The 144,179-nt window shown below is 33.2% G+C and overlaps 2 protein-coding genes and 1 pseudogene across 2 annotated transcripts in view; 1 reads left to right on the top strand and 2 right to left on the bottom strand.

Annotated features, from left to right (window-relative positions):
- Positions 1 to 13,361: 13,361 nt before the first annotated feature.
- Positions 13,362 to 13,962, bottom strand: LOC129218552 (tigger transposable element-derived protein 6-like; annotated as a pseudogene).
- A 15,146-nt stretch (positions 13,963 to 29,108) lies between these two features.
- On the top strand, positions 29,109 to 120,947 carry LOC129219031 (DNA (cytosine-5)-methyltransferase 3B-like). The gene is made up of 12 exons (XM_054853351.1): positions 29,109 to 29,148; positions 34,364 to 34,408; positions 40,892 to 41,022; positions 76,995 to 77,193; positions 77,826 to 77,971; positions 79,861 to 79,951; positions 91,254 to 91,405; positions 104,830 to 104,915; positions 105,918 to 105,953; positions 107,823 to 107,898; positions 110,450 to 110,568; positions 120,460 to 120,947. The coding sequence occupies exons 1-12, from the start codon at positions 29,109 to 29,111 to the stop codon at positions 120,614 to 120,616; spliced, it is 1,278 nt and encodes a 425-aa protein (XP_054709326.1). The 3' UTR covers positions 120,617 to 120,947.
- A 20,621-nt stretch (positions 120,948 to 141,568) lies between these two features.
- Positions 141,569 to 144,179, bottom strand: part of LOC129219247 (stromal interaction molecule homolog) — a 131,595-nt gene continuing 128,984 nt past the window's right edge. The window contains exon 13 of the mRNA XM_054853573.1: positions 141,569 to 143,842. Coding sequence (XP_054709548.1) covers positions 143,584 to 143,842 — 259 coding nt within the window. The 3' untranslated portion in view covers positions 141,569 to 143,583. The remainder of the gene's footprint in view (positions 143,843 to 144,179) is intronic.

The following is a 144,179-nucleotide window of genomic DNA, read 5'->3' as shown; positions in this document are numbered from 1 at the left end:
AGTTAAAAATGTACGGATTTCAGTATTTTTTCAAAAACATTTCAAATCTTCCTCGGGTGACTCAGTCTGTTTTCAAGAAAGAAATTTGAGAAATTTTAGCTGGAGTCCTTTCATCTAGCCCTTAATTTTCAGCCTCGAAACTTACATGTGTTAATCTTATTGAACAGTTCAATATTTCTTTAAACATTTTTACTGCATATGTATTTCAGCCTTGAAGTAAAGAACTATGATCTTTCTAGATTTTAGAAACATTTTCTACTCAGAAGGATGAGATCTGTGATCTAATCATTTGGGCTGAAAAAGGCTTTTCTGGGGTTAATCGTAATGAAGCCAACAACTTTTTCAAAAATACAAGTATGATTTTTTCCCCCACTTGAAAGTATTTTATAATGAATTACCTCTAAACTTAGTTTTACTTTGACCTTAGATATACCCAAGAAAGTGTCAGAATACATGAAAAATATCACCATGGAGGATATTGATGCTAATAAAATTATCAGTATGTACTTGTTGATTTTCATTTTCCTAATGTATCAGCATGTTTATTTATATAATCTCTTTTGTGCATCTAGAGTTTTTGATTGTCATATGCATTTAATCTGTTCTTAGGTTTACCCAAGAAAAAAACAAAGACTTGTGCAAATACTGAAATGAGTAAAACAATTACCGATGTAGGCCAAGGTACTAATATTTTTTTATTTCTTTCTTATGTGGATTGATATATTTTTTATGTTCTTCAAAATGCTTGATTTCCGTATCCGTATGCTTCTTTTGTTTTGAATGATGAAAACTGGGCTGAAGAGATTATTTTGAAGAGGAGTGGCTATTTTAATGAAAATGAAGGCAAAAATTACTGTTATGCCATCAATTGTGAAAAACAGCGGCTATTTACGTGAAATGCTTTATCCTTAGACCCTTTTTTAAAATGGTTTGCACTATATTTTCTAGCTTCCAATCTATTGGCACCATCCCTAATAGTCCATGGGACAGTCAACTATATCATTTTATTCTACGACAATGGAATAAAAAAATGAAAAAGCAGCAGAAATGAATGAGAAAATAAGCAATGGATAAAATACAAAAATATCTTAGTTCGAAGTTTGTACAAAAGTGAAAGAACGACAATAAAAATACTGACCTATATTCAAACACGTAAGGAATATTTTGTCGAATTTTCTTGCGGCAGACCAATCAGAAGTGATGAAAATGTAAAGAAACCTTAATTCTTATGCAGTGTTTATTTTGTACTAGCAGTGTAGTATGATTAAGTTCAACAGCATTAGTTTGATTAGAAAAGAAATTTATGGTTTTAGTTCTAAATTTTTTTTTTAAATTTTTTTTATTGTAATGAAAATACGGTCGTCCCTCGCTACTTCGTGCTTCTACTTTCGCGGCTTCACTACATCACGGTTTTTTTTTTTCCGTTTTTTTTTTTTAAAAATATAGTAATTAGCCTTTTTTATGCTCTTGTGTAATCTTTTTCCTATAAGAGAATAACAAAGTTTGTCTTTCAAGTAAGGTAAGCTCTTCTGAAGGGCAGTCGTTGTTCTAGTTGAGGAAGTGGAGGTTTAAAATTGCCGAAGAAAGTGTAGGAATGGCTATTTCATTTTAACCGTTAAACATTATAACTGGAAAGTATGAATCACGAGGGGGAAAATACATTTGTAAATGGTGTTCAACAATGTACTAGCTTTTTAAGTTGTATGCGCAATACCTTTAATGGGGATAAATGTAGAAGAACGAGAACACATACGATCACTAGCTAGTAATTAAATCTTCATCGAACAAGTTAAGCTATTTTCATTGATTAGTAGTAGTGTGTAAGAATTGCATGTGTGTATGTAGTTTTACTTCCCAATAAATAACTATGTGATATCTATTACGTCTAATATATCTCATTTTCTCATATTTTGTGTTTTATATTAAGTAATGCAAATGTAATATAGCTTAGGGTGCTGCTTCCTATCTGAGGGGCTCTAACTATGTTAAAAACCTATTTAAATTGCCCTAAGTAAGTAAATGCGCTCTAGTTAGGAAAATATTCGGTTTATAAATACAGAATCCTACTTCAGATTGCCAAGTAAGCTTGGAGTCAAATATAGGTTTCATCAAAAATAGAACAATAGATGAAGAGTAATATCATGGGAGAAAATGGGGAGAAAGGTCACCTTAGACAGGTGTAAATATCATTACAATACAAAACCAATTGGTTATTTTTCACATTATGCTGGTGGTCACTATCTTAGAGCACGAATTATTAAATGGAGTGAGCTAGTCCAATCATTGGCTAAGCAAAAACTTGGGGAAAAAGAGCTCAAATCATGTGATTCGACAATTACAAATGGTTGAAATGTTTTGTGTGAAACTAGCAAAAGAAACTTGTTTCTTCCAATGCTTTTCTTTAAAATCTGTCACATGTTACTTGGGATCTTTCCTTCGCCTATGAAAGTCTTCACTTCCTCCATTTTATCTCTTCTCAATGTCACTATAAAAAGATAAATTCCTTGTACTTTATTATAGAATATTTTTTTTTCTTTTCTGAAGATGGTCCCTTTAATATGGTGGACACTTTACCAAGGTGATCACTTTAACAGGTTCCACTATAGTAATATTTTTTTGAAAAAAAATAGTTCTATATTTTTATTCCTTCAATTTCTTGAAAATAATGCTCCAGTATAGAGCAATTCCATGTCAAATCAATCAATCAAAAAAAAAAAAAAAAAAAATTGACCTCATCATTTCCGATTTTTATAACAATTGGTGTGAGGGACACATGTGACAAGATAAGTAATCCAGCCAAAATTTTATGAAATACGGGGCTTTTAAAAAACTGAAAAAGTACGAAAAAAACAAAGTTGTCACATACAAATGACTGTAACTTCCCTCCTAATTATAGTAGAATAAAAATTGAAAAACCTTTGTAAAGCTACAGAATACAGCTTTCTATTGATATAAAATATGACTTTCTTATGATAGGTTAAGTTTAGCTATGTGACTTTTGACCTTGAATATGTCAAAACATGCCCCCTTAGAATTTCTTCAAAAATATATATTTTATAGCTCAAACACTATTCTTCCACTACTCCAAAACTTAGGCTGGCATCGCAATGGCAAGGCACTGAAAAAAAAATCAGGAATGTTCACATGTTTTACATTGTGGAATTCATAATGTCAGGTCAGTCACCTTCTTGATCTCCTCACCATTTCCGATTTCAATGAGATTTTGTGAAAGACACATAGGACAAGATAAGTAATCCTACTAATTTTCAGAATTCTACTTCAAAACTTAAAAATACAAGTCTGTAGAAACTTAAAAAGTGCGAAATAAACAGAAAGTTGTGACATGCAAATGGCTGTAACTTATATCCTAATTATAGCAGAATAAAAATCTAAAATACATTTCAAGTTAAAGAATAGGTAGAGCTTTCTATTAGCATAAAACATGGCTTTCTCTCGACAGGTTTAAGTCTAAATGTTCACCGTGTGTTAACAGTGCAGGGTTCATACTCAGTTTTAAAAGTGAAATTTAAGGACTTTTTAAAGACTCTCAAAAATGTTTAAGGTATCATTGGAAATTACTAGGTAAATTCAAGTACACAATTTTAAAGTGGGTTAGTGCACAAAAGACAAATAAAAACTGAAAGCTTTTTACATAACTTGCCCTACACGCATTTGAACAAAGGCATTGACAGGTCTAAAACATAAGGGGTTGTACAAAATTGAGGAACTTAGGCAAAACTTAGGCCGGCATCATTGGCAAGGTACTGAAAAAAAAAAAAAAAAAATCAGGAATGTTCACATGTTTTACATTGTGGAATTCCATATGTCAGGTGAGTTACCTTCTTGACCTCACCATTTGAGATTTTAATGAAATTTCTTGTGAAGGACACATAGGACAAGATAAGTAATCCTGCCAATTTTCAGAATTCTTCAAAAATTTTACGAAATACAGGGCTGTTAAAAACATAAAAAGCAAGAAATAAACAGAAAGTTGTAACATGCAAATGACTGTAACTTCTATACTAATTAGAGTTGAATAAAAATTCAGAAAACATTGCAAAGCTAAAAAATAGAGCTCTCTATTGATATAAAACATGACTTTTTCACAGGTTTAAGTTTCCAGGTCATTCATCATAACTTTTGACTTTGAATACCTCAAAACACGCCCCCTTAGAATTTCTTCAAAAGAATATATTTTAAAGTTCCAACACTGTTCTTCCACTACACCAAAACGTAGGCTGGGACCGCAATGGCAAGAGACTTTATTTAATTTATAATTAATTAAATAAAAAATTAGAAATGTTTACATAATTTTGTTAGATGTTTTATATTATTTCTGTCCTAGTGTTATTGTTTTAATTTTTTGGTCGTATTCTTAATTAAGTATGCATAATTTGACAAATGGACAGGTTTCTTACATAAGAGCTAGAATATCGCTGAGCTTTCATTTGAAAACTGTCATTTTTGTCTGTAATTAGCAACAAATCTTGGAAATAAACTAGCTGATGTGTGCATCACATGACTTCCTTTTACACCAATTTAATGATAATAGTAGTACCTTGGAGAAAGCAAAAAAAAAAAACACTTTAAATATTTTTGCCCCAAGTTTGTTGCGAACTGAAGCCATAAAACATTTTATACAGATTATTTTTCCGGATATTGAACATTTTAATGTGATTCAATGGTTAATTCTCTAAATATCGCCAATAATGGTCAAAATGAAACCAAATTTAAAAAAAAAATTGTCGCCAAGTTGGCAAAAAAACATGGCGACCAAAAGCTTGGCTATATGTTGCTGAGTGTTTGCCAAATTATAACACCACTTGAGTTTGCATTGATATTAACAATGATTTCCCCCCAAAAATGTTTAAAAGTCCCCCTTAGGAACATCGAATGCAATCAAAAGGGGAGGTGCACAGCTAGACCCCACTAAGAGTCTGCATACCAAATTTCAACTTTCTAGGACATACCTTTTTTGAGTTATGCGAGATACATACACACAGGTCCGTGCTCAGGCGGTGGCAAACTGTGCAGCCGCACAGGGCGATTAAAATATTTTAAAGTTTAGGGACCTCTAAAATATTTTGAAGTTTAAGGGCCGCTAAAATATTTCTGGGTGAAATAGTTCCAATTAGTGTACGCAATTGTATTCTGAAAAGATAAGAAGATATAAAATTTGTCTTTTTATATTTATTTATTTATTTTCACATTTTTACTTTCAGCAAAAATTTCAAACTTTTAATTTTTTGTGAAAAAATTGTAAATTATCATGCGATAAATTCCTTTAGTGTTATTGATTTTTGTTGATCAGTTTGCAATGTTTGATATTTTTTATCATAGTATAATTGTTTTAAGTATAACTTATGATCAATCTTCAATATAATTGTTTTTATTTTAATGTATGCACGTATTTTCTTCGTGTGACATTTGCTTCTGTAATTGATAGTTAAAAGTAAGTGAAAGATGCAAACATGGGTGGATTTGGGTGGGTGGGAGGGATGGACGAGGGGGAGGGGACAGTGCCCCTTCAGTCTTTGGAGGACTTTACACATAGTAACAACACACCTTCCAAAATATTTTTTAAAGAAGTCATGACTTTTGTTTTCTATTTTTAATAGTTCAGAAGTGAAAATGAAGAGAACAGTGAATGTCCTTTTCTAAGGGGAGAAAAACACACCTAACACTGTATTACAAGTAGTAAAGCTGTCACTTGGTTGTTGAAAATAACTATTTTGAACTGAAAACCATTGGAGAAAGTATATAAATGAAAATATCCGCTGAAAAAGCTATGCATTCCGTTGCAATACGTAAAGTATTCGACTAGTATTTCAACAAATTAGAAGCTAAAACATTAAATAAATATAAAAAAAATGGATTTACCTATAAACTAAGCAAGCTATAGCTTAGGGCATTCGTTTTGTTGAAGGCCCCCTTCTCCCTAAATTTTCATGTTTTGTCCCTAAAAAATAAAAAATAACTTGAAAAAATAAATTTCATTTTAAAGTGCTTGAAATCGATGAAAATTTGGAAAAGTGTGGATACAAACCAGAAAGTTTAAAATTCATAAAAAATGGGAGAGGGTACGGGGGAGAGTTGCCAAAATTTGTCAAATTCAGCTCTTTGCCACATCCTGTATTGAAAATGTAAAAACCATGGTTCTCACGTTTCTATAACTTGAGATAAATTTTTGTGATTCACATGTTTCATATCTTGCTGTTTATTTAAACCCGAATGCAGTATTCTAGAAATTCTTTTGTATTGCTTGCTTTTATCTTACTTCAACTGCATATTGTTTATCTGTTTAGCCAGAAAACAATGTATTACACTAACACTACATTTATTCCTTTTCGTTTTCTGCACTACTTCTAATTGAAAAAAAAGTTGTTTTAATGAGAAATCTATAGTTTTTTTTTTCCTTTTTAACTTAAAATAGTTGTTTCTTACAAAGTTAGAATTATACTGTAAACCTGTACAATCTAGTAAGTCTAGTAGGAATGCCAGAGACTGGGAAGGGCAAATGAAGTGCCTTAAATAATTTTAATTGTTCTCGATTCCTTGAAAAAAAGTCTTTGAAATTCCTAAGCGAAGTGTGCTTCAATTTTATTTCTTATCTAATGTATAAATTATGAATTATTGTCCAAATGGGAAGCATGTTACTCTCTTGTTACCTATTTTCTAAATCTGTGCACCATTTCTTTTAAAGCATTTTTTTACTATTGATCATTTTGTATTTAATTCATTGCTGTACTTGTGGGTGGTTGGAGGTGTGATCAAAAACTAATTGAATTGAACCAACTGACGACGTAAGGAAATAACAATGTATAATATTTTATTCTCCTCGCTTTTTCTCTCTGCTTTCATTGATATGTCGACCCGAAAACAGCTTTACTGTGTATTATCGTAATTTTGAAGAGTGTATTTATGTTTGCCTATTTTTCCCCCCCGAGATTTTTGTAGTTCCAATTACCCCTTATAAGGCTTCAAAATGCAGAATTTTATACCTATTTCCTATTTTACAAAAATTTCTCCGAGGGAGAAAACCGGGCCCCCGAAAATTGGAGATATTCTATACATCCCATTTAAAAGGTAGCTCTGCATCACTCTCTTGATACTATTTCTTCTCTTAAAATCAATTCAGGAAGGACAGAACAGCACATTAATTAAACAACACAAAAGAATTCAGGCATGGCCTTATGTATCATAGGAAAAAAAGATTACAACATAGTGGGGACGGGAGTAGGGGGCTTTAAATGGCCTTTTTTGCTACCGACAGAAAATATGTCCGGACTACAAAAGAGACCCAAAACCTGAAATAGCTTACAGCCACGGAAAGGCTAAATCCCGCCCCTGATCCTCAAAAAAAAAAAAAAAAAAAAAAACTGCTGATGAAATGTGTTATGTTTTAGGAGAAAATAAATAAATAACAAAAATGATTATCGACTATTAAAACAAAATTTTGCATAGGGCCGCTAAAACTCTAAGCATGCCCCTGCATACACACATACAGACGTCACGAGAAAGCTTTGTAATTAATTTGGGGATCGTCAAAATGGATATTTCAGGTGTCTTAGACATATATCCACATGTGGTCGGGATGAAAAAAAAAAAAAACCCTCGACATTCATTCGAGGGCGAGCAAAATGGAAATTAAGGCCTATTTTTGGGTCAAAATGTTTTTGTGAATACAATACTTCCTTTACTTTGTAAAATGATGTAAAAACAGCAAGTTTTAACCTATGACAAAGCTTCCCCTTATAATGGCAGACTGTTGTTGGTACTTCATGAATAATGCATCCAAAAAATTAAAACAATGCTGGGACAGAAATAATGTTCAACATCTAATGAAAATTCAGTCGACTCTAGAAAACCCAAAGTCCTTTAAGGGACCCACTTATAGCTTCGAGTTATCAATAGTTTGAGCTACGAGAAGTTGTATGTAAACATTCCTGATCTCTTTTGCAGTACCTTGACATTGCGGTCTCAGCCTAAGCTTCAGAAGACAACTAACTGTAAGAGCTATAATATGTACATTTTTAAAGAAATTCGTAGTAGGCGTGTTTTGAGACATTCAAGGTAAAAATTCACGGCGAATTGAACCATGGTAAACACTTGAAAACATTTACACCGCAGGGTTGGTATTTCCTCAAAAACCCTTAAGAAACCCTTAATTTCGTCAAGCAACATTAAGGTCCATAAAAGACCCTTAAAAAGTCCTTAATTTTCTGAAAATTTCCTCAATTTATTAAAAACTATATTAAGTTCGGTCCTGTTTTATTATTTTTTCTATCCCCCCCCCCTTCAAACCTTCATCCTCCACGTTTTCTGCCAAAAACGTATGTTTGAGAAACATGCCAACTAGGTCAAACACGTGTTCTGCTGAAAATTGCATGCCTTGCTTGAGATTTCAATATTTTTGCATCCTGCAAGTATTTTAAACATCTTTTGTGTTGGAAGGTTTTTTGACATATGCTACTTAAACTCTGCCTATTTTATTCATTATTTCAACAATATTTTTATTTCTTAAATTTATTTTAGAAAAAATGCAAAAGTCAATCAAAAATGTGGTCTAACTCCCAGTCTCAGATTGTATTGAAACTTGGCATGGTTACTTTTTTTATGTATTTAAGAAAGCATTTAAAATATTTATGGTGAATCTCTAATGGATTAGACTATATGTAAAATATTTTGGAATTTCATGATTAAATGAAGCCATTTCCAGTTGTTGATTTTTTATACTGAAATAGTATTATAAAGTTTTTTATGCCAAATTATGAGTTCCAATGCAAGGAAAAAGGGTAACTAATTATGTATTTATTTATTAACAATTCTCGCTGTGAAAAGAATGTTCCACCACACAAGGAAAACTGAGATTTTTTACTCTGTTATAAATTTTTACTTTACAAACAAACCTAATTTTAAAATTTTCGTTCTCATTTTCAATGTCTTCAATTCAAATGCTTTTAGTTAAAGAGAGATCTTTCTCTAAAAAATATGAAAAATTGATATTATTGAATGATGCAGCCAATATTTAAACTCCGACTCCCTCAACCTTTTTTTCGAGGACTGGGAGGTTATAAATTGCTTCCTCTCTTTCAAAAATTTTTTATATAGAAATAAACAAACTTGCAGGAAATGGTGCATAATGCAGCAAACTTGTACAAAATAGGATGTTAGTAACAATAACGAATGAAAAGCAATAATAACAAAACCATAGTTTAAATATCTTGAAGAAAAGAGATTTTAGTTCTTTTCCTTCAATTTGCTACTCACTTCATTTTTAGTTGAATTATGTGTAAAAAGTCCTTTTTTCCCTTACATTCAAATGCAAAGACATAACTCATAATGAAAATTATTCAGGAGCGTTACGTGTGTGACGTCTTTCAAAAAGCCTTGCTAAAACTTTCTGCCGAATGTTTGAAGATGAAAGTCAGGTTACAGGTCTTATATATCAAGTTAATTTATGATATGAGATTTTCTCTTCTAGTGACCCAATTTGACCTTGGAGGAAAACTTTTGTTCCTTTTGCGTTACGTGTGTGACCAATAAAAAGTGATCTGCATATTTTGGGAGGTTAAAAACTTATCAAAAGTCTTTATTAAACTTTTGACACATAATCATAGTAAATTACTTGTTCATGGTTTTTTCCAAAAAAAAAAAATATATTTAGTTTAAAAAATGGCTTATACATTTCTTTCACTAACAATGCTTTTTTTTTTTGACTTCGTCTAAATGTTATTAAATGAGGCTAAAATCTGATATAAAAATATTTTAAACTCAAAATTGATGCTGGAAATGAAAAGAGCAGATATTTCTTTGTCAAAAAATAAGATTTGTTTCTATATTAAGTGAAAAAATTTTTTGGGTGTGTCAGGACCACTTTTCATGGAATTGCCATAAAATGCATTTTAAAACTAAGAATTTGAAAAATTTCATCAATTTCGTACAACCCCTTATTTTTTAGACCTGTCAACGCCTCTGTTCAAATGCGTGTAGGGCAAGTTATGTAAAAAGCTTTCATAGTTTTTATTTGTCTTTTGTGCACTAACCCACTTTGAAATGGTGTACTAAAGTTACCTAGTAATTTCCAATGATACCTTAAAATTTTTTGCGAGTGCTTAAAAAGTCCTTAAATTTCACTTTTAAAACTGAGTATGAACCCTGCACTGTTGACACATGGTGAACATTTAGACTTAAACCTGTCGAGAGAAAGCCATGTTTTATGCTAATAGAAAGCTCTACCTATTCTTTAACTTGAAATGTTTTTTAGATTTTTATTCTGCTATAATTAGGATATAAGTTACAGCCATTTGCATGTCACAACTTTCTGTTTATTTCACACTTTTTAAGTTTCAACAGCCTTGTATTTGTAACATTTTTGAAGTAGAATTCTGAAAATTAGCATTATTACTTATCCTGTCCTATGTGTCTTTCACACGAAATCTCATTGAAATCGGAAATGGTGAGGAGATCAAGAAGGTGACTGACCTGACATTATGAATTCCACAATGTAAAACATGTGAACATTCCTGATTTTTTTTCAGTACCTTGCCATTTCGATGCCAGCCTAAGTTTTGGAGTAGTGGAAGAATAGTGTTAGAGCTATAAAATATAAATTTTTTGAAGGAATTCTAAGGGGTATGTTTTGAGGTATTCAAGGTCAAAAGTCATGGTAAATGACTTTTGAATCTTAAACCTATTGTGAGAAAGTCATGTTTTATATCAATAGAAAGCTGTATTCTGTAGCTTTACAATGGTTTCTGAATTTTTATTCTACTATAATTAGGAGAGAAGTTAGTCATTTGTGTGTCACAACTTTTCGTTTTTTCATTCTTCATCAGTTTTTTAACAGCCCTGTATTTCTTAAGTTTTTAAAGTAGCATTCTAAAAATTGGCAGTATTACTTATCTTGTCATATATGTCCCTGACGTCAAATGTAGTTAAAATCGGAAATGGTGAGGTAAGAAAGTGATTGATCTGACATGGAATTGCCCTATAAGCAAACTTTACCACTGCCATGCTCAGTAGCTGCTACCTCAAGTAAATATGCACTGGCTGCAAGTTCTTAAAAATTTCATGCATGTACAGTGGGTGACCAAGTAATTAGAGACATTGCTCAAATTCTCTTATTTTCAAGTTTAGGCTCACTTTTTGAACAAATAAACCACAGATCACGTTTTTTAAAAATTATCAATTGCTGCTGGTATTATAATTGTTTTTTGTAAGTGGCAACACTACTAGTCTGCATCATTTTACAAATATTTGAGGTTATTCCAGTTTTAGTCTCTAATGAGAAAAAAACTGCTGTGTGTGTGTGTGTCATCGTGAGGTTATATGAAGTATTCTAGAATTATTTCTTCGAACGTTTTAGTGTCTGCTATAGTTAGTATGTAACTAACACTTATTAATAAAGCAATATTACTACAGTTTACGATTCAAGTTCAATATTTTATTCATATTGATGCTTGATATTGTCAAAACTTTTTTAAAAATGGGAAAAGCTTCAGATATTTTTCCTAAAAGATGTAGGAAAATACAAGCATTGCTACTTCCCTCCACGCATACCCAGAGAGTTATTGCAAGTATAACAAGTGTTTTTAGGTCAATAGCTGGGTATATCAAAATTGAAATTGCACCAAACATGCCACTGGAAGTTGATCACTTAGGAAAATGTGGCAGAAAACACATCATCAATGTTCGTACCAACCACAGCCAGATAATGTAGCCCAGTCAATAAAGGTTTCGTGTCGCAACTAATTTAGGGAAAGCTAAATTTTTGCAGGTTGTTAGTACATAAAGTATACACTAAAAAAATACAAAGTCCCGACCCCCACCCCTCTTGCTTTCTCCCCCACCCCCTCCGAAACATTGCAAGAGCAGTACTATGATTATACGCTTTTCGTGTCGCAACTAATTAGAGGAAAGTTGAATTTTGGCAGGATGTTAGTACATAAAGTACACACTAAAAAGCCACAAAGTCCCGACCCCCACCCCTCTTGCTTTCCCCCACCCCCTCCGAAACATTGCAATAGCGGTACTATGATAATACGCTTTTTGTGTCTCAACTAATTAGGGGAAAGCGGAATTTTTTAGCAGGATGTTAGTATACAGTAAAACCTCGCTATAACGATATTTTGGGGACCAAAGAAATATATTGTTGTAGAGGGATATAGTGATATATCGAGGGCCTATATATTTTGATAATACAATAGGTTTTTTTTATTTAAATGTTATAGTATATGCATTACCTAGGTGTAAATGTTTTTATATATAGTATATTTGTAATACATTTATTGGCAAGGTGTTAATTATGATTAAATATTACTATCAATTGAAATAAATTCGGAAAATAAGCTCGAAACATACCTCAAATCCGTTTTTATTGAAAAAAATTCAATATTTTTGTTTGATTGGCCGTTTTTTTGGCTGTTAAGTCAACCAACAAAGTATACATTGAGTCCAAAGCACGAAAATGATCCTCGTTTGTGGATGGAAGACTTGAAAAAAATGTCCGCAGAGATTTGACTGATTGAAGTGCTTCCTGTGTCGACAATAAGGATTGTGATGGACTCGTATTATCATTGTCTTCTTCCTTCTCATCGTCTTCTTCTCCACTATGTTCCATCTCACTAGTAATTTCAGAGAGAATTTCTTCATCAGTAACTCCTGTGAAAACAGTAAGATCGTCATCCGCTGTCAAATAATCCTCCACGTTCACTCCATATTTTTTGCCCGTTTTTTCCTCGAGTTGGGACACAGATGTTTGGAGATTCAAAACTATTTCCTGATCATATAAAATATCATAGTCTGAGGAATTTTCATCACAATCAGATAACATTTTATCTTCTAAGACACCTAAACTGGCCTTTTTCCAACAATTCAGAATGGTTTTCTCAGTTACGGCCCACCAACTTCCAGCAATAAAGTCACATGCGTCCTTAACATTTACAGCTTTAAAAGGGTCTTCCACTTTATTTTCAATCCCCAGAAGTATTGATTCTACCAAACGTTTCCTATAGTATCCTTTAAAACATTTAATTATGCCCATGTCGAGTGGCTGCAATATGGAAGTGCAGTTGGCCGAAAAAAAAAAACAATTTCATTGCATTGTAGTTTTGGAATTGTGGTGTGAGCGGAGCAATTATCAATCAACAATGCAATTCTTTTCTTGCTTTTTTTCATTTCCTTATCTAACTTCAGCAACCATTCAGAAAAAAATTTAGACGTCATCCAAGCCTTTTTATTGGCTTTATATTCCACAGGAAGACTTCTGACATTCTTGAAGCACCTTGGCTTCAAAGATTTGCCGATAACAAGAAGTTGAATTTTATGTGTTCCTGTACTATTGGTACACAGAAGAACAGTCAATCTTTGTTTTGATTTCTTCCCGCCGTGACACTTTTCACCCTTAAACGCCAATGTTCTATCAGGAAGGAGTTGAAAAAGCAGCCCAGCTTCATCAGCGTTATAAATTTCTTCTGGTGCATACTTTTGAAGAATATCTTTCATCTTCTCTTATCTGCAGGCATTTGCCTCCTTCATCGGAGCAGATTTTTTCTCTCCATGAATTTCCTGGAAAGTGATTCCGTGGCGATCCCGAAAAAGCATTAGCCAACCATTGCTAGCTTTAAAAGTTTCGTTCCCTAGCACTGCTGCATATTTCCGTGCTTGTGCACATAACAAGGGTCCATTTATTGGGATATTTGTTGCCCTCATCTCTTGAAACCACTTCAGGACGGCAACATCAATGTTTTCATTAGTCGCGACTTGTAGTCATTTTCGCTTGGGATTAACTGAATTTGATCTCACAGCATCTTCAATATGTTTCCTCTTCTTGAGGAACGTTGCAACTGTAGATTGAGATAATCCATATTTCTTAGCTGCATCAACCTGCTTCATTCCATCATCAATATCGCTGATGACGTTGAGTTTGTCTTGAAATGAAATTTGCTTTCTCCCTGCCATCTTAGGGAAAAATACACTAGTGAATGAAATCAAATCTTTCGTTTTCGTCGATCATGTGACAGTGATGACGCAATCAGATGGGAATGTTACACCTTTTCGGATCATCTTCATTTGCCACTCACTCAAAAAAAAAATTGAATATTTTCTGTTTTTTTACTTGGCAAGCATTTTTAGATGTTTAGTTTCCCTCTCCATGTGCATGTTTCCTTTTCCTAAAAAAGAAAAAAAAACACTGTGGTTTAAACAAAATAAAAATCTCCAGCGCGACGCTATTTTGGAAACGCATTGTTTAAAATGTAGCGCGAAACTTAAAGCTAACCATTTTTAAAGAAAAAATAAAGTTTTAAGTTTTTTTTTTGTTTGAAAATAGGAGGGGTTACTTTCAGGATTTTACTGTACTTGAAAACCAAATTATCGTAATCAAGAGGGGTTGAAAACTTAAAAAAAATCGCTTTACAGGGGTTTATTGTTGTAGAGAATATCGCAATATTGAGAGGAGGATAACATTAATTCCTATGCGAGTTCACCGGGACCACGAAATATTATCGTTGTAGAGGGATTTATCGTTGTATCGGATAGCGTTGTAGCGAGGTTTTACTGTATAATGTATTCTTTAAAAAAGTACGAAGTCCCGACCCCCTACCCCTCTTTCTTCCCCCCCTCCCTCACCCCCTCCGAAACACTGCAAGAACATTACTATGATTGTACACTTTTTGTGTCGCAACTAATTAAGAGAAAACTGAATTTTGGCAGGATGTTAGTACGTAATGTATTCTTTAAAAAAGTACAAAGCCCGATCCCCACCCCTCTTGCTTTCCTCCCCACCCCCTCCAAAACATTGCAAGAGCAGTAATATGATTATGCGCTTTTCGTGTCGCAACTAATTTGGGGAAAGCGGATGCTTTTCAATATAATAGTACAAAAAGTATACACTAAAATAAGACAAAGTCCCGACCCACACCCTTCTTTCTCCCCCCTCCCTCCGAAAAATTGCAAGAGCAGTACTCTGGTTATACGCTTTTCGTGTCCCAACTAAATAGAGGAAAGCTGATTTTTTTTTTCAAGATGTTGACATACTAAGTATACACTACAAAAAAAAACCTACCCCTATTGCTTCCCCTCCCCCCCCCCCCGCCCCGTCCGAAACATTGCAATAGCAGTATTATGATTATACGCTTACAGCTCGAAAACTAATCATGATACCGGAATATTCCATTTTTTATTTCACTTCTTACAATATTATAAACCAGTGGTGCCGAACCTAGGTTCCACGAGTCACGTCCGGCCCATGAAACTGATCAGTGTGAACCGTTGTTTTGCAAAATGTTACAACTTGAAGACTATGTAGCAACTGTTTTCTGAAAAACAGGTTGCATTCAAAAAAAAAAGGCATCAAGTTATTATAACTACAATTTTTCTTTTATAAGGGGTCATTTAATAGTTTGTTGGCTTGGTCTGAAATATTGTTACAGTGCATTCCACTACAGTGTCCACACATAGACGTACAATCGAACCCAGTTTTACGACAGCTACAGTTTGTAACACAATGTTTTACAGTTGCAAGATATTTGTAGGAGAATTTCACTTGGAGCAGAGAGGTAATTGTCGTGATCTTAGGAATCAGTCTGTTGATTGAAATATATTTCCAAATCCATTCTTCTGCTGGAAGTTTAAAACCTAACCAAGTTTGGATAAAAGTTTGAAAAGCAAGTAATCAAAAAAATGTCCCTAAAGTCCACTTTTAATTTATCAAAACTTCCACCTACTTCAGACGTCACTCGTCAACATCTTTTTAAGGTGCCGCGGTACTGAGATCTATTTTGGAACTCGACCACAGTTTCAAAGGAAATCATTTTACGGAATAGCAAAAAGGCATGGGCTAAGCAGACTTGATTGACAGACGAGTATCCAATCAGAGACGTTTAGGAGAAAGTGCTAAACCACACAAGTGATTTATATTCGTCATTGAGGCTCTTCGCCTGTGCTTAGGGGCTCGCGATTGGTGTTGTCTGCGTCTGCACTTACACCTTCACTACTCAGTCCTCCAAATGCTGACATCCCGCTATTTCGTTAGAAGCTGGAACATCAAATCTTGGGACAGTATCATTGGTAGCTGTTCTTAGAGTTTTGTAAGCGGAATTCTAATTATCGAAGACAAAAAAATCGCAACTTTGTAATGCATTTTTCATAATTTTTTTCCAAAATATTATTGATGTTTTTTTTTTCTTTTCAAAAAAAAATCGACCAATAAGTTTTTTCTTTAAACTTAAGAAATGAATTAATTGATTTAAATCGACAATTTTAATCATGCTAAGTAGCTAAGACACTTCTAAATTCCACTACTTCAGCCTTTTTAAAGTCAGAACAGCCTTTCGTCTTTATTTTTGATTCTGTTAATATAGGGTTTGTCTCCAGGCCTGTAATTTCGAATTTTTATAGGGTGGGGGTGGGGGGAGGCAAAAGGTATGTGTTTAGTGTAAATTATCCCCAAAACAGCAAAAAAAAAAACAGGGAAGTAAATCTATTTTTGTATTACTCAACCTGAAATTTCAAATGGTTAGTAGCCAGTGACCAGCAGACACTTTTTCTATCACTAGAAGCCACATTTTTCAGAACCTAAATTTTTTAACTGAAAAAAATCAGGCAATCTTAAAGTGTTACACTTAAAGGTGGGTCTGAAAAAAAAATGTTTTGGGAAAGTAGGCTTGTTGCTACACTGTATGCATATTTGTAAAAGTAGAGAAAAGGAAACGTAATAACTAATCTTGCTTCAATCATCATTTCCAGTTGAAAATTTAAAGAGTGTTTAAATTAAAAAGCAAGAGTTATTTTGAAAGCATTTATTATAGGTGAAAAAGAAGTTTTAAAATGTAAACTTCAAATGCAAAACAATAAAAAAATATTTATATACCTTTGCTGTAAATGGGGGAAAATAAAAATGGACTGACGTCTAAAAGATACCATAAAGAGTAGATATTATTACTTATTTTTTTATTAATACAAATTTTTAATCTGGGTCGAAAAAGTCGAATTAAAATGCAATATATATGGGTCGTTCCATGTCAAGTGACTTAGGGGTTCCCAATAGACCCTCTCCAATTTTTATGAACATTTTAACGGATGTTCATAGAAGACGAATATGAAGCTATGCCAAATATCCATAAATCGTATGGAGATCCATACGAGATCCATACACCGATATCTATAGTTTGGCCTCTTTTTTTCCGCGTTGCGATTGAAACGACAAAATCACCAAGTTTGTGTTTTCCTTGCTCACGGCGGCCTGAGATGGTTACAATATTAGTATTTGGTGATCCTGAACAACTTTGCGGTAGAAGAGCCTAGTTGTATAGCAAAAGATCAATGCATGGTAGATTTTTCACAATTTGCTGCGAAAGTAGGATAAAAAATGCATTTTTACAAATTACAACTATACACATCGGCTTGTACCTGCTGAGAGATTAGTTTTTTGAAGCTAATTGTTTCCTCGTTTGTAGTCTGTTGTTATGCAAGTGACATCTTGATAGCCCAAATAATTGCCGAATTTTTTACAGTTGAAAAACCAGTCAAAAAAGTTTTCGTCAATATTGTCTCAATTAAAAAGAGCAATCTCAAAATGGTCCTCTTTTAATTTGATTTTTCTTCATATCATTAAAAAGAGCACACTTTTAACTATGCAACATTAATTACTTACTTACAACATAAATAACTTTTTTCAATAACTTACAAATTCATGTCAAGCAATTCCAATAAAATTTACAGGATCTACTGCACCTGTGTTTTGAAAGAAAAAAAAAATCAGATATTTTAGACCGTTTGTTATGGTGGGAGCGCTCCCCAGGAAAACTCGAAAAATATAAAAAGTTAAGTTTCGGTATTTTTTTCTCATCTCCTATGAGGGCGAGAGTTTCCGACTAGGTATTTTTTTAAAAGCTCTCGGGAGGGGGGGGGATATGATTTAAAATTATATGTCACTTCACAAGGTTATGCGATACTAATAGTTCAAAGTCATAAAAAAGCATTGCTTGATATTTTCAAAAAAAAAGAAAAAAAAAAAGAATTTGAATTCTGAAATTTTTAACTCAAATAATGTTTTTCGCAATCACGAGTTGCGACAGGACTCTACTCATTGGAGGTATTGTTTCTAGAAATGGCTCCTGTCCCTGCTCCTGGGTGGTTACGTGTGTATAGTTGTGTGTGTGTGCGTGCATGTGCAGACTAGTGTATGTGCGTAGACCTGTGTGTATGCACGTAGGCGTGTGTGTATGTGTGTAAGGGCGTGTATGTGTGTGTGTATGAGCGTGCGTGTGTGTAGGACATGGACGCCACCGCCCAGGAGAAGCGGATTCCGGGAAACTGCTCAGGACCAGAGGAGCCGTGCCTGCAGAGAACGGTGGTGCTGCAGAGGCCCCTGGTCCAAGCTGAAAAATCCAAGGACCTCAACAGAGGTTAAATAAGGACAATAAGCAACTCGGATTGCTCAATAAATATGGTGCATAAGTGGTAAATTTTTTCAGAATAGTATTGTAAAGGGTTTTTTCCAAAAAGTAATAATGAAACTGTGAGAAAGAAATTTACAGATGTTTTGAGATGTTTCAGTTTTCGCCATGTAATTGTTAATTGAAAATGTGACAAGCAGTAACTGAAAATCATGTGCTTTGACTACCGTAGTTGTGAATAAAAATTCTGACTGAGATTGTAATGAACTCATAATGAAAAAAATTACTTTTCACCGTTCCACCATTTAATTTACTGAAGTGAAGTGTGAGCCATAGACATTGGTGACTTCTGAAGATATTTACAAAAAATAAATAAATAAATGAGGAGGGCAAAATACTCTTAATACCATATGGTAGTAGCAGATCCAGGGGGGGGTCTAAGGGGGCTTATACCCCCCTCTCCTTCCTTCATGATGTCTCAACTTACACTACATAAAAATGAAGTTTCAGAGTTTTTTAGTACTGCAATAATTTTTTGAATTTAAATGGGCCCATAAATATGTAAACTATATATGTAGTAGCACATTAATGGGGATGAGGGGGGGGGGGAAGGCTGTAATCCCTTTTCCCACCTGGGCAAAACTTAATAGCAGATTAAATTGTGATCTGCAATGGTATGGAAAGGCTTGGAAGAAATAGTTTCGTTCTGCAATCGGGGTTTTTATTCAGAAAGTTTATTACTTTCAGATTAAGCCAGTTATATATATTTACTTCATTTCTTGGATGAGAGGGCTGTGGCCATGCTCCTCTTCCCTCATATGATTTTTCCAATACCATGGAAAAGCTTTGAGGAAATGGCTTCGTCCTGTTAACGTTTTTTTCTTTTTTTTTTTTAACCTGAAGTTACTACTTTCAAATTAACACATATATTTTACTTCGTTTCCAGGAACCGGAATGTCAGTTTTTACCATTTCTCGGGCTGTTGGAGGGACTCTCACACAAAAATTAATGGTCTAAAATATTTAAAACCAATTTTTTTTCCTGTCGAAACTCAGCTACAGTAGATCCCGTTTTTTTTTTTTTTTTTAATTTTTAGAATTGTGTGACACGAATTTGTTAGATCTAATATTTTTTATTGATTTGACATGAAATGACGCACATGTTTTTTAATTACGTACATTATTTTTTTATTGGGTGTGGCTCGAAAATGAAACTAACGTTTTTTAGTTAACAAAATTGTGCTATTTTCAATGATGTGAATAAAAACCAAATTAAAGAGGACCCTTTTGAGATATTGCTTTTTGAAATAGAGACAAAATTGATGAAATCAATTTTTGGCTGGTTTTTCAGCTAAGATAATTCAGCAATTATTTGAGCTATCGAAATGCCACTTGCATACCTTTCGGACAAAGCAACAGGCTACAAACGAGGCAAAAATTAACTTCAGAAAACTATTCTCTCAGCAGATACAAGCCGGTGATGTGCGGTTGGAATTTATAAAAATGCGATTTGTAACCTACTTTGGCAGCAAATTGTAAAAAACCTACCATGCATACAGCTTTTGCTATACAACTAAGTTCTTCTACCCCAAAAGTTGATCAGGATCACCAAATGGATGTCTCAATTGCCAAATCGATTCTCTCCACCTTCTAAAAAAAATCCCCATTTCTGCTTTAATAGTGCTTCATAGTGCTTCATCAATGCTTAGCATGTGAAATTATATTAAAGTTTTTGTTCAGTATGTTTCTGACCATGTGATGGCAGAAAATGTAACACGAGGGCCTATTTACTCATATGGATATAGCACCATCTTCTTCATAATTAGTCTCTACCTTTTGCTTTATGGAGTTAGTCGATTTGGCAAGTGAGGCATCCAAATATCAGTATTATAAACATCTCAGGTCGCGAGCAATGAAAAGCACTAACTTGGTGATTTTGTCATTTCAATCGCGACGCAGAAAAAAAAAAGCTTTTACAAAACTGGATATTGGCAGAACCGTACGGCTTATGGAGCTGTAATTTAGCAGACTTTTACGCAAGAAATCACATGCTCTCCTAGAAATTTTTCCTGCCTTGGACCTCTTGCTGATTCCTAGTGCACTGCAAATAAACGCTTTTTGAACACTTTTTGAGCATTGACACTTGTCCCCTTTTTGAGAACACATTTTTTGAAATAGGTATTTCAACCCTCCTGAGAACACTTTTCAAAATACTTTTTAAGTATGGACACATATCTCCCTTTTTAGAACGTTTTTGAATAATTTTGAGAACACTTCGGATAACGCTTTTTGGAACATGTATTTTGTTCAGCATACATTTTAAAGCACTTTTATAACACTTCGTGGCGCACGTATTGGTACAGTTTTTAGTATATATTTTAAAATAATTACGAAGCACTAAAATATCCTCCCGGAATACCTGCTACACAAGTTATACAAAAAGATTTTAGAAAAAAAAGTGTTACATTCGCCTATGTTGAAACTGCAGGCTTGATGATGGGTTTAGGCTTTGTCTATATCTGATTATTAATCAGATTAAATCGTTCAGATGTAGATTCATTCGTCATTCAGATCATAGGTTCATTCAAAATGATTGAATCTATGAAAGTTTTAAATTTAAAACGCAATAGGTACCTCAAAAACAAATTGAATAGTTTTCACCAAAATTACAAAAAAACAAAAAAAAAAAAAAAAGTATTAAAAAGATGGAGCAGAGGAAAATTGTACACAATCATTCTTACTATGAAAACTACATTTAAATTAAAAATATTAATTTCCTCAAATGGGGTCGTTTCCAAAATGTTAAAAGTATTTTTCCCCAAAATTGTAAGCTTAAAAACATGGGATCCGACCATTTTTTAAAAGATTTGACTAAGTTTATATTGTAACGGATCCGGTGAGACTTCCAACTTTCTTGAAAGGACGACACAGTTCTTGATAAAAACACAGGAGCTTTATTTACACTATGTACAGGAGAAATCGTTAACAACTGCTAAATTAATCATCAGCAATTAAACAAGTATCACTCAACACCGTAAACTCAATGGTTACACACGTATTTACTTCCAAATACGAAAACAACACAGCGAAATTCCTCGCAATAAACAGAGCTAATACACTCTCAGTACAAATTCTCAATCGAAACTCACCTCTTTATCACGCGGGACGCTTTTATAAACATCGAAAAGTTTCCACAACATTTGAAATCCTTCTCGAAATGCGTAGACCGTTATCAAATTTTATCAATGAACAAAAAAGAAATAGGGGGGTCGTATACTTCAGCTGAATGTATAGGGGTTGCATATTCATTACGGGAAACTATTTATAGGTTACGTTACTACAATAATTACTATTTACAGAATTTGTTACATTGCCCCCTTCCTAAGGACTGCACGTCCCGGGCAGTACAATCCCCAGAAAGGGTGCCAAACTTCTATCACAAGTTCACAAATACACACATTAAATAATAACCAATAATGCATAGGAAACACAATAATAACAAGAAATATTAATAAACATTAAATGCAAAAATATTATCCTTCCTTCTGGATTCTTGAAGTTCAATAGCCAAGTGAACGAGGCATGATCTTTCCGAAGCAGAAACTTGCAGCCGTAGAGGTAATGATGGAAGTGTTCTACAGCTTTCACTATGGCCAGCAACTCCTTTCTGGTGACGCAGTAATTTCGCTCCGACTTTGATAAGCATTTGCTCCAGTAAGCGATGACATGTTCATTGCCGTCAATTTCTTGGGATAAAACAGCTCCGATGCCCTCGTTGCTCGCATGAGTGTCCAGGATGAAGGATTTTTCAGGCTGAGGATAGGCGAGGATAGGCGTTGATGTTAAAGCCTCCTTCAGTCGTAGAAATGCATCTTCGCATTCTTTGGACCATTCAAACTTTTGCTTGCTCTCCGTCAGCTTATGCAAAGGTCGTGCAATGTTGGACAAACCCTTTACAAACTTCCTGTAGTACGTGCAGAGCCCCAGGAAACTTCGCAGCTGATGGATGTTTTCGGGACGACTCCAAATCTTGACCGAAGATACCTTTTCTGGATCGGTTTGTACACCCTCTGAAGAGATGATGTGACCAAGGTAGTTCACTTCTCGGCGGAACAAATTACATTTGGACGGGCTTAACTTCAGATTAGCTTCCTTAAGTTTTTGCAGCACCTTCCTAAGATTAGCCAGATGTTCTTCGAAGCTGCGTCCCACGATGATGATATCGTCTAAGTGGACCAGACAGGATTCGTAAGAGAGTCCTCCTGTCTCCATAAGACGCACGAACGTAGCTGGTGCATTGCAGAGGCCGAAGGGCATCACTTTAAAGTGCCATAAGCCTTGTCCAGTTGTAAACGCTGTCTTCTCTCGGTCCTCAGGGTGTATCTCAACCTGCCAGTAGCCACTCTTCAAGTCCAGGGTCGAAAACCACTTGTGTCCGGAAAGAGTGTCCAAGGTGTCGTCTATCCGTGGAAGAGGGTAACTGTCTTTCTTGGTGATTTCATTCAGCCGTCGGTAATCAACACAAAATCTGGTGGAGCCATCTTTCTTTCGGACTAAGATGATGGGAGAGGCCCAAGGACTGGATGAGGGTTCGATTACATCATTCTCCCTCATCTCTTTCAGGAGGGTCTCAACCTCTTCCTTCTTGGCGAACGGTAGTCGTCTTGGATGCTGTTTAATAGGGGGGTGTTCTCCAGTGTAAATCCTGTGCTGCGTTAAATTCGTATGGCCAACATCCTCCGATGTAGATGAAAACAGATGCTTGAAGTCATCCGCCAATTGTTCTGCAGCAGTTCTTTGATCTATCGATAATGGCGCACTCCCAATTATCTTCGATGTCAAGGACTCAGAAGACACAGTCTTGGGGGAATTGATTCTTCTAATGATGCAGTTTACTGGAGTACAAGTTGCTAACACTTCACCTTTCCAGATATTTCTTGGCCTTTCACTCACGTTGGCGACTCTCACAGGAATTACATCCTTCGAAAGGTCCACAAGCGTAGATGCTACCAGCACTCCTTTTAGGTTATTGCTTAAGTTGGGGTATTCAATGAGTCCAAATCGAAAACTATTGCTTTCTTCAATGGAGCCAGGTATTAATGATTCTGACCTTGAGGGAATCGATAAATCTGTTTGGGCTATTATTTGATGAGCGGATTTTACATCAGTTTCTGCGGGGAAAATGGCTATGTCTTCTGTCATCGAGTGCAGCTCATTAGTCTTGAAGTCGAGAGTGAAGTCATATTTCTTCAAAAAGTCCAATCCGAGAATGAAAGGGTCCGTGATATTAGCGACGAATGCCGTATGATGGTAGGTGGTATTCCCAAACACTATTTCCAAGTCCACTTTACCTTCAATCTCGATTTTGTCACCTGTCACAGTCTGGAGACTTACGCGTGGCAATGTCCACAGCAATTTCAATCCAAATTCACGAGCCACATCTGTCCTAATGATTGTCACATTGGCTCCAGTGTCGACAATCAGTCTGCAGGGGTTCCCATTTACATTTGCGTAAATGAAAAGTCCATTACTGCCGCTACTAGAAGAGGAAATCTGCAGAGCTCTGGTGGTGGTAATTTCCTTCCCTTTCGTAGCTTGGCGAGCCGGACAACTCCTTTGCAGGTGCCCTTCACTACCGCATTTCTAGCACTTCTGCTCCTTTTTCTTTTGGACTGTTATGCTGTTCAGATGTCTTGCCAAGTCACCGAGTTGTCTCTCAAGTTCAGCGAGGTGGGATGACCTGGAATCAGACTCCTCAGCTTCCTGAGTCCGGATGCTGCAAGATGGTAGGCCTTGGTAGCAGAGTCCCATCCGTTCGCTTCCGCCACTATCATGAATTGAGTTTTGCAAACCTGCCACGAAGTTTTCCCATCAAATGTGGCAAGTTTAATGGACGGTCGAGTAACCGATGTGGGAGCGCCAAACGGTACAGAGCTGCTTTCTACAGTCGCCAGTCTCCTTTCCATGTCCTTAATTATTTCTTCCTTAAATGAAGTAAATTTCTTCTCTTCTTCTTCTAACTTATTTTCCACATTGGCGATGCGCTCTTCCACAGTATCAAACTTTTCTTCCAGAGCATCAACTTTATCTCCCATGGCGGTTAGTTGATTCTTCATCATGGTTTTCATCGACGTTAGGTCACTTTTTATTTCATCTTGACTTGTAGTAATTTTAGCAGTTAAATCACTATTTAACTGTTCCTGGTTAGTCGCCAATTCATTTTTCAATTGTTCTTGATTAGCCACCATATCACTCTTCACAGTGTTGATTCGATTGCGTCAAGAAGTTGTTTTAATTGTTCATCCATTGCGCGAGTAATCACCATAAAAATAAAGTCCTAATTCAAAAAAAAGTCTTTATGGAAAAAAATGTCCAAAGTCACACTTATTCCAAGAAAGTCCTGAAGTAGCCCCACGTTGGGCGCCAATTGTAACGGATCCGGTGAGACTTCCAACTTTCTTGAAAGGACAGCACAGTTCTTGATAAAAACACAGGAGCTTTATTTACACTATGTACAGGAGAAATCGTTATCAACTGCTAAATTAATCATCAGCAATTAAACAAGTATCACTCAACACCGTAAACTCAACGGTTACACACGTATTTACTTCCAAATACGAAAACAACACAGCGAAATGCCTCGCAATAAACAAAGCTGATACACTCTCAGTACAAATTCTCAATCGAAACTCACCTCTTTATCACGCGGGACGCTCTTATAAACATCGAAACGTTTCCACAACATTCGAAATCCTTCTCGAAATGCGTAGACCGTTATCAAATTTTATCAATGAACAAAAAAGAAATAGGGGGATCGTATACTTTAGCCGAATGTATAGGGATTGTATATTCATTACGGGAAACTATTTACAGGTTATGTTACTACAATAATTACTATTTACAGAATTTGTAACAATATTTTTAAAAAGATATTTTAATCGGAGCGCTTTCATTGTTTACGCTTCTGCCGATGATATCACAAATGATGAAATGCCATTCACTGTTGCCATTCACAGAGCGAAATATTTAATTCTCATCTCTACTCACGTGTGCTGGCAACGATATGGTTGAGAGCAAGCGTAGAGCGCAATATTTAATTCGCTTCTTGATTATCATAACGTGGAAACGCGGTAGACAGATGCGCCAAAGTACATCATTTGTGACGCCATAAAGACCACGCCTTATTTTTAAAATTGGACATTTAAAATAAATAATTAAAAATTAAATATTGGGTAATGAAAGTTTTTTCCTTGCTCCATGTTTTTTTTTGCTTATTCTATCAATTTCAGTAACTAAAAGTAGTACATACTTTTGACTGAAGGAAACAACCCCATTATGTTTTTAAAACCAATAAATTATGTAAAAAGTTTTTAAAAAATATTTTAAAAGCAAATTATTTATAAATTAAAAAAAATAGTTTTTCAAGCAGAAACAGTTTTTTGGTTCACTATCAAAAGTCTTATTTCGTGTTCAAGCTGGTTACTGGTAATAATACTGAAAAGGTGTGGCCAATTGCGATGGAATAATTTCTCGATAATGAAGATGTGATTGTCTCTTAGATTCTATAATTCCCATTTTCTTATCATCTAATGTCTTATCGGATTTTTTTTTTTTTCAATTTGTGATGCATCAAATGTTATTTTATAAATGATTTATCGTTATAACTAGCTTTTAGTTTTGTAATGTTTTGTGTAACATTTACTATATATTAACCTGTATTCAATATTTATAATATAGTGTCATAATATAACTGATTATGAGCCTTCTCAATGTCTTATTGTACCTCATTCCAAATCGCTCTGTGCTCCCACGTGGGGCACCTCAGTTTCCTAATTTCTGTCTCCTCTCCCCTAGCTATATTTCGGTAGTGAGAGACCCAATCTAGGGGGAAAAAAGTATGACTATAAGCACTTAGTGGTGCATTAATTCCCGAATAGAACTTTTTAAATAGCATAAGGCTCCTTTCGAACCATGAAGTTAGATTTTCAGCATGTGAAAATTAGTTCATTATAGATCAATAGTGATTCTGGATAACGTATTTATGTGATGACTTTGAGTACTCTTCTAAAAGCACTTATTCCTCCTTCTCAATTTTCCAGAGCTCGACGTAATCACGAAAATTTAAAACTCGCGAAACAATTTTTTTATAGAATTATTCTGTTTATATAAAATTCGAAAAATTTGCAACTCACAAATTCGTAGATTTTTTTAAAATTTTGCTCAAATTTAGGTTTGTAAGAATAAGTGCTTTCACAGTATTTCATCCTAGTTAATGCAGCTGTTTATTTGCATAAACGATTGTTAATGTTTTTCTTAAAAGTTCATTGTAATCACTTTGAATGGACACAGAATTATGACATGTTTTATTTTATTTGCATATTACACTTCTGATACATTTTTTCTGAAAGGAAGTTTTTTTTGGATTAAAATATAGTTGATAATATGGCAATTGCGCAAAGTTAAAATGCAAACCTATTGTTACATAGTGTAATATTTTCGTTAAAAAAAGTTTCAAATTTATTTAAATTACTTGGGGGTTCCCCCCTGCTAGGATATGTATTTCCAAATTTGTATGTAAACAAGGAAAAAGTTGTATAGCGAAGCTCAAAAAATTGTCTTCTCCAAGTTTAGACCCGAAGGAAATAAATGCTCTCGCTCATTCAACCCTTAATTGCTGTCATCCCCTCCCCTTAAACACATGTTTTTTATTACCCTGAAGACTGCCTGAAGACGATCTCAATGCCCCACCCCAACAGGGGATAAAGAAGCTGTCCCCTCTTTCTCTATTGTCACCGGCGAGAGGCGTGGTTAACACGGAAATTCATCAATTTTTGCAAAATTTTCCAGTTTTTTCCCTCCCAATTACTCTTATCCTAATTTAAGTATGATAAAAAGAAAGTTATCCCTAAAAAGCCCAAACTTTCAAGAATAACGCGTAGTTTTTCAATTTGAGCAAATGTTAGATCTTGAGTACTTATGAAGCGTCTAAACAGAAAGCACCTCTTATTTTGTCAACTCATAAATTTAACAGCCATTTAATATTAAATTTTAACGGAAAATGAAAAATTAAAGACGGCGCGTTATTTGTACTGCTGTGAAGAATGTTATGCAGAAAAAAATATCTCAAAATATTTAAATGCGAATTATAGCAATCGAGAGGAAACTTCCCCGTAGACTTAACATTGACTTCAAAACTTCAGAGGCTCTCTCCAGCGGCACCTTAAGGTTTCCACCAGAGTTTTTAGGGTCAACACCAGATTCAAACTCGGCTAGGTTTTAAACTTCTCCCAGAAGAGTGGGGTTGGCATTATACTTCATGCAACAGACTGATTCCTAAGTTCATGAAGATTACCTCTACTTCAAGTGAACTTCTCCAATTAGTATCTTGCAATTGAAAAGATTGTGTGTTTCAAACTGTATCTAACGTAAAACTAGGTTTGATTGCTCGTCTATGTGTGGACACTGTAGTGGAATACACTGTAACAATATTTTGGATCAAACCAACGAAATATTAGAAGATGGCCCCTTATTACATTGTTGATCCATTTCAAGAAAATGACTATTTTCATATTATTATCTATAAATTTTGTTCAAACATTTCTTTCCAAGACGTAATGATAAAAAGCTATTAATTTGCTGAAGTTACTTTTTGGTTTTCGTTGTGAGATTTCTGCGTATGATTAAGTTGGTAAAATGGTGAAACTGAACTATCTACGAAAAAGTGTATGTTTCATAATTTGTGTATAACAGTGGTCCCCAACAATGTTTTCAGAAACCAATTTCTAAATATTTGGCTAACAATTTGTAACATTGTCATTAATCGTGCTCTTCGGGTTGTAACATTTCACAAAACAATGGGCAACACGGATCAGCTTCGCGGGCCGGATACGGCACCTGGACCTTAGGTTGGGCACCTCTGGTTTATAATATTGTTAGGAATGAAATAAAAAAAGGAACACTCCGGAAACATCATAAATTTTCAAGCTGTATGCGTATAATCATAGTACTGAACTGATCAGTGTGCAATGTTTCGGAAAGAGGGGGGGAGCAGCAAGAGGGTTTGGGGTCGGGACTGTCTGGTTTTAGTGTACACATTAAGTACTAACATCGTTCAAAAATTCAGCTTTCTCTTTATTCGCTTTTCTTTTCGCAGCTAATTATCATAGTACTGCTCTTGATGGTCTAAGAATTTCGGAGAGGGTGGGGGGGGGGAAGCAAGAGGGGTAGGGGTCGGGACTTTGTGGCTTTTTAGTGTATACTTTATATACTAACATCCTGCCAAAAATCAGCTTTCCCCTAATTAGTTACGACACGAAAAAGTATAATCATAGTACTGCTCTTGCAATGTTTCGGAGGGTTGTGGGGGAGAAAGCAAGAAGAGTGGGGGTCGGCACTTTGTGGCTTTTTAGTGTGTACCTTATGTACAAACATCCTGCTAAAATTCAGCTTTCCCCTAATTAGTTGCGACACGAAAAACGTATAATCATAGTACTGCTCTTGCAATGTTTCGGAGGGTGGTGGGGGAGAAAGCAAGAGGGGTGGGGGTCGGGTCTTTGTATTTTTTTAGTGTATACTTTATTTGCTAACATCCTGCAAAAATTCAGCTTTCCCTAAATTAGTTGCGACAAAGCCTATTTTTTTATCTTCATTGACTGGGCTAATGATATTTTCCTCAAAAATCGCGAAAAGAGTGTAGTCCGTCTTACTTATGAACAGGGCATTGAAGTTTCTACCAGGTCTGTCCGAAGGTGATTGATCAAAGAGTAAAAAAAAAAAAAACAACGCCACACCGAGGCTGAGAAAAAGCGTATACAGTGGGCAAAACAACCAAAAAAAAAAAGACTCTTGAGAACTGGAATCAAGTAAGTACTATTCGTAAGTCATGCTATTAACAAATAATGTTATAATTTTGATTAGTTTAATGTTTTATAGGTATGCTTCTTTGAGAACTCCACTTTTAGCATTTTGTTTGAAAAAAATTTCTTTTACCAGTGCCCCGCCAGGCGGCGTGTGACGCCACCTGGGGAGCTATTCCATCAAGAATGTTTTTAAGAGAGTGTTAAATATCCGAAAAAGCACATATCCCTGATTCTGTGGCGGGTACAAGGAGCAGCGATGCATTTTTTGTCACATTTGTCTACACAATCTGCTTTCAGTGACTTGTTTTGGTCAATTTGAAGCTTTTGATGCGTGCAGCTACTAACTGAGAAACACTTGTTAAATTTGCCATTGCGTTCTAGAAATGTATGAAGGGGAGTAGTAATGCTTTTTTATTTCTCCACATTTTCTATGGGACATGTTTGAAGCCTGCCCATTCTCAAAAGGTTTTGACAATATCAAACAAGAATATCAATCAAATGTTGAAATTCAATTGCAAGATGTAGCAACATTGCTTAATTAATAGTTGTTACTTAGGTACTAACTATAGCAGACACCAAAACTTTCGAAGGAATAATTCTAGAATACTTAATATAACCTCACGACAACATTTTTTTTTTACAAGAAACTAAAACTGGAGTAACCTTTAAAATTTGTAAACTGATGCAGTCTGGTATTGTTGCCACTTCTAAAAAACAATAATGATACCAGCTGCTATGCAGAATTTTTAAAAGAATGTGGTTTGTGGTTTATTTCTTTAAAAAAAATTAGTGAAAACTTGAAAATACGAGAATTTGAGTTGTGTCCGTAATAATTTGGCCACCCACTGTTATTCAAAATATCAATTTTTAATTAAATATTAGTATATTTTATTTTGAACTAAACATTTGATTTTGATAACAAATAGAAAAAAAATTGAAAATTTATATACCCAAATCATCAAAGTAACTCCACTGTAAAAAATAAAAATTTGTCAATTTTTAAATGTATTTGCTTTGTTGTATTTTTTAACTTCATATATTTTACAAATTCAAGGTAGAGCCAAAATATAGATCCATTGTCCATAAATGATATCAAAGTATAACTTTATTCAAAATATTATAAACTTACTCAAAACGTAGCACTGCAATATGAAATTCGTAAATAGATTTTAGGCTTTAGAATATTTGTTTCTTATATTTTTAAAATTTTATATTTTAAATAGTATATTTTTAATGCTTAGATGTAACAAAACAAAAGATAAGAGACAAAGTTCTAATCATTGAAGGTACAGTACCTGTAATGGTAACAATTTTAAACTTTTGTTTAAGTTGATTCTTCTTTAATTAGTTATGAGAATGTTGATAATTTGCTTTTTTACCATAAAATATCTTTGAATTTTTTTCACATTTCTTACTTGTGTAACTTAAAATTCTTCAGATTTTTAAATTGTGAAATAGTAAACACTATGTATATGTTTTTTGTTTAGAATGGCAATAATTTGCTTAAATGATCTTACTGTGTAAAAGAAAAGAGATAAAAGTGTTCTTTAAAGTTTATGAAGTCTTTAAAATGTCAGAGAAATAAACTCAATGAGCAGGTAAATTTCCTGAGGGAAAAAAAACAGGAACGAATATATCCGCTTCTCACTTGTAATAATAAAGTGAAAGCTTTTTATGTAGAAAGTCACCTATATAGCTTGAGTAGGGTCTGGTGGGGGAAAGTGGTCAATGGGGTAAAGTGGTCATACGTCAAATAAATGGCTATAACTTGGAAATAAATGTTTGAATGAATGTAAAAATTTTACTTTAGAGTAAGGCAGTTAGAAACTACATTTTGAATACGAAATTTTACAACTGGCAAAATTTAATTCGGTAAAAAAAAATGTTTTGCATGAACATGAAAAATTTTAAAATCTAAACACCTATTTTAACATTCTTGGGAAATTTTGTTTGTTAGAATTTGGAACAGATTGACTATACAGGAAGCTTCCTTCATGTCTCAAGAACTCTTACTCATTAGCAGTTAGCTGAATCTGTTTTAGATAATTTTTTAGAACAATTTAAGTAAGATGGGGTAAAGTGGTCATAATATTAGGCTTAACAAATATTGTTCTTCTAATGCCACTTAATCGTTAAGTATAAGACAGATATAAATTAAATAGTAATTTCACTTAATATGTATTGTTTTTACAGTAAACAGGGTTAAATTTACGAGTATATGCAGATGCATACGCATATAATCGTTTACGCACGTATATAGACGTACGTATTCACATAAATGCACCAATAAATACGTATATGAGTATCTGCAAATATTTTTAATCTATACAGATATACATTCGACTTTACAGGTATATACTCACTTATACTCGTAAACACTTATATACTCAGGTAGACACGAATATACGCGTACGTACTCGACTATACACTTACATACAAGCATATAATATACAAGTAAACAGGGTGAGTTTAAACTTTTAGGCAAATTATTAAAATGTGTAAGAGGGGAGGATAAGAAGCAAGAATCGTAAGGAACATACGGTCACAAACACAATGCTGACGTGCTATATGCACGCAAAGCCAGAAACTGATGGATGCAAAACAGCTCACAAATTTATATATTACGCAAAGAAAATTTTACACAACATTTTAAAGCATCAAGAAAGTTTTAAAGCGGTTGATGAAATTTGCGGCCTGCAGCTGTAATACATGTGCGTCGCAATCACAAAGAACTCTCTGTTGCAATAACGAGACTTTTGAAAAAGTTTCATCTGTGTATGCGTCTTTGTTGCGATGCTTGTATTAGAGCTACTAGAGGCCATAACTTTTAACAACTGCTCTAAATATTTCTTAAAAACTAAAACGTTGGATAAAATCATCTTTGTGTAACAAAATTGCGATTTGTTTCCATCCATCCGTTTCTGGCTTTGTGTGCATGTAGCGCGTCAGCGAACATAAGTTCCTTATAATTCTTTGCTTCTTATCCTCCCCTTTCAAACTCCTTAGATTTTTGCCCAAGAGCTTTTGCTCATACTGCAGGCACACATGTATATAAGCTTATATACTCGTGTATACATACATGTACTGGTGTATACACGTAAATGTACGTATATATATCTATATAGGTATATAATCGTGTTTGCACGTATACATACGTATATACTCGTGCTTGACAATATATATATATATATATATATATGTAAGTAGACACGTACAAACACGCACTGGATGTATCCACGAATTAACTCGTGATACCCGTGTATGTGTGTATGTACACTTATTTATGCGTGTATACGTCTACTGTACACGTATATACTCAGGTATGCACGTATGTACTCGACATACAAGTGCATACACGCATATGATATTCGTTTACACGCTTATATACCCGTACGTACGCGTGACACGTACATACACGTGACACGTGTATACTCGTGTAGACATGTATACACTCCTGTAGTAATCACGTATGCATGCTTATATACTCCTGTATGCATGTATATGTTTTATATGTTTGAGTAGACACGTGCATGCATGTATCTGATGCGTACATGTATTTACTCATATATGAAAGTGTTTACTAATGTTTACACGACACGTATATACTTGTGTATACACACATATGCTTGTGCATATACTTGTAATTGTAAAAATAACCGAAATATACAAATATTAGGGTTGTTTATAATTGTTTTGCATCTATTTTTAACTATGACTACTTTCCCCCATGCTATGACCACTTTCCTCCCACCCCATGGGGTAAAGTGGTCATAAATACAAAGGGAAAAGAAAGTGTTATAAAAACTACTTAAATCAATACGTATTTTCCTAAAACTCAATGTACTGTGTTCTATAATAATGCAATGTAAAATAAAAACAAAAAAAGTTTAAAATGTTTAAAGAATTTATTGTATCTATTATTCACATAAGTTGAAAACCTACGATTTTATGACCACTTTACCCCACCAGACCCTACCTTTTAGTGGTGCATAGAGAAATACTTATCTAGAACTGAAAATTCTTCAACAAATTTCTCCAGGAGAAATAAGTTAGAAACAAATGGAAAAATAAAAGTGAAACGAAAATGGAGTAAAAAACATTAATAATGCAGCAAATTTTTATAAAAGTTATTTTTTAAAGATCAACTTTAAAGTTTTAGGTTATTTTAAAAATCTTCCCTCCTTTAAGAGAACAATCATGCGGGCCAACCCCTCTCACACATTCTGCCAACATTGTTCGATTAGGTTTTCACTTCTTCTGTTCTGCACTTTATCCATTAGCTCATAAGCTTTTACAAATCTTGCAGTAGAAAGAACCGACTATTTTTTGCTTAAATATTTTTACATTTCTGAACAGCAAATTTTATTAGATGCATTACCTATTGCTAGAATTCAGAGGACGATATTAATCCCACCAAAAATTGTCAGATCTCTTTGTGAACTCTGTGTCGACTCGATCCTATGAAAGATAAATCACAACCCATACAAACCAAGAGTTCAATGTCATTCAGGCAATGATGTAAAAGTAAACCATTGTCAGGAATTAGATTAACAATCGGGGGGGGGGGGGGACAAGACATTGATTGCACACTTTTAAAAATTTGGAATATACATAAGCTTGAAATAGTTTGAAGAACATTGCTACCTTTTCTCTCTCCCAAAAGTTTGGAGTCTGTCTTACACATGAATTTTAAAGGGTAGACTTACCTTCACCCAAAGATTTTAGTGTTAGACCATGATTCTGATTTCTTTATAACCTAGCCCCATACTTTAGCTTATATCTTTCTTAAATTTACTTTTAAAAAAATGTGGTCTTTTATCAAAAAAAAAGAAGCTAAAATGGTACATTAAGACATTGTATGATATTTTGTGATATTGCGACTTGAAAATATACTTAAAAAATAAATGCAAGCATCTGTATTTACTTTGCTATGAATTATTTTGAATTTTCAGCATTTATTCATATTAACATATTTTGAAAACTAAAATATGTCTTTATATGATTTTTAAACGAAGAAAATGGTTTAAAAAAATGTGACGTTGTATTATTTTGTATTGATTTTACCTGTGGTTCTAGGCTTAACGCTTTTTTATTTAACGTTTAGATTTAACACTACAGAAGATCAAGGACAAAGTTCTCAATATTGAAGGTATGATACGATCAAAGATTTCTTATTCAGAGTTTGGATTAAGTTCATAAATGTTTTCAATCATTAGACATATTTTTCTCCAGTAAATGTTTTATTTAGTTTTACAATTTTTATGTATTCAGCTTTTTTTCTTTCAATTCAGTGTTAAAATGCAGTTCATTAAGCACCAAAGAAAATTTCATAATCCATAGTGGGACTATGGTTTATTTATGTTCAGAATGAGTTGTCTTCACAAATTTTGTGTGTGTCAAAATTTTAATTTGTTGAAAAGAAGCAGTGAAAACTATACATTTATTCTATAATCAAGTAATCTAGAAAGTTGGTTCTGTTTTTTTATTTTCCCGACGGAATAGCTGCGCTTGTTACTTCAAGTATGAATGTTCTTTCAGCTGAATCATTAATAGACAAAGAAAGGAACTTTAAGACCACTGACTAATTCGGCGATTGTTTGATGAGAGTTAAATTTTTTTTAAAAGCAATCCAGAGTCCCACCAAAGCCTAAAAGAAATTAGTGTTAAGTGTAGACCACAAAAAGCATATCATAATTGGGTCAATGTGAAGGCAATTTTTTGCCACTTCTTTTTAAAGAGTGAAACATCATTTATTACATGGAAATTGGGTATTTTGCATTTGTTTTCTACATTCAAAAAAGGGGATAAAGTGGACCGGGAAGGTGAGATATTCTGTAGAACTGTCAGCTTTAGAATAGCTTATGTGAAAAAAAAGTTAAATGTGGGGGTGGCTTCGTTTTTTGTCTCTTCTTGGACTTTCGACAAGTAAAGAGCTATAGAGAAGGGGAAGGTGCTCTGAGCACCTTCCTCTTGAGTTGTCCATCTGTTGTTAAGCAGGTGATCACACCTGTTATACACTAGAATTCATGAGAAGGGAGATTACATTTGAGGTAAAATTCAGCTTTCGCAATTAAATGTCAAACGAAAACATGTTGTCCTAGTCAATAATCTATCGCTATAACCATCTGATATCTGGATTCAATTCCTAACAGAGTGCAGTTTGAAATTATTTGATGAACAAGGGCATTTTAAGAAACTATCACATTTATTTATTCCGTTTATGTAATCTTAAAAATAAATTTAAAAACTAACAATAGGAATTGACTACGGGTATAACATAGCTGCCTACCTGACCAAAAACAACATAGAGACTAAAACACAAGATGGCTAAGTCCACACAACTACATCAACAAGGAGAAACAAACTCAAATGGCCGATGACTTAAAGTAACTATTCACAGCATATTGATGACTAACACCTGCTCAATGTTGAAGCAAAAGGCAGAACAGCTCAACCGGTAAACAAGTAGCTACTCGCTACCCCAAACGAAAGATGTAACCAAAAAGAAATCCAAGTGCAAGTCTCAGCAGTCAAGCATCTGCTTATATCTCAAACAAATTAGCATACTGATGCAAGGTGGGATATCGACATTATTAGAGGCTCCTTCCATTCATGTGCAGAACACAGCAACTAGTTGTGGCTAAGCACATGTAAAAATCTGCATAAGCATCTGATACAGGCAACACCCACTAATGAGCAAAAGCATGGGATTGCTGATTAAGTCATGCAATACAACAGAACGGCGTTTTAACTGAACATCAACAAAGTTCAATGAGTGGTAACTCATGAGGAAAGATTGTAATGCTAATTCTATCAAATCAAGTTCATCAAGAAAAATAGTACAGTTGACTCCCGCTACAATGCGATCTGACTTATGCGAAATAGCTATAACACGAGTTTTTCAGGAACAACGAATTTTAGAGCTAAAGAGAATTTCTCGCTCTCAACACGAAAACGTTTGAAAAGGAATCGTAATGCTATGTTTAAGCTTTGTTATTGACTACTAAACATAGACTTCATGAATGTACTTTCATCTTTTCAGCATCACTGACTGCTCGTGATGTAAAATACCCAGATATTTATTTTTAGGGGTAAATACCCAAAATGGGTATTTATCCGGGTATTTATTTCAAAAATTTATATTCAACTAAAATACTTTTCTGTATGTATTCTACTATGTATATATATAATCAACCATATACAAAACAATAAATTTTTGGCCAAAAGTTGTATTTTGATCATATTTCAAGAGTCGTTGTGTGAAACAACTTGGCAATCTAATATGATATTCACATTAAATGTGTTGGATATGCCTAAGCAATGTTGATAGCCAAATTCAGATATAAAAAGCTTAACTGGTTACAAAAAAAGCGAACATCATTTTTTTAAGGTCCTAGTATTTTGTAACCCAGTAATAAGTCCCTGCATGACATCAAAATGTAACCAAATGTTGCTCAATTTATTATTACTATTTATTTACCTATATCTTTTGCAGAATGTTGATGTGAAAACTGTTTCTATATTTGCCACGTTATAACTTAAACAGCAATAAAATAAATAACATCATAGTCTTAATAACTTCAATGTTTATTCTTCCAAACATCCCTCATGCTTCCTTTTTTTTTTCATTTTGAATATGACTAACCTAGTTTGTGATTTTAAAATCCTGAAGTTCATCATTGAATTGCTTATACTTCTTCAATTATGACATTGAAAAGAGAGATTCTTTGGTTCACAATATGTTTCTTTCATAATTTCATCAAATCTTTCTATAAAAAATATTATAAACTGTGTAATACATATGTATGTATCAGTTTTACCAATTATTTCATATTTAGCTTTTTAAAAAAAATCCCATCCACTTGTTGCATTTTTTTTGTAAAATACCCAGTTTTTGGGTATTTACCCTGGCCTTAGGTAAAATACCCAAAAAATATTTACTTACCCGCTGGGTATTTACCCGATCCACATCACTACTGACTGCCCAAGTTCCTACACACCTCACTATAAACAATGCTTTTTTAGTGCGTATATATCACCACTCCTCATTTTTCATTTATTTAATTTTAATAAGAACAGTGATGAAATATTGTGCCACATAGGCATGCTGTTTCATCATCTAATGTTTGAAGAGGAAAACAAAAAGCAAAAGTTTGCGACAATTTAAGAAAAAGTAAAGATTCTTGATAAGCTTGAACAACTAGAAAGTGGAGTAAGAAATAACAATGACAGAAAGCACAAATTGCAGATTACTGCAGACACGTGTTTCCGCATTAGAAGGAATGCTTTTTTCAATGCAAAAACTAATGAGCTTTTGAATGAGCATTGAAAAAGGCGTTCCTTGTGACCCCGAGCAACGTGTCTGCAGTAATCTGCAATTTGTGCTTTCTGACATTGTTATTTCTTTATCTTACTTATCTAGAAAGTGGGTCGAAGGTAGCACGACAATTATAAGTATGAGTGAATCTTTCATACGTATAATTAAAAGTCAAGAGCAGGCAATGCGTATAAGTCCAGAACTTAGTTTTAATATAAAGCTCGCAGAGCAGTGTTTAAGCAAAATGCAAACAGTATGAAATTGGAATCTACTCTTCTATTGTAGATTATAGAGACCCTCAAGGAAGGGTGTTACCATAGGTGTAAATGTTATAAAAGTAAATGCGAAGCTACTGTATTTAAAAATATATTAGAATGAGGATCAGATTGCTCAGCATAAATCATCACTTTCAATTTTTAAGTTATAAATGTAACTTACTGTCTCTACTGTATAGTACTCTAACAGTGCAGTGCTTTATTATTACTAAATACTGTACGTACCATACTGATTTATTTTTATGTCTTTCTCTTCCATTGATCATTGATTTTGTGCATCGTAACAGTATTTTATGTGAATAATGTAGCTTTTTTAAAAACAAGGCAAAAATTCAGCTCTTTATGTAAGGAATGGTAATATGTAGTTAAAAAATGGTCTAAAACAGCTTTAAAATGTCTAAAATGATTGAGTATGTTAATAAAAAAAATCATATTCACAATATTTTTCCAGAACGCGAAATTTTGACTTGCGCAAGGAGTCTTGGAACGCATGCCTCGCGCAAGTCGGGATCTGACTACAGTTAAAACTGTTAGTCGTATCATATTAATTCATTGCAACTTAATTTTCAGAAACAATTTTGTTACAGCGAGTTTTTTTTGCAACATCTCCAACCAAATGCTTTTTTTGCTCTGTTCAAATGCTGTTTTGCATTTACTCCGGCAAAATGAATATTTTGTTGTATCAATATTTGCTGTAATGAGATTTTACTGTATATATTGGAGTTTATTTAAATTGTTAATTAAGCTGGAGATTTAGCATATGTCAAAGTCATGAATTAGAAAACTTGGAAGTGCAGCATATAACCTGCGTAGGCCTCATAGAAAGCTCACATGACAAAAGTTAATGAAAAGCAACTAACATGGTGCCTGAAGATTTTTACACAGCATTTTTTCACTGATGAGCAAAAAAGAATCCTGTTCCAACTATTCAATACTTGTTGGCTCTTTCAAAGACAGAATAAATTCATCTCAAGTATTGTTGCATATAGAGATGAAACCAGTCGGAAAATTTCGAAAAAAAAATGGAAAAAAAAAAACGTTTTTTTCCGAAGAAGTAAATTTTCTCTCCGGAAAATTTGAAAAAATTAATTTTTTCAACTTTTCAGGAAGTTTTAATTGAAATTTTCAGCAAAAATTGATTAGAAATTTCTCATACTTAAATTTCGATGCAATTAACTCCCCCCCACCTCCTTGTATATAAAAATACTATCTCGGATAGAATGACTGAACTGGTGGTGTATTTTACAAATACTAGCAATCATGTTTGAAAGTCAAAAATTACAATTATTATTTCAAGTTTCAAAGGCAATCAAAAACAGAAAATGCAATTGTTATGATAAGACACATCTTACTCAATTTTGTAGTAAGTTACCACCCTAAGTAGGGATAATGCAGAAATACTTAAAATACACCACCAGCTCAGTTATTCCATCCGAAGACTGCAGTTTCGTGCTTTTTAGCACTCATCAGCCCGGAATAGGAATCACATGAGCTGGAGGTGAAAAACCTCTTAAGGGAGCCTAGAGAGCCAAACAAACAATAGCCTAATTCTACATTAGCTACCAGTTTGTTTGGCTCTCTAGGCTCCCTTAAGAGGTTTTTCGCCTCCAGCTCATGTGATTTCTATTCCGGGCTGATGAGTGCTAAAAAGCACGAAACTGCAATCCTCGGATGGAATAACTGAGCTGGTGGTGTATTTTAAGTATCTTACTCAATGTTATTGGTTGAACGACGACTTATTTCTGGTGTTTGACCAAGAAAGCTCTCAGACAAAACGAAAAAGGTTCTTTTTTTCCTAATTAAACTTACCTTAATGTATTTTTCTGTCAATCAGAAAAAGAGGATGTGTGGATTGCATATATTTTTCATTTCTTAACTCTTTATATGTTCCAAGAAACACAGAGCTATTAAGAAACCCTATTTTTATTCATTAAAAGTTAATTTTTCCATTTTTTCCAATTTTTTCAAAAAAAAAAAAAACGGTTTTTTTTCCACCACTTCAAAATTTCCGGAAATTTTACATCTCTAGTTACATATATTGAAAAATTTAGTTAAGGGTATTTAATCAAAGTCTAAAGGAAGTTTTGTTAAGACCAGAAGGAGTATGTGAGGAGTAATTTATCAAAAAAGAACATATACATTTAAAAAAAAAAAAAAAAAACTTATTTTTTAACATTTTCTATATTTTTCATTTGAACTCAATCGAACCTCCTAGTCTCTAGAATTAAAAGTGGGACCTCCAAAATTTATTAAAGCGTAAAGTTTGGCTTTTCAATCAAAAGGTCACAAATCCATTCCCTACCATTTTTTTTAGGTTATTTCAAACAGAAAAGAACATATCCTGACTAAATTTGAATAAAAACTATTTATTTCCCCAAAGGAGCACGTATCCTAAATATCCGAATCCCTACTTTTTTGTATGAGTGCATTCACAGCCTCCTTCAGCAAATGTGTCATCAAATAAACTCTGAGGACCATGAAGTCGGTGAAAAATATATTGACGAAGACATTGATATCCATGTCTATTTCAACCTGCAACCATGTTTTAACAAATTGGACCATTTTTTCCTCTTAACAAATACATTTTTATTACTCTTTACTGTGTTTTAAAAAATTAAATTTTTTCATTATTGAGAATTTTTCCAAAAACAAGTTGTTTCCCTTTTTTCTGTGCGAATCTTCCGAATAAAATGCTTTAACCAGTGTTTCAGGGGTAGAATTCTTGCTTTTATTACCTTTTACCTTTTTTTTCTATTTTACTACATCCTAGATTTTATAAAAGAGTATAATCATGAACACTAATGAATTTTGATTTTTACACAATGCTACACATTTCCAGTAGTCATTTCAGTTATCAAATACCTATTCTAAACTATATGGCAACATAAAAAGAGAGTACTTTAAAGGAGACAAGTTTCATGATACATGCTCAAATCAATAGTTGATTAATTTTACTTGTTTTACTTCTCTCTGGAGAGACATAGTGTATGTAAATGCAAAAATGATAAATATTTTGCTAATTATTATTTTTTTCTTGTAGATGTATGCATTTGTTGTTTGAAAGCTAATGAAGTGAAGTTTCAGCATCCTCTTTTCAGAGGTGGTATGTGTGTGCCTTGTAAAAAAAAATTTGAAGAAATAATATTTGCTTATGGTACTGATGGCAAAAATGTAAGTTATAATTGAATTACTTATTCCTTACTCTAACTAAGGTTTCCTATCCCAAATCCTGCAAGATCCTGCATGATATTTAGCAGGATTGAGAGCGAAATTCCGCAAGATTTTCAACCCTGCAAAGATTTTTCATGCAAACGTTTTACAGCTTTTGCAACTCATAAAACAAATAGTCTCTAGCATCATCTGACGTTTGAATCATTTTCCTCTTATATCTGCAAAAAGAGCAAGAAAAACTTAGTGTCTCATATGATGAACGGTGGATTTAAATTTTTTTTAGGTGGATAGAGTATTTTCTGAGAATGAATTGCTATTTTTACTCAAGGTTTCAGGTTTCATACTTCCAGCAATTGCGTAAAAATTATAATCGTTTTCGAAAATCATTGCTAAAATTTGAAATCCAGAAAACTGTGCTTTAGAAAATTTTGAAAAAGTATATTACAGATTGCAAAACTTGGTGACGGGTAGCCTGAATGCAATGTTAGAAAGCTTCTGAAAGCTTAAGAAATCTTTTAAAACCTTTAACTTACTAAAACTGCTCAATATTTTTATCCGCAGATGAAAGTAATAAAAAACTCTACATTATTCAGAACCCGAAGAGTTCCTATTTTTCCTACTTTTTCCTACTTTTTAGAGTTCTCTCCTTATTTTCCTACTTTTTCCTTTTTTTTTCCTACTTTTTCTTTCTTTAGTATAGCAGTTCTAATTATGCTTTGATTCTTATTTTTAAAATCCGCACCGATAATTTTCTGCATGTTTCAATTTTGAAAAACAAAAGAAACAAGCAGATCCTGAGCTTTTCATTGACTGACTGCAGTAATTTCTGGAAGGAACGGCGCGGCGTCTGCGTGTTTAAATGTTAAATTTTCGTAAGTGACTTTTTTGCCGTTGCGGCGTTTATTATCGATTTTTCTTTTCATTGGCCCAACTTCAGTCCTACTGTCTTAACGAAACAATAAAGAAATAGATACTGGCATATTCCGATGTAATTATAAATTATTTACCCATCAATTAGATGCTTTAATTAAAGTAAACGGCCGACTGTTCAAAAAGTGCCGAAAAAGCTGAAGTTCCTATTTGCCAATTTCTTGTATAGATGATTACAATTGAAATGAACCTATGTTTAAACAGAAAGGCAATTTAAAAGGGACGTAAGGAAGCAATAAGTGAAAAACTTGTACACTGTATATATTTTATTGATGTTAGTACAAAATAAAAGCGACTAATAACAGAAATTCACAAAAACGGATCACTTCAAAAATAATCGCGGAAACTAACTTTTTTCATACATAAATATCATAATTGTTCATTCTAAATCGTAAACATAATAATAAAATTTATAAAATTTCATTTTCTTTCCTTGCAAAGAGTGTGATTACAAAAAAAAAATCAATTAAAAAAAAATAAATAAATAAAAAAGAAAAAAAAACCCTAGAATGGCGAAACGTTACTGATTTTTGGAGAAAAATCGGAAATGAATTTTTAATGCGAGATTCGGTTTTTATTTTTTCACATTTTTAAAAGTTGGGGGATAGAGCCACAAACAAATATGCGCTGTATTTTTTTTTCCTTTTTAATGGGTATTTTCTACTCTACTACATCATCAATATCAAGAAGTTGCTCATCATTTTTATGTGCTGCGTTTATGGCAATGCAGCATTTCAGAACATTTAAAAATGTTCTGTATTTTAAAAACTTACTCTTTTCGGGGTGCGGCAATTATACCGATGCGGTGTATCTACTGTAAATTATTGTAGTCAAGGGTCAAGGTGCCTGATCAAAGGGAGGGGGGGGGGAGAATGGGATATATGTAGGTGTTTGATCCTAGATGCTCCCCTCTCACTCTCGATTTCGTGAACAGTTTCCGAATGAATATTTTTGTTGTATGGTGAGGATTGAGAGAAACTACATTCCTTCCCTTTTATGCCCAGAGAAACATTAGTAACTGATCTTTGTCTTTGATAAGAATGTCATGTTTACCATGCATGAATTTTTCCTTTTTTTTTGCGTGACAAAATTTTTGGAACAAGCAGGAAGTAAAAATTCATCAGTAAAACAATATTCGGTTTTATTGCTTGAATAAAATTAAAACTGGCCTGTCATTTTGATTTTTCGCCCGGGGCTGGCTAGCGAAGGGTGCATACTGAATGCAAATTTTATTTGAAAATAACAAAAAACGCTCAAACTTGTATAATTAAGCATTAATTTTCCAAAGCCAAGGAGGGGAGATATTGACCCCACTGAGCCATATAAATGACGTGCCTGAAACAACAATTTATGTTGAATGCTAAGAATACATAACGTAATACCTTTAGTTTACTTATTTTGTTATTTATTTAGTTTAATTATTTTTGTTATAAATTTTATCTCCCATATTTAAGAACAAATTAATTTTGGTTATGCATTTTCAGTCTTTTTCCTTTTGTTTCAAATTCAAACATCTGCCCCTGTTTATGCAAGAATGCATGTCAGCTGCTGATTATTTTTAACTAAAACTAATTTAATATTTGCTTTGCTTTTTGTATCATAGTTTATGACAACAGAAGTGAAACTGTTAGTATTTTCAAATAAATGGATGCTCTCGAAAGAATGTTTTTGTTTTTGACAAAACAAATCTCAAACAAAAATGGTTTTATTGCAGCAAAATATGAGATTCATTATTATTATTTATTTATTTTTTTGCGATTGCTATAGTGCATTTTAATTTTTAACTCTTTTATTGCTGTATTGTTGAAAGGTGTTTCTTTGTTTGGATTTTATTTTCATATTTTGTAATTAATATCTTTGTTTCTACCAGTTTATTTTTCATACTTATGATTGTCAGCTTGTTTCTTTCGTTTTGTTTTTGTGACTCTGTCTTTCATTAAATCCTTTTAATACTTGAACAGAACTGTTAGTTTTTTTTTGGACAGGTTTAAATCAAAAATACTGTTAGTTTAAGAAAGAATTAGAAATAAAAATTTAAGCTAAATTTGCTACCTCTTGACGTGTGTAGTTCTATCTCTTCCTATTTTTTCCTCCTTTTTTAAGTGATTTTTTTCCTACTTTTTTAATTTTTGATTCCTTATTTCCCATTTTTCCTCCCAAAAAAATCACTTCGGGGTCTGCATTATTTATGCTCTCTAACGTATATATAGTTCATTATAAAAGTAATGCACATTTTCTGGGAAAAATAGATTTATTGATCGTACTCGTACAAATTTTTAAAATTCTTCAAAAATATTGTCCTCCTGCATCAATACAGTTGCGGAGACGTATTTGGCATTTCTCAAAGGCGCCTTGAAACTCTTCGATTTGGAACGTCTCTCAGAAACGTTGTAACATGGTCTTTGATGTTTTCCACGATGTCCCAATGTTTTTTCTGTTCAGCACTCTCTTGAGTCTGGGAAACAAAAAAGTCGCATGGAGTCAAGTCAGGGCTGTAAAGGGATTGGGGGACCACCGGGGTGTTGCTCCAGGCCCGGAAGTTGGTTTCCTGTCAACACTTTTGGCACAAGCTTTGCGAAGACCTTGCACATTTGCAGGTCCTCGGTCACTTTTTCCCCATGTATCGCAAGTGGGGACATGTGTAAGGTGTCAGCAATTTGCTGGATGCTCAATCGAGGGTTGGAATGTAAAACTTCGCGCACACAATCCATGATCTCGTCGGTTGTGACCGTTGTTGGGAGTCTTGATTGGGGTTTGTCGACAAACTCTTCCTGGCCCTCATTGAATGCATTTTGCACACTCCCTGGACTGTGACCTTGAAATGCAGTTGTCCTTGAAGGCCTCTGGAAGCATCTGGAAAGTTTCGGTTGCATTTTTTCCAAGCTTCAATCAAAACCTAATGGCATGTCGTTGCTCAAGCCCCCCTCCCCCAGCACGCACTGTGTTACAAAAGTCGAAAACTCAAATCACACAAAGGGACGTCTTTCCGCTCACACTGTTCATAGTAAACTGACTACCAGCTGCACTCAAAGAGCAGATCCCCCACAACATTTCCTTCCTGTTTTTTTCACTATGCCATCGATCATCATGTCACAATAAAATCATGCATATTACTTTCATATTTGATAGAAAAATAGTATATTTTTGGTTCTTTAAGACAATTCCTAAAGCTTTAGAAGGTTTTTAAAAGTTTTAAAACTTACTTTCTTCGTTTTTGAACTAAAATTATGTCGTTAGCTAACCGGCAAGTGACTTGTTCCCCAGGGTTAAAATTCTAACAGACTCATGTGGTGTTTACCATTGCAATGGGACGACGTAATGGCCATAAGTGTTTAGTAACTTTTTGCTGAATGCACGTTAAAAACTATTTTTAAAGTTTTTCAGTTCAAAATGTTAACTTTGTTGAGTTGTTCTGACAGCTAATTTGTGCATTGAATTGTATTGCGTCATACCATTGGGTAGTGGGAAGGAATGTATAAAGAGGAGAGTCAATCAATCAATCACTCTTATTTTTTCTTCTCAGCTTTTTGCTGTTTCCGGTGCCGCGGCTGTTGGCTGGTTGGTTTGGTGCTAAGATTTTGCACCTGGGAGCGATGTCTCTGATCTAAATTTTCCATGCTGAGTAATTTGAAATATGTAAGAAAAGTTTTGTTTAGTCCTACTAAAAGGGCGTTCTTGTTCTAAAATTAACCTTAAGTGCTTTTGGAGGTTGTTTTTGTAAGTGAAGTTGATTTTTGCTGATAATAGGCTGAATAGGGCTGTTTGAAGGCTCGTGTTAATCTAATCGGATGTCGGCCCAAAACGGAGGATACCACCTAAGGACAAGACGGTATCCGGGAATCTGACCAGGTTGGATGTTCGTTCAGTAAGGTTCTTCAGTGGATGGAATGGACCCTAGTGTCTAAAATTGACAGGCCTACTGAGAAAAGGCATGACTGCCATCCCAGAGGGTAAGGGGTAGTGTCAACTCTTCTGGTTATCTGATATGCGGATTGGTGCCTTCATGTTTAGTGTGCCATCTTTTAAGAGAGAATTATCCTGTGGTATGACTTACTTTTAAAGTTATTTTACCAGGACTTTTCCGTATTTTGGCATGAACTCAAGGTGGGAGTAGATTGATTAGTCATTTTGATAATATTTAGAACTTTAACAAAACTTGTTTTGATTTTTTCCCATAAATATTTTGTGGTTTTTTTTTCTAGTCAAAATTGTTATGGGAATATGTATGTGATATATACAATTGTTGTTTTTTTCCTGTTTACTGTTTAATAAAATTGTTTTTGATTGTTAAAATGTATCTGTAATTCTTTTTCTCTGGGCAGATCATTCCACAAATTTTCAGTTGGGCATGCTTTCAACCTGCTTTAGTTCTTTGAACTTCGGGTTTTTAATAAAGCTGTGAGAATAGTCCAACAATAATGAAACATGTAGAAAGAGCCTGCCAATATCTTTGTCAATGTGAATCATCTACAGTCAACCCTTGTTTATTGCGGTATATTATTTCCGCACTAATCATGATATGCCAATATCCGTGAAGTATTTTTATTTATAATTCCAAAATTTTTCTAATTAGAGCTGAAAAACTGTTTTACCACTCTTTGATTACATTTTTCAATATAATCTCAGCCTTCTAAGGTTGAAGTATCATCTTTTGATCACCCTTATACTCATATTTCTCAATATTTCTCAACATATTGCACAAAATATGGGGAGGTATGACATATTAAATGTCAAAAATGTTTAATTGTTATTATTGTGCATTAAGCACACACAAATGTTACACTACCCAAAACCTGCGAAAATAGGGCAAATTGTCCGATGATGAAATAAGTGTTTTCAGAACATATGTGTTATAAAGATTTTTAATTTAGATTTAATTTCTTTTTAATTCAAAATTTTATTGTTTTAATCAATTTTTAAATCAATGTAATGATCTTAATAGGTTTTGAAGAATGACACCAATATGAACTCTTTACATTAAAAGATTTTGATCTATAGTGGTATTTAAAGTTCAAAGTTTAGTGAAATTGTTGAAATGTTTGCTTTTTTCTTGAAATTAGTCAACCCTCGTTTATTGTGGTTAATCTGTTCCAGTCTCTACTGCTGTAAGTAACTTTCCATAAAAAAGGATTCTTCATTTATAAATCGAATATTTTCTTAGTTAGGTTGTAGAAAATTCAGTTATGATGTTTTAAATGTGTTTAAACATAATTAGAACCCTTTAGCCATGAAATAACACCCTTTAGTCATATTACCTATAATATGAAGGAAGAAGGAACTATTAGATATTAATATAAATGTTGGTATTATTGCCCTTCTTCACCCACATAGTTCTAATGCACTATCACTAACGTATTTAATAGTACAACGTATTCAATAATAAGTGCAAATAAGTGACAAGAGTCCCGTGGCCCGTCTCTCTATTCTTTCTTGATTAAAAACAAGAAGATGAATACTACTGACTTACAGGCTTAAAGGCCTGCCCCAATTCGATTTTCCTGGCCCCTTAGAGATGAACAGAATCGCCTATAATGTGACTATTTTGATCCCCTTCAGAGCTCCTATGCCTGGGGGATCTCGCAATTTCCAAATGGTGAAACCGCCACTGAATAATGCAATAATGCACATTCCACAGTAGCAATTTTTGACACTCTCCCTTATCATTTTTATCTACTTCTCTCCCCCCTCAACTGGCTCTACTATAGCCCCTCAGAAGAACTGATCTTAGTTAAAATTAATATTTTGTTTCTCATCTAAAGGAAAAAGTGGACACTATCAAATTAGAAGAGGCTAATGTATGTGTTTGTTAAAAAAACCACAATAGAGTGAAGCTGCAAAAGTCAAAGTGCAAAGTGGCAAGGACGACTGGAATATCAAACTAAAATCCAAAAAGAAAACTAATATCATTTTCTTGCTTTTAAACCCAATGATTTTGAAGTATGATATATGCTGAAATTAGTATCAATATTTTTTGTATTGCTGTTAAAACAGCAGGTGCTTTTGATCTTTAACAAATTTTTAAACATTCTGCAGATAATTTTGAGTGACTTATTAATATTTTGAATATTAGTAGTTTATTTAATATGGTTACTTTAAACTTAGTTTTAATATTTCTTTCTCAGATCTGTTGTAGTATTTGTGCTAAAGAAGGTACATTAGTGCTTTGTGACAATCCAAATTGCAACAGGTAAATGTTTTGTAATTGTAAGACTGCTCTTCATTTAAATTTCACAATAAGGACTATGCAGTATCAGGGGTCGATCCAGACCCAAATTATGTCAGCTTAGCGGTCCCTTCACAAAATTCTGCATTGTAAAAGTGGGCCCATTCACAAAGTTCCACACTGTAAAAGTGAAATTCACAAAATTTCATATCATAAAATAAATGTATGATGTCGATCAATCTGGGAAGATTTTTTTTAGCAGAAAGCTACTTAAATACTTCCACATTTCAGCTATGTGTGAAACATAGTCGCCATATTTGGTCATTCATAAGATGGAATCAGACAAGATGCTTAAGTTTATGAGAACAAAGCAGAATTAGATGCTTATTTAACTGAAAACTAATGAAAATAATGCAAAATGTGCTGTAAATATTTTTTTTATTTTGAAATATTTTAAATAGTTTTCTTGAGAAATGAAAAATGTTATACTTTAAATTTCATCTTATCCTCATTACTTTGAACGCTAATGTGCTAAAAAACTATAATATTTCAGCTAAAAAGTTGTTTCATGAACATTTTTTTTATTTTTTTTTTTTTATTTTTATGCTAATAGTTAAAATCTAGATCTTAATGTGTTGTAGTCGCCATTTTTTGTAATTCCTTAGATGAAAGAAAATAACTCTTCAAGTGCTGAAGTTTTCAAAAATGGAATTGGAATTTATTGCTGTGCAAACTATTAAAAGTAACACAAAATGTGCAGTTCTTTCTTTCTTTTTTTTTTTTTTTTTTGAATAATTCCTATTTTCTTGAAAAATCTAAGTTTTTATCCTTCAAATTTTATCTTCAGAACGTTGTTTTATCCTTATTGCTTTAGACACTAATATGCTAAAAACTGACTAAGCAACATATACAAAAATTTATTATATTAAATTTTCCTCATAGTCACCAAGTTTGGTCATTCGCAAGATGGAAGTAGACAAGACTATTGATTGACTTAGTGTCCAAAAAACAGAAATAGTTTTTTAAGTCTGGTATCTTCTGGCCACTTAAAAAATTTCAGAGTTTTGACCTTTATCATAAAAGAGCGCTTTCAACCTTGAAGACTTCAGCTGATTTATTTTGCTTTAATGACCAAATGCGTCTAAATTAATTATGCAGGGTGTTCTTGCACATTTCAACTATGATTGAACTTAGTAATAAAAAGTAAGGATTTTCAGCAAAAAAAAAAGTTCAAAAAGTATGGGAATTTACTTTATACCAGTAGTGGCCACTTCAAGGTTAATTTATATATTTTGGACAAAGAAATGAACAATAATAATGTGATTAAGACATTGGTACTTAATGTAACTATTATATTGAATCAATTTTATTCATCAGTTATTTGAATTTAAAGTAAGTTTACATTTATAGGCCACCTAATTCAAACTAGGGACAGGATGAACAGATGTATCGTATTATTAGTGACATGTCCAGTAAGGGATCCGTCATCATATTGGTGGATTTCAATTTTTCAGGCATTGATTGGAATAATTTTTATCCTGGTAATGGCAAGGAGGAGAAGAGGAATTTTTAAAAGTAATAGGCGATTGTTTCTTAGATCAAGTTGTAACTAAGGGAACTCGGGAGGATGCAATTTTGGATCTTGTTTTCTGTGACGTAGGAAGTTCTGTTGAAGGTTGTGTGTAAAGGATCATATTGGAGATAGTGATCATAATAAAAGTAATAGGTTCTGTATTAAATTTTAAGTGTACAAAGATGAAAATTTTAGGTTTGTGCCCACTTTCAGAAACACTGATTTTGTTGCACTTAGGCAAAGCTTGAAAGAGGTATTTTTGTCAGGATTGGAAAATAGCAACGTAGATTTGTAGTGGACAGAATTTAAGGAAAAACTTGCAAAAATGGTTTTGGATTATGTTCCATTTAGAAGAAAAGGTGTTAGTACTAAAATTTGGCCCATGTGGTTCTCCATGGGGATTAAAGAAGCTCTAAATTATAAGCAAGCAGCTTTTCGTCAGTTTAAAGAACAGGTCGGAATGCGGATAGGCTCCAGTATTGTAAGGCATGGTGAAATTTTAAGTATTTGGGACAGATTCAAAAAATGGAATTTTAGCAGAGGCTAGCAGATAACATTGATGGGAATCGTAAAAGGTTTTTTGCTGACACGAATTCTGGGAAAGCTCGAAATAGTCAAATGAGCATAGAAATTTAATCCAAAACGATAGGGATAAATAAACAATAGTCTAATGTTCTTAATAACTTTTTTCCAGTGTGTGTAATGATAACTGTATCTCAACAGTTGACATTAGCGAGATACAAGCTATTATACAGCTTGAGGATTTGGTGTTTTCCTGGGAGGAGGTTCTATTTCATTTGAAAAAAATTAAAGCAACTAAAGGCCTGGGACAAGAAAATATTTATCCAAAAATTTTAGTTGATTGTGCAGAGGAATTAGTCTATATTATTTTAAACATTTTCAGTGCTTCTTATAACTCAGGCACAGTGCCAGACGACTGGAAGCTGGCTAAGATAACGCCGCTCTTCAAGAAAGGGTCTAAAGTTAATGCAGAGAACTATAGACTTGTAAGTCTGACTTCAGTGTTTTGAAAGATTTTTAAAACTTTGATCAAAATTAAGATTGTGAATTTCTTGGAGACAAATAGTTTATTGAATAGTTTGCAGTATGGTTTCAGGAAAAGTAAATCGTGTGCTTCTAATTTATTGCATTTCTATGAATAGGTTACCTTGACTTTAGATAACAAAAAGCCAGCTCAGTCATTTCCAGCCGAGGACTGCTGTTTCGTGCTTATTAGCACTCATCAGCCCGGCATAGGAAAGTGCCTGAGCTGGAGATGGAAAACCTCTTAAGGAAGCCAAGAGTGCCAAACAAACTGGTAGTGGCGGTGTATTTATGTATTTTTGCCTTAGCCCTGGCTATAGGGCGGTAACTTACTGAATATACCTGCTTTGCCTTTAAAATTTCGAGTTGAACCGAACCATTGCTTCGGGCACTCGTTTGGTCAGTGCTAACTCTGTATTAGCTACCAGTTTGTTTGGCACTCTTGGCTTCCTTAAGAGGTTTTCCATCTCCAGCTCAGGCACTTTCCTATGCCGAGCTGATGAGTGCTAATAAGCACGAAATTGCAGTCCTCGGCTGGAAATGACTGAGCTGGTGGTGTATTTATGTATTTCTGCCTTAGCCCTGGCTATAGGGCGGTAACTTACTGAATATGTAGATGTTGTTTATATTGATTTTCAAAAAGCTTTTGATAAGATGCCACATGTTGCTCTTCTCACAAACTTCCCAATATAAGAGTAGAAGGAAGAACTTTACTTTGGTTTAGGAATTGGCTGACTGGAAGGAAACAAAGAGTAGTTGTGAGGGGATATCAAATACAAATACAAATGTGATGACCAGCAACAGGCTCTGGGCCCAACTAGGCTGGTCCTAGTCAATTAATTAGTCCCCAATGAAGATCAATGGCCCTCTTAAAGCTATCCTCTCCCTTGCTCATTACTGCCTCTTCCGGTAAGCTATTCCAAGTGCCCACGACCCTGCTAAAGTAGTAGTTTTTCCTGATTTCCAAGTTAGCCTGAGATTTAAATAGCTTAAAACAATGACCCCTTGTCCTGCTTTCCCCGCAAAAATTTAACCCATTTACATCTTTCATTTTGATAAATTTAAATAACTGAATCATGTCCCCTCTGACTCTCCTTTGCTCCAGGCTATACATGTTAAGCCTATTAAGTCTGGTATCATAATCTAACTCTGAGAGTCCCCTTACTAATTTAGTTACCCTTCTTTGAACCCTTTCCAATACAAAAATATCTTTCTTCAGATAAGGCGACCAAAACTGAATAGCATACTCCAATTGAGGTCTTACTAAACTCCTATATAAAGGCAGAAGAACTTTCTTAGATTTGTTTGAAATAGATCTATTGATGAACCCAAGCATTTTGTTGGCTTTGTTACTAGCAATACTGCACTGTTGACTAAACTTGAAGTCCTGATTTATAAAGACACCCAGATCCATAACATTTTCTGCCTGATTTATGACTGAACCCTGTAAACGATATCTCATACGCTTATTTCCATGACCTAAGTGTAGCACTTGACATTTCCCTACATTAACTGCCATACCCCATTTATCTGCCCACTTAGTAATATGATCTAAATCCTCTTGCAGCTGTTTTACTTGTTCTTCATTTTCGGCAATCCCCATAACTTTTACATCGTCAGCAAAACAATTCATGCTTCCAGAAATATTTTCATTGATGTCATTCATAGATATAATAAACAAAAGAGGCCCTAAAACTGATCCCTGAGGAACCCCACTTAAAACATCACTCCAATTAGAATGATTTCCTCTCACAACTACTCTTTGCTTCCTACCAGTAAGCCAATATCTAACCCAAAGTAAAGTTTTTCCTCCTATTCCTATGTCAGCTAACTTGCTGAGAAGAGCAACATGCGGTACCTTGTCAAAAGCTTTTTGAAAATCAATATAAACAACATCCACACATTTTTTGTTATCTAAAGTTGAAGTAACCTTGTCGTAGAAATGCAATAAATTAGTAGTACAGGATTTACCTTTCCTGAAACCATACTGCAAACTAGTCAACAGACTATTAGTCTCTAAGAACTTCATGATCTTAATTTTGATCAAAGTTTCGAAAATCTTACAAATCACTGAAGTCAAACTTACCGGTCTATAATTCCCAGCAATACCTTTAGACCCCCTTCTTGAAGAGTGACGTTATGTTAGCCAGCTTCCAGTCCTCTGGCACTGTCCCCGAGTTATAAGAAGCATTGAAAATATTCAAAATAACATCCACTAATTCCTCTGCACATTCAACTAAAATTTTTGGATAAATATTATCTGGTCCCGGAGCTTTAGTTGCTTTAATCTTTTTCAAATGAAATAAAACCTCCTCCCTGGAAAATACAAAATCCTCAAGCTGTATAATAGCTTGTGTCTTGTTAGTGTCAACTGTTGAGATACAGTTATCGTTAAACACACTGGAAAAAAAGTTATTTAGAACATTTGCAATATCCCTATCGTTTTGGATTAAATTTCCATACTCATCAACCAAAGGCCCAATTTGACTGTTTCGAGCTTTCTCAGAATTAGCGTAAGCAAAAAACCTCTTAGGGTTCCCATCAATGTCATCTGCCAGCCTTTGCTCCAATTCCTTTTTCTGAATCCGTACCAAATACTTAAATTTTCGCCTTGCCTTACCATACTGGAGCCTCTCCGCACTCTGACCAGTTTCTTTAAACTGATGAAAAGTGGCTTGCTTATAATTAAGAGCTTCTTTAGTCTCCCTGGAGAACCACATGGGCCAAATTTTGGTACTAACACCTTTTCTCCTAAATGGAACTTAGTCCCCAACCGTTTTAGCAAGTTTATCCTTAAATTCCGTCCACTGCTGATCTACGTCGCTATTTTCCAATCCTGACGAAAAAACCTCTTTCAAGCTCTGCCTAAGTGCAACAAAATCAGTGTTTCTGAAATTGGGCACAAACCTAAAATTATCATCTTTGCACACTTCAAATTCAACCCGGAACCTAATGCTGTTATGATCACTATCTCCAATATGCTCCCTTACACACAACCCCTGAACAAAACTACCTATGTCACAAAAAACTAGATCCAAAATCGCCTTCTCTCGAGTTCCCTGAGTTACAACTTGATCTAAGAAACAGTCACCAATTACTTTTAAAAATTCTTCTTCTTTGCCATTACCAGGATAAAAATTATTAAAATACCCGGAATTAATCAATACCCGGAAAATTGAAATCCCCCATTATGATAACGGATCCCTTACTGGACATGTCACTAATAATACGGTACATCTGTTCATCATGTCCCTGGTTTGAATTAGGTGGCCTATAAATGTTTCCAAAGCGTAGCTTTTTGCCCTTACTGCTCATCAACTCCAGCCAAACCATATCAATATCAGTAGGCTTATCATTTATGACCAATTCATTGCAAATATAATTGTCTCGAACATAAAATAAAACCCCACCACCTCTTTTACCTACTCTATCCTGTCTGAACAAATTATACCCAGCAATATGTAATAACTCTGCATCAGATTCGGTAGCCCATGTCTCTGTAATTCCAATAACATCCAACTTCTCATCCATAACTATGCTTTTCAATTCATCCATCTTGTTCCTAATACTGCGAGCATTGGTATAGAAAACTTTAAGCATGCCTAAGTGGCTTTTATTTAACACCCTGAAATTTCCTAAATTACAATTGTTAACATTAATTCTCTTGTTCGACACTTTATTTCCATTTCTAGCAATACCCAGAAAAATTTCATTCTCTCGATACCTGATGCTTGAACCATGCCCCCCATTCCAACTTAGTTTTTTGACTCCGAAGCCCCTAAAATTAATCCACTAACCATTTTGACCCCTGTAGAGCTCAGATGCAGGCCATCCCTAGCAATCCAATCCCGTTTACAATGACTCCATACATCAATGAACCTGATACTGCGCTTTTTGCAAATTGACTTCAGTAGCAAGTTCATACACCTCGCATGTTGATTTAGCCAGCTCTTATGCACTCCATACCTGGGAAGCAAACCAACCACTTGGACATTCGTTGAAAAGCTGGTTGCTTTATCCAACAGGGATTCCCATTCCCTAGAAAACTCCTCATTTTTACTGTGGCCTACATCATTTGTTCCCACCCACAAAGTAACCATGTCCTCCTTATTCAATACTCCCTTCTTTTCAGCAACCATATTAACGTCTTTTACCCGAGTCCCTGATAAACAACACCTAGCCACCTTACGCTTTACTCTCCCAACTGTGTTACCCACCTCCCTTACCATAGAGTCACACCCTTATTCTGTCAAATTACACCCTTAGTTTCCCAATCTAACTCCTCATTTGAAACTTCCCCCTGAATCTCTGGAACATTTATACCCTCTACAACTGGCCTACACCCTAATGCTAACTGGGCTTCCAAAACTAGCATTTTAAGTCTTAAGTCTGAGAGTTCAGCACATTTAGTGCAAATATAATGCTCCTCAAAAACAGACTCATTTCCCCCCTTATACAGGCAGAACATATGACATAAATCACAAGAGATCCACCTGTCCCCCTTCCCACTCTTTACCTCTTTCATAATGCATATAACACCCATTTCTACTCGGTGAATATGTTCCAAAAGGCAAAACAGAAAGATAAAAATGCAAAAAAAAAAAAAAACACAGAATAAATACTAAAAACAGTAGTAAATAAACAGAGTTGCTACACCCAATAAAGCACACAAAATCAAAAACCAGGAGATCACCACATGTTAGGCTTAGCTCCAAAAAATGCAAAAACACTTCAAGAATACAATAACAGCAAAAATGAGCCCCCAAAACACAATAAAACTAAATTACATGATAAAGTGAAGTTAAAAAAACCTAAAACTAGACAGTAATAATGAAAAATTATAGTGAGAAAACACTTATCAAATTAGCAGCAATAACACTCCCTGCATCACAGGCGCCCTCTAGTGGCCAAAAAGAATCATTCTAAATGGAGTGATGTTTTAAGCAAGGTTCCTCAGGGATGAGTTTTAGGACCTCTTTTGTTTATTATTTTTATGAATGACGATGAAAATATTTCTGGAAACATGAATAGTTTTGTGGATGATGTAAAAGTTATGGGGATTGTAGAAAATGAAGAGCAAGTTAAGCAGCTCCAAGAGGATTTAGATCATATTACTAAGTGGGCGGATAGGTGGGCTATGGCAGTTAATGTAGGGAAATGTTAAGTGCTACACTTAAGTCATGGAAATAAGCGTATGAGTTATCGTTTACAGGGTTCATTTATTAGCAGTATCGCCGATTCGAGGGGGGGGGGGCACCCCCTTTTTTGGTTCATTTTTTAAATTTTATTTTCCAATTTAGGAACCAAAACTAGAAATTATAAAACAAGCAGAAATGTCAAAATTTTCAGATCAAAAGTATTTGTTTTATTTTGTATATCTGTTTGCAAAACATTATTCAGCATAAGCAGTAACTTTTAGTTTATCTATTCATTGTCTAGATATTAATAAATCAATTGTTTTACTTAAACAAGCCGTACTTGCTTAAGAAAATTATTGCCAAGTGTTTGTGACATCTCAAAATACTTTGGGATGACTCACACAAATGTAAGTCAAATTCATGTCTAAGTGTTTCTTTGGAGAAAATTATTGTGCACATAGTTCATCAAAATCTGAAGAAAAACGTGAGTTAAACTGTTAGATTTACATCAATTACCACTCATGTGCTCTCAAAACTAGCCTTAGCAAAGTTTTGTACTTTTTTTCTTTAATTTTTTTGCTGCAGCTAAAAATCCTATGACCTTTAGCTGTCGGTCTCCCCCCCCCCCCACTTTACAGTCCCAATGGCCGCATCTGGTTATTAGTCAGGCAGAAGATGTTATTGATCTGGATATCTTAATAAATCAGGATTTCAAGTTTAGTCAACAGTGCAACATTGCAAGTAACAAAGCCAACAGAATGATCGGGTTATCAATCTATTTCAAGCAAATCTAAGAAGGTTCTTCTGCCTTTATATACGAGTTTAGTAAGACCTCATTTGGAGTATGCTCTTCAGTTTTGGTTGCCTTATCTGAAGAAAGATATTTCTGTATTGGAATGGGTTCAAAGAATGGTAGTTCAAAGAATGGATTAAGTAAGGGGACTTTCAGATTTAGACTATGAAATCAAACTTAATAGAATTAGTTTGTATGGCCTGGAGCAAAGGAGAGTCAGAGGGGACATAATTCAGTTGTTTAAATTTATCAAAATGAAAGATGTTAATGGAATAAATTTTTGCTAAATCTCAGGCTAACTGGGAAATTAATAAAAATTACTACTTTAGTGGTGTCGTGGGCACATGGAACAGCTTACCGGAAGAGACGGCAATGAGCAAGGGGGTGGATAGCTTTAAGAGGGCCATTGATTTTCCTTGAGGACTAATAAAACTGACTAGGACTAGCCTAGCTGGGCTCAGAGCCTGTTGCTGGTTGTCACATTTGTATTGTATTAGTATATGTAATGTGAATTCTTCAGATGGGAGAATCTCAGATAGCCACTATTGAAATTATCAGATTTTGGAGTGACCACTAATGGATCAATTTTGAAGTTTGGGGAAAAAATGGATAAAAAATGGAACAAATTGAAATTCTGGCATTTTTAAAAAAAGGGATGATTGAGGAAGAGTTGTTCTCTAATACACTCATTGCGTTTCAAGAGAGGTAATTAATATTATACGCCATGGGTGCATGACCTTCTGTGTCAGGACGGATTTCCATCTTGGACAAAATTTCCAAGACAGAGGTCGGGATGGAAAGAAATTCGATGACTTTCTTTCAGTTTTTACTTAAAAAAGAAAAATTGAGTGTTTGAAAAATATGCTTTAATTACTGGACCGTTCCATAACCACGAATTTACAACGACATTCTCTCAATTTTCCGCCATGGGTTGGTTTTGTTTGCAACGTGCTTTTGAATGAATGCCTTTTAGACTCGCACCGTTTGACTTTTTTTTAGGTATAGCTCTGTTATTTCCAACTCACTGCATTGCAGACTGCAGAGTTGCTAGCTATTCTCCGAATTTTCGAAATCATAGTCTCTAATTGAAAATTTAGCCTTTTCTCTCTTGCTATTTTCGATCATTCTTTCGTTTTTTTTTCATTTGCGTTTTTTTCATACTGTCTTATTAAAGAATTCTTTTTCAAATGAAGACTCTGGGGGAATGGTGCCAGTTCATTATCATTAGAAAATATTTTCTGTCTTAAACACATCACCAAACTTGCACCCATGTTGTACACCTACAGTTTAAAAATATACTTCACTGTGGCCACTACTAGTGCCTTTTAAACCTTGAAGTGGTCACTACTGGTGTGTTTACCTTATCATATCAGAGATTTTTCTGAGGAAAAAAAATAATATATAAACTTAAATTTTTAACTAATTTGCATTTAAATTTTTCCCTTATATAACATTTTTCCATAAAAAAAAGGAAATTCATAATAATTTCTTCTTCTAAAAATAAAGAAAGTTCAGAAAAATATTTTGCTTTTTTTCAAAATAGAGACTCATAAAATAAAACCTGGATCGATTCCTGAGTATTTCCTAGATATTAGGAGTTTTGTGAACTTTGTGAAGTTCTATTTTGCTTCTGTAATGTCATAAGTAATTTTAAGTCAAAAGCTTCGAAAGGAGTATTGAATGTTTAAAATGAGTACTTAAATAAAAAAGCGTGTATGAAACGAAATAATGTTTTGAAATATTGATGTTTGAAAACATAGATGGTTTTTATTTGGTGTTTGTTTTAATTTCTAACATTAATATTTTGTTTTTGATGTTGCACCTCCATAAAGAACACTAATAAATTAGAATACTCAAAAAATTATTCCGTAACAGATGGAACAAACATCAAAAAGTAAATTATCTATGTAGTAGGAAATTTTATACACAGTTGTGATATTAAATAGAAGTAGCATTAAGAAAAGAAAAACATTTTTAAGCAGAAAAAATCATATTTTGAATGAATTTAGTAAAATGTCATATTTTTTTCATAGTTATCTTATTTAAAAGTTAATCATCTTAATTATAATATTTTAGCTTTTAAAGTTAAATAAGATTCCAAAATGTACAGAAATAATAAGTACTAAAAATATGCAATTCAAAAGAAATTGCCAGTTATAAAAGAGCAAAAGTTTAAACATTCATTCAGAACTTATTGTAAAATATAGGCGGAATAGTAGCAGATGAAATTAAAATCATTGTATTGATTAGTTGTCTGCAAAAACGGAATGACAATATACAAGTTTTTACTTGAAACAGAGCCACAGATTTTTTGCAAAAGAAAGGGTTACAACTCCCATTCTAATTTACTTAGAAGCTCCAAATTCTAATTTCTGCAGAAAAATTTGCTCTTCTGATTGGTATTAAAATTTTTAATGTGAGTGCTTTCACCTCCAAATTTGCAGAGGAATTTTAGTTATATTTTAAATTAATGTCTCCATTACTTGCATGATCATAAAGGTGAGACCAAGCTAACTCGATTTTTCGAACCCATTTCGCATGACCCTTGTCTTCTGGCCATTTTTGAGAAGACAGCATGCAAATGTACATATGCTTGCTTATTTAAAGCACAATTTAGAAAAGGTACAGAACACTGCTTCCAGTTTCGAAGAAAACAAGAAGTAATCATTATTTCAAAAATTTTTTTTATTTCTCATTTTGAGAAAAAAAAACCTCTGTAGAAAATGCTAGTTGGGAAGAATAATTTCTGAATAAAATTCTTTCACTTTTGACGTAGAAGAAAAGTATTAGCTATTAACTTAAAGCTATTGTTCACTTATTCGTTAATTTTTTCACTTTAAACTAAACTTGTGCTTTAAGAAGAAAATAATTTTTATAGAACTGACTCATATGAACAAGTTTGTTTAATGTGTAAATAATTTAATTATCTATATTCAGAAAAGTTTGTAATGAAAATTTGCTTAATATATGAAAGTTAATATTTGCTTGCTGTATCAAATTTTATATCAGTTTTCAATGTCTTGTGTAGGACTTTTTGTGAAAGTTGTCTTGCCAAATTTGTTGGTGCCGAAAGGAAAGAGAAGGTTTGTGCTACTATTTACATCTTACCTATAATCTTATTGATTTCTGAAAGCATAAACCCGTGTCTGTTCCAGTGTGTCAATTTGAATCAATTGATGAAAATTTTTACTGTGACAAAACCACCAAACCAAATGTTTTTTTTTTTTTTTTTTTTTTTTAAATCTTTGGCTTAAATCATTTTTCAACTTAAATATTAAATTAACCTTTTGAAAATTTTTAATTTCACAAGTTCTTGCCTTTTTACTTAGTCAGTACAACCTTTCTTCTTTATATTGATTTTGTCCCTAGGTTTTATCCTCACTTGACCATTTTTATCTGTGTAAATTCTCTCTGCTTACGGAACTTGAAGATTCAAGTTTTCTTAGTCTGTGGCCATTAAGCACTTTTAAATTAGTGGCTATTTTTTGTTAGTAGCCACTGTATTCCGGACTTTTTTTTAAATGGAAACAGTAAAAAAAGGAAATCAAATATAACACTTTTATAAAAACAAACACACCTCCGTACAGCAGGTGCCTACACTGTGATATGTTTGAGTCCAGTTTAAAATTCCAACAACATGATATATGTATTTTATTTAAAAAAAAAAAAAAAAAAACATTCAAGCCATAATTATTATTTCCCAATGAGAGAAAAGAAAAAATCAATAATCATGCTCTCTCTAAACATATGGGCATACAAATTCCTATCAAAACATTGAACTTGAATTTGGCACCTTTCTACCTTGTAAAAGGGGGAAAAGTAACCTTCCTGTATTCAGCAGCTGGTATTAGTTATTATTTATGAATTTATAAGTTTGAAGTAGAGTTCATTTAAATTTTGAAAAAAATGTTGAATTCTCACATTTTTGAAGCTTGGTAGTGACCTTGAAAATGTATTTCTTTGGTGTAAAATTTCTACGGAAGTCTTATTTTAGGCCATAAACCAAAATGAGAGGGTTCCCCATACAAATTTCAAAAATTCCTTTTTAAGGACCACCCTAATCATTTAGGTTAATCCTTTATGACCAATTCATTACAAGTGAAACTATCCCTAACAAAATAAAACTCCACTACCTTTTTTACCTACTCTTTCTTGTCTAAACAAATTATGCCCATAATAATCTACATCATTTTTCACATTCCGTGTCTCTGCAATTCCAATAATATCCAACTTATCATCTATGATTATTCTTTTTAATTATGCCATCTTGTTCCTAATACTGCAAGGATTGGTATAGAAAACTTTAAGCATGCCTGAATTGTTTTTATTTAACCCCCTGAGATTTCTTAAATCACTTAAAATTACTATTATTCGACACTTTTTTTCCATTTCTCATAGTATCCAAAAATCAGCATCCTTTTGATACCTGATCCTTGATACCCTGATCCCCCATTCAAACTTAGTTTTTTGATTCACAAGTTTCATGTTCACAAGTGCCCCATCATCTAACTCAGGGCTACCTTGCAAAATTAATGAGTTTTTTTTATTTATTAAAAGAATCTAACATTACTATAAATTTACCTAAATGTTCATACAATGATTTGAAATAATTATGTTTAGCTTGTTAGCCAGCTTAAAATGTGTATTCATGTGAAGAAGACATTGATGAAATTACCTATGACAGCTACTAAAACAAAGAAGTTGTCACCACAGAAACATACAATGGCCCATTGCTCTGAAAGTTTTGCCAAGCAGTAAGACTTTCTTCACTGGAGAATTAAAAAAAAATTTGTTTAAGGTTATCTTACTAAAACATACAATGTTCACGTGTGCTCATCTTTCTCACACTTGAGATATAATGGTTTTGTAATTTTTGAAAATATCAATTTCCAAGTTTAATTATAAAGAGTGTCCCAAAATTAACGCAAGATTTGAATTTGCCATCATTTTTTCCATAAATTGTTGGCAGCCATGAAAAAAGAACAATTTGACAGTTGAGAGTTTAGGGTAAGTAAAAATGGGGTGTTATTGTACCATACAGCTAGAGAGAGTGAAACATTTCAATTACTGCATAAGGAATTTCCTGGTCGCGTACTCTCTCATTTCGGTGATCAGAATTGGCACCCTAGATCGTGTGATTTAACATTTTTAAATTTCTTCTTATGGGGTTATTTGAATTCAAAGGTCTATGTCAACAAGCCCACAACCACCCGTGCATTACCGTGTTGCGATACCAAGCGCCAATAACAGTAACTGCTTGACCAGCCTCAACTTTCATTATTTTTGGAACAATTGTTCAACAATGAAAGCGCGTTATTGTATCGTATAACGCTCCATTTTTGATTACCCTAAACTCTCAGCTGTCAAATTGTTCTTTTTTCAGGATTGCCAACCATTTATTGCCAAAATGGCGGCAAATTCAAATCTTGCGTTAATTTTGGGACTCCCTTTGTTTATGAATGTAAATTAGTTACTAATTTTTCTTCAATCTTAAAAGTAAATAAATAAAAATGTAAAAAATTTTGATTTTTTTTTTTAAATTATAAAACAAAAAAGTTGTGTCTGTCAACATTTTATTTCAAAGAACCTTACATGCAGAAAGGCATCAAGACCAACAATTTGAATTTAAAAGGAAAAATACATTTAAAACTATTATTTCTATGCCTTTATATTTTATCTTTTGTGGTTTTTAATTTATTCATTCTGCTTTTTAAACACAATCATTAGTCAAGGAACATATCATTGCTTCAGAGCAACAGTAAGATATCAAAACCTGAGAGCAACAGTAAGATATTTTATGATTGTTCTAATGCAATGCTATAAAGAATTTAAAAAATAAATAAATAAATAAGTCACTATTCAAAGTAGAAATTTTCTCAGCTTTGCTGGTATGAAAAAAAGCACAATGAAGAGTTAAGTAGTTGTGTTATGATTAAAAATGATTTTCCACTCACCATTTTTATTTTTATTCTCCCAACTGAGGGACACAACTTCTGGATGCCTAGCCAATTTCCAGGCTCGTCTAGTACCCCTAAAAACAGATGGGACCTAAATCTTCCAAAATTTTTCGAAAAACGGATTAATCTCCAACACCACAAAACAGGTGAATTAATTAAAAACTGAAGACCATCTCATAGAATCAAGAAGAAATCCACAATGCATACAGCCTTACAGTATGAAATACATTTAATTTGTCGTAATAAAATAACATCTACAGTTTTCCCTCCTAATCATAAAAGGAGGGTGTTGATATAAATCTCTCCGTTGGAAAATTGTGCAAAAAAGCAGGAAGAAATCCCTTGTCTTTTGAGAACTCTTGCTCTAGAAAAAATGAATTTATTTGACCCTGAGTACATCAAGGTCTATACAGACGTTTCTAAGGATATTGATGGCAATTCTGGAAGTGGGGCAGTTATAATATTAGAAACCATGCTCAAAGCCTTAGCCATACATATCCTAGAGGTTATTCTGTCATGAATGCAGAACTTAGGCTATTGAAATGGCTTTAAATCACTTAAATAAATTCATGCCTATCAGTGCAATATTCTTTGTGGATTCCATGGCAGCCCTCCAGGAATTACAAAAGTGCTATACTAGCTCAAAATCAATTTTAAGGGACATAGTAACCTGCATTGAAGCACCTCAAGGGGACTCCTCTCTAACATTCCAGTGGATCCCTTCACACATTGGACTGGAGCGAAACGAGATCACTTATAAATTAGCTAAGGCTCTTCCTAATGTGAAATTGGATTTTGACCTTTATAAGTCCCAACAGAAAAGAGCTTTAAAGGAACTTGCTGCTAAAACAAGGTCTACCCACCATTGGTACATGGCCGACAACCCTGGAATCTTAATTGATTCCAGTCTAAGAAAGTGCAAATCTTCATGCCGAGCAAGATTGCGTATTGGACACACCATAAAAATGAAGTTTGTAGCAGGAGAAAAAGGTGGGGAGTTTTCCCCACATGTACCTCATGCAATTTACATCCAGCTATGCCCGAACACATTCCGTAAAATCCCCCCCCCCCCGCATTTTCAAAACCAAATCGATACATTTCAGGGGGGGAGGAGGTTACAATCGAGATTTTTTTGGAAATTTTTCATAAAAAGATCATTTAAAAAAGATTTTAAAATGTCAATTAATAGGAGAATGTTATGATCTTGTCGTCGTTATAAATTGAATAGTGGCGATATCTTTTAGCGAAAAAATTACACCTTAATTTAGGCACAGAAATTTTAGAACAAAAAATAATTTTAATTAATAAAAGCAAAATTTATTTTAAACATAACTGACCTGGATATATACAAAATAACTTTTAAAAAATTAATTTTTCATTATCTGAAAATCCTTCGAAGTCCGATTCAATGTCGGTATCGTTCATTAGAGCCATATCTAAAAGTTCGGGCATCAGTTCATTCGACAGAGCACGAAAAGCTCGGGCAAGATCCGAATGCAGTTCGCCATATTCAGATCCATCTGAACTAATGGAAATTCCACAGCACTTGAAGGATTTAATTATGAGTTCTTTCGGAACTGCTGCCCATGCAGTGGATACCCATTGCAGTACATCTTGTTGGGAGGGCACTTTTAAGTTCCCCTTCTTAGTCCTCTATTCTTTTCGGACATAATTTGCCCACAGCTCCTTAAGCTTGGCCTTGAACGGCTTATTCCAGCAGACATCTGCTGGCTGTAATAGGCTAGTACAGCCAGCAGGAATTAGGATCAGATTCTAATTCACGTTCGCAAGAACTGCAGAGGCCTCTGATGTTTTGTGAATTGGCACGCGATCCAAAATCAGTAGTCGTTTAACATCGTCTTCATCCTCTCTCCATCTTTTGCGGACCCAAAGCTCGAAGATGGCGCCGTGCATCCAGCCGTTACTTGTCGCTGTAACGCGTACATTGTCAGGAATGACGAGGCTGGAACACGCTTTGACGGGTATTTTTCCGGACGGCTCCTTCAGCACGCACAGGGCTGGCATTTTGTGCCCCGAAGCACGAGCGCACAAAGCAACTGTGAAGCCCCGCTTCTTATATCCCGTATTCGTAATACGAATGGTTGATTCGCCTCGAACGTTGTTTGTTCGGCTGGTGGGCATGTCGAAGCAACGCATTGTTTGTGTTGCATTGTTAAAAGAGTGCTCACATATTGTGAGTGTAATTGTGCCAAAAGTTGCAAGAAAGAATCTATTATGTAATACAACAAAAGCCTTTATTGAGGCAAAAATGTTATGTAAATTAAACATTAAAAACATTTGTTAGAATAAACAATGAACTGGGCCATTGGGTATTTAAACTATTGCACTAACTGAAATAGCAGGAAAAATATTGCACTATATCATACCCTACATCTGCTGCCTAATACTAATCTTGTTTACAACCATGAGTAAAAACTTTCAAGTAGTGAGCAAAAATGACTAGATGAAATTCAAATCTTATATTACCAACGTGGAGAAAATCAACTAAGCATCTTATAACTTGGAGGTATGCTGAACATTCTACTATCCTTCCTTGCCTTGCTCACGTTGATACAATCTCCCGAACTGGCTGTAAACAAGCCTTCACATGGCTCTGATGGCTAACAGATCACATACTTGGACAGAGATCAATTGCCCGATCGCCCAGAACGTAACATCGATTCCCCCTTAAGAACAGAAGTTCAAAACGACGTGCTCAACGCTCATTGGTCCACGTGTACGAAGTATGATCGATGTAACAGCTTCTGGAACTTTCCCGCTCACGAGAGATCGTGACGAGGGCGCCACCAACATGGAAACGCGAAAATATGGAAGTACGTATTCGAACTTTAACTTTGATGGATGGTGTTTACCGGACGCCTACTGATATAACATGCGGCCGAATGCCGTAAGTAAACACTCAATTCTTATACAAATCTTTAAGTAGTAAGCAACGAGATAAAAAATAATATACGGTGACTATACTATTAAAAGATAACAAAGCCCCCCCCCCCTCTCATTGACTTACTAGATCCTTGCATCAAGAAAAATTTTAATTTGAATCAACTAATACTTTAAAATTTAACTTCATTTAAAAAAATTAAACCCAAAAGCCCGTTCATCCAAATACATAGGAACATTCAATTGAACAATAACTAAACATTCTTCATCACAGAAGAGCTAAACATTTCTTCTCTTCATCGTCCATGACTTATGCATTATATGATCCCGAGTCCATAGTCCAGTGTCCAAACAAAATCAGAAGTTGACAGTCCAGAAACATCATACAGTTTTTTACAGTACACAACACAATCTGCTATAATAAAAAAAGCTGCGAGACAATGTGTTCAAAAATGTATATACATGATCAATATTTTCTCAAATTTCAATAAAGCGGACTAGATTTGCTTCAAGTGTATACAAAAATATATATGCACATATGAATAAAAATTGGTCCCCCGTTTGATGTAAATTCCAAAAAATATATCATAGAAAAATACTTTCATTGAATCTGACTAGTTCAACTCGCGACAAAGGTTTTGTGAATATGTCGGACTTATTGTCCTTGCTTCTAACATATTTTACAGAAAAAAGATTCTCATAGATTAAATCACGTATAAAAAACAACTTAACATCAATATGTTTAGTACGATAGTTTTCAATAGGCGATTTTACGAATTCAATTGCAGCTTGATTATCAACAAAAAAGGTAGGTTTCATTTTAATTTCTTTTATAATTTTAATATCACTACACTGATCTAGTACCCTATGAAACCATACTAGTTCTTTGGCGGCTTCCGTCATTGCCACAAATTCTGCTTCCATAGTTGACAGGCTAACACTCTTTTCTTTAAAAGCACGCCAAGCTATAGGCGATTCATCAGGAAAGATTAATTGTCCCCCCATTGATGTCCTATCATCTCGATTAGTAGCAAAATCTGCATCAGAGTAAGCAATTAGCTGAATTTTATTACACTTTAGTTTTAATTGTAAATCTTTGGTGTATGCAACATATCCTAAAAGTTTAAGTAGCCCTTCCCAGTGAGAAAAACCTGGATTAATTTGGAATTGACTAAATATATTTACCGCATAACTTATGTTGGGTCTTGTTCTGTTAGTTAAGAAAGATAAGCAACCCAACAAGTTTCTATACGGGATACTTTCCATAACTTTTATATCTTTATCATTACCGGGACAATTAGATTTTGAATATATTACACCTTTACTTATAGGTAATGATGAAATAGGGTACTTATATTCTTTAAATTTATTACATACTAGCCGCCTGCGGCGACCAGCTGGTTCACCTTCTTACGCCATTCGCCTTTCTGTGCTAGCAGCCGCCTACGGTGGCTGTTTGGCTAACTTGTCATTTACCGTTTTACTTCAAGTTTGCCGCCTTCAGCGGCTGTTTAAATAAATTAAGCAGCAGTATTAATCAATCCATCTTTATCTTTTTTTTTTGTGCCATTCATATTTTTACGCCAAGATTGCCGCCTTCGGCGGCTATCTACCTTTACAATCTATCTCTAAATTTTCTTATCCATCTGTACTTATTTTAACCTCCCGGCCATTTTCTAATGAAAACAAACATCACTCAAAAAACCGATTTTTTTTTTATTTAAGTAGAACAAAAAAAAAAAAATCCCCGTAGTGTGCAAAAAGTAGCGTTTGACAAAGAGGAAAAAATCTCGCTGTTTTTATTGAATTAAATGCGCACAACTATGAAATGTAACGTAATATAGATACAGCAAAAGGTCCAGCTTGTGGGGGGGGGGGTTGGAAAAAGAAATAAATGCAATAACTAAATGAAACAAAAAAGGAAAGAAAAAAAAGCAAGCTCTGCTGGAAAAACACGTGGTCATCACGTCATAAAATGTAGAAGTAAGCTATATAGTAAAAAAAAAAAAAAGATTAACGTTGCTTGCGATTAAGATTCCATCGTAAATATCGAATCGAAATCCAAGTAGTGACGTCACAAGCATAAGAGATTGAAGAACGCTTTTTTTTGACCGATGCGTGAGGAGACATAATGTGTTCAGCATTAAAAAAATTGTAAAAAAAAAAACTATTGCGTATTTTTAAGAACTTTTTTCTTTTGAAGAGGGCGAAATGTTTTTACTATTACCAACTTAAATTTTAGAAATGAGGCTTTGATACTTCTCGCAGGATGATATTACAAAAAAATAAAACCCAGGAAAAACTGCAAATTAAAGTTTTTTCAAAAATTCGTAAAAAATACAAAAATTGCTGTGTCTTCAAATTTTTTTCATTAATCATATTTAAAATTAAATTTCCTACCCTACAGTACAAAAAATATTTGTGTGGTGCATTTGGTTCAGGTAAAAAGTACTAAAAAGTGCTAAAAATCACATAAAACATTAAATAACTTTTTTCTCATCAAAATATCAAAAATCGAAGCCTGAGGTGCACATCTTCAGCAAAAACTGCACCTGTATACCAAATTTCATCTTTCTGGGGGTTACCGTTTTCCCGGGATGCGTGCCACACACACACACAAACATCTTATTTTATTATATATATAGATTTCCTGGATATAATTCTTTTGATGCATTACTAAGCAATCATTTTTTTTTTTCAAATTCTATTCCTAATAATTTTCTAGTGTTTCCCAAAATTTTTAAGTCAAAATGGTTTTTAAGTAGTGATATAACTTTTTGTATAAGAACATTACTTTTTCCAAATAATACAATATCATCAACATAAACTAATAATACAATATTTGATTCAAAAACATAAACACAGTTACACCATTGTAATTTAGAAAAACCTAGTGATATTAAAACATTTTCAATTTCAAAAAACCATTGTCTTCCGCTTTGGTGAAGACCATAAATAGCTCTGTTTAGTTTACATACCAAATGTTCTTTACCTTTCTCCAGAAAACCTGGGGGCTGTGTCCTGTACACATTTTCTTTAATGGGTGCATATAAATAGGCACTTTTTATATCACATTGTATCAGATGTCACCTCGCGGCCACATCTGCGCTCGTGGCCGCGAGGTTGAAGGCGTTCGTTTGCCATCAAGAGAGCTCCGGGTTCGATTCCGTCCACCGGAGGAACTCTTGCTACGAGCGCAGATGTTGTTTATTGAGCTCCGATAGCCCAGTGGCTAGAGCGGTGGGATTCCAAACGAGTGGCCCTAGGTTCGGGTCCCAGTCGGAACGAAAATCTGCAACGTACTTTTTGTTCCGGGTTAAATTTGAAGTGTGCAATGATGATAATTTTAGGTTTGTGCCCAATTTCAGAAACACCAATTTTGTTGCACTTAGGCAGAGCTTGAAAGAGGTTTTTTCGTCAGGGTTGGAAAATAACGACGTAGATCAGCAGTGGACGGAATTTAAGGATAAACTTGCTAAAACCGTTGGGGACTATGTTCCATTTAGGAGAAAAGGTGTTAGTACCAAAATTTGGCCCATGTGGTTCTCCAGGGAGACTAAAGAAGCTCTTAATTATAAGCATGCCACTTTTCGTAAGTTTAAAGAAACTGGTCAGAGTGCGGAGAGGTTCCAGTATGGTAAGGCAAGGCGAAATTTTAAGTATTTGGTACGGATTCAGAAAAGGGAATTGGAGCAAAGGCTGGCAGATGACATTGATGGGAACCCTAAGAGGTTTTTTGCTTACGCTAATTCTGGGAAAGCTCGAAACAGTCAAATTGGGCCTTTGGTTGATGAGTATGGAAATTTAATCCAAAACGATAGGGATATTGCAAATGTTCTAAATAACTTTTTTTCCAGTGTGTTTAACGATAACTGTATCTCAACAGTTGACACTATTAAGACACAAGCTATTATACAGCTTGAGGATTTTGTATTTTCCAGGGAGGAGGTTTTATTTCATTTGAAAAAGATTAAAGCAACTAAAGCTCCAGACCAGAGCTAAAGCTAAAGGGACCAGATAATATCTATCCAAAAATTTTAGTTGAATGTGCAGAGGAATTAGTGGATGTTATTTTGAATATTTTCAATGCTTCTTATAACTCGGGGACGGTGCCAAAGGACTGGAAGCTGGCTAACATAACGCCACTCTTCAAGAAGGGGTCTAAAGGTATTGCTGAGAATTATAGACCTGTAAGTTTGACTTCAGTGATTTGTAAGATTTTCGAAACTTTGATCAAAATTAAGATCATGATGTTCTTAGAGACTAATAGTCTGTTGACTAGTTTGCAGTATGGTTTCAGGAAAGGTAAATCCTGTACTACTAATTTATTGCATTTCTACGACAAGGTTACCTCAGCTTTTGATAACAAAAAATGTGTGGATGTTGTTTATATTGATTTTCAAAAAGCTTTTGACAAGGTACCGCATGTTGCTCTTCTCAGCAAGTTAGCTGACATTGGAATAGGAGGAAAAACTTTACTTTGGGTTAGAAATTGGCTTACTGGTAGGAAGCAAAGAGTAGTTGTGAGAGGAAATCATTCTAATTGGAGTGATGTTTTAAGTGGGGTTCCTCAGGGATCAGTTTTAGGGCCTCTTTTGTTTATTATATTTATGAATGACATCAATGAAAATATTTCTGGAAGCATGAATTGTTTTGCTGACGATGTAAAAGTTATGGGGATTGTCAAAAATGAAGAACAAGTAAAACAGCTGCAAGAGGATTTAGATCACATTACTAAGTGGGCAGATAAATGGGGTATGGCAGTTAATGTAGGGAAATGTCAAGTGCTACACTTAGGTCATGGAAATAAGCGTATGAGATATCGTTTACAGGGTTCAGTCATAAATCAGGCAGAAAATGTTATGGATCTGGGTGTCTTAATAAATCAGGACTTCAAGTTTAGTCAACAGTGCAGTATTGCTAGTAACAAAGCCAACAAAATGCTTGGGTTCATCAATAGATCTATTTCAAACAAATCTAAGAAAGTTCTTCTGCCTTTATATAGGAGTTTAGTAAGACCTCATTTGGAGTATGCTGTTCAGTTTTGGTCGCCTTATCTGAAGAAAGATATTTTTGTATTGGAAAGGGTTCAAAGAAGGGTAACTAAATTAGTAAAGGGACTCTCAGATTTAGATTATGATACCAGACTTAATAGGCTTAACATGTATAGCCTGGAGCAAAGGAGAGTCAGAGGGGACATGATTCAGTTATTTAAATTTATCAAAATGAAAGATGTAAATGGATTAAATTTTTTCGGGGAAAGCAGGACAAGGGGTCATTGTTTTAAGCTGTTTAAATCTCAGGCTAACTTGGAAATCAGGAAAAACTATTACTTTAGCTGGGTCGTGGGCACCTGGAATAGCTTACCGGAAGAGGCGGTAATGAGCAAGGGAGTGGATAGCTTTAAGAGGGCCATTGATCTTCATTGGGGACTAATTAATTGACTAGGACCAGCCTAGCTGGGCCCAGAGCCTGTTGCTGGTCGTCACATTTGTATTTGTATATTATGCCATTTTAAGTTAACTACCAATAATGAAAAGAATAAACATATAATACTGAAATTGCCTACTGGGCTAAATGTCTCATCATAAGACTGACCTTTAATTTGTTTAAATCCTTGAGCGACCAACCTAGCCTTCAAACGTACAATTTCATCCTTTTCATTTTTCTTAGCATTATATACCCAGCGGCAACCCACAGGCTGTGCATCAGCTGGCAAAACCACCAAATCCCAAACTTGTCTATCTTTCTTAACCATTATTTCCTCCTGCATTGCTTTTTCCCATTCCCCCTTTTGATTTGACTTTAGAGCTTGTTTATAATAACGAGGAATTACAATGTCAGGATCTAGTCATATATCGGAACATTCTGAAGTTTCGGAATCTCGTGATTGACCAACTACACCCTCATACAGATGCTTTCCAGAAAAGTCAAATAAATCTGGTTTATATTTAATGTCATGTTTAATATAATATCTTTTAACATCCCGCTGAGACCTAAGTCTTTTTGAAACTTTTCTAATAAATCTAGCATCTCTTAAAATATATGAGCTGTCATCACTTGATGTGTCGTCACTTTCCCCTGATGGTATATCACTTTGAGCAGGTTGTTCAGTTTCTATGATAGGGCTCTCGTCATTTGTACTTTGCTCTGGGGTTGTATTCTCTTCCTCATCTACAAAAGTCTGACCTGGGGTAAACTCAAAATTGCCCATCACAGCTCCACTGCGTGAATTGGAGAACTATCTTTAAAAAACTTCTTTTCATTAAAATTTACATTTATGGTTTCTATTACTCTATTTTCATCAGGTAGCCATATACGATATCCCTTTGTATGAAAAGCATAACCTATTAAAATACCCTTACGGGCCTTTAAATCTAACTTCCTTCTTTTCTGTTTGGGAATTCCTACATAAGAAACAACACCATATGGTTTTAAATGTCTGGCTGATGGAATAGCTCCCCCGTAAAGTTAAAAAGGAGTTTTCTTTTGTCCACTATGACAAACTCTGTTCCATGTATACACAAAATGGAGCATGGCATCAGGCCAAAAACTTTGATCCATTCCACTTTCAACTAGAAGTACCCGAGCGCCATTTACAACCGTGCGGTTGAACACTTCAGCAACCCCATTCATTTCAGGACTATAACTGTTTGTCAATTCGTGTTTGATGCCCAACTTTTTAAAGAAACTATCAAGGTTGTCATTCACAAATTCACCCCCATTGTCTGTTCTCACTGCTTTGACTTTTAATTCCATAAATCTTTCTGCCCTATTAATGTGGTTTTTTAGAATTTCGGGAACTTGACTTTTTTCAGCAATAGGATATGAAGAACTTCGTCGCGAAAAATCATCAATGACTGAAAGAAAATATCTTTCCCCCTTTCTTCCAGGTATGTTACTTGGTCCCCAAACATCACAATGTAGTAACTCTAAAGGTTTATTTGAACGGATTTTATCAATTGGTTTAAAAGATACTCTCTTAAATTTACTTAATTTACACTCTTCACAATCAAGACTCTTATCTTTAAATACAGGAAGGCCTTTGGTACTGTGTAAATCACTGGTTTGCTTAATGTACTCTGTGTTTACATGAGCTAATCTCCGGTACCAAGTGTCCATACTTTCAACATTGTTACTTTCAATTTTAACATTCTTAGGTAAATGACTAGATATTTTTGGATTTACATAGTATATACCATTTTTAAGAGTAGCTTTAAAAAGAAACTTTCCTTGATCAAAAATTTTGATAAAACCTTTACCCCCTTTAAAAGTAGCTCCACCATGGTCAAATTTTGGACCAGACAAAAGATTGTGTCTTAAATTTGGAGAATATAATACATTTACTTATTTAATGGTTCGACCCTCAAAATTTGCAATTATATCTCCCATTCCTTCAATTGTGAATGTATGTGATTGTACAGCAACTGCCATTTTCCGATCATTAACCGGTGAAAAATTAGAGAACAGGTCCTTGTCATTACAAAAATGGTGACTTGCGGCAGTATCAAAAACAAAACGCGAGGGATTAGTGTCCAAGTTGTTAAAGTTCGCTTCAGAAATGTAAAATGCTTTACACTCACATCGAGTAGCAGAAGGTGATCTGGAATGCCTCCAAGCTCCTCTTCTCCCGGGATGATTCCTTTGGAAACCTCTGATGGTACCTCGTCCTCTGGAAGCTGTCTTCAGGTTGGTGCTGCAATTTCTTGCAATGTGGCCATGCTTCTTGCATCTATAGCAGGTTACTGGTGTGGACATCGCTTTGGTGTCAGATACCGATGACGCATGGCTATCGTGCAGGAAGTCCAGTTCCCTTAACTTGAGTCGACTTTCTTCACAGATTAATTTAGAGACAATCTCTTTAAATTTAAAATCAGCTTCCTTTTTAGCTAATATACTCCTGCTAATTGATTCAAATTTAACTGGAAGATAACGTAACAGTTGAAAACATAAATACTTTTCAGAAAAATCAGGGTCGATTGCCTTAATTCTTTCCCAAATGTTGCGTAACCTTGCAGGGAACATATCAATAGGTTCTTCTGGCTTCATTCTACAACTTGTGAGCTCAGTGAATAAGCTCATATGGACTGACCTGTTATCTGGGGAAAAATGTTCACGTAATTTCTTAAAGGATTCCTGAGGGTCAAAACAATTTTCTATGATAGATCTCAAACGAGGCTCTATACTTAAGTAGATGAGGGACAACGCCATTCGCTGACGAGCCAAGAAGTCCTTCACATCTCTTTCAGTGACCCCTGCTTTCTCATCGACAGTTGGTAACACTTCCTCACCAATTACTAAGTGCCATGCATTCTTGTCGAGTAAAACGAACTTGATATTAGAACTCCATTGCCCATAGTTATCTTCACGCAGTAAGGCAATATTAGGGACTGTAGTTGCCATTGTGTCCACTAATTATTATTTGAAGCGAAAATAACACAACTGTTGAACACACACCAAGAAGATTGAGTCAAAGTCCAGAAAAAAGACATAAATCCTAAACAACTCCAAAGAAAAATTCAAAAGTCCCAATTTCCAAAGAATCTCCAAGCTCAAAAAATTCTAAGTTCAAAAAAATTTCACGTTTCAAAAATTTTCTAAGTTTTAACATCCCTAAAAAATTTCTAAGTCCACAAAATTCAAAAAAATTTTAAGTCCAAATTCATAAAAGATTTTGAAGTCCACAAAATTTCAAAAGTTTTCCAAGTTCAAAATCTTGACAATAATTTTCAAAGTCCAACATTTGCCAAATAATTCAAAATTAATTTGTTGACAGCCCCCCCAACGATAACTATCGCTTATCTGCACCATTGAAAACATCGACTAAACATGACCAAAAGCAAAACATCCTACATGTATGTGAATAATAGACAGTTTCGTCAACGATCGATTTCTATCATTATTCATAACAAGACAACACACTTAAACAAATGCCGATAACCTCTCTGTTGCATTGTTAAACGAATACTCACATATTGTGAGTGTAATTGTGCCAAAAGTTGCAAGAAAGAATCGATTATGTAATACAACAAAAGCCTTTATTGAGGCAAAAATGTTATGTAAATAAAACATTAAAAACATTTGTTAGAATAAACAATGAACTGGGCCATTGGGTATTTAAACTATTGCACTAACTGAAATAGCAGGAAAAATATTGCACTGTATCATACCCTACGTATACTGCCTAATATTAATCTTGTTTACAACCATGAGTAAAAACTTTCAAGTAGTGAGCAAAAATGACTAGATGAAATTCAAATCTTATATTACCAACGTGGAGAAAATCAACTAAGCATCTTATAACTTGGAGGTATGCTGAACATTCTACTATCCTTCCTTGCCTTGCTCACGTTGATACAATCTCCCGAACTGGCTGCAAACAAGCCTTCACATGGCTCTGATGGCTAACAGATCACATACTTGGACAGAGATCAATTGCCCGATCGCCCAGAACGTAACATCGATTCCCCCTTAAGAACAGAAGTTCAAAACGACGTGCTCAATGCTCATTGGTCCACGTGTACGAAGTATGATCGATGTAACAGCTTCTGGAACTTTCTACAACTTTCCCGCTCACGAGAGATCGTGACGAGGGCGCCACCAAGTGGCGAAAACATGGAAGTACGTATTCAAACTTTGACTTTGATGGATGGTGTTTACCGTATGCCTACTGATATAACATGCGGCCGAATGCCGTAAGTAAACACTCAATTCTTATACAAATCTTTAAGTAGTAAGCAACAAGATAAAAAATAATATAGGGTGACTACACTATTAAAAGATAACAGTTTGGTCCATGTTCCCGATATTGTAATCGGTATAATTGAAGGTATCTCGTGATTTTTTTACGCAATTTTTGAAACAGGAAATTTCTTCTTTGAGGTCCTCAGGGTTTTTTTGCGAGTTCGTGGTTCCCACTCGCATTGCAACGTTAAATCTTTTTTTGAAGTTTGCAATGTATTGCGAAGTAACTCTGAAGTTGTGAAGGCGGTGTTTGTTCCCAATTCTTACAGCGTGTTCGGCAAGCAGTTTGTTAGTGACGGCTCGGCCAGCTTTGCGTTCTTTTTCTAAGAACTCAAACAGTTCTTCGTCCATTTCCTCAGACAGAGGCTTGCGTCCGCTGCCAATTTTTGGAATCTTTTTACTGTGCCCGAACTCATTCATTTCCAGCACATCTTTCTTCTTGATCCATTCTCGTAAGCATTTTCGATCAAGCTGAAATTCCGTTGCTATTTTGTGCAGGGAAGATCCGTTGCGTTCATGCCAACGCAAGATTTCCAATTTTTTTTCTACTGTGAAACTCCTACGAGACATTTTCACGTGCTAATGAAGAGCGAAGAGCTATGAAAGCGAGAGCGAATAAAGATAACCACAGCTACAAGAGCGAGAAGAGAGAATAATTGCCACAGTGCAATTGCAACAATTTCAAGCTGAGTCACGTAATGCGAACAAAATGCTGCGACGTTGACCTTGAGTTTAAGACTGGTTTGGATGAATGGCAAACGGTTTCTCCATTCACTGGCTTCTCAGAAACCAGGTCACCAGGAGAAACTAGGTCACGTCCACGAGCGCGCGTGCAGTGATAAGCGTTCCCCACTGCACGCGCTAAATGAAATAGCAGAATCAGGGAGGAGGAGGGGTATATTCGGGATTTAAGAAAAATTTCACTTCGGACAAAAAAAAGGGGGTTATATTCGATGGGGGAGCTACTTTCAGGATTTTACGGTTATTAGTTGTATACGGTTGACAAAGAAGGAACTTTTCTCAACAAACTTTTTACTGACTCTGGACTTTTAAATGTTTTTAATGTTATATAATTTATTTATTTATTTTTTTTTTTGTGTTTTTTTTTTTTTTAAATGTATTTGGAGTTCAGATTTTCTGCATTTTTTTATTCTTGTAGCTGTACTTTAGATTCTTCATGGATCCATGTCCATGTTTTGTGTCTTGAACACATGGGATAATTAAACCTCCTCAAAAATAGCAAAACTCTTCAGCTCCACAAAAAAGTTATTTTGCTCTGCATTTCCCGACCGAGCGTTTTCAAGCATGACAAAGTGTTTAAAGCTGCGTTCATTTTTATGCTAGTGCTTAAAATGATTATCAAAGCTCAAAAACAATTTTAGATAAGTGGTTTTTTATTGATTTTTTTGCAAAACACCAAGTTGCTCCTCAAATTTTCAAAATTCTCCTCAAAACCACCAGAGATACCACTCAAACTCTTTCTCCTAGTTTGGCAAACCTGCTTTAAGTATATTCTTGGAAATTTCTCTTCACTTCAAAAAAAAAAAAACTTGTTTGCATTTATTTATGAATGTGGATAATTTACTTCAGTTGCTGTTGAATAATGTTTCAGGAAACTTACTGTAATTTTTCAAACATTGTATACATATCATCACAAAAGCAATACAATAAAAACTAACTGAAGCATATAACTTGATACTTAGAAGTTCAATTTAACTTTTTTATTTAGATTATTCAAGCCTCACCTTGGTTTTGTTTCCATTGTTCTTCCTCACAATATGCAGATAGTCTTCTAGAAATAAGAAACGAATGGGAGACTAATGTTTTATCGTTTTATCAAACAAATGTTTTGGATAAGTCATCATTCTCAGAATACAGCAAACAGTTTCCACTGAAAGTTCTATCTTTGTTTGATGGCATTAGCACGGGTAAGAAATATTGTTCTGTAATACATAACTTATTCCTTTTTTATCAATATCTATATTCAGCGTTCCTGTTACGGCACAGGATTGCATGATTCCCACAAAATTTTCTGAGATGCCACTCAATGAAAATGCTTTTGCTCATTGTTTCCACTGTTTAGTGTTAGCAGGCATATGTAAAATTTCTCATATATATATATTCATTTTTCAAATTTATGCTGAAGAGGCAGCTAGTATAAATGAAATGGCTGGCGATAATTTTCAACTGACCTGATATTATTCTCAATGAAAAGAAGAGCTTTGCAATTTAGCCACTAAGGAATTGGAAGAAAAGATCTAGAATAGCATTATTCTTTTGCTTTACTGAGTACCCAAAAACCTTTAGAACTTTTAGCATATCTTTTGCTCCTAGTTGTATCAAACAACGTATTTTTAAATCCATTTGATGCCAAAGCTGCACCAAAATACATTCTTTGTCAAGATTACCGTTTTTGGACTCTTAAATATTTAAGATTGTTGAACTAAAATTAGTAAACTAAACTCTGCTAAAAATAAGGAAACATTGATTGTATGTAAAAATAATAAGTTTTCCTCTTGTATTAAGTTGTTTTATATTGAATCTCATATGCTTATTACAGGCAAACTCATATTGGATCTTCTTGGGATAAAGGTTGATAAATATTATGCTTGTGAAATTGATGAAGATGCTGTACATGTTTCAAAATGTCAACATATTGACAGTATAATTCATCTAGGAGATGTTTGTCATCTGACAGAAAAGGAGGTTTGTTATCGAATTTTAAAACTATATTAATATTTAAATGACAGTAGACTTTTTAAGTGTAATGTCATGAATTACATCATTTAAATCAGTGTGCCCAGCCCTTTGTTTTTCTTTCATCCAAGGGCTGCACTTCACATTATGATGAATCTTGTGGACCAGATCAAAAGTAAATTTAAAACTTTTCTAGATAACATGTAAAAAAAAAGAAAACAGAAAAGAGTAGAAACGAAGAATTGTTTTCATTATGACATACCTAGTTTAATAATTCAAAGTTTCCATATGTTTTACAGATTCCAATCAATTTATGACTATTTAACTCCAAATTTGCAACAATTGTTCTTTAAGATGATCTGTTTTTTTGGAAGGTTCCAGAACACAGTTTTCGATTCTCAACATTGATTATAACAATGTGCCTTACGGATAAGCTTTGTGGGCCCCAAGCAATCAGCAGGCCATAGGTTGGGTTTCACCAATTTAACTTTAAGTAAATAATATGCCTCAGCTCAATTTTGCACTTTAATATGTGAAAATGAAAGATTTTTTAGACTTGATACCAAATGTAAAAAAATATTTTTGCTTAAAAGTAACCAAATTACTTGGTTCTTAGGCTTTCGTTTCTTTGTCATAAAGACGTAGAAAGCATTGTAAAATTGAGTATGGGCTGGAATTAATGTAAGATCTTCCTTTTTTCTAATAGCATAGATTTAATTCTCTTCAGCATGGAGTTTTTCTTCTTTTTAATTTCAAACATCATGAGTTTCCTTTTATCTGCATTAGTTAACTTGAGAATCATTTTAATTCATAGATCGAATTCCATCATGGAAGAAAAATAATTAAAAGCCTAGTTCTGATGTCTTTTCCTATCCTAATGTATTCCTTATTTTAGACAATACAAATCAAAATAATGAAAATATTCTTTTAGCACATTTCACTAATTAAGACTCTTAAAAGTTAATATTTATTGATTCTTCCACCATTCATACAGGGGACTTCTTTTATTATATTGGGATCAAAAAAGTTCTTTGCAAGGTGAAAATTTGGCATTAAATTTTATTATAAAAGCACAAATTTACACTGATATTTTCTATTTCAAAATTTTATAACCCTTATTTTTCTTGCTCTGACCACATCAGCTGTCGCGGATGCCAAACAATGTGGGTGTTAGTCACTTTATGCCTGCTCTATGCTCTCTTGGACTTCTTTAGGTAATTTTTTCTCTCGTCATTAAGTATTTTACAGAGTTAAGATTTATCCTACACTACAGATTGCTACAATGATACATGATTTACCTCTATAACTCTTTAAGCATTCAAGTAAATTTAGTTGTAAAATGAAGTTTTGGCTGAAACATGCTTTTGGAGTTATTTTAAGATGTAAATTCGAAATGAAAGAACAAAATAAATAAATAAAAATAACCAACTACTTGGATATTTCTTAATGTAATTTTAAGAAAAACTTAGTTCTACCTTTAAGATACCCAATAGGAAATGTTACGTTGATTAAAAAAGAAAGAAGAAAAAGAAAAACTATTTAGCAAACTTGAACTACATCAACAACAAAAAAAAAAAAAGGGATGCAAATTTATTAATTGATAATTTATCTCTAAAGCTTTGCTGAATACTTTGCATTACTTGGATTTTACATTTTCCAATAATATGTAAAATGTATGAAAATATTTAGGGGGAAAAGACTTAGTTATACAAAAAAAAAAAAATGTAACCCCCCCCCCCCCCACTGTTTTTTTTTTTTTTTTTTTTGAAAATAACCAATTGGTTTAAACCAAACAACCATGATAGTATGCAATAAATTTTCATTCTTTTTTTTTTTGGCTAATTTTTAATCAAGGGTGTTATTTTAACTATTTACCTGAAATTATTTTTAAATTTCAGATTAAAAATCTTTGCCCAATTGACTTAGTAATTGGTGGTTCTCCATGCAATGATTTATCTCTTGTCAACCCATTTAGGAAAGGTCTTTATGGTAAGCTGTAGTGTATTACTTTTTATTGTAAACTTATTGTATGCACATGTACACATTGTATTGTGTGCATAGTTTGTCTTCTGTGCTATGTATTTTATTGTAGGGTAGATCGACCAGTGAGTGACTCCACCCCCTCCCAGTAAATGAACACCTTGTATTTTTCTTTTGAAAAATAAAGTTTTAAAACATTTTTCTTAGATGGATTGACAGCAGTTACTTCCTTCTACACATTTCCAAAAAAAGAATGGAGATATCAGACCCCGAAGAGTTCCTATTTTTCCTACTTTTTAGAGCTATCTCCTTATTTTCCTACTTTTTAGAGCTATCTCCTTATTTTCCTACTTTTTCCTTCTTTAGTATAGCACTTCTAATTATGCATTGATTCTTATTTTTACAATGCTGCACCGATAATTTTCTGCATGTTTCAATTTTGAAAAGCAAAAGAAGCAAGTAGATCCTGAGCTTTTCATTGACTGACTACATTAATTTCTGGAAGGAATGCTGTGGTGTTTGCGTGTTTAAAAGTTAAACTTTCATAAGTGACTTTTTTTTGCCGTTTCAGCGTTTAAGATCGACTTTTCTTTTATCGTCCCAAATTCAGTCCTACTGTTTTAACGAAACTAAAATAAAAAAAAAATAGATACTGGCAAATTCTGATGCAATTATATATTATTTACTCGTCAATTAGAAGCTTTAATGAAAGTAAACAGCCGACTGTTCAAAAAGTGCGGGAAAAGCCGAATTTCCTATTCGCCAATTTTTTGTATGACTACAAGTGAAATGGAGCTCTATTTAAACAGAAAGGCAATGTAAAACCTTAAAAGGAACATAAGGAAACAAAAAATGAAAAACTTGTACACGTTACATATTTTATTGATGTTAGTACAAAATAAAAGCGACAGATAACAGAAATTCGCAAAAATGGACCACTTCAAACATAATTGCGGAAACCAACTTTTTTCATACGTAAATACTATCATTGTTCATTCTTAATCGTAAACATGTTTATAAAATTTCATTTTCTTTCCTTGCAAAGAGTCTATTTGCAACTCCAGAGCTGGAATACGCTAGCTTGCAGTAATTAACAATATTACCGAAAAAGGTAAAACATTCCATTCCATGTGCTTTCTTTGGGGTAAATTACAGGCTTCAGACAGTTTATGGTGTAATGTAATTTCAGAAGAATAAAAAAGAAAGCTTCCCTCAAGCACGATGAAAAATTACTTTCATTCACAAAGCGTCAAAGCAAGTTATAAGTCACGGCATTTGTTTGTTTTACCTTTTTCATCCGCCATTAAACAGTGGCTGCAGCATCCCTATAGTTTATTGGAGTTATGAATTTGCAAAAAAAGCAGCAAAACCTGGATGGGCAAAACGTTCCCCATTTTTGGAGAAAAATCGGATTTTTGGAGAAAAATCGTAAATCAATTTAAATTCGAGATTCCGTTTTTATTTCTTCACATTTTTAAAAGTTGGGGGATAGAGCCACAAGCAAATATGTATTTTTTTTTTCTTTTTAATGGGTACTTTCTACTTTGTTATATCATCAAAATTGAGGAGTTGCTCATCATTTTTATGTGCTGTGTTTATGGTAATGCAGCCTTTCTGAACATTCAAAAATTTTTTGATAGACTCTTACTCTTTTCGGGGTGCGGTAATTATACCGATGCGGCATATCTACTGTAAGTTATCGTACTTAGTGCGCCTGATAAAAGGGAGGGGGGGGGAGAAAGAGATATATGCAGGCATTTGATGCCAGGTGCTCCCCCCTCACTCTCAATTTTGCGAACAATTTCCGAATGAATATTTTTGTTGTATGGTGAGGATTGAGAGAGAAACTATATTCCTTCCCTTTTATGCACAGAGAAACATTAGTAACTGATCTTTGTCTTTGATAAAAATGTTATGTTTACCATGTGCGTGAATGTTTCCTTTTTTTCCGGGACAAAAATTTTGTAACAAGAAGGAGATAAAAATCAAACCATTAAAACAATATTCGTTTTTATTGCTTAATTAAAATTAAAACTGGCTTGTCACTTTGATCTCCCCCCCCTCCCCCCGGAGGTGGCTAGAGAAGGATGTATACTGAATGCAAGTTTTATCTGCAAACAACAAAAACCGCACAAACTTGTATAGTTAAGCATTAATTTTCTAAAGCCAGGGAGTTGAGAAATTGACCCCACTGACCCCCATAAATGTCGTCCCTGAAACAAAAATGTATGTTGAATGCTAAAAATATATAACATAGTACAAACCCTTTAGTTTACTTATTTCGTTATTTATTTAGTTTAATTATTTCATTATATATTTTATGTCTCATATTTAAGAACTAATTTATTTTTGTCCTACATTTTCAGTCTTTTCCTTTTTTTTTTTTTCAAATTCAAACATCTGTCCCTGTTTATGCAAGAATGCATGTCAGCTGCTGATTATTTTTAACTAAAACTAATTTAATATTTGCCTTGCTTTTGTATCATAGTTTATGACAACATGAGCTGAAAGTGTATTTTCAAATAGTAAAGAGATGCTCTTGAAGGCTTTTTGCGATCGCTATATTGCATTTTATTCTTTCACACTTAAAAATTTTATTACTGTATTGTTGAAAGGTGTTTGTTTGGATTTTATTTTCAAATTTTTGTAATTAATATCTTTGTTTCCACCAGTTTATTTTTCATAATAATGATTTTCAGTCGTCTTGACGTGTGTGTAGTCCTGTCTCTTCTTATTTTTTCCTACTTTTTTAAGAGATTTTTTTCCTGTTTTTCCTACTTTTAAAATTTTTAATTCCTTATTTCCTACTTTTCTCCCTCAAAAAAACCACTTCGGGGTCTGGGAATATGCTTTGTTTGATTATTGGTTGGGATGTCCATTTACTGGCTCGGGGCACTTTTTTCATTTCAAACCCCCTAAAATACTGATATGGAACTTTAAAAGTCTCCCAAGTTTTTAAAAATAATTATAACCAAACCCAGTGGCGCAACAGCCCATGAGAGCCTATCTAAGTTTTCCTGACCAAGGGCTCTGGAGTGCAAAGCAGCTGTCCCGGTTAAGTGGTCAAGCAAACGTAGAACCCCTAGGGTTTAATTTCCAAGCAGGATTGGTACTCATTTTATCAACCCACTGAGTGATGAACGGCTGAGTCAGCCGTGCCCAACCTGGAAATAGAACTCAGGCGTGCACCGTGGAAGTGCAAAGCGCTACCACTGAGCCTCAAAATAATTAGATATATCATCTAAAATATTTTTACTGTTTCTTGCTAAATGCTACAATTTGTAACATGATAAAATTTTGAAACTGAAATTGTGCTTAAATGTACACTAACTAGTTCACACACCCTATGTATCCTAGGATGGTCCAGAAATACCAAGTTAGAAAATCATATTCTCCTCAAGCTCCCTGTTAGGATGGAGTGAAAAAAAACAAAATTGAGAAATATGTAAAGCCTATATTCCAAAAAGTTGCCTCTTTCCAAGCCTATTTGTCATACAAAATTTCATCTAAATCAAATACTATCTTTAGCTGTCCATCTGACTTTGAATTTTCAGTAATTAGCCTGATTTTTCACCAAATTGGCGAAAACGAAATGATAAAATATATTTATTGTCCCCCTTTGAGTGTTCGGACAATTTCTTCTTCCCATGATATTCATCATGTTTTCTTGATTACTTTTTCCTTACTACTTTTCTGAAAATTGATATAGGTGCCCAAGGCCTATAGCCCATGTCAATTCAGGCAGAAAAAGAAAAAAATCTTACCTTTCTAAAGTCTTGAAAGTTTTTGAATTCAACACATTTGTTAAAATTCAAAAGAAAGTAAGATAAGGTACACTTTTGTTCTCCAGAAAATTCCTGGCCCAAGATACAAGCAATCAAAAAGTGTCAGCACTGATGTTATTTCTCACTTGCGATTTCCAAGATTTTTTTTAAGTGCTTTATCTCTGGAACAATGCAAGATAATTTGTGCCTTTTTTTAAATGTGAAAGATAATGTTTTTTTCTCAATTGATATGCACCATTTTGAAAGAGGTGTTAAATTTTTCTTACTACAGCCTTTCAAAAAGACATAAAATTTTTTTTTGAATTTTTGATCAAAAGTGCCTATTTAAAAAATTTTTATTATTATTTTTTTTTTTACTATGAATCATTGCTACCGAACACTACATTCCTTGAGTAGGAGAACTTCCACCAGTGAGTTTAACAGCTTTTAAAAATATTTGAACCATCATTTTTACAGGCACTATATATATAAGGGTAGACCTGAAAGTTTTAGCTTGTAGAAACTGGTCAGGTTGGCACTTTTAGTTCATTTATTTTACCACATTTAAATTTTTTGTTTCCATTCTATTCAGGAGATTTTTGTGAAAACAAGAAGACAATCATAAAGCTAGGTTTAAAAGGTGTGTGTAGCGAAAAGTGTCTGCAATACGGTTTCGGCCAGCAAATTGAATAAAGAGTGCCAAGTATTTTTTTCAATCAAAGAAATTGTAATTGAAAAAAAAAAAACCCTTTGATGTTACTGGTTGTATTAATTAAAAAAAAAAATTTATTATCTGGAAATGCATGATAAATTGAGAAGATTCTTTGTTTTCAACCTTCTTAATTTTTTTCTACAAAGCATTGTAGTTTTTGATGTAGGAACAAGTTACAAAATGTCCTGAAGCTTCTTGTTTTTACAACTGTCTTTTTAGTATAACTGCTGTATCTTAGATTGACTCTGCTTTTCTATTTGCAACCATTCTCTATTTGAAATTTTGCCATGCAACTTTGGTTTATTGTTGCTGTAATTTTTGTAATTATAGACAGTGGAGGGTCAAAATTCGCACAATTCAGATAAGTGGCTGTGTGGATTTTAGGATTTTGCAGATTTCAGGTCATACAGAAACTTAACTTTTTAAGCAGTATCTTAAAACTGAAAAAATGAAACAATGAAGCCTTTAAATATTTATGAACTACTTTATAAGACAATTGAATAAATTATAATCATTAAAAAAATACGATAGTTAATTCTTTTAGCTGTTACATTCGGCGCCAGTTTGAAAATACTTAGTATTTATTTTGAGTAATTGAGCATTTGTTATCAATTGAACTGTCCAAAATCATCTACATTCGACTTTTACATGCTGAATTCTTTGTTTTTCGGCTTTTTTTTGTTTCTTTGATGCCATGTGTCACACAAAATATTAGTGTTTTGCTGCAACTCTGCAGCAATCTTTTAGCATCTGCTTTCGGTGTACGATATGTCTTATGTTTTCAGTAGTACACAATACAAAGCATATTGAGGAAAAATACACAAGCAAAATTTTTGAATAAATATGTTTTTTTTTTTTGTTTAATTCCTTTGGCATGCTTATAATGCATAATATAAAATAAAACTTATTATCAGAAATCATCTGGTAAAAACAAATGTTTGGATGAGTGATTGCATTTTGGATTATTATAAATCGAAATGAAATAGGTATAGAAAATAAATTTGTAGTGCAAAAGAAAAAAACCTCATAAAAAAAAGGCAAAAAATAGACACAGATTTCAGATGTTGGCGGGTTTCAGGTTGGCGGATTTGTGGTGCTTCACTTAATACATTTTATAAATATACTTTTATTTTTTTTATTTTGTTGGCCGTGACCATCTTGTCAGTCATTGAGATCAACTCTATGTGTTAGTAGTTTGTCATTATGTTGTTCCTCCAAATATTTTTTTTGCTTCCAAACTGAGAGAGTAATAAAACATTTAAAAACTCTTTAGAATATACTTCTTAAACAACACATAAAAAAGAACTGTCTCAAATGTGGAGTAGTGTAAAGAATCCTTTTTGCAGTAAGGACATCATCTAAAACTTATATGTCAATTGACTAAAAGTCATTCTGCAATCAGCCTGTTGGCAGAGCTAAATAATGTAGACGCATGCACGTACGCTGTGCGCGGATACATTCGTGACATGCGGATACATTCGCCAGGAAGTTGCACGTCGTCCGATAATCGTTAAAGTTCTTAAATAAAAGATAAAAATTAGATCAATTTGAAACGAATATGAAGTAAAGGTAATGTCTTTACTTCTAATTCGTTTTGAATTGATATTGATGTCATTTATTTAGATTGTAAAAATTATTACAAGTTGTATATAGTACACCCGCGCGTATTACAAGTTGTATATAGTACACCCGCGCGTTCGGTGGATGTATTCGCTGCTGATACATTCGTTGCGTGCACGCGCATCTCGCGATAATCGTTCAAGTTCTTACTTTTCACTTTTAATTTGTTTTAAACTGATATTATTCAATTAATTTTTAAAAACTATTGATAGTATGTACGCAAGCGCGTAAGGCGAATATATTCGCTGCTGTGCGGATACATTCGTTGCGATCACGCGCATCTCGCGACAATCATTCAGGCTCTCCTTCTTTACTTCTAATTTGTTTAAAATTAATATTGCTAATGTAAAACGTAGTAATCATAGCTAGATAATATAGACTGCTGAAAGAAGCTTAGTTTTAAAATTTTGAAATTTAGCTTAGGTCTTTGATCCATAGGCTCACATAATTGGCATGAAATTTAGTTCCTTGTAACCTCAAAGCATATACCTGCAAGTATTTATTTCTTATGATTAAAAATGTTTTTGTTTTTAATTATTATTATTTTTATTTTATTTTATTTTTTTATTTATTTTTTATTTTTTAATTTTTTTTTTATTTTTTTTTTGTACGTGATAGACAATGATTAGCTTGCAGATACTTTTGAGTTGCATGCGCAAATATTTTATATTTTTATCTGACTCTGCCTGTTGGCAACCTAGTTCTGTGAAAATGTCTTTTAACTTGTTGAGGGTCATATGAACATTTTACCAATGTACCGGGTGATCAGAAAATGAGTTTGCATTTGAAAAATTAACACGGAATGAGGTATGTAGATAGGTAAAAATAGATGCACATGCTTAAAATGAGTTTTCTTGTAACCACGGGAAAAAATATGTTGAGGAATCGGGGTTGGATGTAATATTTTACCATTCCTATTGATGTCGGGTGATCGTGGTAGACTGTAGGACTCGACCGATGCATCGGCGCCGATGGTTCAACAATTTAGGCATCAGCATCAGCGGCCGATGTTAATTTGGAGGAAACATCGGTCCATCGGCCTTAAAAACATCGAAAAGCCGATGGAATAGGCCGATGTTTTCGAAAAAAAGGACCTTTGTTGTTTTACTTTTTAATACAAAGAAAAGGGAGTTATTGTTTTCATATAAAATTGTTTACTTAAATTTCAGTATGAATTTCTATTTTAATCACCCCTGAAAGTGTTTTTAATACTGCATTGAGGTACCAAACAAGTTAATTATTGCGTTGTTTCTTGCAGCAGGATGTACGTATGTATCTCTTATGTCATAACTCAAAAATGGTAATCTGTAGAAGGATAAATTTTCGCATGTGGGGTGTGCGTACATATATTGCCAAATTTGAGACCATGGAAACAAATTTGAGATGGCGAATCCGGTTTTTGTGTCATTTTATTAGATTCCGTTGAACAGATGGTAATTTTATATTTTTCGATATTTGTAATATGAATCACAGTAATGCAGTCTTTTCTGTATCGCTTCGGCGGAGTTACAAGTTTGAGGCCCGTCAAAATACATTTTGGGGCCCTATTTCTCTATCACAGAAGTTGTAAAACATTTATCATAAGCATTTTTGTAACTCCTACGGTGCCCCTAAGGTTATGGGGCCTCTTGTGCAATTGCAGCATTTGCTATATTTTAAACCTGCCACTGCACGTCAAAACAAACTCGAGTGCAAGTTTGGAAAGGGTTTTTCTGCTCAATGTTTATGATTATTTTGAACTCTATTTTTACGACTATTTTAAGAATTTCCGAGAACACTTGCGTGCCCCTCCTCCCACTCCCTCAATTTCTGAAATCAAACTATTTGTACTTCTGAGTTGTTTAAAACTAACTCCATTCATAAAATTAGAGATTTTTTTTTCAAACTTTATCTATTGTTTAGAAAGAATTCAGAGCATTAATGTAAGAAATTGATTAAAGACGTGTTGAATGGTGACATAATTCGGAAATCAAGGAGATTTTTGAATTTTTTCTTCCGAAGTGCTGAAGTAGATTCAGAAACTTTTCCGAGGCGTTGGTGGTAGCTGTTCTGTACTAAAAAAATGAGACCGAAGTTAAAAGCGCGAAGTGTGAGTTACTCTAAAATCAGAGGGTGACCCCCCTTACCCTCCCTCATCGTTTCAAGCATTTCTTAAATATCTAGCGATTATTTATTCTGGTTAAGAAATGTCATTTTGCGTATTTCTCATACTTGTTTCATCTATATTTCGTAATGTATCATCTTTTTTGCATCATTAATAGCGATTGATTTCTTTTCTGTTGTAAGTAACTATTTTTATGTATTTAGATAAAATCAATGAATAAGTTATTTTCATTTTTTATACAAAAGTTTCATGAACTTTCTATTATGCAATTTTTTAAACTTCAGAAAATTGTTGTTAAATTGAAAAAAATAATTTGAACTTGTTTGTAAAGCTTCATAAGAGATTAAACAATCAAATTGCTCAATATTATGTGTGCAAACATCAGATGAAGTATTATATGTATTCAGTTTTTAACTTGGTGTAAATATTGAGTTTATTGTAGCTGCGTTTTAAGAACCTCACTCTTTTCATGGCTATTTCTTTTTTCAGCACAAGTTATGTCACTGTTATAGCTTTTATGAGAAATGCAAACTTTTCTATTGATACATTTTAAATAAGTATAAAAATATTCCTATTTTGATTTAATGTTGTAATTTATCTGTTACCTTTTTTGTTTTATTTGATGACTAAAAAATGTCTATGTGCAATCTTTCCACTTTAATTGCGTAATTTGTTGACGTTTCATTGTTTTATTCTTTTTTTTTTCTTGAATGATTAAACAACATAATTTAATGTTTTTTAACCATGTTTAGTGTATCTAAATCAATACATTATTACAATATTACTGAAACCTTAGTTATATGTTCAAATTAAAAAAAAAAATTGTTATTAAACAGTCTTTTTGTTTTTCTTCGCTTTTTCCCTTCTTCCTCTTTTTTTTAGGTGGGGGAGGGGGTGGGGCTGTTGTTCTTTCTCTTTCATCATACAGCAGTCAGAAAAGGAGAAACTTAACTACACCCGATACAGATGGTACGTAGTACGATCCAAAAGTTCACGGACAAGCTTTACCCAGAATGGACCTTACCCAGAATAGTTCACATTACCGAAGCACATCCACCTTCAAAAGATCACCTTGAGGGACTATGTACTTCTGCCAGTGTTCATATAACTTTTGGAAACACTCCTAGAAGCCATTTTTTGCTATCTTCTATGATGCAGCTTTATCTTCTCCTGACGGAAGAAAGCGGCGTCCATGCAAATGTTTTTTTGTTGGGAACAGGAAAAAGTCACACGGAGCTAAATCTGACGAAACGTTATGTTATTTGTTTGTCATATCAGAGTATTGACCAATCAAACCGTGCGTCCTCAACATGAAAGTCGCCTTCTTCCTCACAATGAAGTTAAAGCTTCAGCATAAGAGGTGTTTACAGGAGGTTGCGAAAAATGTCTTCCAGGAGAGCTTCTAAAAGCTATACGAACGTTGGCAGAGTGGATAATCGTTCAAGGTGACTATTTTGTAAATAGATGTGCTTCGGTAATGTGAACTATTCAGGGTAAGGTTTTATACAACTTGTCCTCGAACTTTTAGATCATACTACGTACGTATGAGTTTTCAACTTACTATTTCATAACGTTTTGGAGTGACGCAAGTTTACGCGCATGAAGACATCACAAGATAATTTACAATAATGGGGTTGTTTTCTTCTGTCAAAAGTAGTACCTTTTGTCACTGAAATTGATAGAATAAGCAAAAAAAAAAAAAAAAAAACATTGACCCAGAAAATACTTTTATTTTCCCAACAGTTATCTTTTAATTAATTTTTTAAAATGTTCGATTTTTCAAACAAGGCGTGGTCTTGATGACGTCACAAATGATGCTCTTTGGCGCATTTTTCTACCACGTTTCCAAATTATGATAATCAAGAAGCGAATTAAAATTGCGCTCTACGCTTGCTGTCAACCATATCGTTGCCAATGCATGTGAGTAAAGATGCGAATTAAATATTTTGTGCTGTGAATGGCAACATTGAATGGCATTTTATCATTTTTGATGTCATCGGACAGAAACGTAAACAATGAAAGTGCACCGATTTAAGTAATTTTTAATAAATATTAAACTTGAACAAATTATTTAAAAAATGGTCAGATCCTTTGTTTTTAAGCACGCTCTTTCAGAAAAAAATACTTCTACAATTTTGGAAACGACCCCAATTACTGAAGTTCATAATGGATATTTTGGTCATCTATATATTCTTAGGTACATATGCATGTACAGATGTGCCAAAAAAACTTGTTTAGTATAAATTAGATGATCGTAAAATAGAAATTTAGGTCGAAATCTGTTTTTTTTTTTTGTGATTGCAATTCCTTATTTGTAGAAAGGAAGTAAAGTGAAATGAGTCAATGATCCTTTAAATCCCTGACAATCTTATCAATTTATTTCTGTTTGATTTTTTTTTTTTTTTTTGCCATCGGCCAATGGCATCGGCAATCGGCCATTTGGAGGAAAACAATCGACCATCGGCCATCTTTGAACAATCGGCCAACAATCAGCATCGGCCCATTGGCCAAAAAATGCCATCGGTCGAGCCCTAGTAGACTGTTAACTGCAGTATCCCCAGAGCCAAAAATCACATGGGGTGAGATCTGGAGGGGAGGCCAAGCATGACGAAAGTGGCCACTATGCATGCGATAATCACCAAACAATGCATGCAAAAGATCTTTTTCACACTTCTAGCATTATTGGGTATAGCACCGTACTGTATAGAAATCCTGCACATATTTTGTTTCATGCGTACAATAAAATCCCATGTCATTTCAAGCATGTGCGCCAATTTTTATCTATCTACACACATTAATCCAAGTATTATTAATTTTTCAAATGTACCTGTATGCTCATTTTTTGATCACCCGATAATGAAATAACTTTCTTTTTTATTTTATGATAATTGCTTATTTTTTTAACAAACATTGCAATTTGTTTGAAATCACTAAACTTTAATGGAGAGAGAGAGATGTAGACAATTTATATAATGATGATGCAACCTGCAAAAAAGTTGAATTGGAATTTAAGACATGCATACCTGTAATTTTAAGTTTTATTGTTACCTGAATAAAAAGTTCACAAGCACTTAAAAGATTTTTAGTTTTAATAACTCATTTCTCTAAAAGATTTTACAGGGACCGGAATTCTCTTTTTTGAATTCTTTCGCATTTTGAACACAGTTAGAAGATGCAACGAAGGGAACCATGTTTTCTTTTTATTTGAAAATGTTGCTCCTCTGATTCAAGAAGATAAAGCTGTAATAACAAGTTTTTTAATGGTAATTTTGTATCTATATTAAAAAAATTCTTTTCACTCTATCCAATCTTAACTGTGATTGTGTGTTTACTACATTATATTTAAATTTATTTGGCAGAAAATTTCTGTGGTACATGGAACATTCTTCTAGAATTATCAAACATATACTGTATGACCAAAAGTATTGGGACACTTTCAAAAATTCACATTTTTATGGATTTCTGGAGAAATAAGGGATTAATTGCTCTGTAATATTTTTCGTATAAAAGGTGTACTCTAGTTGTCATTTACCAATAAAAATTGAATCTACTACTCATTTAAGGGACCAGCAACAAATTGAGTAAACACAAAAAAGGTTTTTGATCATTTTTCGTTGTAAATAGGTGGGAATAAGCTATAAATTTTAGCAATAAGTTAATGGACTATGAAGAATTTATTTTTATATTTTAGTGAAAGTATATAGTACCCATGGAGATATAAGCATTTCTTTCAAAAATACAAATTTTATTTGAAGGTTTTCGGCTCATAACACGCAGTTTTCCGTCAAACATTACTAAACTTTCAGAATATTTGACAGCATAAAAGAGAAACATAAAAACTTGAAATTAGAAGATTGAAAATTTAATGAAATATGAATGTTTAAAGCAATATTTGGCTTTTTTATAAATTAATAGGCGATAAATTGTGAGGGATCGTTCACAAATAATCTGTTTCTGTCATGAATCACTCTGCAGGATAACAGGAAAGTGTTGCCGGTTTGCGAACAACCCCTTAAGATTCATTACCTATCCAAGAGTTATTGAATTTTGGCTCATTAAATGGCTGATAATGTTGTAAATTTTAAAGATATCAAGCTGGATTTTTTTTATGAGTTACAGGATCCACTTGCACTTTGGATTATGAAGGTTTATTGCTCTCTTTCGAGCATGCACAGTGAAAATTCGATTGCTTTAAATGACACATTTGATCAAATTTTTAATATTTTAACTTCAAATTTTATTACATTATGATTCGCTTATTTATTGTCAAATATTCTGAAAGTTTAGTAACCTGTGACGGAACACACTCGAAAACCTTCACGTAAAATTTGTTTTGAAAGAAATGCTCATATCTCGGTGGGTATAAGAGATACTTTGACAAAAATATAAAAATAAATTTTACATAGTTAACTTATTTCTGAAATTTATAGCTTATTCCCAGCTATTTACAATAAAGGATGATCCAAAACCTTTTTTTGTTTTCTCAGTTTGTTGCCAGACCCTTAAATGAATAGTAGACTTAATTTTTATTGGAAAATGACAGCTGGAGTATACCTTTTATGTAAAAAAATTATAGAGCAATTGGTCTCTTATTTCTCCAGAAATCCGTAAAAATCTGAATTTTTGAAAGTGTCCCAATGCTTTTAGTCATATAGTATACATAATACTGTATTTTAAGTTTTATTTTGCAGGTTTATATCATACTTAGAAAAAGATTGGCCATTAGGGTGTTCCAAAAAAATGAAACTTTTTTTTTTTTAAACGCATACCCACTTATTTTTTTTCTTTTTATATCAAAATCATTGAAAAAACAGTTTCATGCAAATTGAAGCACGGTAACCCATGCCGACTTGCACCTAAACGTGTAAACAGCACGTGTATTCCTAAGCAAGTGAACGCAGGCAATGCAATACTTTGCAAAGCTCAAAATAGCTATAAATGGCGCATTGAAAACAAATCAAAACAGAAAAACAGATGTTGGGGGCTTATTCATGGCAATTTGCAAAACTTAAAACGGGTCAGTACGAATACACTGCGGTCAGTGAGCGCAATATAGTTCTTCCATTGTGAATGAAACATGGCAGTGGAATTGCATAGCTTGATAAAAAAAGGATATTTTTAATGGGAGTCATAAAACATCAAATTAAGGGCTCGAACTTCCCTGCAACGAACAAGTTCTGTTTGGTTTTATAACATTCGAGAAGTAAATTTAACCATCAGTGAAAGTGCAAATCTCGCTATTCAGGAATGAATCATCTTTTGGGAAAAGACACATTTCCACTAAATTGTTGCCAAATTGTGTGAGTAAACTTAAAATCTTGTATCAAATTTGGAGAGACTTACAAAAAAAAAAAAAAAGGCAAGGAAATTGCAAGAAGTATTCAGGCAGTGCCAACTAGAATTTGTGAGTAATTTAAACAATTGATTTGATATTGCACATGCTGATGCACTTCAGTTAATCAAAATGGAGAAAGATAGGATTTTCTTAGAACTGTAACAAGTATATCAGAACCTGAGAGAAAAATACCAGAACTTGGAACAAGTATATCAGAATCTAGAACAAGTAAATCAAAACCTGGAACAAGTAAATATGTAATGAGGAGTAATTTTATTATTCCAAAGTTAGTTGCTGCATTGGACAGGTGTCAGTTAAGAATACAAGAATCTGTGTTTATTCTTGAAGCTATTATTGACGCACTTGGGTGTTACATTGATGAATTTTCTGTCAGCATATCTTTTAAATTCAAAGAATTCGAACCGACGACGAGCAGAAGGAGCCGCGTTGAAAGAATAAAAGCTTTGAGTGCTCAAAAATCAGAAGATCGCTAACCTATAGTTATTTCATATGGATGTAAAAACACAGGCTGTTTGGAAAGTAGTTTTAGATTGGAATCTCGAAGACAAAGTTGAAATTCTCTATTGTGATACTAGAGCTTAAAATGCAGGTCGTTATAATGGTACTTGCACCCTTCTTGAGCAAAAATTTCATAGAGAAATGCTTTCTTTTGCTTGTCGCCATCATATATATAAACTGGTATTAAAGGCAGTATTCAAAGTGAAAATTAAGCAAGTCACAACAAGCCCTGATATTACACTCTTCCAAATCTCAGAAAGTCTTGGAAAAATATCGATCCCACTAAAATACAGTGCTATAGAGGAGCTGCGGTGTTGTTTAGAATTGATGGCTCGAACGATTTACTCCTTAAAACTATTACTATTTAGTTCACAACTAAAATTAGAAATGAAGGAAAATGAAGCATTGTCAGATGTCTGCTTGTTTGTAGTGATGATATACATGAAACCATGACTTTTTTCAATGCATTTTGGAAGTCAAAGCACTCAACAAAGATTTGTGCTTTTTGAAATCTTTGAAAACGTGCGAAAATGTGGACCCAATTATCTCAAAAGCTGCTCCACAAAAAATCATCCAGGATTTATGGTATTTATCTGACGAAATAGCAGTCTTAGCTCTTTTTGATGATGAGGTAGAAGAAGAAATAATAAAATATTGTGACGAATTTACGTAAAGAAGCTTTTTCGACGCATGAGAAAAAATACATTCCATCGAAGTAAGATCTTTGTGGTTCATCGTATGGTACGTTTTGCACATTGATTTCATCTAGTTGTTTAATTATTCATTTATATCGTGCATTTGTTACCGCTTATTTGATTATTTTGCAGAGAAAACAATTGAGGATTTCATATCAGCAAAAGCCAGTCATTGTTTACTAGACTTAAAAATTGATGATAGTTTTTTCAACAAGAACCCCTCTTTATGGGTCAATGATATTTAATTCCTTGATGCTAAAAAGACGGTCTCAATGCTTAGAGCAGTAAACGATGTAGCTGAAAGAGCGGTAAAAATGATGCAGGACTTTCATGGTTCGCTACCAGTGGATGAGGAGCAAAAACAATTTGTGTCATGTTGCGTTTGAGAGTACTGGAAGATTTATCTTGACTGCAAAATGCAAACATTGAACCAAAAATATGTGGAGTGATGTTTCTTGCAGTGTAATATTGTTATAAATATACGCTTTAAATAAATTGATGTCGCATGTAGTAAGGAATTATACAGTCACCAATCTTCCCACTGTAGTAGCCGTATAGGATTTCAGGTCCAACTTTGACCTCAAGTCTGCACGGGTTCCCGTCATTTTATTGCAATAAAAAAATTTTCTGATATTTCTGAGGTGTAAAGGAAAAAATATGGAGGGTATGCATATTCGATTTCCCTAATTTTTTATCGCCGTAATATCTTGGGACAGCCTGTTGGCCATGTTAGAAGATTTTTTTTATTGCAAAAATCAAACGCATTTTTAAAATAGTTTTTCTAAAGAAGTTGGGAAATGTAAAAGAAATAGTTCAAAATTTTAAGTCATGGCTTCATTGACTCTCTCAATTATCAGCATCTAACTTTTGGGGGCATCTCAGACGGCTCTGTGAATGTGTCACTAGTTGTTGATCAAGTTGGAACATCACACAGCAGAGAGAGAGAGCAGATTTAATTCTTAACTCATGGGTCACAAAGTGAACCAATTGTTTCAATTTGGGCTACAAAAATATAAAAACAAATATCTGAATTTTTTTCTTGTATAAATGTGTATTTTTTTCCTTGTCTAGTTGACGATTTGATAATTAACAAAAATCCCAATTGGGTAAATTGTTTATGTTTATAAAAATTACATTCATTAAATGAGCCATTCTGATATTGGAGTACGGAAAATATAAAGCTCTGATTTTTATTCGTTCATTACATTTCATTTAATTCTTTGTTTGAAGATTTTTATATCTAACTTTCATACTATTTATTAATTAATATGTTTGAAATGGAACTAGTCATTTAGGTCATATTAGGTCTTAGGTAAGTTCTCTCAAAACATGCAGGAAATGCAATTTTTTTAAAGCTCTTAACAGAAAATATATTGATGAAGAAAGTTTATCTTATAATCACTCACCAAAAGAATAAAGCAATGCTTAAAGTGCAAAATTGCAAGAAAAATTGCTGACATGTATTTTGGTGTTTCAAGGAGCCCCTTTTTAAATGCAAGATGTGGTTGCTTCCATAAGCCCAAGTCTTTTTTACTGTGATAAAATTAAGTTCTGAATGTGCATGTCTGTATCATTTATTGCACATTGCACTTTCAACTCTTTTTTTTTTCCACAATTTGTTACTAACGCTAGAATTTGCTTTGGCATAATTTATATCATTTTATCTTGAATATATTTAGTAAAATTTTAAACACGCAAGGTTTTGTTAAGCTCTTTAAAAAAAAAGAAAAAAAAAACATTGTGATCCATCTCAAAATCGCAATCAGCTCCAATGTGTGTGTGTGTGTATTCCTCAAAAACAATGAGACGAAAAACAGATATTCAGACATTTCAATGCAAATTAAACAACTTCTTTGGTACTGCATAAAGATTTAAAAAAAACCGACTATGACGAATTTTTACGATTTTTTTAACGAACGCGTTTTTCACAAGCACTCGATTATAACGAGCAAACACCTTGGTCCCTTTGTCTTCGTTATAAGCGACTTCAACTGTATGATAAAAACAAATTCAAAAATAAACTTATGCAAGAAAGGTTGTACTGACTAATTAAATGGCAGCCTTATTGGAATTCAAAATATGAAAAGTATGTATCCAAGAATTTCGGGGGAGGATTTGTCTCCATGGTCCCCACCCTATCTATGGCCCTGCTGTGGCTATTTTAGGAAAATTATTACTAAAATGAATAAAAACTTCCATTCTATTCTGCTTTTTTCCATGGATGAAGAAATAAAAAATTAACTCATAAATTACCTTCAAATTTCCAAAAGAAACCTGAAATGTTTTGCCACATTGTTTCAAAATATGCATTTTAAAAAGTAGGATTATGAAATGTAATAAACATATTTATGAACCAAAAAAAAAAAAATAAACATTCCTTGTCTAAAGTATAATTTTATTTAATAACCATAAAATATATTTTACCAACTTTTGAGTTCGAAAACATTGAGAAACACTTGCATAGTGATTTACATTCACTATGCTCAGTTATGAAGAATTTTCAAACGTTATCCCATTTTTTTGAACTATGGGAAAATGAATATGTGTATGTATATGCTACCATTTATAAGAAATAATGTCTAATAGTGTGTTTACGCTTAAAAATGTATTTATATCTGCTCTAAAATCACAAATTACTGCTTTAAAATCCAATTTAACCTTCTCTGCTTTCGAGTATGTGCTTCAGAAAATAATTTTGTATGTTCCACTCCTTCTACATCATTAATTTTATTGTATTTCTTAAGTAAGATATAAGTGAAAAATTCTGATATAATCACGAGTTGGCAGCAAACGAGTGAGCATTTTTTTCTGTTTTCTTACTTCCAGTGAGTGACACTCTGTTTGTTTAACCAATGTTAGATCAATATTTTGTTGTTGATCTAATGTAATGAAACACATAATCTAGTATTGTTTTTAACCTTTTCATTCATTAATTGATGGTATTTTAGTCCTAGTTGAGAACGAGATGGTAAAAACAGTGTAGCAACCACATCACGAATGTAGTGTTTTAGTGATACATTGTGAGTAAATGTGATGCACAGTGCATATAGCATTAGCAGTGGACTCAAAGGTGCGTGGCATCTGAACCAAATGCAAGTTCATATCAAAGTTTAAAGAGCAATTTCTCATTTTGAAGTTGGCTGCAGATACGACTTTTGTGCTTAGCATAGCAGTATAGTATTCAGAACTTATTTAATGCATAAATAGTCTGAAATCTATGGAATAAATAAAAATTCATGTAAAACTGATAAGAAGTGCAGAACCTGAGCTGCTGGTAGCTTTCAGGTAAATTAAGCACTGTTGGGATAAACATATTGTTAGATTAAAAATGGTACTTCAGGATCTTTTTTGTACAGCTGCTTTTATATACAGCCTAACTTGTTTATAACAAGCATGAGGAGGTTCTAATATTTCCTTTTTATAACCAGGGCTATGGTGTCAAGGGAAAACGACCAACTCTGGTGCAGATTTCTGGGATTTCAGAGCCTTGGACTCTGACTCCTTTGCCCCAAAATCAATCAGACTAACTCGGTAGCACTGGCAAAGTTATGAACAAAATGACCCACTCCCCAAAATCAGCCCAAACTAAGTCTTTGACTCTGTAGCCCTGGTTATAACTGAGTGCTTGTGAAAAACATGTCAGCAACATCAAAGATTCACATACACAGTGGAACCTCGATTCTTAGACTCTAGGGTGGATTGAAGTATTTTTTTCGGAATTTCAAATCAGCCAGGTTGAGAAAAGTTGTCCACTAGCACTAAACAATTAAATGTGAAATTTCAAGTTGGTCAGATAAAATCTTCATGCTCTGCGAGGTGGTCAAAGTTTGCAAATTGAGCCCAAAAATGTATTTTTTTCTTCTTTATGAATACATTAATTTGTAATAACTTTTTAAATCGGCCGGATGGAAAAATGGTACCCAATGGGGTGAAATACTATGATGTAAAATTACATGTCCGATAACATTTTCATGCGCCGCATGGTGGTTGAAATTCACAAATTGAGCCCTAAAATAGTATATTTTCATCAAGAATGGGGGGAAAAAAACCTAACTTTTGAAATCAACCACAGGAGAAAAGTAGCTTCATACGATTAAAACAATTCATATCCTCCACAGAAAGCAATTGATCACGTGATTCGCTATTTACTAATCTCATTTTCATTAGAATGAGATTAGTTAAGCCAAAGCAAAATGATATTAATAAACATTGTGTAATATATATTAGAAAATATACAAAAGGGAATAAACTATCCAACATTAAAACAAAAACAAAAAGCTTGTTGAAACAAAACCCTCAGAAACAAAGATTCCATACGTTATTAATATTCATGTTCCTATTCCTGTTTATAGTTCGAAGGCTAAGAGTATAAATTACCATCCATCACTTTTCCTTTCTTTTGGAATAGTAGCTCAAAAAGTAAATTGCTTAAAATATAAACTACTTAGAACATCAAGAAATTAATTCACATCAAGCATGAAGAAATGGCCAAAGTGATGTCACCAACTGAATCAAGTTGAAATCTTACGATCTTTGCCAATGAGATCTGCCCTCTATTCATTCAGGGCAGAATGGATAGTGACCATCCGAAAGACTGTCAGACATTAACATCCCCAAACGAAGACATAATAGCAGCTTGCTTCTGGGAATCTTGGTTAAAATAATTTAATTCTTACATTTCATTAATTGATTTAGCTGCTTTGTCTTGAATTTTAGCTGCAGTATCCTTTGGTTAATGTACTTCATAAAATAAAAAATAAAGTCTGTCACCAGTTGATTTCAAAATAATGCATCTCCCCACTAACTTTCGGTTGACTTCAGAATGTTAAAAAAAAAAAAAAAAAAATCAAAGGGTTAACTGAGCCAGAGAATGGAAGTTGATGGAAATTCAATGAATCTCAAGATAATTGCTTATTACAAGCAGGGATTACTCATTAAATGTGAGCCATAAATATTTGTTTACCATAACACATGTTACCACAATCTTAAGATTGTAACTAAAAAAGTATATCTAGTTTCTTGGTTATGTCTGAGCTTTTGTTAAATCAGTGCTCATTATAAGCAAGTTCGGATACATTAAAATAACTTCACTTTCTATTTGATTTCCTTATCATTGAAATTCTCTTATGCTACTACTAAAAAATTTGGTTAAAACAAAACAAAACAAAAAAAAAAAAAAAAATCCACCAGATTTCCTTGTAAAATATTCATTTAATTACATTTACTTGGTTGAAGATATTTTTATATTATAGAAATTCTAGTTGCACCATTTACCAGGAAGTTTGAAATGCAGATTTCAGAAAACAGTTGCCTCGCCATTGTAGTTTGTACAATAAAAACGTAACCCTGAGCCATTCCTTTGTGTCATCAACAAGTATCAGACATGCACAAGTGATAAATTGGATAAATTACATTGTGTTGTTGCATTCAATGTGTTAAAGTGTGTATGGAATAGAGAGCATTCGTAGACAGCACGAATTTTTTTGCTTTTATTTGAAGAAGACTACTGATGAATCATATCGATTACTTTGAGAAGCTTATGGTGAATATGCCCCATTACAAGATATGTGTGAAGGATAGTTTAGGTATCTCAAAAATGGTTACTTTGACGCTGCTGACAAGGAACTTGGTAAATTGCAAAAAAAAAAAAAAAGTATGAAATTCTAAGGAAGATGACTCACAGACACAAAAATAATTTTCCAAGCAATTGGGCATTAGTCAAACAGCTATTTTCAATCAGGAAAAAAGGCTAGAATACCAAAATAGGCTACCCAAAAATCTTTTTTTTTTCATGCTCAATTGTTCAATGCTCCATCACATTTGGAAAATTGGTTCGTGAACACATTCTAAGCACTTGGCCCTAAAGTTCCATTCCATGCCAGGGATGAAAATCTTCCGCAGATCCGCAATTTTCCGCTTTTTGTATTTTTTTCATTTTCTGGCCGCCGAGCTTTTTCCAGTGATTGATCGCAATCGCGTTCAACCCGTCGGGATTTTTGCTGACTCACGTTTTCTTTCTAAAGTAGAAAGAAGAAAGAAACTTTGTTTTGTGCGTGGGGAGGGGAAAAGGCTCGAGAATGACGTTGAATGCTTCAGCGTTTATGCATTTAGAAATCAGATTGCATTCGTTTCCGTAACACTGGCTCATTTTTGTCTACTATGCCGTCCTATTACTTATATAAACCTTTATAACTTTTTGTAGATTATTATTTTCAACACTTCTTGTATGTATTTTTTTTTTTTGCTGAATACTTGTACGCGCATTGTTTTGCAACGCCCATTTCTGTTGACCTAACAATTTGTGTCTAGCTCCAGTAAGGAAGGTAAACACCTAAGGTTTAGCAGATGCCTTTCTATTTCACATTTCTGTAGCTAGGGTCAGGTGGGGTGAAACAGGGCGGATTTTGTCTATTTTTTTAAATGATGCCATTTGCAGACCCATAAACTTTTTTTTGTACGTTTTTAAAAATTTCTTCTTTACATCTGACTCTTCCCCTTTAATTTAAGTTGCTTCTCATTGAAATTTGTTTTCATTGACAATCTGAAAATTGCAATTAAAGTATCTGACCCATTTCACCCCACGGTGGGGTGAAATGGGTTTTAATGGGGTGAAATGGGTCATAGCAATAGAAATATACAATAACTAAGAAATTATTACCAAAACACGTACAAAAGCTGAACAAAATTGTTTCCAATGAACCATTTATTTATTTTAACTTATTCAACACCAAAATATTTTGAACTAAAACTCAAAAATATAATGTCCACAACAATCGAATTCTGTTCGTTCAATGTCTTCAGAATTCGACATCTAGAAACAATGTCTGTATCTTCTTACTCAGGGAAGATGTAGTATTTGCCTGAGTTGACTTTTCATAGAAAATTTATGTTTTTGTAATCCTGGTCATTGACTTCTGTCAAGTGATCAACGAATTCTTTTGATGATTTCTTCCCCTTGTATTAGAAAAAAGCCCACTCCCCAGATGTTGGTTCTTGCATAAGCAACTCAGACATTTCTTCATCCAAGAGTTAGGTTTCATTCGGTTGCTGCTTCTTAGAAGATGTCCTGGCTCTTGCTTTCGTGAGCAATTCTGGCTTCCCCTTACATAAGTGGTATGCCAACCTTTTTTCAAAATTCCTGGTCCACTCTATGCCAAGAGTGCCATAATTGCATTTTTCAGAATTGGTTTCATGAAATCCTTAGCAACAATGGTTGTATCTTTTTATCAAATGGGAAACCACACTTTGTGGAGCTGAAGCAATACATCTTTCTTCTTCTTCACTTAGCGTTGTACGTCCACCCGAACCTTTTCGACTTTGTGTGTTGGAGACCCATCTCCTCAGTGTTTCTCTATATTATCATATTATCATCTGCATCCTTGCAGCTGCAGGAATTGCTAAACCACTTTCAACTTCAATTAGTGCAGCCTCTAAATCAGAGTCTGAATATTTCTGTTCCCTTTTTCTTACATACACCCCAGGCATTTTCATTGAATAAATAAAAAATTTGAATTATGAAAGAGTAGCTACTACGAAATAGGTTGTAAATATGGATGGCAAGTTTAGCTTTTAAATTCTACACATTAATAATACATACTTTATTTTTGTTACATTTAAAAATCTTCTAAATTTCCGTTTAAGACCAACTTATGGATTTTAAAAGTCAATTTACTCTCATTATGAATTAAAATTCGCTAATCCTAATTATGCCCCATTTCACCCCACCACATGAAAATAGCAACAAAAGAAGAAAGAATTAATACTTTTCCTACCTGTTTTTTGCAAATTGTAGATGAAAGTCTGTTCTAACTGATAACACCTGAGAATTTCAAGAGAGAAAAAATGTATAGCAAGATTTTAAGAAGTTTGTCAGGCTTCCAAAAAATTCACGTGTGACTTGAGAAACAAAATGTCAGTGTAGTGCTCCCAGCAATTTACACAGAAACTTTTTAAAAATCAGAATTGTAGCCAAAAAGCCCCTCATAACTTGTGTAAAGTTTGAGAAAAATTCAGCCTGATCAAAAATTTTTGTTGATAAAAATACACAGCATAACCCATTTCACTCCACCTGACCCTATCTAGTGAATGAAATGTCAGAACTCAAATTGAAAAGCTAAATCATTTTATTTATAAATCTAATAATTAACAACTGTAAATCATAAAAACTTCTGTAAATGGTATAAGCAAGTATGAAGGATTTCAACAATACTCAAATCAATCTTCATGTTCCAAAAGAACATCTTTCCAAAAAAATATTTGACACCCTAACAAGAATTATTCTAAAATGTTTCAAAAAAATTTAAGTCCCTAACTCTCATGGCAAAATCCTAATATCCATCTCCTAAGTTCAGGACGTCGCTTCAACAGCGAACGATCCTCTTAAAAACACGACTGTCGTCAGTTGAAAATGAGAAACGCGAGCAGAACACCATGAAGTAGTGAAGCCGCGAAAGTTGAAGCACGAAGTAGCGAGGGATCAATGTATTCAAATTTTAAGTCTCGCAATTTTTTCTCTTTTTTGACTTCAGGCTGTTTTCATCCCTGCCATGCACCAGACCTAGCTTTGTCCAAATAATACTTGTTTGCATCGATGAGTCATGCACTTACTGAGCAGCTTTAACCCATTTGGGACAAAAAATGCAAATTTGCCTCAGTGGCTCTTCCCGTCAAAATGACTCTATTCTGTGTGACGGCCAATGCTGCTCAAAAATCCGAACAACGTGCGTTTGCGGGTTAGTTTTGGAACAAAATGTCTGTTAGCAGATGACATTACTTATCTATGTTCCATTCAAATGATTGGTCTCGAACATTAGTATTTTTCTGACGTCAGAAAAATACTAATGGGGACCCTCATTAGTATTTTTCCCTCAATGGGAAAAATGGGGGTTTTCCCATTGAGGACCCCCATTCAATGGGAAAACCCCCATTCCCTCAAGTGTCTTATTTTTTGGATTTCGTGAAAGAAAACATAAACATGTGCTAGCAAGTGAAAAGGGAAACATAAACTCATTTTGAAATGGCTGTTTCTAGTTTCAATTCCAATTATAATGGGATTTAATCGTAGATATTCTAGCAAGGGGTTTTGCGTTTAGATTCATTTGTGAAGCCATGGGAAACACATTATCTTTCTAAGGAGGAAATATCTAAATTTATGAGTGATCATCTCTGGATCTTTCTGGCGACATTGAAACAACTATAAATTATTTCTATTGGAGTTCTTCTTACTTTCTAAAATCATATGCTGAAAAAGAAGGCAAAGAATTTAGATGGAGATGTATAGTTTGCTCAAAGCACAGTAAAAGACGAAACACTACCTGTGAGTGTAAAATGAGCAATGCGCATTGATCCGTGCTTTGAAATTTTTTATGTGGCTTTAAAATATTAATTGTTACAATATTCTTCAAGTATTTCATAATATTAAGAGCAAATATTTTTCCTGTTTTGTACAAAATATATTGTTTAGTTTTGGTACTTTTGTTATAGTAAAAAACAATATATTTTGTATTTTTATTGTTAAATATTGGTTATTTTCATCAAATTTTTTTGTTATGATTGAAATTATGATATATTTTATCACTTATTAAAAAAATTTTCATTTCTACTTAAAGTGTAATTTTTATCCATTATTATGTAACCCAATACTTTCCGAAATTGTGCATTAGGCTTCACGGGAGAAATTGCCCCGGACCTGTACGCGCAGTCTGCATGTAACAGCTGTCGGTCTCAGGGAGCGCTATCTTCTATGGGCTGCCTTCCCGAATGGGTTAATGGGTGCTAGAATTTGAAAAAATGGGGCAATGAATAATTCTATAATCTTTTTTTTTCTTCTTGAGGTTAGGTTCACAAATTGCTTGAAAGATAGGGAAAATGCATTAGAAACCATGGAGCATTAAATGAAGCACTTTTTATCATTCATTCAAATTGAACATGTTTTTTGAAAAATAAACTGCATTTCATACTTGTACACTTGGTTAGTGCTTTTTTAACCATCGATGCAACAACCATAAGTATTATTGAGCTGATTTGTAGTTGTACATTGAGTGAGTGTGTTCCAACTGCCTAGAGGATTAAAATGAATGTCAATTCATTTTGTAATGTTAAGTATTTCACTTGATTCAAAAAGCTCTCTTTTTTAAAGGTGGAACCAGTTCTTATTGATGCCATATATATATCTCCTCAAAGAAGGTTGCGAAATTATTGGGGAAATATTCCTGGAATGAAAGGGTAAGTGTATGAGTGCTAAATAGTAATTTTATATTATAAAAAACGAGCACATAAAAACTTTTTAAAAAGAACTAAGTATCTTCTGTTAAGTATAGTGTCATGGCATATTAGATTTGACAACTGTGTAAAAAACATTGCTGGATATAAAAAGCAGTTTGGTATTTCCCCAGTCTACAAGTTCGGATTGTTGTAGTTATCTGTTGCTAAAATGAAAAAAAAAAAAAAAACTGATCCAAAGTTAGGCAGGGACATTAATGCTGTGTCTAAAATTATACCTATTACAAAACAAGTTACAGAGATCTTTAAATTGCTTCAGAAAAGCAGTGTTCCTTTGTTTAAAACTGCTACTGGTTTCAACTGTTGATCTCTAATAAAAAGGTTAACATTTGTGATTATGCATAAACCATTAAAAGTTTTTATGCAGCTTAAATGCAAATCATTCAGATTAAAAAAATAAAAAAAAAGTTTCACTTGAAAGTCTTCATTCATTTATCAATTCTTATGGTGTGTTTTTGTATTTTATAGTGTATAAATTAGTTCATTTAAATATTCATGTAAAACCATTGGTTTTGAAAGACTAAAGTAAAGTATATTTTGTTTTTTTAATCATTATTAAGTTTGAATTTTATTCACATTTTAATTCATGGATAATTCTTATTCATTTTATATTTAGCAGTTGTGTCATTTGAATTTTCTTAGGCCATTTGATTCATTTGATAGAACAACCATTGGATATTATAGACCAAGTAGGGAAATGTGGATGGGATTTTATATTGCTATCAGGCTGTACTGTTTTGATTTTTTGAATTAAATATTAATATGTACTGTATCAGCAGTACTCAACCTTTTTCTTTTGAGCTACTGAACATGTGACAGCGTAGTTCACACAACCTTTTTAACAAAATGTATAAACAGAATGTATTAGCCAACCCTTACTGTTATTCTGAAGCTTTTGTTACCTAGATATAAATATATAAACTTACTTATACTTTCTCTTTTTAGACTTGAGAGTTTTTGGAATGAACTACAAGATGAAAAGTAAGTAATTGTATGCAAAGCATTGATGCAAAATTTCTGTACTTCTTTTACCTCTTGTGGCAAATGAAGGCTTTTGAAAGAAATTCCAGTTACTTGAGTACAGTCTAATCTAGCAGTTTCTTTATTTTAGCAGTCACAACAAAGTACTTTTCAAAGCTTCAAACTTTTTTGCATTGAAAATGTGATTTAATGGAATTTCAAAACATAGCTATTTATTTTTGTAATTTCTTCACTTCAATACCATTCATCTCTCCTAAATAACAAGCAGATTTTTTTTATTACATTAATAGTAGTTGCAGAAATCACAGGTACTGAAAATTAAGATTTCATAAACCATTTACTGGATTAGTTCCTTTCTTTTTCTTCCTTTTTTTTTTTTTTTTGAATTCACAAATAGTAAGTCTTTTGTTTATTTTGGTGTATCTTTCTTTCGCTCTGTTTTGTAGCTAAGTCTCCTTTTCAGCATTTTTATTCAGAATACATTAGTTGTGCATTATATGTCAACTTTTGATTATTTGAATGGGGTAGCAAGAAAGAAAAAAAAAAGTCTAATTGATAACATCATCTCTCTCTCACTCATTCATGCATTTTTTCTGCTTAAATTTGTTTTTCTACTAGGGAACATTTCAAAGCTCTGTATTTTAAGACAGACATAATGTTTTCTTTTTATAACAATTGTGTTTTACGTTTCAAGCGACTAAACGTTTATTTAAAATGTAAAAAAGAATTTTAAACCAGTAGTTCAAATTACTCAGTGTGCTTATCAAGTATTTTTTTAAATGCTCAAATATATATAATAGTCAAAATCATTGATTGAGTTCTGGCCTCACCAACAATGAAACTGGCAATAAAATATATGTACTTATGTCCGTCAATCCCTACCTTAGTATAAAACCGTAGATCATATAATAAATGATTAGTGTGAGGACATTATTTTACTGTTGGAGAAACTAAAATACAGCAATTTCATTTTAAAAAGGTTGTATTCCTAATAACGAATAGATGCGTCTATTTCTGCCTGTTAACCGGATGTTTGCCATTCTATATCATCGGTGGTCAGTCTATAAGAATAGATTCCTATTCTGCATTAAGCCATAACAATAATTTTGCAAAAAAAAAAAAAAAAAAGAGAAAAACCATTGTATTTGTTGCCCAGGTTTATAAGAGTGAGAGTCCCAACCTTCCTATGCAGTAAACAAATGTTTTTATGCTCTCGTGAAAAGTAGTGAAAATGTGAATTACGTTAGTCTGGTTTTGAGGTACAGATATTTATTGGAACACATGAAATTTGAAGGCCAATCTCTGATAAAAAGTCAATTTGTCTCTGTCATACCATGACTGGTTGTTTTCTAGTATCTAAATAATTAAATAAAATATGTTTTAATGAATCTTTTTCAAAACTCTAAATAATTAAGCTGAGTGAAACTCCAATTAATATTTCTCCAGTTGAAAAATTGAGTTGTCCATTACTCCCTCTCCCCATAAAACACCATTGTTTCCAATATTAGAATAAACCTTTGCAACAGACTTTAGTCTTTATATCTATTCTTTATCATACCTTTCTTGAATTTCATCCCTCTCCCTCCAAAAAAAATCCTGACTGTGCCCTTGAATGTAATATTAACCCAATGAGCTCAAATGATGAAGCCTACTCACATATGCTTGAATGGCATTGATCACAAATGAGGGGTTTTCTCCAAAATGCCAAGGCTTACACATCTCCTTATCATTTGATCAGTTTGTTAGATTTCTCTTATGTTAACCTTTTCCACCACATAACATGATTTTGGTTTTCAGTGTTTATATTGTGCCTTAATTAAAAAAAATTTAATATATTTTGATACAATGATTTTTTTCTTTCAATTTCAGCTCAGTTAACTTTAACTCACTGGATGAAAGCCTGCTAAATGAATCACTCTTAACTAATCTTGGAAGGAGAGCTATGGTACATTTTAAAACTAGTTTTTCATAAAATAAAAAATTCAGCTGATTTCTGTAACTAATTTCATTATGTTTTTTAAAGAAATGTTTTATCTGTGTAGCACAATAATAGAGTATGTCTACTGCTTTCAAAAGTCATGAAAGTGTCACGAGTTTTAAGCTAAAGTTATAGAAATTTGAAATAGTTGGGAGTTATCAGCAGCTTTACAGATTTTTTTTTTTAATTGCAAACAAAGCTAGGGTATGTATTGATGAATTGTTATTTGCATGCTCATCACTGCATGGTAAAACATATCAAGTTAACACCTACAGCTTTTCCTCCCCATTTCCAATACAAATTATTGAAGAAGTCAGATGAAACCTATATCATTCACATTGTACTGTGCCATAGAAAGATATTTTTACAATTAATTATTTTTTTTTTTTTAACTTCAATTTTATGAAATTTTTATATGAATATCTTGATTTAGTTGCAAAATTCTTTGCACATTTTAAACTTTCATACCAATCGAAAGTTCTGATTTGTTTAACTTAGGATAAACTTAGTTCCACTTTCTTGGTTGATAAGAAAGTTCATAATTAATGTTTAAAAAAGAAGAAAATCAAGGCTAAGATGAATTTTTTTGTTTGTTGATGACAGTTTTGGGTTTTTATTTTTTGGGAAACTGTTCAAAGCAAGTTTTATCCTGATGCATGATCAATTACAGCAAGAATAAATAATCTCATTTTACAGCAGAGAGAGAGAGAATTTCGAACTCCGTCTGTGTTTATTCCAGATGTGATTTATGTGTGTGCTGTACAATTTTGTATGTTACAGTCTTGCAGTGACTTTGCTGTGAAGTCACCAAGAAAATGCTATAAATAAACCAAGATTTGTCATTCATCTAGTCGAATTATTGCTACATTCTTACTAACCATAATAAAAATAATGATAAATAACTTCTGAAATTTAGAGTTTATATTAGAAAAGATAACTTACTTTTTAGCATTGAAAATGATTTCAAACAACATTGTATTTGAAGGTTCTCAGAAATCTTGGGTGCTGCCATGTATTGTTGTTCATTGAAGAAAAAAGAAATGGATTCCAACAATTTTATTTCAAAACAGGTGGAAAAAAAAAGGAAAAATTGGTGTCTTCAGGTTGCGACCACTGCCCTTCCAAGGGTTACCGTATTTTCGAGAGTAAGCGCTGCATCGTAATGTATGCTCAAAGAAAAGAAAAATTTAATGTATGTGCCTCACCCAACGTTAAACAACATAAAAGCACAGTAAAGAAAGCTGGAATGAAATGCAAATAACAGAAAAAAATTAATTATCAATATTGTTTTTAAATAATGTTAACAAAATATTTTTAAATCCTCGTCTTGCATGTTTTGCCTTCGCCATCCCTCTATCCGCCATCCCATTCAATGTTTAATTTCTTCGATCTACAGCAGCAAACACATCTCTTGTCAATGCCAAACTCTCTGGCTGCAGGACAATTCGAAATTGCTTTTGCTTCTGTTATTGCCTCTAACTTAAAAGCTGCATTATAACTTTTCAATTGCTTGGGAACCATTTCAAAAGCAACTCAGTAAAGAAAAGATAAACTAAGAACGCATGAACAACAGCAAAAGATACAACGATGTGAGCTAGGAAATGGAGAAACTAGTTTCCAGTTAGGTTGCTTGACCACTCCGAGCAACCACTTTCATGAGAGGGGTAAATCCCCTTTACAAATTTGAAACCTCTATCCTGCTTTCCTACTAGTACTTTTGCTAACAATGCTCCTCTCCCTGACCCAATGTCCCTCCTTTGCTCCGATGTTGCTTGCTCGCCCACGTGATTCAGTGTTTCTATTCGGTGAAACACGTGCAATCGCCGACTCAACTCCCTTCCCCCCTTTCTGCTTCACTTGTTGCCTAAGGTCGTAGGATGTCACAAAATGAAAGGAAACAATGTGGTATCATCTATTGGCAGCATTTTCAACTTTTTTGTAACACTTGAAATTTTTTTTAACTTGGGAGGGGGGGGGGAGTATTCACTCTATCTGCTGTACCTGTTATGTGGTTCATACCAAGGTTTTAAAAAAAAAATTTGCATACACCGCCGCACTAATTCCCGAAAATACGGCAATAGATTCCACTGAAAATTATCTATTTTCTTCTTATGATACTGACAATTATCTTGCTGACACAATGTAAAATTAGTTTTGACAGGGTGAAATCCATGCCGAGTTATTTTTATTTATAGTTAGTGACACTGAAAGTTATGAAATTCATGATCTTGCCTTCGTAATAAATGTTCTGTAATATCTTGTTCTAATACCATTGATTAATGAAAGCAATTTTATGGTAGCTTCATTCTATCTAACTTTTCTTAATGATCTCATGAAGGAAATATTCTTTGTTGATAGCAAAATGTTCAATTAGCAGGATTATATTTATGACACACCGAACAGTATCACCTCATCACCGACTAGTCTTTTTTTGCTAGATGTAGCATCTGTGAGCATAATTAAATGGTCATGGTTGTGTTGTATGTTTGTATATGCTAATTTTTAATTAATATTTTAGGTTGATAAAATCAATACTGTAACTACTCATGGTAATTCTATGATTCAAGAACAGTCAACTCTCATGCCAGTTGAAATGAATGGAGAATGTGATGTGATATGGGTTACAGAGCTTGAAAGGTAACTTTTCTTATTTATACTACTATTATAAAGAGAGAGAGAGAGCGGGTGTTTGTATGTTTGGTTTTGTATGTATGTTCGAGATCATCTCCTCAACCATTGCAACTATTGGAAAAATTCTTTCACTCTGTGAAAGGTGCATTCTTACTGAGTGACATAGGCTATAAATTATACATATATGTACTTATACTAATTTTTTGAACCAATAGTTTGTCTTTGCCACCAGTTTATATTTCGTACTGTTTTATTGTTATAAACAAAAAACAATCTCCTATTGTCTCGCACCCACAGTGACCAAACAGTCAAAGGTTCTGTTATGTTGTTGCAGTTGTACTGCAACACCATAACAGACTACTACTACTATGTTGAGGGATGGAAATATGTGACAGAGTAAAAGATCACAATACTGGCATATGAACTGCACAAACCATTGTATGTATTTGAAGCTGCTGAGGTTAAGGTAAATAGCAAGGTCTTTTAGTCTTGGAAATTGCAAGCTATTTTGAGTTGCAGGATGTTTATGCATCAAAATTGGTTTAAATGAATTATAATTGAGATTTGCATCGAGTAAATTAGTATTTGAGTTCAAGTAGATAGACAATATTAATCCATGTTTCCAAAAGTTGCAATTTTGAATGCATTTTGGGCTATCCTTTTTTTTGGCCACTAGAGGGCGCCTGTGATGCAGGGAGTGTTATTTGCTGCTAATTTGATAAGTGTTTTCTTACTATAATTTTTCATTAGTACTGTCTAGTTTTAGGTTTTTTTACTTCACTTTATCATGTAATTTAGTTTTATTGTGTTTTGGGGGCTCATTTTTGCTGTTATTGTATTCTTGAAGTGTTTTTGCATTTTTTGGAGTTAAGCCTAACATGTGGTGATCTCCTGGTTTTTGATCTTGTGTGCTTTATTGGGTGTAGCAACTCTGTTTATTTACTGCTGCTTTTAGTATTTATTCTGTGTTTTTTTTTTTTTTTTTTTTTTTTTGCATTTTTTTCTGTTTTGCCTTTTGGAACATATTCACTGAGTAGAAATGGGTGTTATATGCATTATGAAAGAGGTAAAGAGTGGGAAGGGGGACAGGTGGATCTCTTGTGATTTATGTCATATGTTCTGCCTGTATAAGGGGGAAAATGAGTCTGTTTTTGAGGAGGATTATATTTGCACTAAATGTGCTGAACTCTCAGACTTAAGACTTAAGATGCTAGTTTTGGAAGCCCAGTTAGCATTAGGGTGTAGGCCAGTTGTAGAGGGTATAAATGTTCCAGAGATTCAGGGGGAAGTTTCAAATGAGGAGTTAGATTGGGAAACTAAGGGTGTAATTTTGGGGGACTCTATGGTAAGGGAGGTGGGTAACACAGTTGGGAGAGTAAAGCGTAAGGTGGCTAGGTGTTGTTTACCAGGGGCTCGGGTAAAAGACGTTAATATGGTTGCTGAAAAGAAGGGAGTATTGAATAAGGAGGACATGGTTACTTTGTGGGTGGGAACAAATGATGTAGGCCACAGTAAAAATTAGGAGTTTTCTAGGGAATGGGAATCCCTGTTGGATAAAGCAACCAGCTTTTCGACGAATGTCCAAGTGGTTGATTTGCTTCCCAGGTATGGAGTGCATAGGAGCTGGCTAAATCAACGTGCGAGGTGTATGAACTTGCTACTGAAGTCAATTTGCGAAAAGCGCAGTATCAGGTTCATTGATGTATGGAGTCATTGTAAACAGGATTGGATTGCTAGGGATGGCCTGCATCTGAGCTCTACAGGGGTCAAAATGGTTAGTGGATTAATTTTAAGGGCTTCGGAGTCAAAAAACTAAGTTGGAATGGGGGGCATGGTTCAAGCATCAGGTATCGAGAGAATGAAATTTTTTTGGGTATTGCTAGAAATGGAAATAAAGTGACGAACAAGAGTAGTAATGTTAAAAATTGTAATTTAGGAAATTTCAGGGTGTTAAATAAAAGCAACTTAGGCATGCTTAAAGTTTTCTATACCAATGCTCGCAGTATTAGGAACAAGATGGATGAATTGAAAAGCATAGTTATGGATGAGAAGTTGGATGTTATTGGAATTACAGAGACATGGGCTACCGAATCTGATGCAGAGTTATTACATATTGCTGGGTATAATTTGTTCAGACAGGATAGAGTAGGTAAAAGAGGTGGTGGGGTTTTATTTTATGTTAGAGACAATTTTATTTGCAATGAATTGGTCATAAATGATAAGCCTACTGATATTGATATGGTTTGGCTGGAGTTGATGAGCAGTAAGGGCAAAAAGCTACGCTTTGGAAACATTTATAGGCCACCTAATTCAAACCAGGGACAAGATGAACAGATGTACCGTATTATTAGTGACATATCCAGTAAGGGATTCGTTATCATAATGGGGGATTTCAATTTTCCGGGTATTGATTGGAATAATTTTTACCCTGGTAATGGCAAAGAAGAGGAATTTTTAAAAGTAATTGGTGACTGTTTCTTAGATCAAGTTGTAACTCAGGGAACTCGAGAGGAGGCGATTTTGGATCTAGTTTTTTGTGACATAGGTAGTTTTGTCCAGGGGTTGAGTGTAGGGGAGCATATTGGAGATAGTGATCATAACAGCATTAGGTTCCGGGTTAAATTTGAAGTGTGCAAAGATAATAATTTTAGGTTTGTGCCCAATTTCAGAAACACTGATTTTGTTGCACTTAGGCAGAGCTTGAAAGAGGTTTTTTCATCAGGGTTGGAAAATAGCGACGTAGATCAGCAGTGGACGGAATTTAAGGATAAACTTGCTAAAACCGTTGGGGACTATGTTCCATTTAGGAGAAAAGGTGTTAGTACCAAAATTTGGCCCATGTGGTTCTCCAGGGAGACTAAAGAAGCTCTTAATTATAAGCAAGCCACTTTTCGTAAGTTTAAAGAAACTGGTCAGAGTGCGGAGAGGCTCCAGTATGGTAAGGCAAGGCGAAATTTTAAGTATTTGGTAAGGATTCAGAAAAGGGAATTGGAGCAAAGGCTGGCAGATGACATTGATGGGAACCCTAAGAGGTTTTTTGCTTACGCTAATTCTGGGAAAGCTCGAAACAGTCAAATTGGGCCTTTGGTTGATGAGTATGGAAATTTAATCCAAAACGATAGGGATATTGCAAATGTTCTAAATAACTTTTTTTCCAGTGTGTTTAACGATAACTGTATCTCAACAGTTGACACTAACAAGACACAAGCTATTATACAGCTTGAGGATTTTGTATTTTCCAGGGAGGAGGTATTATTTCATTTGAAAAAGATTAAAGCAACTAAAGCTCCGGGACCAGATAATATTTATCCAAAAATTTTAGTTGAATGTGCAGAGGAATTAGTGGATGTTATTTTGAATATTTTCAATGCTTCTTATAACTCGGGGACGGTGCCAGAGGACTGGAAGCTGGCTAACATAACGCCACTCTTCAAGAAGGGGTCTAAAGGTATTGCTGGGAATTATAGACCTGTAAGTTTGACTTCAGTGATTTGTAAGATTTTCGAAACTTTGATCAAAATTAAGATCATGATGTTCTTAGAGACTAATAGTCTGTTGACTAGTTTGCAGTATGGTTTCAGGAAAGGTAAATCCTGTACTACCAATTTATTGCATTTCTACGACAAGGTTACCTCAGCTTTAGATAACAAAAAATGTGTGGATGTTGTTTATATTGATTTTCAAAAAGCTTTTGACAAGGTACCGCATGTTGCTCTTCTCAGCAAGTTAGCTGACATTGGAATAGGAGGAAAAACTTTACTTTGGGTTAGAAATTGGCTTACTGGTAGGAAGCAAAGAGTAGTTGTGAGAGGAAATCATTCTAATTGGAGCGATGTTTTAAGTGGGGTTCCTCAGGGATCAGTTTTAGGGCCTCTTTTGTTTATTATATTTATGAATGACATCAATGAAAATATTTCTGGAAGTATGAATTGTTTTGCTGACGATGTAAAAGTTATGGGGATTGTCGAAAATGAAGAACAAGTAAAACAGCTGCAAGAGGATTTAGATCATATTACTAAGTGGGCAGATAAATGGGGTATGGCAGTTAATGTAGGGAAATGTCAAGTGCTACACTTAGGTCATGGAAATAAGCGAATGAGATATCGTTTACAGGTTTCAGTCATAAATCAGGCAGAAAATGTTATGGATCTGGGTGTCTTTATAAATCAGGACTTCAAGTTTAGTCAACAGTGCAGTATTGCTAGTAACAAAGCCAACAAAATGCTTGGGTTCATCAATAGATCTATTTCAAACAAATCTAAGAAAGTTCTTCTGCCTTTATATAGGAGTTTAGTAAGACCTCATTTGGAGTATGCTGTTCAGTTTTGGTCGCCTTATCTGAAGAAAGATATTTTTGTATTGGAAAGGGTTCAAAGAAGGGTAACTAAATTAGTAAGGGGACTCTCAGATTTAGATTATGATACCAGACTTAATAGGCTTAACATGTATAGCCTGGAGCAAAGGAGAGTCAGAGGGGACATGATTCAGTTATTTAAATTTATCAAAATGAAAGATGTAAATGGATTAAATTTTTGCGGGAAAAGCAGGACAAGGGGTCATTGTTTTAAGCTATTTAAATCTCAGGCTAACTTGGAAATCAGGAAAAACTACTACTTTAGCAGGGTCGTGGGCACTTGGAATAGCTTACCGGAAGAGGCGGTAATGAGCAAGGGAGTGGATAGCTTTAAGAGGGCCATTGATCTTCATTGGGGACTAATTAATTGACTAGGACCAGCCTAGCTGGGCCCAGAGCCTGTTGCTGGTCGTCACATTTGTATTTGTATTTTTATCCATACTAATATTATAAAGAGAGAGAGGATTTTGTATGTTTATATGTTCCCGGTAATCTCCGAAACCACTGAGCCTATTTAAAAAATTCCTTCACTACATGAAAGGTGCATTCTTACTGAGTTACATAGGCTATAAATTATGCATTTATGTCTTACTACGAATTTTTAAAACTAATAAGTTATCTTTGCTACCAGTACTTTCGTTCTATTTTGTTCTTATATACCTAAAAACAAATTCTAATTGAATATTTATCTCTGGTTGAAAAATTCTCTTCGAGCAATATGCTGAGGAAGAGATGAGGAATAACGTTGTCAGCTAAAGAACTATCAAAAGCTTTATCTGAATGTGAGGCCGTGTTTCTAAAAGTTGCAATTTTACATACATTCTTCAGGTATTATATGCATACGAAAATCAAAATAAAAACATCTGCAAAAGAATTCACTTAAGTTGTATTTAGTTTTGAAAGTTCTTAAGTCAAAGAGTAATTGAACATAGTTTCCGTTCACTTAAAGTTAAGAGTTAAAACATTAACGAACAAAGAACATTCAATATATGAAAGAAATTACCAAAGAAGAGGAAAAAGGACATAAAAACAATTTCAAGGATTATTCTTCATGATGAACGTATCTAAGCGTATAAAACGAAATAGTAGGTTACAAATATCCCATCCAAAAGAAATGGCAAAAGCAAAAAAGTGAAAAAAAAAGCAAGTTTTTTCGACGAAAACGATTGAACAAAATCCCGGGATTGAGAAAAACTCTTCTCAATCAAGAATATTTCATATTCATCCTACTTACTAATCGGATTTTTTTTCATTTAAGAACTTTTTTTTGAAAACATTCGTGGTTCTTAGGACTTTTAGAGGAATATACCCTTTGAAGCTAACCTTACTTTATGCATACAGCTTTCAAACTCCGATCCTAAACTCAGATAATTTTTTGTAACAATTTTTCTATAAAATCAACTTTTTGCTCTTTTTACTTTTTGGCAAACATTTGAAAAATATCTGTGCGATGACACATTGCAAGGAGAGTGTAAAACAGACAGAACCCCCCCCCCCCAGAAAAGGCCATGATTGTATGAAGCAAGACTCAATGGGGGAGGTTTGTTTGCCAGTGCCACAGGGAATCAACAAAAACAATTATGTAACAAGATAGATACATGATTACAACTTACTGAATAAGTATGTTTCTGATCACTCAACCAAATTTGTAACCGATCAGCGACTCGCCTATGATACCAGAACGCAAAGTAATGTTTATCGACGTACTCCGTGGAACTGAAAAACGTTAAATAAATTTACCACTGGCCAAGATCAACAAGCACAATAAGGATGTGTGTGCAAGGTTTTTATAAACTAAATTGCCGCAATTTTACTTTATTACTGACTGCTCTAGATTTAAACTACTTTAAATGTATCTTTAATCAAACTATTCCATTGGTTCCCTAGATGAACGCTTGTAGTTATACTTCAAGCTCGTTTAAAGTCATCTCCTTTTAGGATCTCTGTACGATCTCTGTATCTTAAGAACACTTGTAAAAGCCCTTATTTATTCTATTAAAATTAAAGGTGGTATTCCAATAACTTCATTGTGAAACTTTGATTTGTTCTATGAATACAATGGAAATGGAACCCCGAAGTAAAATCAATATGGACTAATATGCTTTAAAGTATTATTCTTATTGAACCAGCAGCAGGTCTGTCAGCTCATATTCCTCGAATTCCCATGGTCCTTGCACATTTCCATTTCCAATATAAGTAATTGCATTTTCCAATGAAAATTTGTTATGCCATCACCATCGTCAAAACTGAAGGTCAAATGTACAATTATTAGCATTACGACGTTACATTTAGGAAGATTTATATTGTTCTCAGGGAAGAAAAGATTAGTATACCTTGATTAGGAAATGAATTGAATCCATTTCTTTTAAAACCTCATAAAAACGGAACAAAAAATGTTGCATGTCATGATATTTTAAAACAAAAAAATCTGCATAATATTTATTTAAGACAGATAATTTTTCAACCTGAACAAGTTCAGGACGGGCCTCTAGTTTATATTATAAATGAATTCACAAAAATGATTGATCTGTATTTAAGGTGAAAAACTCCTCAACAAATAAGTTTTAGTGCTTTGTTGTTTATTTTGATAAATGAGTTCATATCTCTTTTAAGTTGAAATAATAATAATAAAGGGCATGTTTTTTTGCATGATCTTTGTTTTTGTTAGGGATTGGCAGTTAAATTAAAATAAATAGATATAGATAAGAAAGTAGATATGCATAGATCGTATAGACGGATCAATAAATATAAAGGTCAATATAGGTAAATGGTCAGTAAGAGATAGATAAGCCTGTCTTTAAGGAACTTCAACAGAGGTCCAAGGCCCCCCCCCCCACTCACAAATTTGAAAAAATAATGCATAAAAGTGCACATGATCCTTGTTATTATCCAACAAAATGTGCATTAAAAGTACACCTTTTGCCCCCCCCTCCCCTCAATTTAAAACAACAGTACTGGAAGATATATATTGCTTGATACTGCCGCCAAATTATCTAAGCAGCCGCCGAAGACTGCAATCTTGGCATGAAAAGGTGAATGACAAGTAAGCCAAACAGCCGCCGTAGGCGGCTGCTTAAATAGAAAGACAAATGGCGTAAAAAGGCAAACCAGCTGGTCACCGCAAGTGGCTAATATTATATACACTGGATACATAGGAGAGGGTGGCAGGAATGTTTGCATGAGTGTTCTGTAATGGTAACCTGTATATAACAATATTATTTTTAGGTACCATCAGTATCATTATAGGCTGGTTTTACTGTATTCATTCACACGTTGATATTATTCCTTAAACATGATCATCTATGATTTTCTGTAGACAAAATCGCTTCTTTTGCTTCAGTTAAACTGAACAAAGGCTGATAATGTACTTGTTTAAGAATTTTTAATAAACAAAATTACTTAGACTTTGCTCCTTCCAGAATTTACTCAAATTAAATATGTACACTACTGGACTAAAGTATTGCAAGTGTGAGAAGTCTTAACATTTTTTGTCAAAATATTTAATTGGTTTAAAAACAAAATATGATTCTTTTATTGAACCCAAGAAATTATTTAATTTCATAAAAAAATATATACAGGGTGTGGCAAAAACAACCTGGACAAGCAGTTTTTCATTCAACTTCATTGAAAATAAATTAACTAAACACAACCAATAGTAATATGAGTAGACCGTAAGTAATCAATAAATTTTATTGTTTCCAAACTGGCTGCCGTCTACAGTTATACAGAAGCGCAACCGCTTATTGAAATTTTGAGCCTTCGGTCTCAAGTCTTTTACCTTAATTTATCCCTTTTCCGCCCAAGAAATTGTTTTAGAGATTCCAAACTTTTGTGTAAGTTGGGGAAGACCTGGACTCCAAAATAAGCCATACACTGGGTACTTGATTAAAGAAAACCCTAGACTCTAAAATAGGCCATACACATCCATGGGATTGAGGTCTAACGAGTAGGGTACCCACTCGACAGACATCATATCAGGAAAATTCATCTTTCGCTTGTTGGCTTGCACTCTTGTCTTATGGAAGAGTAAGCTGGTGCTGAGTTTCTAAAAGGAATGCGAAAGTGCTTATTGGCTCACAGAAGTAAAACAGCTTCTAAATTGTCCCTCTGGTATACTTTTTGACTCATTTTACCGCCCTCATACACAAAAACTAGATATTTTTTTGCCACCTGTGCAAATTCCGCCACACACTAAGACCAAATTTGGATTTTGGTGGTGTTCAGCATTTGTCAAGATGCATGGAGTGTCTACAGACCAAATCCTATCGTTCTGAGAGTTATGAGCTGGTTGAATGTTAAAGAGCTGCTCATCAGTGAAAGTAATCTCTCCCCACTGTTGACTTGCAGCCCGTGTCAAAAGCTTTTGGCATCTTTGGAGCAGCATAAGTTTGTTTTCTTCAGAAAAGGCTGAACTTTTTAGAACTTGTAAAGCTTCTGTCCGACCTCTGTTTTTGCCCTTAGCCCAGATCAGACACATATTCCCGTTTCACCAATGACCTCTCTCGTGGAAATTGAGGATTTCATTGAACTAGCTTTTTGTTGGCCAAACAATTAACAAAAGTGTTCATTGTACATTTTTGTACACTTTCTGGACATTGACTATCATTTTCAGGCTCTTTGAAATGGCACATTGCATTAAACACTGTTTCCCGAGGTATGTCAAGCAAACCAATTGTCGATCTCCTTGGTTAAACAGCTTTAAAATAGCAGATATTTTGCTTGACATTGAAAAAATGCCAAAAAACAAAACATAAACCAGGAGGTTGATTATAAATTCATTTCTAACCGAAGTGAGAGACAAAAAAAAAAAAATAAAAATAAACACATTCATGAGAAAGAAATTTGCTTACTTCCATTTGAGGCAGTGAGAAGCAAAGGGATGCAAGTGGAGTATTTTAAGTTTCGAGTAACGGTAGTTTTTCATTGATTTTTTTTTCTAAATCATGCTGTACAGCAGCACCTACCAGGGCTACTCGTACAATGTCTTGCCCCAAGACAGAGGAGAGGTTCACCTAGCATTTGTACTGGTTATCTCCAAATTTTTAATTTTGCCACTTGTATCCTTTTGCTTCTCATTTCCTCATTTGATGATGCAAACTTTGTCCAAGTTTTTTTGCTTCACCCTGTAGTATAAAAATAAATTTTCAGGAGGTCACAAATTGGAAAGCATTTTGCCTCCCCCCTAAAAGAATTTAATAAATATTAAATTTTAGTTACGCTGAACTGAAAAAAATAATAAATCAATTGAACCAAAAAGCATTGTTTTTGGGCTGCCTTTTGTTGATTATAGTAGTTGCACTTATTGGTATGAAAGCCACGAGGTTTTACAACTTCCCTTATTTCTTGGTACCAAATTTCACTAATTGCTTCCTTAAAATTCTTCCCTACATTTGCACTCTAAAAAATCAGTTGAATTTTAAAAATACTATTTTTGGTGACTTTTCTTGAAAAAATGATAGACTTCTCAAACTTGCAAAACATTTGGCCAGTACTATATAGTGATTACTTCAATGTACTATAAATCACGTTTAATTGCTTTCTAGAATCTTTGGATTTCCTCTTCATTATACAGATACTGGTAATCTGAGCATTACAACAAGGAGAGAGCTTTTAGGGCGATCATGGAGTGTACCAGTGATTAAAAATATTCTTCGACCACTCAGACATTTTTTTCAATGCAAAAAAAGCTTTTATATGTAATATTATTTTGAATCGAATATCTCTAATATTTTTCTAAGAATTTGCTATTTTTTAAGCAGTTTATGCTTTGAAACTTAATTTTGTTTGTAGTTATGCAGCTTTTTTTTTATGTGGAAACATTCCCCTATATTTTCTCAACTATTTTTTTAAATGTCAGAGGTGATTAAAGTCCAGTTGTACACTGGAACTCTGGTATTTTCTGGGTTGTATGCTGGAACTCTGGAATTACAGTATTTCAGAACAAGTAATCTGGTTTTTCCAGTAAGAGCTTTCAAAATTTATCCAGACATTGTCAAATATTCCGCTTTTGCATCTCAATTTGTTCATTCGTTTTTAATGTGCATTTGAAAATAGCTTTATTTTTTTTACTCAGTAAGCGAGTAATCCATTTTCCAGTTTCTTTATATTGTTTATTTGTATGCTTGTCAAATTTTGTACATCACCAATATTGCTTTAGTATAGAGAGAAAATTTTGATGTTCTATCCTCCAGAAAAAATATTTCATATGTGTTTTGCAGTTTCGTAAAAAATTTCATATACATTTGTATACCTGAGCAAAAGCCACTATCACCCTTGAAATTCATGGTAATGAAGTTAGTATTTTGTAATAAATTGTGTGCATGTTTCTTTTTCCCTTTCTTTCCAGAAACTAAAAAAGTACTTCATTACCCACACTATAATCATTACACTTGATATCTTATAATGAATACATGCTTCTCTTAAAAAGAAAATCAATACTTCAATGAGCTAGAATTTTTTCTGTCCAATTAGCTCTGACCTTAATAGATGATGAAGATTATATTTCAGTCATTAAATTTCTTTTCATAGGAATTGTCATTTCCTTAACTGCTATAGTAGCATTGTTTTATTATAATTGTTTTTAAAACTCTTGAACTTATATTAATAAAAGCTCTTGCTTTTATTGCAAAATGGTTTTGCTATAACTTAGAAAGTTCCAAGAACACTAATTAAAACTCATCCTAAAAATTATTTTCTAGTCAAAACAATCATAAAAAATATATTCTAGTCAATTTTTTTTTCTTTAAATCAGTACATTTTTCCCTTTTCTCTTGTCATAGAAGTGTCATTATTTAATAATTTTTAAAGACTTAAACAATAATAATAAACTTGGCATATTTTTTTCTCATAATCTTTAATTTTCTTTTTTAAGTTATGAGGTTTTAAGAAATTACATTAAAAAAAAGTTGTTGTATTTAAATAATTTCTTTATTTTTGTAAAATTGTGATTGTATTAAAGAGATGTTATGAAAATAAAATAAAAGATATATATTTTACATACTTCAACTGTGTCATTTATTAAGATTATTTATTGCATTTATTTTCTACATAAAGAGTTGCAAATTGCTGAATGCTTTTGATATTTTTATGGATGTAAAGATTTTTTTCCCATGATTCACAAGTCAATCCATGTTTTAATTGTATACACCAAGAAATGAAGCTGCGTACAGCTAAAACATAGTACAGTGTGATTATAAAATCCTGCACTGATAAATGAAAGTTTATTTAAGAAAAATACTACTGAGCCAATCCAGAACAGTAAGAAACAGAAGCAGAAAAAAAAAACCTCTACCCCAGAAATAGTTTCAAGCTGAAGACTTTAAAAAGGTCACTAGACTATGTTTAACTAAGTTGAGGTAGAAGAGGTGTGTAAGTGAATTGCCTCCAAAAACTTTTTAAATCAAAATCCTAGAAATGTTAGTAGAAAAGAGTGGAGATTAGGACAATAGTCCCCGAAAATTTCCAAAATTTTACACCAAAAGCGCAGCTGTAGTTCTCTTTGGTCTGGTCAAGGGGGTCATGATCCTTTCTGGCTTTTGGCAGGGCCATGCATGGGGGGGTGAGAGCGGGGGAGAAGGTACACCTGTTGGTCCGGGCCCAAGCCAAAAGGGGAAACCAAGATTTTAGAAACAATTTTCCACGTAAACTTTTTAGTTTTTTATTTTTATATTGTTTAGCTGGAAGGGGGGGGGGGTAAGTCGAAAAGGCACGTTCATTTTAAGTTATTAAAATTAAAAATGTATATTTAGAATTGAAAATAAAAATCTGTAACATAAATCCGTCAGGCCACATAGCAAGTAATGTCGAAAAAAAAATTGCATTTGTCAACGACGAAAAATATTCTTATATGCCTTTTTGGAACCCCTTCAGAACCCTAATGGGCTAGTTGGAACTTTGACCCCTTTTGGCAAGTATTTCAGTGTGTACCCCTTCTATCATTTTTCAGGTCCCCAAACTGTAATAAACAGCAATTTTTCTAGTAATTTAGATTAGATGTACTAGTTGAATTTCAATGTGTAAATTCAAGCAGTTTTGTTAATAAGTGTGTTATATTTACTGTTTTTATATTTTCATTAATAATGTTGTTTACATACTTCTAAGTGTGAATATCAAACACTTGTTTCATAGCTCATTACTACCAAAGTGACTATGGATTTAAAAAAATATTTGGGAGAATGTACATGTAATGGCTATTGAGACACTTTCAAAAATCGTCATTTTTACTTATTTCTTGAGAAACAGATCAATTCTTTCGTAACTTTTTCACATAAAAGGTGTAAGCCATCTGTCATTTTCCAATAAAATTAAATCACCCCTGCATTAATGGGACAAAATTATGGACAGAACACACACACAAAAAAAATGATTTTAATCATCCTTCTTTGTAAATAAGCTATAAATTTCATATTTCAGAAATAAGTTTACTTACTATGTAAAATTTATTATGTATTTTTGCAGAAGTATCCTTTATACTCACGAAGATATAGGCTTTTCTTTCAAAAATACAAATTTTATTTGAAAGTTTTTGGCTCATAACACCGTTAGAGAGTTTTCCGTTACCCCTTGCTATTAGACAGCATGTAAGAGAAATAATACCAAATTTTGAAATAAAAATATTGAACATTTGCCAAAATATGAATGCTTAAAGCAATTAAATTTTCACTGTGCATACTGAAAGATAGCAATTTATAATTTCATTACTTAAAACCCAAGTAGATCTCCCAACTTATTATTGAATTCCAGTTCAATATCTTAAAAATTTAGAAAGACATCGGCGATCTAATGAGTTGAATTTCAATTATTCTTGGACAGATGATGAATCGTAAGGGGTTGTTAGCAAATTTGCAACACTTGCTGGCAATCGTTCAGTGTGATTCACAATAGAAAGATTATTTGTGAACGATACCTGATGATTTGTCGGTTTGCCAAGGATTATTCTGCGCTTGTGCAGGTAAAGGGAAGTAACTACAAATTTTTCATTTTTTTTGCCTTTTTGTTATCTATGGTACGTTATCTTTATTGTACAAGCTCGCTTATTTGGTTTCCACTGAAAAAAAAAGGCGCGAAAAAAACGTCCAATTCCAACATTTCCCTATTTCTGCAGATAATGCTGTTTACCTGCACACGGCAGTATTGAAGTTCTGCTCATTAGGTAGCTGCGCATTAACAAAGTGATGTTTTGACTAGTACGGTGTGGGGAACTTCCACTTTCAGTGATGCTAAAGCAAAAAGCCATTCACGAAACTTATTTTTAGCACCCAATAAAGCAGGTGATGCTAAAGCCCAGCGATTCCCTTCCAAAAATTTTTGTGTTTCGGGAGTGAGGAATTCGTGTTAGCTCCGAATTTCGTTACTCGAGAAAAACTCACTATATAGCCATTTCGCATCAATCGAATCATGTTGTAGCGCAAGTCCACTGCAGTTTAAAATTGAGCATTGAAGTAAAGTAAGCATTCTTAGTCATGTTTCATATTTCGGATATTTATTAATATTTGATTATAATAAAAATACAAGTACTGCTTGGGATATTTTTCCCATTTCTTTATTTTTTCTTTTTTACTGATTCAGTGTTAAGGGTGCTCTTCACTGAGAGTCTGAAAGATTCGGATCTAATGTTAACCTACGAGGAAAGTTGGAGCTTGTTTTACAAATTCCTGTGAAGTTTTTGGATCAATTTTTTTTCTGAGTATTTTTCAAGACTATGTCTGCGTATTTTAGTTTTTACTTTTTTGATGTGTCCATTCTCCGATTTTTGAAAATTCGAGAAAAAATGAATTTCTTCGAAAACGAGGTACTGTTGGACATTTCGCTCTGTAAAACATCTGGAACTCGTGCTATCAAAAATTTTAAGAACGCCCTAACACGCAAAATATTTCCAGCTCTCTTTTGAGATCTTGTTTGAAATAATGCGACCATTTTTTAAACAAATATCAGGTTCTAACTATTGAAAAAAATTTCAAAATACGTTCACTTTTTGCATTCGCTCCGCCCCTCATAGTAAACGCCCCTTTTTTGAGGGGAGAGAGCTAATGGGGTGTAAGATTTATTACCCTCTCATTAGTTCCCCTCAATGACCTTCCCTGGACGTTCTCTTTTTTCCTAAGGCTTTCTTGAAGAATCAAGTGCTTTTGAAAGTGGTTTCATGTAGATGCGTGCTATTAGCTGTTAAATTAGCAACATCTGCTTTCTTTTTTTTTTTTTCAAATTTGTGGTTTGAAAAGAAATAGATTGGAAAGGGATATTTCTGAGTCAAATTGTTTACTAACAATATAATGAACATTGTTACAATGCTGTCGAATGCGAAAAGTTGACAATTTCCCCTTCCAGTAGAAAAATATTTTTATATATGGATTAAATCGTATTCCAGATACTAGGTATTTTGCATCGTTTTACATGTGTTTTATGTTACTACAAATGTACACACATAAAGTGCTTTCCACAGCTCAACAAACGTTTTTGAAAATTATTTGTGTCTTTAAGAGCCAGACTCGTCAAATTTCTTTAGAAGGTAGATACACATTGAACATGTAATTCATAATATACAGTAAAATTCATCGAATTTCAGAATCGGGACTAGAAATTTATTTGGTTGAAACAAGTATTTCGATGCATTAGTATACGTTGTAATAGGATTTTACTGTATTTCTCTTTAGAAAACTTCCTAAGAAGAAAACGATGCATAATTTGACCCCAAATAGAATCGTGAAACATTTCTTATGGGGTCGCAATATTACTCCTTATTTTAAGACATGTACGATATTGTAGTTTTTAAAACATTACGTGAGAAACAAAATAGCATAATTTTTATTTTCCAGTGCAGCAATGCGAATTGTAGCTAATTTTATTTTTATTAAATACTATTTCCTAGCTTACATTTTGTGTCATAATTCCTGCGTTTTACCTCAAGTTTTTATTTATTGGCGGAAACAATGAAAAAAAAAAAGTTAAAATACTTATTTTTAATTAACTGTTTTGGAAATAGCTTAAATGTATCGATATTGTGATTAACTGCAAGTTTTGAGTGTTTAAATCAAAATATCATGTACTTATGTTATTCCATACTTTTCAGAGCGAATCAAGCTTGTACAGATAGTCTTTACAATTAAAAAACATGTTATATATTTTTTTAAGTACGTTTGCTTAAATATTATTTCTCCAACAGCGCTATCATTTTTGGAAAACAACTAAAATTCAGGACAATATTTATTCTTCCAGAAAAAAATAAGTTTTTTTTTTTTTTTTGAGCAATTGCGAATGCTTATTATCTTTACTTGACCAAAACTGATGTTGCTCTGATTTTTCAGATTGTCATGATGACAAGAATAACTCTAGCTCGTTGTTTTAATATTTACTAAGAAGTCAAATTTTCGTCGCCATGGTTACTAATTGTTTGTGTTCATTCAAGGTTTAACTTAAGTAGATTTTACTTTTAAAAGGAGACGGGGGTGTAAAATTACATTTCAGAAAAAAACATCAATGTGGATGAAATTAAAAACAAAATTTCATCCAAATACAAAACTACCAGATTACTAATACCGACATTTAAGATTGATAAGAAAACAAAAATACAGAAGGCTTTCTGATGTCTTCAGAAACTTTTCACAATAGAAATATTTTTTTTTTTTATTTATCTTTTTAAGAATTTGAAAGCTGTATTTTTAGAGAATAAAAATACTTTTCAAAAACATTTATTCAGTTGCGGAAAACATTCTGTACACCAACATACTCATTAAATACATAGGAAATCATGAAAAATATATTAGTAATTTAATATGATTTGGTTAAGAAAACACACCATGCTAGAATTACTAAGCATCGTATGTATTTGTTTTTATGACGTTTTCAGCCTTAAGGTGTGAACAATATAGAATGGGGGGTTACAAGTTTTAACTGCTTTCTATTTTCATTCTCAGAAGCTAGATCAGTATTTTAATACAATGTTGAAAAAATTAATTACGGGCATTAATGGTTTTCAGCTCACATAAGCACCCCCCCCCCCCCCTCCCTTAAAAAAAACATCATTAAAGATCATCTTAAATTTCATTTTTATGATTTTAATTTCGAAAAATTTCGGGAATTTAGTTTGCGAAAAGTCCTTTGACCATAAAAAAAAAGGCGTCTAAAATTGCATATTTGGAACTTTGATTTCAAAAACCTGTATGTCCCAGAACGTTACTAAAGATGGCCTACAATCATGTTTATAACACTTTGAAATTTTTGCCCCCCCCCCCCCCCAACATCACACTAAGACTGCGTTTTTAGACTATTTCGAAAAATTTCGGGGAAAGCTTCCGAACTCCCATTTTCCAAATACTACCAGAGATAGTTTAAAACTGCATTTTGAAAATTTTATTTTCGAGAAAATTAAAAGGCATAGCCCCCAAACAGAGTGCTTGAAAAATAGGGAGTATTTCTGAGTAAATAGCATACTTACGATAAAGTTCATATTAATTAAATATAGAAATGGTTCCCTCTCTTAAACAAGAAGCTAAATCCTTTCTCTCGCTGTATTTACATATTACTAGGAGTCAATAGAATAGAAAATGTGGGATCTCAAAAAAGATTTTTGTTCAGTACGAATGATAAAATTACTAATAATCATTTGATTAGAACATTCATTTTATTCTGTGACTGAAGACACGATACTATAATTTTTCGGCACAGAAGTGCGTAACACAGAACTTTTTAAAAAAAGTTTGTCTTGGTTTTTCTTTTCTTTTTTTTTTTTGAAATTGTGAAATACCCTTACTTGTACTTATAATTGCTTTCCTAAATGTAAGCTGTTCATTTTCATTTTTGTTGTAACTTTATGTATTTCCTGCAAATCTGTTTCTTGCCCTTTTTTTGTTTTTTATTATTGATTCATTAAATGCAAGATGCATGAAAACGAGGCAGAGCGATAAAAACTTGAAAATCTGGCAGAGCGAGGCGTTGAGATTTTTTTCACCTAAGTATTTCGAGATTTTTTTTTTTAGGCAGATATATATCTAGGTAATATTTTCGTACCTCCTGAGAAAAAGGACAACCCTTAATATTTATTACATGACAACTAACAAGGATCAGATACTCACAAGACTTATTAGAAAATTTTAATAAAAACTCAATGTATTGAAGCAGAAGCACTATATACACTATATGACCAAAAGTATTGGGACACTTTCAAAAATTCACATTTTTAGGGATTTCTCGAAAAATAATAGACCAATTGCTCTATAATTTGCTTTGCATAAAATGTATACTCTAATTGTCATTTTCCAATAAAAAGTATGTCTGCTATTCATTTAGGGACCAACAACAAATTGAGGAAATAAAAAAAAGGTTTTTTGATCCATTTTTCATTGTAAATTGCTGGGAATAAGCTATAATTTTCAGAAATGAGTTAAAAATCTATCAAAAACTTATTTTTATATTTTTGTGAAAGTATCTCTTATACCCATGAAAATATAAGCATTTCTTTCAAAAATGCAAATTTTTTTTGAAGGTTTTTGCCTCATATCACGCAGAGTATTTCGTCAAACGTTACTAAACTTTTAGAATATTTGACAGCATTTTAGAGAGACATAATAATAAAATTTGAAGTTAAAATATGGAAAAATTGATGAAATATGAACAATTAAAGCAATTAATTTTTCACTGCGCATGCACGGAAGATAGCAATTTATAACGTTCATAATCCAAAGCTCAGATACTTCCTACAATCCATGAAAAAAATTCCACCGCAATTTCTTTAAAATTAAAAAAGTTATCAGCGATCTAATGAGCCGAATTTCTATAATTCTAGGATATGCGACGAATGGTAAGGGGTCGTTCGCAAACTGGCAACACTTTCCTGCCATCGTTACAGAGTGATTCATGATAGAACGTATATTTTGTTACTGGTCCCCTAAATGAATAGCAGACTTAATTGTTATTCCATTTGACGTCTGGAGTATACTTTTCATGTGAAAAAAAATTACAGAGCAGAGAGCAATTGGTCTTTTATTTCTCGAGAAATCCGTAAAATTGTGAATTTTTGAAAGTGTCCCAATCCTTTTGATCATATAGTGTATGTAATACCTCATGTATTTTGCCGAATTTAGTAACTGGGAATTTGAGACTCTAAAAGTGCTAGGTTTAGAATTATTCCAAAATTTCAGCGTAAGATAGTTTACAAACATTGAGGAGTGGGTGAAGGGGTGATTTGTGCCTTTGAGTTTGGAGCAGGGTGAGCACCCCTTGCATACAAACAAAGATCACAGAAAAATCTTTAATTTTTCAAATTCAGGAAATCCTTCTCCGTAGCCGTCCGCGACTTTGCCGTTATGCTCAATTTGAAAGAACTTTCACCATAACAACCCCTTGAGAAATGCTATCGTAGCCTTTTCATCTGCATATAGTAATTAGATAAATAAATAAATATTTTTTCAAAAAGAAAAGGATTCAAAGATAAAGATTGGGGGAATTTTCTGGTCACCAGTGGTGAGAAAAGGCAATTATAGTAGCCACATTTTTTGTAGTCGCCACTCCATTTGTAAAACAAATAACTAACCAACAAAGTAGCATTTAATTTGCCACTAAAATATAAATATTATCAGTTCAAATAAAGGTTAATGTAACTAATTAGTGGCATTAATGTTAATTGCACAATCAAGTATTAACTATGCAAAGAGGATCTAGTTTCATTTTTAAGAAGAATGTTTTCTGACAACTCGGATGGGGTTGGGGAGAGTGGCAAACAGGCAGCGGAAGCAAAACAATTTCGCCAACCGATTACTGGTATTTTTAGTCCCCATTTTTATTCGGCACTTGATTTTTCAAATATATTAAGTAGGATCATCCATTTTTAAAGAAAATTTTTTGGTTAGAATTTAGAGTTCATTTCGCTAAAATTCAGTGTGGTCATGCAGGCTATCTTTTTTTTCCTTCCTTTTTTGAAATCATCAATTTTCAATAACGAACATTTTTCTAAAAGTAAAACGAATTTATGAATTTATTTATTGCAAATATTCATTCATTCGTTAATTTTTCCTAGATGAGATCTGAAACCGTATTAATGGGGGAAAAAATCTTCGTTTCAAAATTAATTTTAGTGCAAATACAAATAAATTAATATCACAAGTAGGATTGCAAAATGCGCGGCAATGTAAAATGCCGCGCCTTTTACATTGAGTTATTTTTCTTTTACCTATGTAGTGAAGACTGAACTAGAATTTCCTTGGAAGGGTCTGTAAAAAGCTGCGGTTTCATTTCGCCGACAGCTATACCTCCCTTGACTTGCACAGCAGGGGGAGCGTCCAGTCTGTCCCCCTGCAAAATGTGACAGGTCACATGATCCACACTTTCATCGGTCACCATTCGTTCTATTGGTTGTTGAAGTGTCAATCATTTCACTGATGTACACTGCTTTCGTTTAAAGAAAAGGCCCATTTTCAAGCGAGATCGTTTTTCTTCCCCACTGAAGAGCAGCCTTAATATATTAACATAATAAAAGTCAATCATTAAATATTGTAAGTTTTTGAGGTTATTCGGTAAAATTGAAACATGCTTTTATTCCATTTTATCAGTAGCGTAAGAAAGAAGGAGATAGTGTCCAGGTTCAGACCCCTTGCTTGAAGCTCAAAATCAATTAATTAGTTCCTACAAAATATAAGTTCCTATAAAATTAACTCTTATAATGAAAATTAAATTGTTAATTATTTGTTAAAAAGACTGTTTTCATCATCTAAATCAATTTTACGTATGTGCATGTCACATGTCTATGTAAACTTTAAAGCAGATAATGAATATGATCTGACCACTGTTTAAAATGCAGAGAAAGGCTTTATTGTGACAAGGCTGAATTGAATCCAGTACCTTAACTGTTTCACTGGTATGACTGGCTCATTTCAGATGAATGAACGCTATCTACTGGAGTTAAGGTTAAAATGTCAATTATCAAAATATCACCATACGAGCAATTGCTTCACTCAAATGTATAAGCAATTTTCACCTGTCATACCTTGACGGGCGATTTCCTAATCTAAAATCAGAACCGTAAGTGCACAACTTCAGCAAAAACTGAATCTGCATACAAAATTTCATGTTTTTATGGCTTGTATTTTCTCGGAAAGTATGTCACAAACTTCTTATTGTTATTGTAAATATAATTGGAAATCATGTGCACTTTGATTCAAAGTTTGAAAAAAAGGGAACCTCATAAATTAGTAGAGCAATTTGGCAAAACTTACTAGTTTTCAAATGCTATATTTGTGTAGTTCACGAGTACAGCTATGTTTTCCATATTTTAAAATACAAAATATTCATAAACTGAAACAAAATATTGTGTACAGTACACATGCTTTCTGATGAATTTTAAATATAAACAATAAAACCATGATTTGGGTAACAATTTATTATTCTAAAGAGACTCCAATAAAACTAAATGTATATGTACATAGTATATATAGTATGTATATATAAAATATAACACTAAAATATATCAAAATTTAAAGAAAGGTAATTCAACAATTGTGCTTAATATTGCTAAATTATACATATAAATATTATACATATGTCATAAAAAATCATATGACACTGATATAAATATTCTGCAGATTGCATAATTGCTGCAAAACATTGTATCATTAGTACTGGGGACATTTATACCTATGTTAGGGATTTTTCATTCTAAGAAAAATGTTAAAAAATATTTGAAATAAAATCACAAAAAGAAGTTAACATCAGATTTATGCATACATAGTAAAAAAAATGCACAGAATAAAAGAATGTACAGTTGAAGACCGTTATAACGCACACCTTGGGACCAGAGCTTTTGCGTTTTACAGGTTTTGGCGTTATATAGGTCATGTCACAAATTTTGAAACTAATATTCGGAATATATCTATATATTAACACTTCAGAATGGGTTTTATCTGCAGCACTTATTATACAATTAGTCATTCAGAAATAAATATGTTTCACAATCAAAAGAAAGTGAATCATGCTGCACTTCTGGTAGCTTCATGGTTTGCATAACAGCTGCATTTTCAAGAGCCATCTGGTATTTTCTTTTTACTGTGAGTAATGATTTTCTTTTAAAAGCTTTGAATTATGATGGAAAGGTGAAAAAGTGCTTCAAAATTTAATTTGCCTAACAATTTTTATGTTTGCAAGGCAAAACAGAAGGATTTTTTTAATTTCAAAACCTATTGTTTACATCTGAAAAATTGTGCGTTTTACAGAGAACTGCATTATATAGGTCGGCGTTATAAAGGTATTCTTCTGTATAGCTAAGCTCGAAACTAAATGCAAACAATTTGAAAACGACATTGTTTTCTTTTGCAAATGTAACCAAGTAGGGTAACGGCACCAGTAACAGACAAGGGTCTAGAAAGAGGCAGTAGTAAGTTTGGATTTGAATAATAAGAAGTTTAGGCTGGTAAAACTGATGTTGCTATGACCCATAAATATGGTTGTACCAACTAGTGATGAAAGTGAATTTTATGAGCCAGTTGATATTTACAAGGCTGTGTTGGAAGGTTATGAACAGCCACCACAAGGTCTGCCTGTGTTTCATGTTTGTTTGAATTTAATAAGGTTTTAGATCTAAAAATAAAGTATTTTTACACATTTTGGATGGGGAATTGTCCATTACTCACCCTTTCCTCATCCTGTTACTGGGTATCATCAGAATTGTCGGAGTCTGTTACTGGAGGGTCGAACCTTGTTTCTAATTTGAGCAAATAAAAATAGAATTAACTAATTCAGAGGATCCAGAAGCAGCCAAACGCTACATAATATGTAGAACATGAGAGAAAAATAGTTGAAAAGTACATTAAAAGGCTCAGACCATTGAGTTAACCTGAGAGCGATGTCTTAAGCACGTCTGTTACTGGTGCCGTTACCCTATATCTCTAACAAAACTAAATAGATTTCAGTGTTTCTTTAGCATAATTTAATGTTTTTTAAACATGAAAAATATATTGCAATAAAACAACAAGTATATTGAACTATTTAGTAATAAAACCTATGCTTAAAATATTAGGTCATTCTATAGTGTTTTTTATATTGCCATGCATTATATAAAAGTCATGGTGAAGATAAAGCATGCTTTCTAATACTGCATGAAAGGGTCTCAAATTCATTTTATTTTCTGTCATCAAGCTAACTGAAGAGACTAGATGGATTTTTTGGTTTATTTTTTCCTTGTTAAAAAGTTTAGATAATCTTGAAAGATACTATAAATAAATGCAACAATGCAGTGGAATGTGACAAAAATTCATGCAATTCTGGGGACCAAATTGGAATTAACGGTGGTTTAGGAATTCAGAGTCAGGAACTAAGGAATTAAAGAAGAGGAATAGTGGGTACAGATAGACACAAAAATTGAATTCCATTTTTTATCGTTAAAAAACAGAAAATAAATTCTTTCAATTGGTACAATATTTGTCACTGCAAGGAGGGATTATAAAAGTGGATCTAGAAAAATCTTACGAACTCACACAAACAAGATAAAAAATAAATGCAATTTTGTCTCACTGTTCCCCTATAAGTGGGAACAGCGAGACATATATTTTTTGAATTAGCGAACTTGGAAATAATCTAAATTTACCTGGAAGAGTATGAATGATGGTTGTCTTTTGGTTTTGGTATGAGCTATTGCCTTTGGCTGGTAAATTTCATATCGTCCCGACACACAGTAGTGACATCTACCACATATTTGTTTGGGAATGAGAATGATTTAGATGATTCTGGATTAGTAAATTGAAAAAACATTTCAACAGCTTCAATTTATCGCATGAATTATAAAAGAATACTCATCCAATTCATGTCATACATTCTGTGTATAACATCTGTTGCATGTAGAATTACTTCCATTGTACAAAAGGGATATAACTTCCAAAAAATGCAAAACCAGATTGGCTAACTGTCACTCCGTATGAAATAAATAGTAGCAACACATGTTCCTTGAAGTTAAAATCCACAGAAAGTAAAAAAATTTTTGTGGAATTACACTTCTGACAATAAAGTTGCAGAGCAACAAGAAAAGACTCAAGCTTGCAAGAAAGGACTTCAGGTGCTTGAAAAGATGAAAGTCATCATTATGAGAAGCTCCAGATCTCATACTTGGGATGAAATTGAGGTTGTAGGGATGCTGGGTCAAAGATTCCTTTTATAACGACAGCACACCCACTCTGGCTACGGAATCTTTCATTGCATTGTGTCAAATAACTTGACAAGTTTGTCTTTGAATTTCTTGAACTTTGATGTTCTTTGCATTGAGAAACTGGATAACTGCCCTTATTTCACAGGCTGCGGGGATGTCAGTTGTTTTAAGAATTTTACATGCTCACGAAACCAGGGCTGCATAAGTCAGTACAGTCGAGCCTCAAAAATCCGAGCTAATTGGGGCTCACGCTACCTCGGATTACTGAAAACTCGGACTATCCAGAAAATTCTCAGCGATTTAAGTTTTACACTATTCTAATGGCATAAAGTGGAGCACCTTACACTTTTTCCTAAAGTGGAAAGGATACCTTTTCTGCACGAAAAATTATTTGAATTTCAACAAAATTTTAAATATTATTTACCTTAAAACGAATTTTTATCAGTTTTTATTTCTTGAAGTCTATACATATGTTAATGTGACCAGACGTCCCGCTTTTGGCGGGACAGTCCCGTTTTTTGTCTTACTGTCCCGCTGCGAGAATGTCCCGCTTTGTCGAAAAAGTCCCGCTTTTTTGTTTAAATTCCGTCACACAAGAAATATAACATACAATCTAGATTTTTAAACGCTTTTTCCATTTTTTGCTGTCAGTAAACGTAAGAACGCCATGTAAAATGTTATTCTTTAATGTTCAATACGCTGAACTACCTCCACCATGATTTGGATTGAAGAGGAGCTGTTAAGCGTCAGGTGTTGGCCGCGAACAGGGGAAAATAAATTCTTTTCATTCATTGTGATTGTAACTGTTACACATTTTACGAGATGGGTAAACGTAAATGCGTTTTGAATGACAACTTGAAAAATAAATTTCCATTTCTCAAAAAGGGCGACAAAGAAGGTGAAATTTTTTGTGAAAAATGTCAAGGGCATTCATTCAGTATATCCCACGGAGGACTGTCGGATATAACAAAACATATTAATACAAAAAACACAAGGATGCCGAGTTTTCTGCCTCCTCTTCTAGTAAAGTTAGTAATTTTTTCATGTCAGTTAATCCTTCTACAACCGATCTTGAAGTCGCGGCTGCTGAAGGCGTTTGGGTGTACCGTACCGTTAAAGAAAACAAAAGTTTTAGGTCTAATGATTGTTCAACCAAAATTTTTCAAGCATGTTTTGAGCCTGAGCATGTTTTTCCGTTACGTAAAATATTAAGCCTGTAGAAAAAAAAAACTACTCTACCCCCCCCCCCCCCGTCATGTGTCCTGATTTTTAGCTTGAAAAATCTGGTCACATTAACATATGTTGGAGTGTAAACTTGAAGGCAGCCTAAAAATGTATTTTGATTGTTTCCAAACCTATTTTTATAAGTATTGCCCTGACAACTGTATGCGTGTGCTTATGTAAGTAAAGTATCTTCCATAAAGCAAAAACAATTAGTCATAGAAAGTTAAAATTTCACATAGACAATTCGTACAACGTCAAGTCACATTCAAGAGAACCATTTCAACTGTGGATTGCTATCAGATATTTCAAAGAGGCTATTTGTTTGTTTTTTGTTGCAAAGCAATGTTAATTTCAAGTTCTTTTTCGTATTAAGTTGCTAGCAATTAATCTGTATATCGGTAGTCAATGAATATTTTATGCCACTTGTCAAATGTTGACACTGACCTCTCAATACCTTTTTAATATTTTATTGATTGTTGATAAGGAAATTTTACTTTAAAATAGCAAAGCATTTTTAAATTTTGGTGCAAATAATTTTTAGTTGTTAGAATTAAAATATGAATGAAGCACCTTGAATTAAACGGAACCTCGTGCTTTTGAGACTCGGATTTTCGAGACTTTACTGTATTTTGAAAATGCCTTTCCTCAATGGCTACTGACTCAATATGATTTATCGAAAAAGCGTAGCTATTGCTTGGCAAAAATTGAAAATGGAAGGTATTTTCTTAATATGAGCAATCAAAAGAAAATATTTTTTCATATCCATTATTTGTGTCTTATATTTAGCTAAAAAGACTGATTTGTTAGATTTATGTTGCTACCTGAATTTATAAAATCAAAACTATGTTTATGAAAAATGATATTTTTGAAGAATGTTGTTGTTGTTGGCTTGTGCCAACTAGGCTGGTAATTTGAGGTACTCTGCTTCACTTTTCTAACTGTGGTGTGAAATCAGACTACCACAGTACACACATGCTATAGGGACCCATTTATAGGATAGGCAACCATTTACAGCATAACAATACATTCACACAAAGAAAGAACAAGGACAAGAGAGTAAATTTTGATGAATTTGCCGACATATAAGGGAGATTTTAAGTATATGGGTCATTTCGACGAAAATGGTACATTTCATGTCCAGCACTTGTGGATTTTTTACAGAAAAATTTGATAGTTAATTTGAATTAATCATATTTTTTTTCTTTATTCATGCAATTTTGTATCATGATGTATTTTTTGTTTTTAATATTTTGATTTAGGAATTTTTTAAAAAATAATTATGCTAGTCAAAAAGGCAAAATCTTGATGTCTCAGCTTCAAAACAGTGACAGTTAAAAAGTGGTTTAAGTAATTTCTTAGATGCAATAACAAAAAAAAAATTCCAATTATATTGTAACACCTTCAATTGTAACAATTTAAACAATAAAATGTTTTTAGAAAAATATTTTTTAATGAAAAAGCAGGGAATTTACAATTGTCCCTACAGTTTACAAATTTTGAAATGCCCACTCTGTTACAGTTATTAAAGAATAAAAAAATATTTTTATAAAAAAACTAGCAATACTTTTACAATGACAGATGGTAAAAACTCCTGTTTAGCTAACCCTAGTGGATTCAACAGTCAACAAGCAAGGTAAGATTCATTCTTTGTCTCTGATAGTAAATTTGAGTAACAAAATGTACACTATGTTACATTAATTTTACTAATTAAAAATTTAAAAAAAATCTAAATTACATATAAAGTAGTAATTTTAGAGTTACTCTTTGCTTTTGTATCACTACTTTAACTGTTACTTTATGTTTAGGTTTAGAAATTTTTTTTAAACTACTTTGTCCACTCTGTTACACTTCTTGTGTAACAGAGTGGACAATATTTATGGAAATAGTAAACAAGTCCCATATGCTATTGATGTTTTTCAAAAAGCTTAGCTTAACAAATTTATAGAAAAATTGAATTAAATACAAAATTTTAAAGAATGAAACATTGTCTATTTATTTTCTCTGCTCAAACATAGAGATTACTTCTATCTTCAATAATAGTGTCCACTCTTACAGGAATATTTTAACTGATTTGGTTGTAATTTTTTTTTAATATTTAAGTTAAAGGTTAATTTGCATAGAACTACACAATTACTAACTAGAATAATCCTACTTCAATCTTTTTTTCAAGTTTGTTTCATATAATAATCTAACTTTTGCAAATGATTTTTAAAAATTTCGTTTTTTGAGTAAGATAATTAGCAATAAAACTGAAATGTGCCTTTTACAATGACATTTTAAGCATTTGTATGAAAGATATGTTCCATTTGTTTATATTAAACAAAAAAAATTTAAAAAATAATTGAAAATTTTGAATTTGTTGTTGTTTTTAAATGTGTAACAGAGTGGACAAAATCTTTCATTTCTGATAAAAGAACTGAGAAAACTGGATATTAATACCAAGTTGAGCTAATTAATTTTTATTTTTTAGATAAATTAAACCCTTTTGCCATTGGAAGAAGTAACACACGAATTTTGTTCAGTCTTGTTTCTTAGGGGCTAGTTGAGCAATGGACTAATATGTAAATATTCCTTGTTTTTTTGCCGATGCAAAAGCTACTGGATATACGGCTAAGCATTTGAGCAGATGTAAGCAAGCATAATTGTGAAATCATATAGGAATCATCAACATTGCACTTTTTAATTTTCATTCCTTCTACTAACAACCATTTTGAAACATTTTCACTGTGTTTTCAGAAGAAATCACCTAAGATACACCTGATGTTATCTGAAATGAACAAGTTGATGAGGCATATTATGATGCAGTTCAATGGAAGACAATGTTATTGCTGCAAAGGAAGGCAGCGTAGAGGGATACAGAAGTCAATAAGAGCAATATTTGGAAAAATCCTACTTTTATTGAAATTGGTATGTCAACCAAATGTTTTTTAGTTAACACAAGAATGGTACAAAATTTTTTTCCTTGAATGTTCATTCTGCAATAATTAAAACTGAAACTTTTGAGATTGAATGTTTTCTTTTCTGAATAATTTTTGAATTAACTTTTTCAGTCTAGAATGATGTATGATAGCTCAAAATGTGTGTACAATTACAAGACTAGAATTGCCCATTACTTAAGCTTTTCAAATAATTTATTTGTCATTGTTAGGGAAAGGTGAAAGTTATTCATTTATGAGGTGACGACAAATTAAAAAATACTTGAAATAATGCTTGTAGATGAAGAGGGAGAGAACCAATGCTTCTGAAAAATAATAGCTAATCAGCTGAAATAGAGAACTGGATTACTCAAAACTGTTTTGCAGGCCTGTCATTTAGGAAGATCAGTGGGGGGGAGGTCATTTACCCCTTGGATTTGGGAAACTAAAGCATTAACATGCAAGTGAGCATGATTTTTTAGTCAATTTACACTGAGTACACACCTGTTGTCCAACCTGGAAAAATTCAACGTTTCTGGCCTGCTGTTTTGTTTTAGCCACATGGTAATTCTGATCCAAAAAAGTGTTTTTTGGATAAATAAAACTGTGCTCAATGTGTCATAGTGCAAATGCCATTGTACAATAAAAACAATTAAAAAAAAAGTCTGTAGGCGAATCTTATGGGTCAAGCCTTAACAACAAATCTTGCACTGGCCCTTAAGGACTGTCATGGCATTTAATTTGTTAAACTAACAAACAGATTAATGAGTTGAAAAGATTGAAGAACTAGCTTTCGGCCAAATAAGAGCGAATAGAAATACTAAAGAAACTTGCAGTAGCTCAAAACATTGTGAAAAGGACTTGTTGCAGATATTAAATGATCAGTTACAAATATTAGAATAAGAATTGTCTGCTTGCTTTTTTTAACAGGATTTTAAATACAGGGCTTCTTTCAAAAAAAGTTTTGTGAATACACTAAAATTCAAAATCGGAGCAGTTTTTAATAGCAGGTAATAATTCTGAATCAAAAGAATGAGAGGCAATGAAAATTTCAAAGTCATTATTATCAAATGTAAGAATAATGTTTTTATCTTTTTCTTCCCTTTAAAATTAGAGAATGAAATTCAAGTTCATCACTAGTTTATAAAGTGATGTAGACTTCTTTGAAAGTAAATATATATGGTTAGGCATGATATAGTTATGGATTAAAAGTTGACTGCTAAATGCTATTATATACAAAATAGTTAAATAATATATTTTTTTATTCAACTTTCTTTTGAGAAAGTATTTTAGAGGGAGGAGGGGGTAGAGGTTAAGAAAATGCCATATGAAATATTTATTTTCAATTTGCTAAGTCACTTCTAATGCAATGAACTATGGTATGATCTGTTTGTAGCCTAACCAAATATTAAATTATCCCTGACATTTCAGGAGAATCTTCCTAAAATTCGTCCAACGAAAACAAATTCTACTCCAGCATTTACCATCTGTAATTGAATATACTTGTATATGAGAGAGAGAGTGAGTGAGCTATGTTTCTAAACAAATATTTTTTTCAATTTCTAAAGAAAGAATGAATTAATTTCTAATTTTGTACTTAGTTATAATTTATACATGAAAGGAAAAATGATAAATCTATAAGATACTTATGTTTACCCATACTTATTTCAAATTAAGAAGAAATAATTTGTAGATTTTTCTTGGTTTTTGCAAGGAAAATGGATTTTAGTTCATCCATTGCTTTCAACAGTTTCACTACTTGTGTGTTATGAAAAATTGTTTCCCTGCTTCAGTAAGCAATATTAGGTGTGTTTGCTAGTATCGCCAAGGAGTAATGATAACTGCATCCAAAATGTTAAAACAGAGCAAAGCATGACAATATATTTTTAAAACTATCCAAGACTAAAATTTTTATCTATAATCTCAAAATCCGGATTTGGATTCATCTCACTTGCAAGTATTAGAGCATACAGAACTGAAATAAAACCCATGACTTTTGTATAAATAAGAAAACACATTTCATCAATAAAAAATTATAATACTGCTAATTGTAAATTAAATTAATTACAATCCTTGAATCTTGCAATTTCTTGTTAAAAACTGTTCTATTATCAGTTAATCTGTTTCTCATTTTTTTAGTAATTTTATGTCTGGATATAGTCAAGCATAAAATTAAATATGTATCAAATGGAAGGAAGAAGGGAGAGGGGGAACATACCATTGCACACTCACTGAAAGTTTTGAGGGAGATCTTATTTCAAGATATTTAGAAAAAAAAACAGTGTATAATATGTTCAACAAATATATTCTCATTTATCAGCAGTATTTTTATTTAACAAGAGAAAGAAAGAAAAAAAAATTGTATAAATAGTAACAGAGTGAAAAAAAACTTTTTGGAATTTTTAATGGGCAGAGTGCTGAAAAGATGTACTTTTGATTGAACTGAGAGTAAATCTTATTTCATTTAGACAAAGACAAAATTAACATGCACTCCAAACCTACCAAAGTTGAGAAAAATGCATTGCATTGATTTTTGTATTATTTTCACATTTCAATACTTGGATTACCTAAATATTTCTTCAGTTTTCATGTTAAAGCTTGAGAAACAAACTCTCTGAGTTTGATGGTATTTGCCATGTTATTGTGTCATTTTTATATAAAAGCGATACTGAATATACGACATCCCCTTCTCATCAAATCTTTTTAAAACAATTTTTGTTTGAAGTTGATTTTTCACTATTTTTGGGAAGGAATGATTTTGAGGCTCTGTAAATTACTAAAAAAAAATTTTAAGCTATCTATGGCAACATTGGATCTTTTGAAATTGAACCACAAAAAAGCAAATTTTAGGCTATCTTTTTAGAAGAAATGTCAGAGATAAAGGTTGGAGACTCTGCCCCTCAAATATTTGGAAATTAAAATCCTAAAAACATATTTTTGATTAGCTTGGATGACTTAAAAGAAAAGTCAGGGTTTAGGAGATGTCCCCAGATTTTTTTTTATTAAAGTTTTAAAAACCCAATTGTAGGATATATGCCGAGGTTTTAGACAAAGTGGGTGCTCTCTGTTTTAAAATTTTGACATTGAAGGCCTAAAATGGAACTTTTTGACACTAAGACTTTAAAATTAAAGCTATGTATGGTGTTATATGGGGGAAAGGATGGGACATTTGGAAGATATCTCCTTCTAAAAGTATTTTACACAAGGAAGATGGAGAGGGTTCCTTACTAGAAATTCTTTGGCATTGAAATCTCAAAAATGCCATTTTAGGCTATGTTTGGCTAAGTTAGGGTAAGAGGGGCAGGTGAGCGGCTTTCTTAAGTAATTTTTTTAACTTTTCAATTTTATGAGAATTTCCTTATATTAGACAAAACTCAGATATTTAAATTAAAAGTAAGTTCTGAGGACAGTAGAAGTCTTGCAGTTTTTTTTATAATAAAATATACTAACACATACTCTGAGTGATAGAAAATTAATTAAAAGTGAATATGAGTGAAAAGCAAGGATTAGAACTATTTAAAAACATGTTTGAGCGCATTTGAAACTATGATTAATATTTATAAGCATATTTTAAATAATGGTTACCATAAAATGTCATTTTATAAGGATTTTTTATTTTTTTGGAGTCATATTAAAATTACAATGACATTAAAGCTCATGCTTTTGTAAGATAAATAGCTATTTGATTTTTGTGATGAATAAAATACACTATAAAAAATTATTGCTTTTTTGAAAATGATACATTCATCTTTGGGAAATTTGAATCATTTTTCTTGTTCATTAAGTTGTTAAGCACATTTTTTTTTTTTTCATTACTTGAAAGAACTTCATCACTTTTCACTTCATGTGTAGTTAGTTTCTTAAGAAGTGGTAAACCAAAAATAAAAATTTTAATGTAGAAATACAACAAAGACGCAGCAAAAATTCAAATTTTATGCAAAAAAAAAAAAAAAACAATTTCTAAACTACAAGTACACAACTAACACACATTACAATTCAATTCAACTTCTACTAGTTCTTAGCTACAGAAAAGTATATAAAGTGATTATTAGATTTTATAAAATTATTAATCGATTTTCTGATTTATTGACAAATTGCAAGATTGAAGGACAAGATATGAAAACCTAAAATTGAAGAATATGAATTCAATTTTGCAAGAAACAACATATTTACTTACCATCTCATTTAATGAGCGTTTTGTTTCACACAAAATTTGTTTCTGATCATATAAAATATGATTAATATTTCAAGATGCTATTCTTCAATAACATATACAATTCTTTCCACAGTACTATCACAAAAGAATTGCATATCAGTCTTTAATTTAAAAAATCCCTCTGACATTTAAACTTAATACTTTTTAAATTCTAATTATGCATTGTATAAATGACAATAATTAAATTCATAATTTAAGAAAGGAAAGTGCTGATTTAATGTAATAGTAAACTTTAACAACTAAGTATTGTTTACATATGTATATACACTCAGAATGTCTGCATTTAACCTGCATTATCTCTATTTTTGCAAACGTTAGATCTAGAATACTTCCAATAGCAAAAATGATCAAAACATAAGCAGGATTAAGATATTATAAGTTTTGAAGCAAAAAAAGTGTTGATAAGTTGCTAAATTTTTCATATTACATCCAGGTCCTCACATTCATATTTAAGGAAATCCCAAGCACGAAAGAAAACAATACCAACAAAAAAAAAAAAAAATGAAACATTTTTGACCAATATTCAAGGCTACGTTAGAATTTTGAGCTCAAAATTCTAATAGACTGATCATAAAAATGAGATGGAAACATAAAGCCTAGAATCCAAAAACGCGGATAATGGCAATTGTTGAATCAAAAAGAGAACAGTAAATATTTTCCATTTCTCTTGCTTTTGGAAAATTAAAGGAAATGTTATACTATGATACGTTAACACACGCTAGAAAATGCGCACAATATGGGGAAAAAAAATCAAGTCACAATATGGCCCCCGAAAAGTTGTAAATGGCTAAAAAAGTGTATAGTGGTTTGAATTGAAACTTTTAATATTTTAATTCTGCATCTTGTTTTGACCATTTGCGAAAATAGAGAGGATGCAGGTTAAACATGGAAACATGCTTAATGGAAATACTGTATATAACATGCTTAAATCTCCAGAAAAAAGCTTTAACATTTAAAAGAATCTTACTCATAAAAAAGACTAAAATTATTTCAAAATTTTCTCATGTACAAGCAAATTAAACTTTCAAACATTCAACAATAAAAGGTATAAAAATAATGCATAATTAAATAAGTATGAAAAATTAGCAAAAAATATTCATTTTGTCATCACAGTCAGGAACATTTGATCTACAAAAAGGTTTTTTCCTTGATCTGAACATCAAATCCAACCCTTTAATAAAGGTAAGAATTATGAAATTTTATATTTTTTATTAATTGTGCTGGCATCAAAATTTTTGTTCAGAATATCTGCATAACCTTCTGAAGTTGGAATTGTTGCAGCTGATCTTGATGTTATTTTATGACTTTCTTGATCAGATATGTATTTGAGACTACCAGAGCTTTCAGATTCATTTTCTACAGGTAAGAATGACAGTGATGGATCTTGTAGAAAGCCACGAGTTTCTGATTCTGACACTCTCTGCATAGGTTTTATGACAAATTCTTTGCTAAAATAAGAGATGATTTGAAGAAACAAAAATAAATAAATACTATAAATAATAATATATATATATATATATATATATATATATATATATATATATATATATATATATATATATATATATATATTAAAATCACATTAGAGGAAAAATTAAAAAAGAATAAACACCAAGTCCAAAGATGCGCAAAGCAGCCAAACAAATAAGACACGCAAATATTATATAAACAAATAAAATAGCAAGCAGACAAGCTTACATTACAAAATAGATTAAATAAACTAAGTATATGAAACTAGAACTCCTCAGCATTGGAAGCTTTATCGTAGGGTCAAAAGTCCAAATA

The sequence above is a fragment of the Uloborus diversus genome, chromosome 3 (assembly GCF_026930045.1).
Source record: "Uloborus diversus isolate 005 chromosome 3, Udiv.v.3.1, whole genome shotgun sequence".
Lineage (NCBI taxonomy): Eukaryota > Metazoa > Arthropoda > Arachnida > Araneae > Uloboridae > Uloborus > Uloborus diversus.
Note: the sequence above shows the minus strand (reverse complement) of the source record. Positions and strands in the feature narration are given on the sequence as shown.

Bases quoted from the DNA above. Each gene is read 5' to 3' on its own strand.
- LOC129219031 (XM_054853351.1), top strand. From the start codon at position 29,109: ATGAACAGGGCATTGAAGTTTCTACCAGGTCTGTCCGAAG. The intron at 34,409-40,891 runs GTATGATACGAT...TTTTTCTTGTAG, and splicing joins CAAAGTTCTCAATATTGAAG to ATGTATGCATTTGTTGTTTG. The intron at 77,972-79,860 runs GTTTGTTATCGA...TTTAAATTTCAG, and splicing joins GTCATCTGACAGAAAAGGAG to ATTAAAAATCTTTGCCCAAT.